The sequence below is a fragment of the Erigeron canadensis genome, chromosome 5 (assembly GCF_010389155.1).
Source record: "Erigeron canadensis isolate Cc75 chromosome 5, C_canadensis_v1, whole genome shotgun sequence".
Taxonomy (NCBI): Eukaryota; Viridiplantae; Streptophyta; class Magnoliopsida; order Asterales; family Asteraceae; genus Erigeron; species Erigeron canadensis.
Window position 1 is genome coordinate 41054296 of NC_057765.1, and position 123584 is coordinate 41177879.

At 33.1% G+C, this 123584-nt stretch overlaps 9 protein-coding genes and 4 long non-coding RNA genes across 16 annotated transcripts; 6 read left to right on the forward strand and 7 right to left on the reverse strand.

Moving 5' to 3' along the window:
• The first annotated feature begins 254 nt into the window (after positions 1 to 254).
• Positions 255 to 5414, forward strand: LOC122600278. The gene is made up of 5 exons (XM_043772981.1): positions 255 to 566; positions 3939 to 4016; positions 4109 to 4193; positions 4492 to 4580; positions 5086 to 5414. Exons 1-5 carry the CDS (start codon positions 288 to 290, stop codon positions 5227 to 5229), a joined length of 675 nt encoding a protein of 224 aa, XP_043628916.1. The 5' UTR covers positions 255 to 287; the 3' UTR covers positions 5230 to 5414.
• A 10852-nt stretch (positions 5415 to 16266) lies between these two features.
• Positions 16267 to 18522, reverse strand: LOC122600346. Its single transcript, XM_043773055.1, has 4 exons — positions 18212 to 18522; positions 17325 to 17433; positions 17165 to 17211; positions 16267 to 16886 (listed from the first exon to the last, which is right to left on the reverse strand). Exons 1-4 carry the CDS (start codon positions 18332 to 18334, stop codon positions 16728 to 16730), a joined length of 438 nt encoding a protein of 145 aa, XP_043628990.1. The 5' UTR covers positions 18335 to 18522; the 3' UTR covers positions 16267 to 16727.
• A 6564-nt stretch (positions 18523 to 25086) lies between these two features.
• On the reverse strand, positions 25087 to 26698 carry LOC122600610 (small heat shock protein, chloroplastic). Its single transcript, XM_043773355.1, has 2 exons — positions 26310 to 26698; positions 25087 to 25690 (listed from the first exon to the last, which is right to left on the reverse strand). Exons 1-2 carry the CDS (start codon positions 26536 to 26538, stop codon positions 25269 to 25271), a joined length of 651 nt encoding a protein of 216 aa, XP_043629290.1. The 5' UTR covers positions 26539 to 26698; the 3' UTR covers positions 25087 to 25268.
• A 1284-nt stretch (positions 26699 to 27982) lies between these two features.
• On the reverse strand, positions 27983 to 35327 carry LOC122599641 (chaperone protein dnaJ 13). 3 transcript variants are annotated; one of them, XM_043772181.1, is made up of 14 exons: positions 34956 to 35327; positions 33794 to 34080; positions 32874 to 33071; positions 32657 to 32771; positions 32199 to 32285; positions 31660 to 31748; positions 31151 to 31235; positions 31003 to 31056; positions 30792 to 30872; positions 30163 to 30240; positions 29635 to 29874; positions 28664 to 28771; positions 28214 to 28318; positions 27983 to 28113 (listed from the first exon to the last, which is right to left on the reverse strand). In XM_043772181.1, exons 1-13 carry the CDS (start codon positions 35097 to 35099, stop codon positions 28259 to 28261), a joined length of 1626 nt encoding a protein of 541 aa, XP_043628116.1. In that variant the 5' UTR covers positions 35100 to 35327; the 3' UTR covers positions 27983 to 28113; positions 28214 to 28258. The 3 variants fall into 3 exon arrangements, with proteins under 3 accessions (XP_043628116.1, XP_043628114.1, XP_043628117.1); XM_043772179.1 differs by having other exon boundaries at positions 27983 to 28318; XM_043772182.1 differs by having other exon boundaries at positions 27983 to 28315; positions 34956 to 35325.
• A 9617-nt stretch (positions 35328 to 44944) lies between these two features.
• Positions 44945 to 48841, reverse strand: LOC122600139 (V-type proton ATPase subunit F). Of its 2 annotated transcripts, none has more exons than XM_043772804.1 (5): positions 48730 to 48841; positions 48257 to 48340; positions 47427 to 47508; positions 46132 to 46214; positions 44945 to 45389 (listed from the first exon to the last, which is right to left on the reverse strand). In XM_043772804.1, the coding sequence occupies exons 2-5, from the start codon at positions 48317 to 48319 to the stop codon at positions 45225 to 45227; spliced, it is 393 nt and encodes a 130-aa protein (XP_043628739.1). In that variant the 5' UTR covers positions 48320 to 48340; positions 48730 to 48841; the 3' UTR covers positions 44945 to 45224. The 2 variants fall into 2 exon arrangements, with proteins under 2 accessions (XP_043628739.1, XP_043628738.1); XM_043772803.1 differs by having other exon boundaries at positions 48257 to 48343.
• A 2099-nt stretch (positions 48842 to 50940) lies between these two features.
• Positions 50941 to 54282, reverse strand: LOC122600224 (peroxisome biogenesis protein 19-1-like). The gene is made up of 5 exons (XM_043772906.1): positions 54172 to 54282; positions 54034 to 54085; positions 52212 to 52509; positions 51663 to 51979; positions 50941 to 51139 (listed from the first exon to the last, which is right to left on the reverse strand). Exons 1-5 carry the CDS (start codon positions 54212 to 54214, stop codon positions 51091 to 51093), a joined length of 759 nt encoding a protein of 252 aa, XP_043628841.1. The 5' UTR covers positions 54215 to 54282; the 3' UTR covers positions 50941 to 51090.
• Positions 54283 to 55903: 1621 nt separating this feature from the next.
• On the forward strand, positions 55904 to 64093 carry LOC122599420 (asparagine--tRNA ligase, chloroplastic/mitochondrial). Its single transcript, XM_043771928.1, has 15 exons — positions 55904 to 56398; positions 57413 to 57481; positions 59170 to 59280; positions 59417 to 59521; positions 59677 to 59814; positions 59931 to 60011; positions 60154 to 60231; positions 60327 to 60395; positions 60520 to 60594; positions 60980 to 61063; positions 61164 to 61250; positions 61501 to 61596; positions 61681 to 61755; positions 63294 to 63420; positions 63809 to 64093. Exons 1-15 carry the CDS (start codon positions 55994 to 55996, stop codon positions 63922 to 63924), a joined length of 1716 nt encoding a protein of 571 aa, XP_043627863.1. The 5' UTR covers positions 55904 to 55993; the 3' UTR covers positions 63925 to 64093.
• Positions 64094 to 66042: 1949 nt separating this feature from the next.
• LOC122602246 lies at positions 66043 to 68622 on the forward strand. Its single transcript, XR_006324189.1, has 4 exons — positions 66043 to 66189; positions 67350 to 67539; positions 67616 to 68228; positions 68300 to 68622. It is a non-coding gene; the product is annotated as an uncharacterized LOC122602246 (long non-coding RNA).
• A 255-nt stretch (positions 68623 to 68877) lies between these two features.
• On the reverse strand, positions 68878 to 70553 carry LOC122602210. Its single transcript, XR_006324181.1, has 3 exons — positions 70517 to 70553; positions 69408 to 69512; positions 68878 to 69287 (listed from the first exon to the last, which is right to left on the reverse strand). It is a non-coding gene; the product is annotated as an uncharacterized LOC122602210 (long non-coding RNA).
• A 4552-nt stretch (positions 70554 to 75105) lies between these two features.
• Positions 75106 to 86670, forward strand: LOC122598951. The gene is made up of 3 exons (XR_006323798.1): positions 75106 to 75141; positions 85743 to 85797; positions 86409 to 86670. It is a non-coding gene; the product is annotated as an uncharacterized LOC122598951 (long non-coding RNA).
• A 9618-nt stretch (positions 86671 to 96288) lies between these two features.
• Positions 96289 to 99423, forward strand: LOC122602172. The gene is made up of 5 exons (XR_006324170.1): positions 96289 to 96431; positions 97028 to 97149; positions 98892 to 98959; positions 99067 to 99127; positions 99223 to 99423. It is a non-coding gene; the product is annotated as an uncharacterized LOC122602172 (long non-coding RNA).
• Positions 99424 to 103173: 3750 nt separating this feature from the next.
• LOC122600823 (protein transport protein SEC16B homolog) lies at positions 103174 to 112233 on the reverse strand. The gene is made up of 13 exons (XM_043773594.1): positions 110801 to 112233; positions 109783 to 110094; positions 109100 to 109228; positions 108541 to 108663; positions 108284 to 108454; positions 107739 to 107870; positions 107339 to 107473; positions 106326 to 106453; positions 106125 to 106233; positions 105122 to 105445; positions 104833 to 104973; positions 104339 to 104625; positions 103174 to 103939 (listed from the first exon to the last, which is right to left on the reverse strand). The coding sequence occupies exons 1-13, from the start codon at positions 112142 to 112144 to the stop codon at positions 103429 to 103431; spliced, it is 3846 nt and encodes a 1281-aa protein (XP_043629529.1). The 5' UTR covers positions 112145 to 112233; the 3' UTR covers positions 103174 to 103428.
• Positions 112234 to 114553: 2320 nt separating this feature from the next.
• Positions 114554 to 115906, forward strand: LOC122600824 (protein DMP2). Its single transcript, XM_043773595.1, has 2 exons — positions 114554 to 114881; positions 115477 to 115906. The coding sequence occupies exons 1-2, from the start codon at positions 114590 to 114592 to the stop codon at positions 115737 to 115739; spliced, it is 555 nt and encodes a 184-aa protein (XP_043629530.1). The 5' UTR covers positions 114554 to 114589; the 3' UTR covers positions 115740 to 115906.
• Positions 115907 to 123584: the final 7678 nt, after the last annotated feature.

A 123584-nucleotide genomic window follows, 5' to 3' on the forward strand; every position in this document is an offset into this window, starting at 1 on the left:
TTATACATTCATTGGTTTGATATATAAAATATCAATCCCATACTAAAATATTAGTGAAAAATCTACAATCATATTTGGTTACTATACTATATAGCGTAAAACTAAAACTATATATAAAACATGTATCGTCACGAATGGGTAGAAATTGTTGTCTATCACTTCTCGTTACGATTTGGGCTCTTTTATTTCGAACTATCACTAAGTGGGCCATTAGGCTCCAAAGTTGACCTATTTGATATTTATAAAATTCCTTTTATAATAAAAGTAAAAGAATTTTTTGTGTAAAGATGGAAGGGGAATTAGCAGAACAAGTGGAGAGATTACAAACCCAAATCCTTGATAAAATCACACAACTTGAACTCTCAATCTCAAACCTTGAAAAACCATCTCCCGATGACGACAACCCAACAACCGAATCACGCCTTTCCGCCGTGCTGGTCACCGGCGGCTTGAAAGACTTCAAATTCAAGAGGGTTCCATGTGATTATTATGAATGGTCCTTTGAAGCTAGGAGAGATGTTCTGGGTGCTGCTTCTATTCATCATCTCTGTAAAAGCATTGTTCTGGTTGGTCCTTTTTTTTTAGTTTTTACTAAATATTCATCTTTTTTGGGTTTTATATATTGATAATTTGTATTGTGTATCTATGGTCTAGTTAGATGTTGATTTTTTTAATTGATGATAATCATCTTGAAAAGTAACATGTAAATACCTTAATGAGAGTGAAAATCTTGACACTTAGTTAAGAATGAAGGGGGTATCTTTCTTTATGGTCACAATTTGGTAAGAACTTGGCCGAAACAAAGACAAGGCTTTCGTACTTTTAATAAATTTAACATACTAGAATATAAGCTTAGTCGACTAATCTCACAGTACATTGGTCTTTAGTCTATCCAAAAAATGTGCTGTTTATTTTGACACTAGGCATTACTTGCTGTACCTGCCAACTTGGTTACTTTTTTTTGGCAAACAGTGAAATATATGTTAAGAATCCAAGTCTGTACAAATAACTACTTTGTAGTCAAGTTGGACAGACCCAACCCACCACACAAGCAGTTTTCAATAAAAACAATCAAAACCATATACAACAACTCAATACTAACTAGACTATCATCTGCAGATTGTATTAACCATTAGGCCCCTACATATACTTCCCAGTTCAAGCAACAAATGTCCCACCTCCAAAGATTGCTCTCTATTCTTATTCGCAAGCACTAACTCTAGATACTACAATTTTCAGTCACACCAAACATTTTCAACAAAATTTGGTTTGATTCCCCAATTATGGTATTCCTCAATGTCTCTTGCAGTCCTGTGAACTTTCAATCCCATTAGTCTAAGTTTGATTGACTGCCTAATGCAATCAACTATCACTTTTGGACTTCTAATTTCACTTTTGAATATTCTCTTATTCCTCTCCTGCCAAATGTAGTACACTGAAGCACCAAGTATAAGCCTCCCTACTACATTAGCCACGGCATTGTTTGTGCACTTATCAGCCATGAACCTAACAATATCCCTTAAATCTCCTTGTATCCCCTTAATAGACCATTTCTGCAGCATGTATTCCCAAACTTTTTTAGAAAATCTGCATTGGAAGAACAAGTGGCTTTGAGAATCAGCACACTCCTTACACAAGGGGTATTTTATAGTAGTGTCATTACTCCATGCCATTACCCTATCTTGAGTCTGTAATATGCCATGTATGGCCATCCATAGAATGGACATATGGCTAGGCACTCCTTGTGAGTACCAAACAACTTTACTCCAATGTACACCAGAACCAACAATCCTGAGATCCTTCCAAACTTTAGTGACGGTAAACTCAACCTTATTCCCATCATTCTTCTTCCAAACCACCTTATCATTCCTTTCAGTATTGACAGGAGTTGGTATGTCGTTGAGAGCAGGATACTGGGTAATCCACTCACCTGGCCACATCCATCTACCATTATCCATCATGTTATTCACAGTCATTGTAGGGTCAAAACAAGCCTCAAACATTCTTCTTCGACTAATAAATCTGCAGAGTGGTCCTTTACTATTCCACCAGTCATACCAGATAGATATATTCCTTCTATTTCCCACCTGATGCCAAATATGAGGCCTCACTTTCTCTCTAAGCTCAAGTAAGGTCTTCCGCATCCAGCTATCCGAGTAATCATGGTCAATATCCCAAAAACTTCTTCCTCTAAGCTTAATAGTACTTACCCATTTAACCCACAAACTATCCTTCTTACTAGTGATATTCCAAATGTGTTTGGCCAGCAGAGCCTCATTCCAGCCACTTAATCTTTTTAATCCCAGACCCCCTTCTGTTTTAGGCTTGCAAACTGTTTTCCATGCAATTTTAGCCTTACCTCTAGATAATTCTCCCTGACCCTATAAGAATCCTTTGAATATTCACTCTATTTCATGCACAATATGCTTAGGAATAAGAAAAACAGAAGCCCAAAACACCTCCATAGAGGCTAAGACTGAAGCAATCAATCGCATTCTTCCTGCATAAGACAGGAACTTATTCTTCCAATTCCCCACTCTCACCTTAACTTTGTCAACCAATTGCTTGCAGTCAATCAGGCTTAACCTCTTTGTTATAAGCGGAACCCCCAAGTATCTTACGGGTAGCTTGCAAATCTGAAATGGTAAAATTTCAAGAATTCTCATCTGCTCTCCAATATCAACATTGCCAAAAAATATTGTACTTTTATTCATATTGGGCAGCAAACCAGAAACCTTACTGAACTCCTCTAATGACTTCTTGATAACATCAACAGACCCAACACTTCCATGACAAAGCACAAGAAGGTCATCAACAAAGCAAAGATGAGTAATCTTAAGTTCAGAGCACCCATAATGGAACTTAAAACCACTTGAGTTTTGAACATTCTTTGCCATGATAAGGGTAAAAACCTCCATCACCAGTGTGAAAAGATAAGGGGAAATGGGATCACCCTGTCTTAAACCCCTCCCACCTTTAAAGTAACCATGAATTTCTCCATTGACACAAACAGAAAAAGCAGAAGTAGTTACACATGTAGTAATCCAATTAACCATCTTCTCATGAAATCCAAACTTCACCAGGATAGCTTTTAAGAAGTCCCAGTTCACAGTGTCGTAGGCTTTAGCAATGTCAATCTTCAATGAACATCTTCTTGGACCTCCTTTCCTATTATACCCTCTCAATAACTCCTGTGCCACAAGTATATTGTCTTGAATTTGTCTACCTCTTATAAAAGCACTTTGATTTATGTTCACTAAACTATCGAGGCCCTCCTTTATCCTATTAGTAAGGATCTTACTGATGCACTTGTACAAAACATTGCAACAAGCAATGGGCCTAAAATCAGTGACATATTTAGCATCAGCCATCAGAATTCTTTGGCACTAAAGTAATCAAAGTTGCATTCACCTCCCCAAGCAATTTCCCATTCTGAAAAAACTCCTTGACGGCTCTGCACGCATCATGACCAACAACAACCCATGCCTTCTTGAAGAAACTAGCTGTATACCCATCTGGGCCAGGGGCTTTATTATCATTTATATCAAACATAGCACTCTTTATTTCAAACTTGGTTACTTTCTTACGATTACAGACGTGGGATAAATGTTTGAAATGGTTTCTTCTAATACTCATGATTAGTATGTGTTTGTTTCATTATACAATAAGTAAACATGGGTTAATGAATGCAATTATTTAAGATAACAATATGCTTCTATGTGAGATCATCATGTGTTGTTCGCTAACAGAATTTATATCAATGGATATGAGATTGTATGTATATTTATCCCAACGTCTTCATTTCGATGGCTGAATATCACAAATACAATGTTTATTTCTCTGCTCTTCAAGTTTCTACACAGTAAAAAATGGATATCAAACTCATAATGACTTGGGACATTAATACTTGTACTACAATGCCCTCCCTGGCCCTGCAGATAAATACTCAAGCTGCATCCGATGTTACCGATTGCAGCAACCGTCAAAATTCAAAATACTATGTTGTCGTTGTTCAGGTGATTTTTCATTTTTCATTTTCATGCCTCTGTTGACAAAGATGCAACCCTCCCATTTCTCGATATATACTTCTAATGTTTCTTTACTGCAGTACACAGCTCGATTTAGTGCTGAACGTGTTAAAAACTTTCTTTATATGCTCAATAATGGCAAGATACCCAAAAAGAGATTCAATTGTAAGTAAAATCTAGTGTATTATGTCATATATGCATTCTTAAAAAAAGGGTAAAAGGGTGGAAACCCTCTGGTACCGTCTTGGTACCCAGAGCATAGAACTCATGTCCAATGACTCACCATTCTCACATATGGATCACAAGATATAGTTTCTCCACTCACCATTCTGGTGACCAGTTGATCTATGATCAATTGGTGTCATATATGCATTCTTTGGATAAAAATAAAATAAATTATGTTTCAAGATTTGCTTCTGTCATGATGGTTCAATAGTTCATTGCATTTGAATTGGTGTTGCAGTAAGACTTGCCCCAGAAGAGATATCTAACAAGTTGACTGGTTATGAACACAATGGAGTAACATGTGTTGGCATGAAAACAGATATCCCGGTAAGCTGGTCATCTAATCTGTTGAAGTTTTCTATAGCTGTGTTTTGAATTGAAGTATACCAGTCCGTCATATCGGAATTTTTTCCACAAGATTATTTGAAAGTGTGAACAAGTTCTGCTTATTTGTACTTATATTTACTTCAGGTATCCTAAAACCAAGTAGTATTAGACGTCTAAGGAACGCATCCTCTAGACCTAAAATGGCATACATGGTTTTATATATGCTACATCTAATTTTGAAAGTTTTAATGCTAGACTTTATATATAAATCATTTAATTGTATGACTATGAATCAAAATTCGGAGGTACACTAGTAGCCTGTCTTCATATAATTGCTAGACTAGGGGTACATTATTCACGTGCACAATGGATATTTGACAATATTTTGGAGATGATACAAGGAAATGACCTCCACGATAGTGATGATCACAAGCCATTGGGTTATTATGACATGAAATTTTCTACCAAAATTTTTACATAATCATTTCATGGTGAATGATGGCAGGTAATTTTGGATGAAGCAATTGTGAAGCTTCATCCTGATTTTTTTTGGCTGGGTGGCGGAGAGATCGATCTGAAACTGGGAATCAGGACCTCTGAGTTCATTAGCTTCACAAAACCATTCATTGTGAATTGTAGTGGTTCTTAATTTTACTTGGAAAAATCTCTTTTGAAGTTTTGCGAAGGTGCCTATTTGTCTCCAATTATCAACTCATACCATTGATAACTGAACCATTAAAGCTTTTGAGCCCATTGTTTTCTGATATATATTAGTTATTTGTAGCCCAACTCATTTAATCAAAGAGTTTTTCCATTTGGCTTGTTAAAGCACCATTATTATCTTTATTCTCCCTATTATGTTCATGTGTAGATGTTAAAGTCATCTGATTTTTACTTGAATAATAATGGCGGAGGGAATATTTTTCCTTAAATGAAATACAAATGGGCCCAAAGTGAAAACAAATGGGTTTCTGGGCTTGCTGGGCTCAAATAGCTGCTCATTAAAATCAACAAAGGAGAAAATAAGATCTTTGTTTTTGATCTGCTGTGCGTGAGTTTCATTACCAGCCGACCAAACAAAACAATCAACTTAAACTATATCATATGTGGGCAGTGGGCGTGCGAGGGTTTTGATATTTTCAGCAGCTCAGAGTTATGGTCGGTCAACAAGTTTATATCAAACCATCGGTTTCACCAAGAATTTGCCATGAACCAAACTTTAACATCGTCACTTTACTAGATCATCAATTTTAGTCGGTTTTTTTTTTTTAATCAGTTTTAGCTCCTAAACAGCTAAGTAAACATCCAAAATCATCCGATGGGCCTATTATATATCAAAAAAAGAGTGGTAAAGTGATAATTGTGAGATGTCTATATTCTTGTGTTTTTTTTTCTTTGCTTTAAATAGATGGAAATGTAAACTAAGGCAGGAACCAAGATCAAAATGATGACAAAACATGTGGTAAGTGAGTGAGTAGTTATGTGTTTAATATAGTAATTAATTGTACACAATAATTACAGACTTCATTTGTTTGAAAGGTTACCATGTACAAGCATAAGATTTTATTTGATACAGGAGTTATGAGTGTGAAGCAGTGGGTAGTTGCACTAATATATTTATTTGATACATAAGTTATGATTGTGTAGCAGTGGGGAGTTGCACTAATATAAACGTGAAAGAGAAAATGAGAAAAAATAGAGAGAATTTGAGGTTGGTGGTGGTGACTAGTGAGGATGGGAATAAAGTGAGTTCAAGAAAAATAATAGGTATAGAGTTGGAGTGACTAAAAAAGTACTTGAGTAGGTAAAACTTAAATTGTGTGTGTGGTGGTAGTTATCAAGAAAGGAAAATAAAGAAAAGGAAAAGGAAATGAAAGGAACATAATTGTAAATATAAAAAAACATTGTTGATTTGAAGAAAAAATCAAAGAAATAAGGGGTAAATAGTTTATAGATTCTCGATTTAGAAGGAAACACAAACAAAAGAAAAAAAAAAAACTATACAATTATGTTCTTTTTATACAATTATGAATAAAGTTATGTTCATAGATAGATTTATAATTTCTTGAAAGCCTAGAAAGTTTTACTTACAAATCAGCTCATATTTAGAAAACATCCATGACTTTCATGGTGACGATAGCGAACGGGGCGATGGTGGAACAAAAAACTTATCATCATCAACCATTGTTAGGTTGTTTGAATGACCTAACTCCGATAGATACTTGTCGGGAACCATTGTTGTTGTGTTATACGACCACAAATTAGGATTTCAAATTGCCGCCTATTGGATTGGATTAATGGAATCGTGAAAGAGAAAATGAGAAAATATAGAGAGAAAATTTGAGGTTGGTGGTGGTGACTAATGAGGATGAGAATAGAGTTTGTTCAAGAAAAATAATGGGTATAGAGTTGAAGTGACTAAAATGAGTAGGTAAAACTTTAATTTTGTATGTGGTGGTAGTTGACGAAATATCAAGAAAGAAAAAAAAAAGGAAAAGGAAATGAAAGGAACATAATCGTAAATATAAAAAACATTATTGATTTGTAAAAAAAAATTTAAGAAATAAGTGGTAAATAGTTTATAGATTCTCGATATAGAAGGAAACAAAAACAAAAGAAAAAAAAATCATATACAATTATGTTCTTATTATACAATTATGAATAAAGTTAGGTTCATAGATAAAATTTGTAATTTCTTGAAACCTAGAAAGTTTTACTTCCAAATCAGCTCATATTTAGAAGAGAAAACTTTCTACATTCCCGAATTTTAAATTAGCAAGAAAATTCATAGAAAGAAAAGAAATTTGATGAAAATTCAAAGAGACTGTGAACGAGAGAGTGACGAAGTGATAATTGTAAGATATGATGTTTTACCAAAAAAAATCCCACAAACTTTCCATCCCTTGTATATTTGTTGCAGCCATTAATGTTTAAATTGTTGCCACCTCGCCACCGACCACCACTGCACCACGACCTTCATGCCGCCTTAGCAACCACCGCTGCTGTGCAACCACCCTGCCACCTACCTCGCTACTGTGTCAACATCCTGCCACCTACTCCCTACAACTATAATAACGACCATCTACCGACATGGTAGCCACAACAAACCATTATGGCAACCACCACATGTGATCAGAAAATTAGAACCATTACTAACCTTGTTGTTATGGTCTGTTTTTCATTTGATTTGATTAATAAGGTTTCAATTGATTTTGAAAATAAAAATCATTAAAGAAAAATAGGAAAGTTAAAAGTAAAAATGGGAAAGAAAACAATATTAAAAACAACGATAATGATGTACCTGTGTGAAAAGGGAGAAGAAAAAGAGATATAAATAAATGAATGGATTATATGTGTGAACAAGAAAGTGGTTGTGTATATAAAAGTATGTTAATAAAATGAAAAAAGTATATTAATAAAAGTGGTTATTATTATTATTATTATTATTATTATTATTATTATTACGAGTATTGTTGTTATTATTATTTTATCTTTTATAACTCAAATAACACTTTTATTAAATTTTCATAAAAGTTACAAGAAATAAGTGGGAAGCAGCGAGTTCTACACCTCTAGCTATAGCAAAACTAATCCTATTATTATTATTATTATTATTATTATTATTATTATTATTATTATTATAATAAATACCACTTTTATTAAAAAAATTATAGAATTTACAAGAAATTGGAGGAGAACTCCGTATCTATCTATCTATTATTATTATTATTATTATTATTTTTTATAATAATAATTCTATATATTAAAAGAAGCTTTTACATAAAGTTGGATGAGAGTCTAGACATAAGTTGTGCTCCCACTCCTTTCTGAATGCAAAAACATAATCTATGAAAGATAAAAATACCACTTCTAGCATTATTTGAGTGACTACTAGAAATAGACTTAATACGTGAAAGTGTGTCCAAAGCATCCTTATTAAATTCTCCGAAAGTGGAGAAAACAAATGGTATGAATCTGTATCCGTTGTCCTCACATTTGGACACATACTTCATCTTTTTTTTCTCTACAGCATTGTGCAAGGCTGTCCCGTGGCTACTAGAAATAGATTTTTCTATTATTATTATTATTATTATTATTATTATTATTATTATTATTATTATTATATAAGATGAATAAAAATATCTTAATAAATTAAACAAGTAACTCATTTTAATGAAAATTCCCAATTTCATACTTGTATGAACCTTAATTTCAAATCACAAAATAAATAAAATTACACATATATAAAAAAAAATAACAAAATATTAGGGTTAGATAATCACAAGCTCCTTTCTTTCTTAAAGATTTTGACACATATACATACACATACACCTCAACCCGCTATTTCCTTGCTAGAATGCTTCAAGGTATTCATCTTATTATTACCAGTTAACAACTAGAAGTAGGTTGAGTTATTATGTAGAATTTCCTCCTGTAAGTTCATGAGTTTTTAAAGAAAAAAAGATAAATTAGATAGAGGAAGAGTAGAGAAAAAAAGAATGGTTGTGAAAACATGACTAAACCCAAATTCTTATGCCACGCCCTTTTTCCATTTAAGTAGGTATATACTAGCTAGTCATTAAGGTTATTCAATTTTAAATACTAGAAATGTATTTTAACAACAAAATTATAATAATAATTCATTTATTTATCTTTTTAATACTTAGGGTGTTACAACTTTACTGATCTATTCAGAACAGATCACGTCCTCATAACAAATGAAAGAAAGATACCGAGTAGTATTTTATGTGCATAACATCGTGAGAAGCCAAGTGATTGATATTGTCACATACAAAGGGTATGACAAGTATGAGGTTTCTCATATAGGAAAACAATATTTTCCTCAAACCTTTTAACAAATCTTTTAGTTTCACATGTCGATCATCTTTAACATTTTGTGAAAAACCTTTTAACTATCATCTAATTAAAGCATTCTAAGATAATATTGGATCATTTATATATATATTTTTTGATTCTTTGCAAAACTGACAATTTTTTCATCCATATATTGTTGCTCAATATGAAATACGCTAAAAAATGTAGTCATTTGTATATTTAGAAAAAGCTACTCATTATCTATGTGCATTTAGTCTTATATTTCAGCATTTTTTGTAATCATAAATGTTAGAGGTGTCAAATTTGGCTGCAGGTTGGATCGGGTTGGGTATTGAGTTAAAATAGGCTACAACTAGAAAATTTGGCTCGAGGTGTAAATGCATTTCCGATAGAGAATGCAATCAGGTATATATATATGGAGGCATTACTTTTCTCTCATATATAATTATGTGATGTGATTTTACTAAGATTATCTTTTTTATATATCTCCCGACAATTAAGTCAATATTGTTAGCATTATGTACACTGGTTTTATTAGTTTATAATTGAATGAATTTTAGTATATGATAAAGAAATTGATTAATACTCCTAAACATTAGCTTAAAAAAATTAAAAATCCTTCTAAAGTCATATGAATATGACAATTGGATTCCACTTAATTCCTTTTCAAATCTTACTCCTTGAATTTTCACATTTCACCATAGTTAGGAGATGAGAATTTTTAAGCTTATAAATTAGAAAAATTAATCATTTCTCATATAGAAAAAAGTTCATGTGGAAACAATTTGAATTAGAAGAACCATGAAAGCTTTTATATTATAACTTGTTATTCATACGTGAATAGTATATGTAAACATATTTATTCACATATGAACTTTCAAGTTATACTTATAATTATTCACATGACCATACCCTATATGTGAATAGTTCTCACCTAACTTTTTATTATATATAATTTAAAGGTTCTTATGGTTCTTCCAATTCAAATGGTTCTCACATAAACTTTTTCTTTAAATATATATGTACTCGTATATAAATAATGCGAAGTTGGGTTAGAAATTCAAGAATTGCATGAATTCTTAAGATCTTTTAAAATCAAGTGTAATAATGATTTATTTACATGACGATTGTTCTTTGAGTTATTTAGGTTTGACTTCCAATTTTATAATTATGTAGAAACATGCATGGAACTTCATTCATTATTGAATTATATAGAGACATGGATCTATGAGCATATATACGGACACAAATAATGTATACAAGTCGAACATGCATATATATGTAAGCATTTTGTAAATAAAATGTTTTATAAAATAATTAGTTGGTTTATATGAACATCATGTGTAAGCAAATTAATATTAGATAATCATATGAAACATACATAATCAATTATATAATAAATAATATCAATTATGATATGGTATGATGTATATATATATAGATTATTTATTAAGGTTATCTATTAAAAGTTTTATTTAATCAATTGGGTTGGATCAGTGGTTGGAACTCATGCCTCTGGAAACAGAGGTCATGGGTTCGATCCTCATGCCCAGTAAGGCTGGAGGTCCTTTTCTACCTATGGTAAAACCTGAAAGCAGCCTCTCCCCAATACACTGTCGAAGACGGTAATGAGAGCCAAAACCCGTGAAAAACAGCATTGGGAGTTACTTTTTATATGCCTAATAATAGGAACCAATGAGACCGTCCCACGTCTCATACTATACCAACCTATCAACATACATGGAAAACGTAAATTGTTTGCATCCATCTCATATAAGAGATATTGATATTCGCTAAACTAAACAATATTTGCATAACTTTTCGTTAGCTAATATCGGTTATTTGTATACATTTTAGGCCGTATTCATGTTATTATGGTCATTTTGTATTTGCATAAGTCTTTTGTAGGTTACTTGCATGCAATTTGGTAATTTAAAGCTTAAATGAGCATAAATGGACAAGAATTTGACTAAAGAATGTGTACAAGTAAAGCGGCTATGTTTTGATATGGTGCACGACATAATGGGTGACTTGTTGATCGGCAAGTTATATACAACCACATTCACACCGCATGGCCTTGCATTAGTATAAATTTTGAGCGTTTATAATTATATGCGGCCGAAGCAAGACGAGGAGAGCCTCATTTTGTTAGGGAGATATCCATTTAATTAGTAGGGCTGCTATTATTTGGAGAAGGTTATTTATTTGGTTTTGGCATGGATGCTGGTCGAAAAAGAACACAACAGGGGCAGCTCGGTACTATTTTTAGGAAATGATTTATCAAATAGTCTAATAATCCTCCTAACTATTGAATGATGACATGTGGAAGAATCAGGGGGCAAAATTAGGAAAAAAAATTAGTAGATAGGTTATTAAGTTATTTGATTGGGAGGATTTAACGTTTTCCTAATTTTTATACGTGGACACTACAAATCATATTGCATTTGTTCACACTTTTAGGTGAGCGTACACAAATTAAAAATTTTGTCACGCTTTTTAGTGTGTAGAAATATATTGAATTAAGAGTATGTGGAAATTTCTCCACACTAAAAAGTGTGTAGAAATTAAAGTTCACACTTTTTAGTGTGAACTTTCATAAGTATTTTGTCACACTCCATTTGTCCACGAAAATCGTCCAATATACTTGGCTATTTGGTCGGCATCAGAAAAAAGAAAAAGAAAAATAAGGAGCACATATCAAGTAGTCAAATTTTCTTCAATTCCATTTGGTTGCTGTTGACTTTTGACCAGCCAATGGTAAGCAGCCACATAACTATTCCCATTTGCAAATATTTCGTTTTGTGTTATGTGTAGACGAGAAGCCACCAACCACCGAGCCACGCAACTTTCATTCATTTTTGGGGAGATAGATGTCAGCCAATCACAGAGCAGCTGACTTCATTTATATATATATATGACAAGTATTATGATATGCGGCTACGAGAGGGTGCACCGTACACGTCACTACTATTATTAGTTTTATGTTTTGGAGAATGTATATCACGCAGTAGCAGCAGAACAAAGAGGAGAGAAATTCATAACATCATCACTTATAATATCTCACCCAGTATCAAAAACTCTCTTTTCATCAATTCATCCACCACACCCCACCCATATTCCTATTCGACATCATCTACGCAAAACTCGCAGCCCATTTTTCCTCATTAATTGAAGATAAGTCATTTTTGGGGAGATTCGGGCATTGGTTTATTGTAAGATTTGGAGAAGACGAAGATTTCATCATATCATCCATCCATACAACTTTTGTTGTTGCACGCTTTTGGGTTGTAATTTAAACTCTCTTTTATTACACCGTGATTTGTAAACATTAAGATATCATATTGATTAATATGATGTTTATGTTTATGTGGCTATAATGATTATGATTAGTGATTAGATTATCTTGTTTTTGTTTGAGCATTATGATCTAAACTTTTTTGTGATGATTGGTTGATTAAATTGAAATTTATGAACTTCGACTTTTAGAGTTAAAGGTTTGTTAGCTAGTCATGTATTAAGAATAGCGTTGTGAGTGGAGTTTCCTTTGAAAATGGAACAATTGATTGAAGAATTCATTTATTAATGATTGATTTTTGGTCATTGCGAAAGTAGATGTAGGTCTGGATCGTTTAGGGAAGGTAAAACACTTTACAACAATGTAAATGAAAAAACTTAGTTAATATTCAACAGAATATAAATTTATGTTTGATAAATACAAAATTTATCAAACATTAAGAACTGTTGATGGACAAAGTTTTTGAGAAAATAATTTTTGGAATATACAAAGTTACAAATATATAATTATGTGTGACAATTGGACGAACATTCTCCTCTAATCGAGGACTTTCTTTTTATAGACAAAGATTCACTTTGGAATTAAAGCACGTCTCTTTTCCAAGTCTGATTTAACAAGTGCATATTCTGGCTTTGATCTTATATATGTGTGTTCTTTTTGTCTTATTTTTCAGACAAGACATCTTTGTCTTTCTTTATCAACAACCGGAACGAGCAAGTTTCTTAAAAGAATGTTGTAATCTCAAATTCTTTCAAGTCGATCTTTTGTTAATTACTTGTTTTCGCATTTTAATTTTCGTAGTTTAATTAATTCTAAACAAATCTTCTCTTTTAAGCTTAACAAAGCGCATTGCATTGTCATTTTAATTTGCATAAGATTTTCAATTCATCTCACCACTTTCTCGTTCGACACTCAATTCATATTTGTCATATACTTTGTATTTGCTCAAGTTTTTGACTTTGGATCCATTCCATTTCATTACCAATTCCTTTATTATTATTATTATTGACCGTGATCCGTTGACTTTCCAACAACGTTTTTGGGTCGCGTACGTAAGATATATATAGCAAGTACGAAGGTGAGCTTAATTTCAAATTATCTCAGCTGTCCAAAAGGCAAGGTTAGTTTATATCCCAACTACTAGTCTTTTTGTTAATTTGGTGAAACTGAATACCAACGGCGTATGAGAAAAAGTGAGATGTAGGTAGGTATGGTGATCGAGCTAGGTTGCTTCTAGAAAAGATCGAATATTCTCTGATCGGAAAGAGAGTAAGCTTGGCCTCTATGTCTAGTGAAGTACGAGTAGATAATATCTTCGTGAACATTGAACAAGTAAACAAATTAATGAATGGTCCTCCTTGTAGGACTTTTCCTGTTAAACGGCCGGTAAGGAGTGCGTATAAACATCAGAGAACACTTGTGGTGTTCACTTTATGTATGGAATACATGTTTTTATGTTTAAATAGGACCCGTTGATTATTAGTATTATTATATCATGCATCCTAGCTAGCATGTAACATTAAAAAAAGTCAAATATCTCAAGAAATGGGAAATCTCATTTTTCTTTTGCGATGTAACTACAAATTAATGAATATATAGAGAGAGATATTATATATATTAGGTTAAATCATAAAAATCGTTTTGCTATAATAATGTGTTATTAATTTAAGTAATAGTAGGCCAATTATTAAACATATACGAGTAGTACGTAATTCCGCCTTGCTCTTTATATGTTCATATGTATGGTACGTACCACAACTGAATATAATTATACAAACTAATTTAAATAGTGTAAGCAAAGGAATTAACGCATTAAGCTATATTTAAAGATGAATACACGTCTTGTTTAGATATAGTGGTTCGAGAACTTCACTAATTAAGAACATTAACAAGCCAGGTCGTTATCGTTGCACATGCAAATGTTCCACTTTGATGTTTAATTTAAAGACAATTATCTTATATAGGGTCATATAACTTTGGTTGCCTGAGACAGCATGTTTCATATCTCTGCTCATAACTGTTTTTTTTATGTGCTGAATAGCTGATCGAGGCTGTGTTAATTAATTATCCATATTATCATCCTCTCTAATGTATTGGTTCCTAAAATTTGTTAATAATCTCCACTTGTGTGAGAAGACCAGCTAGCCATTTATCAATGGGGTGAAACCCCAGTGGTACCGGTTGGGTTATATAACTATTTATCAAATCAAATCACAAAACACACATCGGAATATAAATCTATGTAGTTAATTAGTTAACCAAGAAAGAAAACGTGTACCTTAAATTGAAGAGAATAAAGCAAGAAACTTTATAATAAGGTTTAAAATAAAACATCTCTACGATCGCACACACACAACGTTAGAATGTATGTATGCTAGTACTTGATCACGAATCGAACAACCCTTTGTTAATACCCTTTTATTCGAACCAAACAAAAACCTGAAACCGGCCCTTTGTTGTTGGTAGAATCGGCCGAAGCCAAGAGAGAGGGAGAAGGAGAAATTTTTAGGGTTTTAGAAAACCTTAAGATTTTTGTGTTAAAAATCAATTAGGTTAGCCCTCCTTATATAGGAGTAGGAAACTTAATGACCAAGTTTAGGGTTTTAAAACCCTCCATACGGCCGGCCCGGCCCCTTAGAACAATTCTAGAGGGTTTCCTAATTGTTTTCTAATTACAATTCTCTCCTTCGTTAAGTCCGTTAATTAAGTACCGTTAACTATTAACCTTTTAACGGACAATCGTTAGTTTTTCGTGATCTAATTAATTAATAAATTGCATTTAATATATTAATTAATTATAGTTATATTCCTGTTGAACGTGTGACCTCGTAGGCTTAAATACTTTTCGGACATACGTTCATTTTACGTGATCATATTCTAACAGTACCGCCCCCTAACAAAGAGTTTTAGGCAGCTAAAAGGCACGAGTTCGAATTGTTGTTAAGCATATTCCCTCCCACCTATTTCTCTGGGGAGTCGCCAGACTGTAGTCTATACGGTAGTGACTCAGGGTACCTATTCAGTATATGGGACCAGATGGTTCCTACCCATTTACCCTTTTTTTAACAAGCTAGCCATTTAAGTTGTCCACGGGCCGGGTCCAAACCATATATATATGTGGTCTCACTATATGGAGCTTGTATACTAATTACACGCTTCTTAATTAGGCCTTGGTTTTTCACATTTTTTTGCTTTTTATTTTTTAAGTCTGTTCGATTTTATCCAAGCTGGTTCGACGGTTCCTTAAATATTTCATATTTTTCAACGCACATTGGCGATATTTAATTAAACATCTTTATCAGGATATATATGATTTTGGTTTTAAAAAAAATCATTCTTCATTCTATTGCTTGGGCAATAGTACGTATCAACAATGAGTTGTCCATTTACTTTAATTTCCATTCTTCAAATTGGATATTTGATGAGTCAAAATAGATAGATCGATATATCCAGAGAAAGGGAGAGGCAAAGGAAGATGGAGAGAGGAGTAATGAGACAAGCAAGTAGAAACTACCATATAACTGCTTCCTACTTAAAGAGGTAATCAACCAAAAATATTATAAAGACATGGGTACATCAATGGACCACACATCGTTTTCTGATATTTTCTTTATTCATATATAAAACTTTGAAACATTGCAACATATACCATAATTGCAAGTACGTGACCATACAATGATTCACTACTACAATAACTTTTTGTTTTAAGGACAAATTAATTATATATATGATACATCATACAAACAAAGCATTACTAGAGTTGTTATGATCATCTACCTCAAAAGGGCGTGTTTACAACTCAGAATGCAATTACATTAATACAAGATATATATGTTGTATATATTTTGATTGACTAATTAATCAACTGATGAATTATATGATTTTTTTTTTTTGCATAATTAAAATTCGGCCGCTTTATTAATTGATTCTCTTACTTGAATGACCACATACATGCATGAGATCGATCGATATCAAGGGAGAATTATTAACAAGCAAATGTATATAGTTGTACTTTTTTAGGGAGTTAAATTGTGAATAGGTGGTTTACGATGAGGCTGTGCGTAGTCCATGACTACAACATCTTCCGTGACAATGTTTGTCTCGGAATTATTTATAGCTTCCTTTGAATCTTGCTGTTTAGACTCCATCGTTGATCGAGCATGATCCTTCCATCCCTACCAATAAGATAATATCATCATGATGCATTCATTCATTAGCTAATTTATATGTAGACTAGCTTTTAAACAGCATGTCAACATTTAATAACAGATATCTAATCTGTTTAGACTTTTGTTTGTCACCCTTGCCATGGCCGGTACATTATAAATATACATGCACGCATATATTATGATGTAAAAAATCATAGAGTACGTACTAAAATGAATTGAAGTCAGGTATATCATATATCATGCATGTTCATAAAGTATTATATATACTAATGCCATTTACGTACCTCAACTTGGGTTTCCTCTTGAGAGACTTGAACCTTGATATCGCTTCCTGCAAGTTACATTTAAGTATATATAACAAATGATCAACAACCATGCCTGCCCGAGATAAATTATACATATATGGACATACTCAGAAATAATTATATCTTGAGATATAAGTACCTTTAAGCATGTTTGGCTTATCTGAATGAAACTCAACGTTGGACTCGTTTCGTTCAATGATATTTTCATTAACATTTTCTCCTTTGATCTCAGCCATTATTTCTGATGTCTAAACACAACAAGAAACCAATATATCATCATAGGGTAACACTCCAGTGACAACAGTCTTAAAATAAGAACGGTGAGAACACTTAAAAAACATCATTTTGATGCATTAAAAGTCCATAAAACTAACATAGTGTTTAACTAATTATCATTATTTAAGTGTATAACAACACATTGGCCTATCAAAATCAAGAAAATCATGTTTTTTGTTTTGTGCATCCATCTTGGATGCATATTCTTCAAAATAATGCATCCATAAAAAAACGTGATTTTTTTGATTTTGACGGATCAATGTGTTGTTAAACACTTAAATAATGATAATTAGTTAAGCACTATGTTAGATTTGTGGACTTTTAATGCATCAAAATGATGTTTTTTAAGTGTTCTCACCCTTCTCATTTTAAAACTGTTCTTATTTGATTGTCCCTCTATCATCATATATAACTATATATATATATAATATGTGTGTGTGCATCTGTACATGATTATGTACTTAATCGTGTAACCAAATTTAAGTGATCCCCTCGTGCCATTTCAAATATCCTGGCTAGTTTGACTTTTGGCTTGTTTCAACTTTGACCGTGAATATTTTTCTTGTGCATATAACACTTGTTATAAAATATTATGGATTAAGTTTAAAATATATATTTCATTGATATAATTTTCATCGACTACTGTCAGTTATAAAATATTTATGGTCAAATTTTTCTAAAAAGAGATCTACTTAAACAGTCAAGCTAAGAAACTTAAAATGGCAATTACTTATCAAGGCACGTACAAACCTTGCTAGTAAGACGGATTCCTTTTCCATGTCCCAATTGGAACACGCCAAGAGGACGAGAAGTGTATGCATGCATGGAAACACACAGGTGAAGGATGATGAGATAATAAACATAATACGACATAATACTTTTATTTTCTTTCTTCTTAATTATGGGGAGATGATGATGGAATATCGAGAGTTCAATTTATGGGTATCTGAATTGGTGCAGGTCTGATGATCTGAACTAGCTAGTGAAAGTAGTTGTGTTTGCTTTGACCTGACGTCTCTGCACAGGGGCCGTGATATATATGAATATGTGGTTGTAATGTTGATATGATCACACATGTAAGTGATCAAATACATATATACTCATAGGTATATATATAGTTATGATTATATATAATATGTATACAATAAATATATTTACAAATAGCTAGCTAGAAGAGAGTAGCTAGGGGGGGTAATTGATTGGTAGAAATGAATGCAGATATTGTTGTAAGAGGAATGGAAGGAAGGGATGTTTAAAGAGAGAACATGGATGTGTTTGGTGATGAATCTTTAATTGGAGATTTTGACATCCTCTACTGTCCCCTTCCCCTTATCACTTTTTATTTAATTTCCATGGCCCCCCTTAGCCATATATGCAAAATTTAATACTAATAATACAATTACGTATATAGATGCATGCAGCTGATCGATATCATATCATGATGAGTTAATTAATAAAAGCCCCATTGAGGTGGCCGGGCTAATTTGAACTTACTTCAAAATATTTAGCAGTTCATAAATCTTATTGTGTATATATATTACTGTAATATATAACTAGTAGTGAAAACAAAAAGTTATGAAAATTTGTTGGAAATCAAGTTGGACACATACACAGATTATTTGGCGGCCACTATATATTGAGTTTGTTGGGCCATTAATTTTTTTTATTTTTGGACCACATTTTAATACTTGCACAGCAGTACCGGCCTCTATCTGAAACTCGATCGGCGCGGCAAAGCTTGGCTACGGCTCTTGCTAGTCATTTACTACGACTTTTAATTAAGCCGTGGTTGATATATATATATATATATGGCTGGGTTATTTGTAGTACATGTACTTTTTATAGTACATGTGTAACATGTGTAACTTAACTTACACGTTTCTTCTTCCTTCTTCCTTCCATCTCTGACCACCATCATGATCATCTCCGACCACCACCATGATACTCCGGCGACAGCGACTATCTCCGGCGAAACTTACACATGTGTAAGTTAACTTTCCGGCGAGAATCAGGTTCGTTTTCGGGTGTTTACGGTACGGGCCAGAGGCCCTTATCCGTTCTAAACTTAACCGTCAAGGGACGCATATGAGAATCGTATGGATTTGATGGGTGGCGATCCAAGAGATGGTGTCGGTGTGCTACGGTACGGGCTCCGCCCTTGATGCCGGCGCAGGCGCCTTCGCTAGGTGGTCGGAGATGATGGTGGCCGGTGGTGGCTGTCTCACGAAGGAAAAAACCTAGAAATTTTAAACGCTAAAATGCTAAAAAAAAGTTGTACTTATACATGTGTAAGTTAGTTACACATGTGTAAGTCTCGCTGGAGATAGTAGCCGTCACTGGAGGATCATGGTGGTGGTCGGAGATGATCATGGTGGTGGTGGTGGTCGGAGATGAAAGGAAGAAGAAAGAAGAAGTGTGTAAGTTAAGTTACACATGTACTATAAAAAGTACATGTACCTACAAATAACTTTCCTCTATATATTTGCTGATCGATAGCCATAAAATTATCGATCGAGTCGATCGATCTTGTTTTAAACACGTACATGATATTTAATGTGATAATTCTTCGTTGCATAAATTTGAGCCGATCGATTGTGTTTAGCAACCAAAAAATAAGTCATATTTAATCCGAATTGTATGACATCATTCATTTGAGCCGGCCAATTAAGTAACTAACTACTCGTATATTAATGCCTCAACGGGTATCTTACAAAATAACTACAAGCTAGAGGCGGCATATTTTTGTTCAGGGCGAAATTTCAATAATGTTTAGATTGATTCAGAAATATTAATTTGAGCGATTAATTCCGTGTGTTCTTTGGACACCAATTCACATTTTATGTACTTCAAAGGACCGGTCTCATGCAATATAATGTTTCTATTATTGGATATCATTCTATAGGCATAAACTCAAATACGTACGAAGTTTAATTCAATGACGTACCCAAATATATATTAAATTCATGACGTTTATTTCAACTTGGTTCACCATATATAATAGCCCATGCACTAAAAATATATTTGGCAGAAAAAATAGAGTACGTAGATGGTTTTTTTTTTAGTAAATGAATTCAAAAAGTTTTTGGTACACCGACTAAACAAATCTGCACATTAATTAATAAAGTAGCAAATTATAGAAGTAAATATTTTGCCCAAATAATTATCATGTGAAAACTTGAGTCATTATATAATTACACATAAATAGTATGTATATATTTGGCAACTGGGTCATGCCCACCACTATAATTAGCTACTACTACTACACAACAGGTGGGAACCACACGGAGTGGGGTTTGCAGAGAGACAAAGTTTCATGGCTACATCGCCACTTGCACCACCACCACACAACAGCGACGTGGCCGGAGATTTCTTTACCCCATCGCCGGCCAGTTTTTCTAGTCCCTGCCACGTGGCGTCTTCCCCATGTGCCATTGCTCTTTTTAGTCATATTTTAACATATTGTTAACGAGGAGATGTTTTTTCCAAACCTAACACCCCCCGTATCTCTGTCAGATATCATCATATGTTACGTTTAATTAATTGATTATACGTACACAATATATTATATATATATAAATATTTTCTATCCATGATATATATTATAATTCGATCGAGTTATGTATATATTGTGCGGACTTCGTACGTGAATTATTTGTATTCATACATGTATACTAGTCATATACATATGCACGCGCGATGCGGTGATGGAGTGGCAACCATGGTGACAATAGCGTCCGCGCTAGCAGTAATGGTGATAGCAGTCCTGCAGTTATTAACGTAAAAGTAATGGATTTAAAAGGGTGGTGTCATTATTTACTATGATCAGTTAAACGTCAATGTTATAAATTAACTCATTAAGGGTATTATAAATATTTCAAGTAAATATTAGAGTTATTTCCAAGTACAGATATTTAAAATAGTGAATAAAAGGAACTTTAAAAATATTGACTAATTTAGTTGAAAAAAAATAAATATAATAGTATTTTATAATGTAATATATATAGGTAGGGGTTGGGTATTTTAAACATGTATTAAGGTAAAACAAATAGGACAAGATCTTAACCCTTAGATCATGGTTAAATTGATGCATGGAGATTCATGAAGCAATTGATGCACGATAATTTTCATGATGCACAGTGATTTTCAGTGAATAGAAATATTTCTAACATTTTATTTGTTTTACTTTAATACTTACTTTATTTTACCTAAAACCTATATAATTATATTGTTACTTACCTTTTATCTTTTTTTCCTATTGATATACACAGAGATATCACATTTAGTTAGCAAGCCTTTGAATTAGTTCTGACATAAATAACTTATATGAAGATTAATTTACATATTATTGTAGTATTGTTGGTTGTTTAATTCAAATTTATAAGTTTATCTTATATCATCATGTGCACAACATATGAAAGACTTAACCGGCTAATGTATAGACAAGTATATAGTTAAAAAAATAAAAGTTTGAAAATATTTACTATGCGAAGTGAAACTCAAGTTTGCCCCCATACAAGCCCGAAGGTCACTGAGCACACCGTCCAAGTAGCGACTTGGCAGGTCCTAATGGGCATGGGCGTAACTATTAAAATTTTTTTCGGATAATTGAGGGGTCTAAACCAAATATATCAAAAATTTTCTACACGTAAACAATATATCCCCTACATCGCAAAATAGCTATTAAGGGGCTGGAGGACCCCCCTCCCCCCCCGAAATTTATTTTGCGATGTAGGGAATATATTGTTTTAGTGTAGAAAACTTTTACTATATTCGGTTTCGACCCCTCAATTACCCGAAAATTAGCAGTAGCGAGAAAAAAAATTTAGATCCCGACCCCCACTGAATATTTTCTAGCTTCGCAATTGCAAATGGGTCGCCTAACTTAATTTAAACACACCTTACAAACAATTTATCCAATTTATACAAACCTGACTTGGTTGCTACATGATGTAAGTTCTCCACCGTGTTAAGTATAACAGCCTCTAAGTTTTTGTAAGGCTTCCTACGATCCTACTCACTTAACGTCTCTCTTTCAAAGACAGAGTAATCTCACTAGTTTAATTAAGTTAATTAAATGACAAACCATATTAATTAAATCACAAACTATATTAATGATTTTTACGTAATAATAACCCAACCCAATTGCCCAAATACAGATAACTTACTTACAAATGGCTGATAGGAGTGGGCCTCTAGAATAAGATAGCCCAATTTGTCATATGATAGGTGGAACCATGGAACAACACACTTCTGGACTTACAGAATGGGCTTATGTAATGAGACAGACCAACATATAATTGCTGTATAATTTGTTTCAATATAAAAAACCACCACACATTGTTATAACATATTTGAGCATAGATACTTGTTATAACATTTTTGAGCATTGATAGCCTGATAGATGTCTTTGGGGATGCTCGCAAACTAGTCCCAGATTCATATGTAAGAAGCAGTCATCCCAAATCGATATAAAAGTTTCTTTAATCACCCTTACCAATCAAATACCAGTCGTCCATAATAGTTACAACCTTTTTTATTTATTTGCTATATCTAAAGAACAGTTATATATATATATATATATATATATATATATATATATATATATATATATACACACAACGAGTTAGTTACTACTAAGCGTTCGAGATACCACAATAGCATCCAATTAGGCAATATGCACAGTGTTGTAAATCTTGGCTGTCTCGGCCGAGATATCGGATCAAATATCGGAATCGGCCAGTCCAGGAGACGGGATGGCTAAGATCGGTCAAATATTGGGTCAACACTGGTCAACGTTAGAAAACTCATTGGAGCGGGTCAAATATCAGGTCAAAGTCAAAAAAAGTTTTTTAAATAAAAAAATAAAAAAATATATATTCTCAGAATATATTATATATTTATATTTATATCTATTTATATCTGTCATTTTTTTGAAAAAAGTTATACAAAAGTTCAAGATTTATGAGTTTTTGATATATATTTAAACTTTTATTACATATATTTTCAAAAATTATTATTATTATTCACTATTGACCAAACCCGATATCTCCCCGATTTTTCAAAATCTCCCGTCTCCCCATCTCGCCGATCCGATTCCGATCTCCGAGTTCTACAACCTTGAGTATGCGGAGATGATAATTAGACTTTGGAGACTTTTGATCACCGGTTACGGAAGTACGAGACTACTTGTAAAGAATGAGGATGAAAAGCACTTGGTTATAAATTACATCATTACTCATCATTGTGTGCGTGAATATGTGCATCCATATATGTTTGACGAGGTTCAAATGGAACACTTGATTGGTCATCAATCATGAAACAAATATAACTTCCGATTCAGCGTAATAAGGTGCATTGGGTCTATCTTAAACCTTTTGCTTTGAGATTAATTACGCCTATAATATGACCTGTGCTCATATGTGTTGTTCTTACAGTTATTCTTGTTATTAGACGTAGTTTATGCACATTTCTATTATCTTTCTTTGAGATTTGCTAAGCCATTTTGGTAATCGTTAAGCTTATCATTTATGATAATTAATAAAGATCATATGTAATCCATTATGTTGAAATTCATAAAAGTTCATTAAAAAATTTGCATTTTAAAATGATATCCTATTGGATTATTTGCATGTTTAGGAAATAACAGGTCATATATCCTTTTCTTTTGTAGTAGTAGTGAGTAATAATCAAAATTTTGTTGAGAACATATATGATGCCCATAGGCTGACCTCCAATTTTTTAATAGAGTTTGGCAAGGTACTGCCAACCATAAGATGCAAGATTTGTTTATTGATCGAATGGAGCATCCACTATTCACCGTACTTATACCCGCACGCTTAGTCTAATTACATAATAGATTAGGATGTGTTATTAAAGTGCATGATTAGCAGTCCTCTAGCTGGCATTCTCGTCACTAGACTACATTTTTAATTGACTTATAACCCGGCCCTATGGTAAAGCCTTATATAGGTTCAAGTTGTGACCTATTTTCTATTGTAATCAAGTAACATTTTCATCCTTGGGTTCCTTAAGCATTGGTTATTTTTTTATTTTGTTTTGTCAAATTTCGTTAATTATGGAGCCTAAAGAAAGTGTACAGATCTTCACTACTACCACGGAAAAAGTAAGCGATCAAGCTCTCATAAATGTCGCACGTTTAACAATTCCCAGTGTAAGTCATCTCGATACCAATGTCTATTGCTGGCATATTTTGTTTGATATCCATATTACCATCTACATGATTCATGACCTTCTCTTTTATAAATTGTGATCAGTTCCAGGTAATAGTGATCAACACGAATCTATGATGTGCCTGCTGTCGAGAAAGATTTCACAGAATCTTGATCAAAATCTCTGGTAACACATCCCTCTATTCCGGCAAAAAACTTAAACGTTACATAAATCATAGGGTTGAAAGAGTACACACATCATCACCATCAGGGGAAATATGGAACTAGATGAGAGTTGGAAGATCAAAAGGGTGAAAACCAATTCATTCGGACAGATGTTTACAGGCTGGATTACCAAAAAGTCCGATCAATTTAGGCATTGAACATCAGATATTGCTTGTTTCTAATCATTTGTATATTGTTTGAAGCCAATGTTGCATATATTACTCTACTAAATTAGCCAGTTAATTAACTTTTAATTAATAAACTCCAAAATGTAGACAGGCGCTCAAACAGTGTTTCGAGACCAAACTTTACAAAAACTAGAACTGATAGGCATAATATCTCGAATTAGCACAAAAATCTACTTTATTATCATTCACAGACGAGTCAAAACCACCTAAAACCACCATAGACCTCTAATTAACCTGAACCTGGAAAACATCCTTCCTCTCCTCTGGTTTCACCTTAGGAACCACCACCTTCAACACACCGTTCTTCATCTCGGCGTTGATCTCGTCAAACTTGTACACATTGTCCGGCAAATCGAGTCTAGTAGAGTACCTCCGGGTCAGCTCTTCATCCTCAGCCTCCTTCTCAGCCTCACCTTTGATCACCAAAGTGTTCTGCTCCACAGAAATCTTCACATTGTCCTTGTCCAACCCTGGCATTTCAAATCGGAGACTCAGAGTGTTATCATCTTCCTTGGCATCCCATCCACGCCTCGCCCCAAAAGCACCTCCTCGGCTGGCTGCAGCCATGAATGGACTGTCCATCATTTGGTCCATCATGTTCAGAACCTGGCTTAAGTTTCTTGTTGGAGCAAATGGATCAAACACATCTGAAATCATATATCACACGCTATATAAATCAGCAATACTAATTGCAATTTTTTAGGTCATAAAAAACACATCTGAAACCATATATGATATATCACACATTATATATAAATCAGCAATCCTAATTACTACAATTTTAGGTCACAAAAAACACATCTGAAACCATATATCACACAAAATCAGCCCAATTTTAGGTCATATAGAAAACATCTGAAATCATATATCACAGAATATATAAATCAGCAATATATACTAATTACAGTAAGATTTTAGGCCATAAATTCGATATTTGATCAATGTCACCACTCACCAGCAGTACAAATCAGAAGATTAACACATAATCAGGACACATTATGTATACATTCACATTATACATCCACTAAACATAAGGCTTTTCACAAATAATAGCATATTGTGATATCATAAAATATCAGTTCAAAACAATAATCTACAGTTATAAAATCTGTATATACACCATAACAGCATGATATATAACACAATTATACTATATGAGTACCTGATCCAAGTGTATAGATACATATATGTATATACACAAACACATATATAAATGAATGAACAATGAGATCTAGACTTTTCAGTAAATAAAAAAGAATAGCTCACCGGAGAAGAAATCATTGTCACGGCGGCGAGAAACAGAGTTATCAGCACGGCGATCTTCTTCAACGCTGCGATTGAAATCCTCATAAGCAGAAACCTGAGCAGAATCAGTATTGAAGCTCCGTTGTACGGACGGAACGACGGAAACAGAACGAATCGGATTGAAAAGCTTGTTAAAGAGAGACGATGCTACGGCGGTGGTACCTCTCTTGAAAACGATTTGTGATGCCATTGTTAGTGTTTAAGTAGGAAAATTAGAGATTTAGTGACGGTTTTTGTAGACGATTTAGTGTTTGTCGCTAACGTGTCGCTATAAGAAGGAAAAAGAGGGTTTTTAAGGGGGAATGAGGCGGTGTGCGAAGAAGAAGGTGATCCTGGAAGTGTGTAGAAGAGTGACAAAGGTTCTAGAAGATACGTATGCTTGGATTATTCTCCAAGAAAAAGAACATAATACAAATAATTATAAAAAAAAAAACAAGATAACATTCGATAAACTATAATTTGATTTAGATATTTAATTCGGATTTATATTTACAAGAATATATATTAATTTTTTAAATGTATTTTATAAACCGAGTGCAGTTAAAAACAAAAAATTGACATGTTCATGAATTGATAGTCTAATGGTAAGACTTTTCTTACTTTTAGAGAGTCTATTTGTATTCGAGTTCCATTTCTACATTTATAGTGATGGATTGATATGGTTTTTTTTTATGGTCTTGAGTTTCATTTCCCACGTTCGTGTTAAGAGAAATAAAAGTTGAATACAATTACAAAAACATTCTATAATTATCTTTAGTATTTTTAACTTTTCAACATAAAATTTCCTTTTTTGAAAACTTTTTTTCCATCTATAAAAATCATTCTTTTAAATGAGATATAAATAAAATTGGACATATATGTCATTGACACTTATTTTCTTCTTCAAACGATTTTGAGCCGACTTTGAACATTTGGGTGGCCTCTATTTTATAAGACTCCAATCTAACGGAAGCATAATGTATATTTTTAGACAATCTAACCCAAGAATATTTTTAGACAATCTAACCCAAGCAGATGATTATAGTTAGAACTCCTACATATATACATTATGTTTCTCTTACATTGTAGCGGAGACGGTGTGGCGACAGCAATGGTGGTAGCAATGCAGTGATAAATGAATTGATGTAAAATGATCAGTATGTTTATTTTGTGGTTAAAAAGTTTATGTTATAAATTATTTCATTAAGAATGTTATATGTATATTTGATGTAAAAGTTTAAGTAAGTAAACAAAAAAAGGAGGATAATATAGCCATCTCAAAAGCTGAATTGCTTAAAAGAGAAAGATGGTATTTTTTACATAGAAGTAAAGATACAGGTTAGTTACATAGACTATAAAGACTAGACAAATAAACCTCTTTTTGTATAAGCAATAGTATTAGTATAATACGAGTAGCATATATCGAATTCAGATAAGAGTCAATCATAGTAATCATTGAAGTTGGTTTGCAAAAGGAGATCTGTAACAGTTAGGACTCAGGAACGTAGTGTAGAATCAATCACTTTGGTCAACTCTGTATGTATAAGTTGGTTGAAGTTAACGTCTTTTTTGGCATGGCTTACTCATATAGGCAAGTAGATAGGTCTAAATCCACAAGAAACTGTTTGTCATGATCCATTTATAACCATTTCATATAGAAAATAACAGATTACCATAAAAGAACCGTCTTAACATTCATCGGTTATCTCTATCCTCTTTCAGGGTGAGTTCAGAAGTCATTCACCAAACACTATAATCCGCCAAAAAAGAAGTATACAGCCAAGACCTTCATCGGTCGAACCACCAGAATTATAAAAAAGGAATTTCAGATAAGCCAAAACAATATGTTGAAACAACACTATAAACTTGTCTAGTTTCTATGATACCTCTTATGCATATGCAAAAAAATGGGAGAAAGACCTCAGAATTGATTATATTCTGTGTTCTTCCTGAGGCAATATAAGTTCTTGAAGATCATCGACCTCAACCTGCTTAGTAATGTAGCAGTTTGTCAAGTGGTTGCATGAAAAACTGGAAGTTAAAATGTAAGGAGTGCTAGAGGATGCAGAATCGACCCATTTACTTGTAAATGGGTCCACTCGAATTAGGGTCAAAAAGAAATAGCTTAAACATGCACTGATGCACAGCACATTATCAATGCACTAAACCTCATAAATCATTTCATTATAACCATTTGCGATATAACTTTTGTAAATATAACTTACAAAATTAAAAACTTTAAATCTTGGACAAAATGTTTATTGGTTCAGTCATTAGACCTGTTACCCAAACCACCCAACCTGCCCAGTGTTTGCCACAGCCAACAACGGAAATACCTCGTATCTGTTGTCACCATAAGTATACTTCACATATAATATCTTGCTTTCACCGGGGCAAGGGTCACAAAAGCCCATAATTCCTGATTTCTTTACACCTTCATGTAGCTACATAAACGAAGACTAAATTTTTATATGGTACAAGAATTCATAATTACAATTAAAAAAGTTACAGATTTTGACTTTCAAGGTCAATTCGTCAATTCTAATATAAAATAAAGGAGATGGCATTAAGACCATTTTATTTATAGTACTCATTATCAAGTTTCTATTGGTCAATTGAATTCTTAAACAAGATAGAAAGAAATTAGCAATAACCAAAAAGAATGGAAAAAACGCCCAATAAACCCCTTTGCCCTTCAGACCGTCACAACCAACGGCATCGGAAAAATCAGTTAACATTTGAGACAAGTCGATCACCCTCTTGAAATACCAAAAAAAGTTCCCAACTCATTTTAAGTCTCTCTACCTCTGGGTAGAGGCAAGATTGTCTACGTCTCACCTCCCCCATACCCCGCATGCAGGGATTAGGTCTTGTTGTTGTTGTAACTCATTTTAAGTCTGCTTGTTTTTATGTTAATGACTTAATTCACTTTTATTTAAGAAAACTGCAGGGCAAAGTTGAAACTTAGTTCGACTTTAAAGCTCAACAAATTTCTTTCAGATATTACATCATAAAATTTCAAGTTAAAACTTAGTGCAATTTTAAAGCTAAAATAATTTCAGCTTATTTTGAGTATTAAGGCCAACCATGTTAATTCCCTTGTCCAAGAGAATAAAGTGATGGATCTTGTAAAATGTTTAGCTTCGTCATATTAATACAAAATTCAAATGGTTTAAGCATGCAAGCTTTTAAGGAAATACGTGTTTTTGGTGACTCACACATGAATTTTGGTAAAGAGTAACATCACCAATCCTATAAAATTCACCCCAGACATTAAAAACCAAAGATTAATTAAATTGATGTGTACCTTAAGTTGCCCAGAATCGCTAACTAGGAAATTTAAAGGTAACGTCACATCAAAAATCTGTGAAGCTAATTCATCTGTATTCTCTTCAGGATTACTGATGCTCTTCAATGCTTTAGGGTTCCCATACAATGCTTCAACAATGACCAATCCGTTGGTCGTTGATTGTTTATTTCGTTTCCGATTGGCCACATTTAGCAACAACTGCTGAGCTTTCTCAGCTGCTGCTTTTGCTTCTTGAACCTACAATTCGCACATAGATTTATTGACTTTGTGATCAAACGTTTCCTTTATTATATTTGGATTTGGATATGAAACGATAGATGAAGGGTTGGCTTCCATAAACCAACATTCCATTGAACAATGTGTCCAGCCAAACATTAACTTCTTTTAGAACATAGATAATCATTAACCAAATCACTTTATCCGTACAATAAGTACAATAAAAAGTGATCAGATGACCAGCTTGATAACACAAACCCATAACCTTCAAAAAACTTATTAAATCACATTATTATCTACTATTAGTACCTGAGTACGAGTCTGTTCCATATTCTCGAGAGCCTGTTGCTTTTCTCGTCTACGATAATAAGGTTTGAAAACAAGAGACTGCATACATACAAAAATGATCATCAAATGTAATACTAGTTAAAGATAATAAAACGTTATGCACTTCTTTTGTTCTACAAAAGTTGCACATCCTATGATTTGGACAATATCTTTGACTATAGTCAAATGTCCAAATACCCTTTACAAATGAAAATATCAGCTAATGATAGAGTAGGGATTTAATTGTAGCTTAAAGACTTTCCGCGTATGAAAAGGTTGCTATGTTTATACGAAATAAAAAACCACCCGAAAAAATAGTTGCAATTTTCAGAGATGTAAGGAAAGTCGTAAATAACACCTTATGAGACGAGACAATACTTTAGGTTTGGTATTTCTTAATTATATAGTTTATTAAACCTATTTAGGGGGAGGATCAATCTCTTATTCAATCTTTTTTAAGTAGATATTAAAACAAGTCTACATTCGATAAAGTTCACATTTCACTAATATATAGATCTTCCATTAGCTTTAAGGATCATTCGCTTGCGCCTCACTAATATATGTATTAGAACTTCGTGATGCAAGCAATAATGGTTCGACTTTAGTAATACCTTAAGGGTAAAATAGAGTGTAGTTGGAAGAATAAATGCTCCAGCAGCAAATCCAAGACTAATATGCCGTGCAAGAAAAATCTGCATTCAAAAGCTTGCCATAAGCACAGACATTTAACAGCAACAAAAAGAGAACTGTTGATAAGATATTTATCTATCCACATCAATAAAGCAAAAAGTGGATCTATTATGAGGCAACTATTTCACTTACAGGTACAGCAAACTTTTGGGCGCCACGATGAAATTCTAGTCTCCAGTGTACACCCTACAGGTAGAGAAAAATATAACTAAAGCACGTCAAAGAACCAAAATAGGATCTCAATTGTGTGGGAAAACAGACATGATTATGTAGCAAGTACCTGAATCCCAATTGTGTACATCATTCTGACACTGCTAAAGTTTGATATCTTTCTTCCTCCCCCTATTTCAAGTTCAAGTGCAGTGCTACAATAACGATGTAAATGATTAGAGAAGTTGGGTTGCCAATGGTAATGCTAAATGCATACAATATTACAAACCAAATAATCACTCAGTAAACCATCATATACAAAATGTTATGTATTTTATGTCAAAAATATCTGAATAGCTTAAATTTATAATTTAACTCTGAGTTAGACCTTAGCTCATTGATATACGTTGATTTCAGCACCTTTGGCCCAATAGTGGAACTGGTACCTTTGAGGTAGACTGAATAAAAAGTATAAAATTTCATATGCATAAAAAAAAGTAGTTATTGTACACTTAAATTAGATTACAGCTAAATAAACAAAAAATTTTATTTGTATCAAATACTAAGACATAGACATTCGATAAAAGAAGTAAACCAATGATAATAGCATAACAAAAAAGATGATGATCAAAAAAGTACCTTCCTATTTTTCCAGTAATACGACCATGCGATTTTGAGGAGAAGTGTCTAGTGTAACGAGCCTCTGCACCAAATGCACTTGTACCAATCTATAATTTAGGAAAGTCACGATCATTACAAAGCTAAATGATCTTCCTTCATAGCTTCAATTTTAGCATTAACATAAAAACATGTAGAAGGGTGTTTGCTTCTAGGCAAACCCCCTGACTGTCGGTCTCCAAAACCGCTACTACCAGTGTTCTTTATTAAGTAGCACACTTATTAATGTAAAATTTTCAGTTTGGATATTGATACAAAAGAAATTGCATTTGTCAGTAAGATTTCATGCTAACCATGTACAGCATTATAATTATGAAGTTGACAAAAGAGACCTCTAAATATTCAAACGATGACAGACTCAGTGGTCATCTGAACAACAAGTTTGACATACAGATTGTCAAGTTTATATGTTCTTTTTAAAAGTTAACAAAAGGCAGCCATTTCAACACGTTTACAGCTACGACAACTGACAGCAAAGGACATATAACTAAAAACATTACCCTAATCTCTCCAGCTGCAGCCATCTTTTCGTCTTTCTTTCGCCATCCAACAGCAATCGAGGAGTCTGTGCCTAAACTCAGCTCTATCTGGAAAAAGTGGAAACATGATATAACCTAATAATGCTAAAAAGACATTAACAAAAGATTTATGCACAACAAGAAACGCAAACTTCTAGATCAGAATCAACTTTTAGGCTTCGCTAGGAAAAGAAATAATGTAGAGCTCAAGCTTTCTTACGTTAATCAACTTTTATCAGAAAACCGTGCTTTAATCTTCTAAACAACAAATATTCTAAACTGTAGACTCTCTGTATGTACTCACCAAACAAAGCGCAATAAAAAAAAAATCCACAACCAAATATTTCATAAAAATCCCTATTCCACATTCCACATCTAAATAGTGAGATACACCACCATCAAAGCTTTATTTGAAAAGGCTAAACAGAAGAGAAACTTACATTTGCATTTGTTGTAGGGGAGAGCTGACGGTTCCAAGAATTAGAAAGATTTATCGAACCGTCTCTTAGTGACATGGCAAGTCCCATCGTTGCGTTACAATGACGAGACAGCTGGCTAAAGCAACAAAAAGAGCAATCAAGAAGACCTTCAACAAGAAACTAACTCAACACAGTTTTCATAAATATTCAAAAAAAAACAATATATGGGATTTTCTACCGAGATGTCTGTACGCCTATCAATCCACGCAATCCAGCAGAAGCCATGATTTCTATGGAAGATGCGGGAGATAACTGATGCCTAAACACCGCATTTGCATCTGCAGAACCAACACTTCCTTTTACTGCGAGAGTCCCACCAAAAGCAATAACATTGTTTTTCGATACATGAGATTGGATTTCAGTGTGCATCGATATTCTGCAAATTTAGCAAGATTTGCATTATATTGGAAAGCCATGCAAAGGTATATTATTTGACTTTATTCAAAATGGAGGTAGAATCTAGTGTATGTTTAACATTTATATCATGGGTTCTAATTATATGGTATCAAGAGAAAGAAAATGCTTACAAATCCCCAAAAAAAGACATGTTATTCTAATTAGTTCTACAATTCTGAGTTCAAATGTCAAAGTTGTCTTTAGCTATTCTTTATTCTTTTACTGTCTTTCGCATTCATAATACTTATTGTACATTTTCAGGTCTCAGCAGTAGGAGAGCTAGTAGAGCACTAACATTTATTTTTGTAGTGGCAATTTCAGAGCATTTACCTACACATGGGTCATTTTGGTCATGTTTTATCTCCAACGGGTCAGATGGGTTCAACTAAAGGATATTTACCTAGAAAAAGAAACAGGTCAAAAGCTTGAGAGTCATCCCAAGTGTCAAATACGTACGAACATCCTAAAATTCTTACTTACGTTAGCACATTATTTTAAACTTCAAAAGGGGTGTTAAATGTGCTTTTCAACCAAAGCCATTTACGAAGCTCAAATATTAACTTGCTACTATTTTTGCTACAAACTTTAATGAGGATACAAGACTACCAAATCTTGAAGCAATTAAAAAACTAATAAATGTCAATACCAAAATTTGTCAGTTTAATCTATTAAATATATGTAGTAGAGAATCAGAATCCATACATTCTCATAAGACCATGCCCGGCCATTAAACTTGGAACTGATAACTGTGCAAACATTGCACCAGAAGGTTGAAAATTAGCAGCCGTTTTTTCTTCTTCTTTTCTGCGTTTTAGTCTTTCGAGTTCTTCCTTGATTTCATCCACTTTATTTAACTTTGGACCAAGTTCCAAGCCAGAGGTTAACCCTTCCATCCCATATATATCATATATTTGTCTCTTATTCTCGTCACATAATATCTCATAAGCTTCACATATCCTCTGAAAGTTCTCTGTAGCTACCTCCTTCATCTGGAAAACAATATATAAACATATGAATGAAAGACTGAAAAGTTGGTTTTATTACTAATAGTTCTAAGGAAACTGAAAACCTTTGTGCTTAAAAGCCGTTAGCTACATTAAGAATAACTAAGTAAAAAGAACCACAATAATAGATCAATAACCTAAAATGACAGCGTTTTTGAGTTATTATGTAATTGGTACACTGATATAATTCATATTTCCTTACAAAATTAATCAACCTTTGGAAACAATATCGTAAAACAATCATAGGGATACGGAGCTTATTATGTGAATATTGTACATTTTCCCCATGAAGTGGTATCTATTTACCCTGCTACTTTTCCATATATAGTAAATACACTAGGAATATTGAGTTGCCACTTTCAAAATACACACAAATTTTGTTAAATATCAATAATATCTAAATTCTTCCATTTCGATAATTTTTTAACAACTATAATGTGTTCTTCAAATTTCTCATCCCCAAAAAACTTCTTATCGATGTCAACGACTATTTCTCCGTGCATAAAAGTAAAACACATCACAACTAACCGACATTCACAAGACATTCGAATTATTACCAAAATCAAAACAAAACCTATACCAATATCAACCTAAACATAAAAACTATAATTTCATATGTATCATTACCATTACAATACAATAAAAAAGAAAAAAAATTACAATAACTTCTTAAAACAATAACAGAACCTCCAGTTAATACACACACATATGCACATATATTGATATATATATATATATATATAAAAACAGGAAATAACAAAACCAATACAACCATCCAATAACATTTACTACTGCTAAAAACAGAAGAAAACCCATCATAAAATTATTTTCAGTAAATTGACACAATAAACATATATTACCTGTTGAGCTTGGTATTTATCAGGGTGATAAATTTGGGCCCATTGGCGATAAGCTTTACGGATTTCTTCATCAGAAGCTTCAGGGGAAACATGAAGTAAAGCATATAATTCTTTATTATTCGATGAACCAATTTCTTCTGTCATTTGGGTCGGGCCAAGATTCCCTTTTTTAGGGTTCTATCAACACAGAATCGAAAAGGGTATTTTCTTAATCAAATAAAGATTGATTTAAGCATCGAGAAGAATAATGGGGTTTTTTTAATTTTATTGTGATTTTTGGGGTTTGAAAAAGGGGGTTTTGTATTGGGGGGTTTAGGGGTGGGTTTTCTTATTGTTCAAGACTTCAAGTTGGTGAGGGAGGTGAGGGTGAGATGATGGATGGGTTTGGGCGTGTGGTTCATGGATCAGCAGAACGTGGGTCAGAAGAAACTATGTTTGTAAAGGGTAAGAGTTGGACCTTGTTTTTTATAGGTGATGTCATTTTAAGAACATTTTGTGTGAAAGGCGTTATTTTACAGTTAATACAAACATACTTAAATAGCCCTTTAATATTCTTGAATATCATATTTGTATCATTCTTTTTATTTTATTAATAACGAGATACATTAACCGGGCGTTGCCTCGGGAGACTTTATATTTATTGTGTTTCGTACTATGTAAAAATTATTATATGCTTTTATAAACCTGGGTTGATATTTATTTTTTTAATGAGTAAACAATTATAAATTAGATTAAATCGACAGTATAATTTTATAACAGATTAATATATTATATAAATTCTAAAATATAATAAGTATTATAGTAGAATATTTAAAATAAAAATACAAACATAATTAAAGCTAATTTCCCAAATCATTGAAAATAGAAAGTGAAACAAAAATAATCCATAATAATAAAACATCAACCGAAATAACATTGAAACTAATAAGTATTGCAAACAAATTTTTCGGAGATGGTTAGGTGTGTATATTCAAAACATACGCCTTACTGTTATGTGTATATATATACTATGTAATAGTTCACATGTAATAAGATGAGATAATCTTAAAAATATTACAAACTTATAAAATAATAATATGCAATTAAAATAAGTGATCTTTTGTAAACAAATTGGAAGTAATTTATAAGATCAAAACATAATTTGTCAAACCCAAAATTAAGAATATAAGATGGTCCAAAATAAAATGAAGTGGCTCGTTAATAAAATGAAAACGGGCCCAAAGAAAATAAAATGGTCCGTTACTATTTTTTTCACGCATTTCTGTATCAAAACATAATTTGTCAAACCCAAAATTAAGAATATAAGATGGTCCAAGATAAAATGAAGTGACCCATTAATAAAATGAAAAACGGGCCCAAAGAAAATAAAATGGCTCGTTACTATTTTTTTCACGCATTTTCGTATCTTTGTTTTTAATATATATATATATATATATATATATATATATATATATATATATTAATTTGATATAGCAAATATATTTAATTTAATAATAAGGTGGTTTTTTGTGTTAGGATTTTTTTTTCTTTCTTCAAAAGTAGTATTTTTCTTTTCCAGATTGATGACTCGCATGTTCAGTACTTCTACCTATTTGTTTTGAGTTTTTTTTTGAAATCGTCTTTTTAGATGAACTATAATGGTCAGATTCGTTTGAAGAGGATATATAGGCAAAAACAACTATTCTCCCTCTTTCAACAAAATTTAATAAAAAAAAAAGCATTTTTACTTTTCACATCTAAACTGTATTTTACCATCACATCTATAATTTATCAAACTAAGCCTTAATGAAATATATTATAATAGTATACTATAAGGGTATTCGTGCGTTGCAGCGGAGGCAGTGTGCAACATGTGAGGTGCTATTAAGATGATAATTTCCAACCGAATATTTTTTAAAAAATGGAGATCACTGTGATATGGAGATATTGTGTATGACTGGGAAAGAGAAGTGACCGTGGATGTGTTTCGGGTATTTAAGGCCTTAGGGGTAGTTTGGAAATAATATAAAAAGTGTTAAATTTAAGGGATCCAATTTGTATTAATAGAATTATAGATATATTCCTCAACTTTTAGAATAACCAAAGTACATCTATTGCATCAATCGTTGTTAATAACCACGGTACGAATGTCGTCGCCGCTCACCAGTCACCGCCAACACCAACACCATCGCCGTTGCTACAACCACTCTTCGTCGCCGCAACATGCGTGCATACGTCTAACATATAAGAGAACTTCTAATGGTCAAGATATTTGTTATAAGCATTTTATAAAACTTTATATAAAGCTATTGCTTCGATGGTAAAGTTTTTTAAATATTTTTTAATAACTAAGTTAAGAAGAGAGGTGATGTTAATAATTTACTCCAATGATAAATAAAAAGCTTATACATAAGTTTTTTCCAATAATAGAAGTTACTCCATTAAGAATGATTAAATGATAATGATGATAGATTTATCAAAGATATGATAAATTGATAAAGATTTATCAATCTCTATATCTAAATACTAATACCAACTTAAAGAAACACAAGTCTGCCGTCTATATTATCCGCCCAATGTAAGTACGAGTATTAATATATGGCGATAGTCAAGTACGGTCACTTTTACTGACCGGAGACTCAAAACGAACATTTATTAAACTATACTTCAAGAGACAAATATAATTTCTTTTTTGGTCATCACATTCATCACGGATCATTATCTCATAAAATATTGCAATATATTTTTTCAAACGTTAATCCTATAAAAATAAGACTCAACAACGAACCGGTCTCACAATAGATTACCATTTGGGTCGGGATGTAAGCAAGATGAAAGAGTTAAAAGATGATTTCTTTTAAGACCAAAACGTACGGCAATATTTGATGGTGGATTAATACCCCACGAGCTCTAGCACTTTAGCCACACAAATTAAGCCCATGTTGGGTTAATGCATTCAACCTCCGTCTCCCACAATGGGCATAAAATGAGTTTTACACAAATCAATTATCCAATAGAAAAACTACGCGTCATGCAATTAGGTAAATTTGGGGGGTTATACTGGTAAAATGCAGGCCTCCTTTATTTTATACGGGCTACGGAGTATAGACATAGATATATATATATACAGTAATTTTTTTCTACCTTTCTTTTCCCTGTCCCCCACGTACCTCCTGCTTCCTGACCATTTATAATGAAGAACTCTAGAAAATTCAATCCCAAATCAAAGATGTCATTATACATACCTTTTGAAATCCAAACACAAATCATAATAATAAAGCTAATGATTCGATGCAAAATAGTATCAAAATCTTGGAAATCGCTTATGGAAAGCTCCGGGTTTATGACCGATTACAACGTCCTTCGAACCGGACCACATAATCTATTTATAAGGTACGACGATCATACAAATCAATCCGAGGAGCTAAAACTTGTTTCAATTCTTGATAACATCACATTCCCACAACAAAAGTTTGTTCCCACTATTCCTGAATCATTTAAACTACTTGACGGAAAGCCGAGAGTAGTTGGTAGTTCTCAGGGGTTGTTTTGCTTTTATATATGGCGAGGTGATTCTTACCCTTACATTCTTAGTAAGTTGATTGTTATATGGAATCCTGCTATAAACAAGTCCATTGCTCTTGATGATGTGGGTGGGCACTATGATACGAGTAGTTTTTATAGTCTTTTAGGATTCGGGGTTTGTCCCGATACGTTTGACCCTATGATTGTCAAGATTGATGGCCAATCTGGAGAGAATTGGACGTGCGAGGTATTTAGATTAAGTGAGGGGGTTTGGACCATCCCAATAAGCTATCCGCCTGGTGATTCGATTAAGTTTTTAGATCATCAGGTTGACGTCAATGGGTTTATGTATTGGAATGCTTATGATGAGGGTTTGGACCATCGATCTCATCGTTTCGATCATTTGATATGAAAAGTGAAATATTTGCAAGAATAAGTGTGTGGCATAATCTAAATATTTTGGCATTTCTAAGCTAATTAAGAGAGTCTCTTGCCGTGCTTGAATACAATAATGAGGCTGTGGTACAGAAACAAATTTGTGCCGTATGGATGATGGTGGGGGATAATGTTCATAGATTATTTACAAAGCTATACACTATTAGCACACAAGATGCAATATTATGTGAGACACTAGGGTTTAAGAAATGTGGCAAACCTATCGTGGGAACACCAGTGGATGACCATGACGGACCAGTGTTACTTTCAGTTTATGAACCACACTCCAAAAATATCGATAGTCTTGGGATTTATGGAGCACCTGGTTCATTGTTTGTAAGCCCATACACGGAAACTTTACTTCTTCTTGATCACCCAAATAATCATGGCAAGCCTGTTCCAAGCCGAATCATTGATTGAGTTGTGGTTATCAACATCGAGTCATTGATTATGCTTTAGTTTTACTTATATATGAGTTAAGAGTTTCCTTGAAATCTTGGCCCATATGTTCATGTAGCAGAAACTCAGATCTCTAGACATTAGTTTAGTGTTTTTTGTAAAATGCTTCTTTTTTGCCTGTGGATATGGTAACTTTGATAACTCTATAGCGGTTATCCTATATGAACACATCTTGTGATCATGTTATAGCCCTTTAAACTTGCTTTAAATTGCTTTACTATGTCCTATGTTTTGAAAGAATATGGTATCATGTTACGTTGTACTTAAATATAGCTTTAAACTTTTTTATGTTTTTTCTGGTGTAGATGGAGAACCAGAGTTGGGTGGGTCTTTGGATTTGTTTCCTTTGATTGTGTGTCTGTGTGATTTTTTGGAACTTTTTTTTTCTGGGTTGGGTAACGGGTTTTTTGGGGCCTTTTCTTGGGGGAAATGCCTTGTTACTGATCTAGTACAGTAGTACTTGTGTTTACCTTATATTGGAATGTTTCTGTTGCTTATTTGGTGGACCATGTGGTTGAACTGGGAGGACATTAGTTTTGTGTATCTTGTTAATATTTGGTATGATGATTGTTATGGTAATTTTGTAAAGTCAGAAGCTGTTGAGCCTTTATATTTTTTTGGGGAGGGCATTATTAATGTGTACTTGGTTTCTAGTTGGAAGAAGTGTAAGGTGGGGATGAGTAAAGTGGACGACTTTTGGTGTAATGATTTACAAGTAAATATGGTTTTTGTTGGATGCATTCTTATCTTCTGTTTTGTCAGCTCAGAAAAATGCTCTAATGGGTGTAAGGAAGGCCTCATATACTAAATGGCAGGAGGGTATGGGAGAGGAGTTTGATTTCAATTGTGTTTTTGTTGGTAAGTTATTGCATAGTTTGTATAGATGGAGAGCTATAATAATGAAATGTCCTATCTGTGGCTGAGAAATGAGCTTTGGGATATCAAGTTCTATGCTTTTGGCTAATTTTTATGGAGAGGGGATAGCTGTGAAATTGCATTTTTTGAAAATGTTATAACTTTAAGTAGGATATTAGCATTGTAAATGCAAAAGTGTTTTTTGGATGAATATTGGAAGTGTATTATGTATTTATGTTATTAGGATGGGATGGCAATTTATCAGGATGGTTTGATGGATTGGCAAAGTTGTAATTTATCAGCATTATGTGGGGTCAAATTCTGAGCTAAAATGAGGTCCTTGGAGTGGGATAGATTATTTGAGATTTCATCATTTAGACTTGTAGTAATTTGGTGTGTTTCTTATGTATTCAAATATGCAAGTTTGTTCATGTTATCATGCAGGTCACATTTTTTAGCCAATCCGGATACGTGGAGAGTTATACAAAGTTGGGCCAAGATATGATGGGGGCAGTTAAGAAATAAGCCCTGTTGGTCCATGGAGTCTAATCGTGGGCCAATTACTTTTTCTATCAAGCATTCAAGCTTGCCTTAAGAAATAAGAGCATATAAATTAACAAAATCCTAAACTATAAAACACTTCTCATTTTTTGTCGTTGCTTTTATGCTTTAGTAATACACTATTTTTTAAATAAAAATTTTTACGCTTCATCGTAAGTTGTATATGCTTTATTAGTGATAAATATATTGTATTTTAAGAAATACTTTGAGAAAAAATGAAAAAAGTTGCCTTTCAACATACACTAGCGACCTCTCGTAGTAATGTTCTATTTTAACACACAATTTAGCACAAATGGTTGAGATACAGAACAACGTTAAAATAGTATTCAATGTTTTTTAAGTCGAACTAGATTTTTTCCTTGCTTATCGCTCGAATAGGTTGAGCTAACCGGGTTAATTGAACTGGTCAAACGGTGGAGCTCGGTTTTATGTATTTTTCTTTAAAAAAATTACCCCAAAAATCATTGGGTTTGCTAATTACAATCTTTGCAAGTAATAAATAAATAAATGTATACACATTAGAAGCTTTTTTCTATTCAAAATCATTTTAAAATAGATAGCTGTTAAATATTATTTTTTTCCAAATAGGTAAATTTTATTCACAACATTCTACAGTTCTTGCCATGATCAAATCATACATTAAATAATTAATACCAAATTTTCCAACTAATCATATACCTTTTTGAATCTGTTTAATATATAATGTATCACGTACGCAAAGATTTATTATGAAAAAAACCTTAAAAGGCTCATTATCACATTCCTAAAACTATCTCATGCTTTTTACTAGCATATGCCCTGGCTTCATTAATTATATCTGCTTCCCTATTAGTATAACACACATATGTACACAGTAACACACGTTTTTCTTCAACAAACTTCCATATATATATATATATATATATCTCAAATTTCTTTGCATAATCAAACACCAAAAAAATGCATATTCTTGTTCTAGCCAAAATAAAACTCTTGGGAGTTTCTAAGTTCCATAAAGTTGCAAATACACCAATTCTAGCCACATTAATATGGCCTTTCTTTTTGAAAGTAATATTGAGTTTGAGACCAATCCAAGACATTGTTAAATCCATGATCCGTGATTCAAGACTTTTTGTCTTTCAGTTGCGACACATCGCCTTGGAGGAAAACCGAGAAAGAAGATGGGGCCGCTTTTTTCGACTAGTCCATGATAGGCTAGTTATTGGTGCACAATCAATGGCTTTTGTAAATGATGAACAAAGCTTGCATACGATGTCAATGGTGGCCCTCTAAGTTTATAAGGTAGTTTTTGTTTAAGAGGATTTATTGAGCTTGAAAGTTGAAATAAAAGTATATACAACACCCAGAATCCCAGATATACAGTACTTGATTAAGATGCCAAAAGTTGTTTGTTACATTGCTAATAATGGCAAACTTGAACTGTAATCGGTAATTTAAACTTTTGTACTTGAGAAGAAATTACTATGAACTAATGAACTATAATTGATGTGTACGTATTTTCTACTTTTATTGTAATGGAGTGATGTGTGTTTTGTAAAAATAGCTTCCAGTCCACGTTTAGCAATGGCGTAAATAATTAGCTTACATTTAAAGCACAATATTTTTTGCTAAACAGTAAACACTATTACATTAATTATGTTTCAACTGTAGGAAGCCTTGTGTATGCGAAGTATGTACATGCCCTCATAATTAAGCATACCTAACAGGCATATTTGGACGTTACCAATTCAATCAAGAAATGGATCGATCATTGGAAAGCGGCCAAAATGTTTAGAAATCTTAACATGAAAGTAATGGTAAATATAGAAGTACGTCTTTGTGTTAATTCATGTTTGAATTTTATATAAAGTGGGCTAATAAACAAGGGTCATCGATCAAATCCCTAGTTTTATAGACTTGCGTACTTTTCAAGGGCAGAACTACATTAAGCCGAAAGGTAGTCCGGGCTATGGGTCCGTTCAACTCAGGTAGTGTAAATTTTTACGAAATACGTTTATTTATTTTTTAATGGTGTTACGGGTCAACGAAATTTGGAATACCGGTTAACGTGGATGACTTTAAAGTTTTGAAAGTTTTTTACAGCAATAAGCTTATAGAGATGTATTTTAGTAACTAAATGGAAAATAAAACTAACAAAAATACTAAAACTCTTATAAAATGGTAAAAATAAACAAAAAATCGTTAAAAATGCTCAAAAATTGCAACAGTCTAGTAATTAGTGTTACTTTACATAAATATGAGGCTATTGTTAAAACTTTTGTGCTACGGCCTAGGGTCATTCGGATTCTTGGTTCCGCAACTGGTACTTACCATAGTGTTCTTTTAATTGAGATTATCAAATTATTGTGTTTGATTTACGTGTGTTTATTATGAGGGCTTGTACATACTTAGCATACACAAGGCTTCCTATATATAGTAGAAGCATATTATATATAAGTCTCATTTATATCTCACCACTTTTCAACTCAATTGGATATAAGACAAACTTGTCATCTTTAAACACAAGGGAAACTAATGGTGAGCAATTATATCTATATATTAATTAAATAATTATATATTAATGGAGGTTGAAACAGTAAACAAAGATGAATAGTAACCGCCTATGTGGCGACTTAGTATTCGTCCACCACATATTTTCAATTACTAATCAGATTTTGTTATATCGTATTTCGTTTGGGTTTTCAATTACGGGTTCTATATATTAATGAAGGTTGAAACATGAACAATAAACAAGGATGAATAGTAACCGCCTATGTGGCGAGTTATTATTCGTCCATCACACATCCTGAACTACTAATCAGATTTTGTCATATCGCATTTCGGTTGGGTTTTCAATCACGGGTTACCTATTGGGTTTTTTTCATGCTTTTTTCCTTTTGAGTTTCCAATCAATATGTTACAACTTTTTCCTTTTCGCATGCAAGTTTCATTTTATTTAGCTTTTAAACTTTCATCTTTCTAACTTTTCCCACGAAAGTTTCATTTGTTTTACTTTCTATCACATAAATTTACTAAAGTTCCTCCATTTTACTTTTTGTCACATCACTTTCGTTTTATTTACTTTTTTCAAGAAAGTTTTCTTTTATTTACTTTTTATACTTTTATCACGAAAGTTTTATTATCATACTTTTCACATAACCTTTTTTTTTATTATTATTTTTACTTTTGTCAATTACAAGAAACTTTTAACCTTTTTACTTTTTGTCAAAAAACTTTATTTCTTTTACTTTTGGCACGAAAAATTTGGTTTAGTTCGTTTTTAAACTTTCATTTTTTTAACTTTTGACACGAAAATTTTATTCTTTTTACTTTTGATCACATAAATTTACTTAAGTTTTCGTCCTTTTACCTTTGCCACATCACTTTCGCTTCTTTTACTTTTCGCACAAAAGTTTTGTTTTATTTACTTTCTATACTTTTATTTTTCTTATTTTTGCCACGAAAGTTTCATTATCTTACTTTTCACCATATAAATTTTGTTTTTTAAAACAACAAGTTTTTTCCATTCCTGGCACGAAACTTTTAACCTTTTTACTTTTTGTCGTATAACTTTAATTCTTTTACTTTTGGCACGAAAGTTTTATTTTCTTTACTTTTAAAATTTTCATTTTTCTAACTTTTGTCACCAAAGTTTTAGTCTCTTTACTTTTTATCACACAAACTCCTTAATTACCATGAGTTTTTTTTTTCCAGGACAACGCCCAAAGACTATGGGATGACCAGTGTTTTCTTTGTTTTTTTTTGCTTTTATCATGTTTTACGATCATTGCAGTCCGCAACGCGGACGTTGAATTATACTAGTTTTACATACGTTACACTTCTCAAGGACTTTGTCAATATTGTCAATATATATAAGCCCTTCGGCCAAGAACGATAATCCCAAATCATGCAAGTTATCATATGTTACACTTATCATATATTCGTTGCCTTAAACGTTACAACTTTACGGTTATGTCATATAGACATTCATCATGCAACTATGCAAGTTACCATTTAGTTTTGACATCCATAAGATATTAAGATGTAACTCTAGATCTTAATAAACTACTAAAGTCTAAAGCCATAACTATTCTTAAAGATTCTATTCTAGAAATAAGAGAAAAATTTTCATTATACTCTATCCTTTAGTGTAATTATTACAAACATTCGAACTTTGTTTATAGGATATAAATATATACGAGTATAATTTATAAACGATTATATAATGGACCAAAAAGATAGAAGTACAGACAACCAGTCCAAGATTAAAACAATCTCACAATTCAAACCAACCATTTTACTAGAGACCGACATGATGATCGAGCCTGATGTTTTTACTCACTTCCTAATACATAAAATGCATTTTATTGTTGCAAGAATTTGAATTTAGAATACACCCCTAGTGCTTAGATTTCCTTCAAGGTAATCACACAGCTTCAGGTTGAAGAAACGTGACTTTGATAAATATTTTTTCATTCAACGCCTATCACCGGCAACAGATTCAGTATTGAAGAGGTACTTGACACGCGATAGCACAGAATCATGTGCAGGATCATAAGGGTGGTCCTTTGAAGGAATCTCCAAAATTGCTGGGACTGGTTTATTGTAGCTATCGACTAAGAACCTTATCATATTTGCAACCTGTGAAGGACATCATTAACTTCTTGTGATAGAAAAATTAAAATGAAGAGCAAACAGCTTTTCACACTACATCGTTATTGTAAAAATGAGGTGACTAATCCAGCTTTTTGTGATTTTTTTAAAAGCAAGGTCGGCTCCACTCTATATTACTATAACCTAGGAATGAGCATATGACGCGAAAACCTGAGACTTGGCCCGCCCGAACCCGACCGATAGGGTAATGGGCCGGGTCACTGGGTCGCTTTTGTTGCACTATGGGGTTTCAGGTCGGGCCGGGTTTTGGCACATGATGAACAAATATCCTTAAACCCGAGAAGCGAACGCGAACCGAACGGCCCGGCCCAATAGGGTAACGGTCCGGGTCACGGGTTTAATTTTGTTGCACTGCCAGGTTTCGGGTTTGCACGGTCGATCCAGGTTTTGACCCATGCTCATGCCTACTATAACCATTTTTTGATTTAACATGAACATTTTTTTTAATAATGCTAGTGTGAACAATTTTAACTACCTATTACATGAACTGCTCAAAATGACAAAAAGTGTCTCATAACTCCCGATAATAAGGTGCTTGTTAGGGATTTGTAAACCACTCATCAGTTCTACGCATTGCTCAGGTAAAACTTGCATATGAACCTGGAAACTTGTTTTCACTTTTCTACTTAATAATCATAATATTAATTAAGCCTATCATAATGCGGTAGTGATATTGATATATTAGTACTGTAATAGAATAAATACTTACATATTGACTAATCAAGACTATCGCTACATCGTCTCTTGTAGTGAATTCTTTGAAAGAGTCCTCAATTTGCTTCACGGTTGTTTCTGAAAAAAAATATAAAGAATGTTACGAAGCAGCAAAAGAAACTTGAGCAATTATTGTGGAAAAATGCAAGTAAGAAAATACGTGATTCCTGCATTCTTCAATATTACCAAATATCAGCTTACCATTAGCAAAAAGCCTACTTTTATCATACCTCATGATGATCTTTTCACAACAATATTTATTGCAAACTCGAAGTGATACTAAAAAGAACCGTGTTGTTTACCAAATTTAGAAACAGTGCAAGAAACTAATCAGTCTTGGCATTTTGTTTTATGCCTTCACATATATATGTTCACTGGAATGTCAGTGCTCATTAAGAAGCCATAGGTCAAGAACATATTGTGTCTAATGACTCCCATATTTTTAATTGAAAAATCGATATACATGTTGGAATAAGGATAATAAAGTGTCCCGTGAAAATTGCAGCATCTAAACTTTTGGAAAAAACTAAAATCACAATACCAATATCCCACCTCCAGCATACCAAAAGTTAATTGTTTGGGCCTAAAATGGTCATATATTTCGTAGTTAGCAAAAATGTTTAGATACTTCATAAATGGCCAAACAATTAGTTAAAACTATTTGCCTGGTACAACATTGCCCCTTTTATAAAAGCAAGTATTAAAAGTGCTTCGATTAGTTTATATGGAATAAAAATAGTTTAGATTAGCAATTGTCATGATTACATATGGTTTTCTCCAAAAATCACACTATACTAACACCCAACCCCAAACTCAAAACCATTAATTTATAGAACTTGATAGTAACTGATCAAATCAGAGGCCACTAGTATACCAGCTGGGGCTAAGTCTGAGAAAACTTATGATATATGTGTACAGTGTACTTCAAGCTACCCCTGAATTTCTAGTGAAATATAAGCATTGAACGATAAGTTTTCATGACTTATTCCATGGTTATAGCACAAGATTAGAAAGTATCGGCAATGACTGCATAAATTTAAGTCGATTATCTACCGATGGTACTTTAAGCTTTTGGGGACTGCATTTTCGGACTAACACCTAATGTGAAGTGCTTGCTAATAAATATCTTATATTTTTTCTTGCTATAAGAAGCACACTATAGAAAACTAGATTGTCATCTAACTTTCTCACATGAGTAATTGATTATGCACAACAACAAAATTTCTACACTTGCATGCATCAAGAAACTAGATGTGAAATTCAACAGGATGTTGATAAAAGAAATAATACTTGAATCCACAATCAGATAATTTGTCTTCCGCCTCAAGTCAACATTTCCAACTCCAGCAAGTAAAAATCCAGTTACAGTGTCCTACATCAGATACGAACTATTTTAAGAATATTGTATCATCAATCTCACAAAACAAGAACATGAAATTAATCATATAGCTGCAGAAAATCAAAACTTTAATCAAAATTTCATTTCCCAACTCTTAGTAATAGCTATTTGTTACATTGTTGGAGGAAAAGTTAAAAGAGAGGGCTGAACTTTCTACAACCACCTCATCTTAAGCATATAGAACAATTTCTCATTTTTTCACTTTACGTCCACCACCGCAGGCAGCGGTCCCCACCCAAGATCCAACCCATCATGCCAATAGCCCAACTATTAACACTGCAGGACTCGAATGCATTATGCAAGATATTTATTTGGTACAGAACATGACTATTATGACACTGAATTAGTCCAAATGCATAGATACCACAATTTCTTGAATGGAAATGGCATTTTTTGTAAATTAAATTAAAAAAGGGGTGTCATTTATTAATTATTATGAAGGTACTATCCTACTAATCTAGTATGTTTCCAATAATTAAGACTATCGACGAGCCTAAACACAAGTTAAGAATACAAAGTCAATTCTACATCGACTTAAAACTAGAAGACTAAGTCATAAAACCGGTTGAAGTTTACGCTCATCCATTCCACTCGGCTCCTAATGAATGAAATGGATATGCTTTTTTCTTAAAACTAAGCACGGAACGCAACCAGACAAGCAGTACTAAAATGCCGCACGAAAAAACATACGTAAACGTCAGTTGTAAAACATTTGATTTACCTCATCGGCAATCATAGCGATAAGTGCAGAGTTGTTATTAGGGATTTGAGCTCGGTTAGCCATTTGATTCACAAGATACACCGACTACTACAATGACAAAATACATACAAACCGTTAGCTCGGCATATACATATAATAACCAAGATATATATAAGATCACACTCTACAAATTTCCATCTTCTTTTTATCACACTCTCACACATACTCTCCGATTTTTTCGATAAATTGATCCATCCAAAAATACTGCCTAGCAAAACTAACTTGAAAAAGTAAATAAACAAAAACTATTTTTATGATGAGAATTATAAAAATGAATTTAATTGATCTTCTTAGATGCATAACAAAAATTAGGGTTGAGATACATAGATATATAGATATTATTATTATAGATATAAATGATGAGAATAGAGATCGAGATAGATATTTAATTTCATTTATTTGAATTAGAAATCGAATTAGTAGCGACTGTTTACCTGTAGGCGATCGAGAAATAACGAGAGAGATGACGATTGATTGATTGATTTCTATACAACTACAATCGCAGCAACAGATATGACGATGATGATGATATTGATGATATAATTATAAAATAATACTAGTATTTTATTATCTACTTATTTAATATTTATATTTATATTTTTTAAATTTGTTATGTAAATTTGAGATGAGATCGACAGAATCAAAAAAAAAAATTTTTAAAAGGGATCATTTCGTATAGGGATGTAGCTTACGTTATTTTAACCGAGTCCATACTAGAGAGCCCTATCACCCTTTATACCTAGTAGGTGGAGAAACTCGCAACAGGGATTTAGCTCTTCTTTTTTTTCAGGACTTAAACCTGCTTCATTATAATACTGTGATAAATTGTTGGATAATGATACATATACCTAATTTATATGTCTAAAGTTATGTCTACTTTCATTATATTTACTTTTGATCTTGCCACATGATTTGATTTTTTTTTTTTATGAACGACATTCTATTCTACTCATACTCCTAAATTACATGTATGTCTGGAAACCAGGACACTCGAAAAATCCCTATTAAGCCACCTCACAAATGTGGCAAGTGAGACTCGAACTCAAGTGGCTTCTCACAAGGTCAAAGACCTTACCAATGGACCACAATCATTAGGCATACAAATTAGTTTCGTTATTCTTTTCCCAAACTGTTTCTTTCAATATATAATGTATGTTTGAAAGATGACGACTACAACGTGACCCAATTTTTGTGAGCAGGATATGATATGAAAGTGTGAGATATAAACAATTTTGTTTTTACCCAGAGGTGAAAAACTGTTTCCGTAAAGAACTTCGGCCAAATGAGACAAAAGTAAAATAGTGTTGGGAGTTTAGTAATGATACATGTATGCTGAGTATGACTTATTTTTTAAATTCTACTATTCATGTCTAGCAATTCGTCCCCTACAAAACCGGGCCCCACCATATTTACCCCTTACACAATAGTGGGGTGCAATTCGAGTCTCTCGGCCTGCAAGCATGAGGTTTTATTCCGTTGTGATGGTATTTTGTGGAAGGGTTTCAATGGGATACGGATTGTACGGCCTGTGCATATCGGAACCATGGCGGTTAGATCGGGGTGTTCCCTCCAATTTACAACTTTTTTTACACAAGTAAATGACATTTTTTTAAGGGATTTGCTAACTAGTGCCCCTAATGCACTAGTTAAAAAGCATTTGATGAAGTCTTTATTAAAGTCTAACTTTCCTAAAATATAAAAATATGTATTAATTATTCATTTAAAAATAAAAATTGTTAGGTTGAATTAATACACATTAAATATATTTTTTGATTAATAAGGAAATAACAAGTTCATTAAATGTTTCTTAACTAGTTAGCAAAAATTTTTTTTAATATCATATTTCTTTTGTAGGTGGTGTTTTTAAGAGTGGTTACGTTTTTATTAACCTTTTGCTTTAAACAAGCAATGTATTAAGTATCTAGACTAGATCATAAACGGTATCATTTATTCTTTTTCCTTTCTACAATCAATTACAGTAATGCGTTTCATTTGTAGCGGTATCCTCGGATTGAAGAGATTGAATTCCTCCAAGAAACGCAGGGAACAAAAATATGACTTCTTAGTTCTTACTTCTTACCAACTGAAGGGTTGTGAGGCTAAACCAGATTCGAAGAGTAAATTTATATGTGCATATGGAAGAGCCGACTGTTCAAACTTCAAACATAATGCATTGGTGTTGGACTGTTGGCCAAGAAAAATGCACCTACGATCAAACATTTTAGTCATGGAAAATTTAGACTTTCTTTTAGATGTTGCAATCACATATATGTACATAAAGTTTGAGACTCGATATACATGGTAATAGAGTCCTAAATCAAGATCATAGAAAGCATATCGTGAGTAGCTAGTGTGAATAGAGAGTAGCTGCGCTTATGAATTCCAAACTTGATATTTATAAACAATGTCCTGATCTTGGAGTCAGGACATATCTACAAATCAAACTTTGCTAACATACTCATATATCATCATAATGCTCATATATTTTTTGACAAACATAAAACTTGATGAGCCTTTCGCAGATATTTCATAGAAAATGCTCATATATTTTGACAAACATAAAACTTGATGAGCCTTTTGCAGAATTAAATAGTATTATGGTGTGCAATAAAAGACATAATTTAGCAGTATATAACTAGGAAAACTGAAAAGAAACATAAGGAGGCATGATCATTAGGTACGAAAAATAAAAAGGTCAAATATTCAGATGAAACACAATTAACTTTATCTTCTTTCGAATTCTATTAAAAGAAAAATACAGCAAATGGAAGAAAGCATAGTGTGCATGATATATTTCACATTATACAACAGTTCTGTTGAGCATCGGCCATCATTTCAGGTGATCTGCAAGGCAAAAAACATACATTAAATCATTGGATTAGTATTTATCAATTAAAGAAGTACCATCGACTTCAGATCAGATGTTCAACATGATAAATTTTGAATTCTAAACTGATATGTCGCATTTGTTAGCGTATTGATAGTTAACACCATTGTTATTCCAACTGTATCGACAGTTGCATCTCTGTTATAGTTTTCAAACATTTCTGGAAGTCGTTTTCAGAAGTCGCTAGAAGTGTATTCAAATGCTTTCTGAAAAAATTAAATTACTATCTAGTATATAGTTTGCAATCATATTTATTACATGAATAATTTTTAAAACTTGGAAAGCGGACAAAACACTGGGGATCATATAGTGTGCACCACCATCATTTTTGTGAGGCAGTGTCAATGTTCAATAGATGTAGTATCAGATTAAAATATAAAAACTAATCTCAATTTAAACTGTTAGTATAGCATAAATCCATACTATTATAAACAATCAACAAACTCAACCGAAGGTAATAAACGAAGGAGAAACACTCACAATTGACCAAGAGCCGATATATCAAAATCAGGAGCGAGCTCTTTCACTATATCATTCGGGGGTTGACCACATTCTTGCATCTTTTGCATGAGCTCAATAATCTTGTTAAAATTACCAGGCTCATTGTCATAAACTACATTTAAATCCTTTATGAGCTCATGCTGATGAAAGTACCGATTGTACTCTTCTTGGCTTAGTTTAGATTTATTGTCTTCTAACCATTTCGGGTATCGTTCTCCAATTTCTTTCATGGGTTCATGAAGAACTTCTTTAGACAATAGCTGCTGCATCATAGTCTCTACTATAGACTCCATATCCTACCAAAAGGAAAGAAACCAATATCAGGTTATACTGGCAAAACTTTCTATAGATAACCTCATGAGAAATGATGTCTTTTGCAACAAACAAACAATATTAGGGTCATTTTCAGTCTGAGTAGCTGATTGGCGAGAATATGAAGATTGAAGACAGACAATGTAAAAATGTGAGATAATAGTTGAATCACAGATGCATTATCCTAATCGAATCAGATAACGTCATCAAAAGTACCTGAGATTGAGCCAGTTCCTCAAACTGCTTGACCAAATCCTCCATCATTTTGTCGTCACCCAATCCATCAACACCACCTGGTTTCAAACCCGCAATAGATTCCAAACCTTTAACAGTCTCCCTAGTCTGCTCTCTCAATTTATTCAGAGTCTCTGAAGCATGTGAATCTTTTGGTGCCACCTTTTGCTTTCCTTTGTTCTTACTTTTCAAATCAGGCAAACCTGACCCTAACCCCAATCCCAATCCTTGACCTCCAATGCTCAATGAAGAAGCCTCAGCTTTGTTCTCTCCACCATCCCTGCTTTGACAAATACAAACCTTTTACTATTTTCAGCTCAACTCAAATTGAGAGCTTTAAAAACATGTATATGGATTTACAATTTACTATAGTCTACTGTAATACTGTATGGTAAAGGTGACAAAATGGCAGGTCACACAGGATTGGTAATGGGTCAAAAATGAATAATTTTGTATGAGTCGAAACTCGAAATGGGATGGTCGGGTATTGGTCAAGAAATAATTGAAGTGTTAAGTATGATTACAGAACTTGCATTACTTCAAATATAACCTATATCTATAGAACAGAACTAATCAGGGGTCATAATGCACTATCGATACACTTAGGGTGACTTTCGACCTATGCGACCCATTTCCTTCACCCACTACAAATAAAACATAACCGAAATCAGTTCTTTCATAAGTAAATTGGTTGAAATTTGCACATCTATATTATACGGCCTAGTTTGGTAAAAAGTATATGATACAACTTGACCTTTGAGATCAAACAGATAAACTTTTAACTTTAGAACTGACATAAGATCTCTAAGTTCCATTAAAATATACAAATTTCTCCATTCTCCATAACTCATTTTCTGAATTTCATCTTCATTTCTCCTCACACCGAGTAATTAATGTTCATAGTCACAATTCATCTTTTCTAAAACCACATGACATACAAACCTTACTCCACTCATTAGTCATTACACTATAACCTTATTTTTGTGATACAAGACACATCATATGATTATATCAAACTTTATACTCTCTACATCACGGTAACAATTCTATAATACAGTGTAATTATATACCAAACATCTTTTCACACCATCATAAAGTATAAAATACTATCCCTGATCGTTCTTACAAAAAAGGAACAAAACATTTCTTAAAAACAAGTAAACTTAGACAAAGCATGTCAAGTATCACGCCTACTTCTTGTAGCTATATCCCGCAACTTGTCCCAAAATTACGTCTCCAATTGCTAGTTCGCAACACATATCCATTTAAATACATAAATTAACAATCTATCTTACAAATACATATATCATCAATAACTTACCACCACTAACCATCAAACCCCATAGACTTATATACAAATCTTGCCGATAAATTAAAGATAAGATTTAAAATAAAATAAAAAAGACAAAAACTTGAGTAACAAGTAACCAAGAATTATCCCATCTATATGTAGAAGTTAAAAAGCACTTATCTTTGACCACAAAAAGTCAACATATTTAATTTCTGAATAACCCGGGTCATAATAAAGTAATAAAAACAATATATTATGAGTGTGTGTGTGTGACTCAAACGGATGAGGCGTTTCCTATTAAGATTACGGGATAGCGAGTCTTTTTGACTCAGTGTACTTGATCTAACTAGTTTATTAGCGGCTATTTTGAACCCTTCTCCTGACCACCTCCAAACTCCAATATGCTACCTAGTGGCGGTTTGTTTGAGTATGTGTGACTATATATATAAATATATAATGAATACTTATTGCCTAAAAGATAAACAATGATGTAAAAAGATTAGAATTACAAACCTTTGAGAAGATAAAGAAGCAAGATTTAAGGTCTGAAAATCATCCAAAGCACCTAATTCAGATAAATAGTAGTGAATATATAATATAACTTTATGGAATTATATAGGGCAACAAAATAAATAGTGAGAAAGAACTTACTGTCAAGAAGTTGGTCTAAATCATCTGGATGTTGTTCAGCCATGTTTCTTTTTTATATTTAAGAAAAAGAAAACAAGTTGTAATTGTGTGTTGTGTGTGTCGTTAGATTTGATAGGAGAGGTTTTGATTTTATAGGGAAAGGAAGGGCGAATGATGACGTATTCTGGTCAGGACGGATTTTGATAACATTAGTGTAGTAACTTTTACATTTTACTATGATACGAATATTATATATATTATATGTAACTAACTCGTTAAATTGAACGATTAATGTAAAAGTGTATATGTGGCACATCATATGAGCTGCCACGTAGAAGTTTTTGATTGATCAACGTAAAAATTTTACATTAATCGTTCAATTTTAACGGGTTGGTTACATACAATAAACCAAATGAAAGTTACATTCACACAATAAAAAAAGTGTAAAAGTTATTTACACCCCCACATACTTGACCCTTTTTTATAAGCTGTTGATCATCTCCTTGTAACAAATATCTACCCTACGTTATTTTAATCGTAACAAATATCTACCTTACGTTATTTTAATCGGATCGGCGCTAGGGAGTTCTTTCACCCTCAATACCTAGCAGGAAGGTAAACTCTCAACTAAACCGTTCGTAGGCACGACATTTAATTAAATAAACCCTGCCTTCTCTGTAGGATTCAAAAATGTTTCACTTAAGGACTTTATTGAGAAATTCCTTCAAATGTCATTCCCATATCTCAAACTCAAAACCTACAACATGTAAAACCGGTGTTCAATCATTGAGCTATAATTGGAAATACGATCAGTGTCTAAGGGGGTGTTTGGGCATGTGTTTTAATAATAGATTATGCGTTTTTCATAATCAAAATCATATAATCGGCAATGTCAAAACATGTTTCAAAAATATTGTGTTTGGATTTGATTATGGTACTAAATCTTAAATAAATCAAAATAATTAGAATTTTTTTGTGTGTTTGAAATAAATAATTTGGAGACTAATCAAGTCAAATGACTAAAAAAGACACCTTATATTAATGTTACCGAACCAAAGAGGCATTCTGGCGGGCGCGTGCGTGTAGGAAGACTCATATTGATTTTAATATGTAATAATTCATTTTACATCACTTATATTACTTATATCAATAAAAAAAAAAATAATTGCAAATATTTTTCTTTTTAATAGTATAACCTCACATATGCAATTATTTATGTCACATGTAGGTTTCAAAAAGTAATACAACTTGGTGAACCTTTATAGATAACCTAAATCTTCCATAATGAAGTCTATTTTATGCATGAGGAATAAGTCGATACTATTAGAATCAAAATACCTAATTTTGCCCTTATCAGGCTTATGGGTGAAAAAGCATCTATGGTAAACCTTCATCTTATCAGGCTTATGGGTGAAAAAGCCTCCATGGTAAACCTTCATCGAGAACAACCCAAATATGATTAAGATGTGATTCGAACTCGTAATTTCAAAACATGATTAGGATAAGATTCAAACCTGATGTCTTTTTGTCACTTAACCATTTGATAACCCAACAATTCATTATTCTTTTTGAATAAGAATTTCTATACTACTTCTACTTTAATCTATATAAAAACCATTATCAAAGTTTGAAATTGGGTCTTTTTCTCAAGAAATAAAAGTTTTTGTCAAATGTTCTACCCGACTAGACAACCAAAACTCCAAAAGGTCAAAACATGTAAACAAATAATTGCATTAGGAACTTAAAAATACCGAGTAGAAAACTAGAAACCATCCAATCCAATCGATTGTTTGGCAAAAAGCCACAAAAGCAAGTAAGAAAGATAGACTCAGCTCACTAATCAATGGCCACGGCGGCGTTATCTCCGGCCACCGTTTCCCTCCGTCTAAAACCCTTTTCCACCACCGTCCGCTTCCTTTCGATATACAACCATCACCACCACCACCCAACACCCACTAAACTCAGCCACCAAACACTCCTCAAAAACCCACAAAACCACCACTCTCCAAGATTCTCAATAAACAACACAACCCACAAACGATTCTTCTCGATATCCGCTACCGTGTCGTCTGGAGAAACCGCTGAGAAGCCGAAAACCGAACAAAGAGTTGGGGAGTTTCGGAAAAGGTTGAGAATTGTTGATATCAAAGGAGGGGAAAATGAGGGTTTGGATAGATTAGGGGACACGTTGACTGTTCGAGGCTGGGTTCGAACTCTTCGTGTGCAAAGCAGTGTTACTTTCATTGAGGTAATTTATCCATAATGTCGAATATATGTGTTTTTGTGAAATGGGTTATGAAATTATCTGTTTGTTTGGTTGTTTAGATGATTATATTTTAAAATGTCGAACAACGTCCACACATATTTATAACGTATCCACAATGGGACTAGAATCTCTAACCTACTGGCCTTTTGGTGCAAGAAAGTTGGTTACTTGAAAATGTGTGGAAATGAGATAATGGTGGTATGAATTTGGTAATGTGGATGGACTTTGTCGCTATGAATACTTCCGATTTTGGTATATATGGATTAACTTGGCAACATTTGAAGCAACCAATGCACCATAAAACTAGTGAATAGAGAAGGGTGTTAAATTCATATGTTGCTAAGCCATGCAGTTTTAGGCAGATGGGTTAATACTAATCATACTTATGAGGCCTTGGCTGTATCTTATCTAGAATACTGTTTACTAGTAGATTGTTTTTTAGGGACATGACATACTTATAATTAGCAGGCGAAAACGATAAGAATACTTTATACACCATACATCACCCTTCTTTATAAACATCTACCGCAAACCCTCACTCACACCTTCGCTGCATTAGCTATTGCTTTGGACAGGTACAAGGCTAGTCATGAGTTTTAGCCAAAGTTTGTTTGACCTCAACTTTTATGTCTTTAAGAATGCAAACTTGATACTGTGTTTGTAGCATATCGGGACAAAAACTAAATAAATTGGTGCAATTCTCTCGAAGAAGGTGAACCTATTACTAGTAGTTATATTTTGACATAAGCCGAAGTCTAGATCTTTTCCAGGAACTGAGGGGGTATCAATATTTGGTGGTAGTATATTATTATATACTATCATCTGTTGTTTTTTTTTTTTTTAATTTCAAAGAGGGAATTTCAAACTAGAGCAGTTAAAGACATTTAGAGAACCATGCATTTAATATGAGCAGGGGAACTTTGATCAAGAACTGGTTATATACTTAAATCTATCTGATTTTTTGTAGATTGTTAATGGGTAATGCATTCAGTGCAGGTGAATGATGGTTCATGTCTCTCGAACATGCAGTGTGTGATTGACTCAGATGCTGAAGGTTATGATCAGGTAGTGGATGAGTCAGTTTGCTTAGTTGAAATGTATGTGGGTTGCAGTGCATAAATTATTAAACTGTAGGCCAATCCATGATAACTTAATCTAATTTTAATAGTTCTACTCTGGACTTCCTTATCAAACAGTAACTTCCTTGAAAGGGTATTCTGACAATGAAAAAACACCACGTGACACTTGATTCCGGAAATTGCTCATTCTTGCAAAGTACTTCCTTGATTCATTATAGCCACAATCTAACATAAACAGTTGTGTGTTTGCAACCCAATGTTGTCAAAGGCGCAAGAGGTGTCTGCCGTAGGCAAGAGGTTAGGCGATCAAAAGCTCATCGCCTGGTGACATCATAACGCAAGGCAAATGGTAAGGTGCATGCCTTTGGGGCTTAGGTGCTAGGTGATAAAGGCTTGAGTTTTCAAAAAGTCTTCACTTTAAAATGAAATACTATTCAATCATTATCCTTCCACTAACAATTACTATAAAATAGGGACTAGTGATTACAATGAATTAAAATTCTTTTTTATCGAATCTTTAATTCTTTTTTAAAATCGAAGCTTTAATCCTTTTTTAACACTTCAATCTTGCATTCATTTCTTTATACTTGAGTTGTTTATTATTAAAATACTTTAAGCAATCTAATTTGTTTTTTTTTAACGTTTTTAAGCAATCTAAGTAAGTTTACAAAAGTTTTCACAACTGTTAATACTTAATAGCATCAGAAATAATGTGTATGTGCTGTAAAAAAAACATCTTTAAGAGATACTGAGATACTTGTCCTTAATCTGAAAACTCTTGTTATATAGATATGATTTTGTATCAATTATGGAGTTTCTTTTTTATTTCCATTTACTCTAGGATCAGAGTTAGTTTTTCCAATTTCCACATCCAAGTTTCCTCTCCTTTCTCTTTCCGTGTTCTGATGCAATTGGAGCTAATGAACCAAGCCGTGTTAATAGAAAAGGAGCATCATCCAGTAAAACTTTAATTGTCGAATGAGCGAGATGCTGCTAACGGAGATGATTTCGTGGATCTTGAAAGTTGAAACTGGGCAGGGTAGAGGATAGGGTAACTTTTTTTTTTTTTTTCGAAAAGTAGGATAGGGTAACTTAGAAGATGATTTTTGAACCTTTAAGCTTTTAGTTCGTAAGTGGCTTAGCTCGTTTAGAGCCTCTGCCTTTTGGTTATTCAAGTGTGTTACTTATTAAACAACTAGTATCTAAGTTATGGATGCTTTTATTTTGTCCCATATTATGCTTACAATGTTTGTTTCTATGTTAAATTATGTGATGAACGTTACTGGTGTAATTTAACCCTTTAATATATTCAGGCCTTCGCCTTAGGCCCTTATAGAGGCACGTCACCTCGAGTGCAGCTTTGTCTTCAATTAAGAAAGTCTAGTACAATGGTCAAAAAGCCTGTCACTTATCCCCCATATATATATGCTTGTAAAAATATCAACATAACCATGAACTTGGGGTAACTGACGGTCATGTCATGTTCATTGCGCCCAGAATGTAGGCATTTGAATCCCAAAGTGATCGTCTTTTATATTTGGTAAATCATACAGTTCCTTTTAGATAGTATTAATATTGTTTTGTGGACATGATAGAAAAAGTAGAAAATCATTAAAAGCTCCTGATCCCAATGCATTACATAACTGACTGTTTAGTTTACCGCATTATTAATAGGTGGAGAGTGGTCTGATAGCCACCGGTGCATCAGTTTGTGTACAAGGAGTTGTGGTTCCCAGTCAAGGAAAGAAGCAAAAAGTAGAGTTGAAGATTCACAAACTTGTTACGGTATCATTTGTACACTCCAATTAGTTATAAACTTATATGATGACGTATTGGTAGTTTGGTACAACCTATTTTTCATGTCTTTTATTATTGGGCATTTGTAAAGCATTTATAAACTGATTTTTTGATACCCTTTTAGGTTGGTAAAAGCGATCCATCATTTCCTATCCAGAAGAAAAAAGTCACCCGAGAATTTTTAAGAAGCAAGGCGCATCTTCGTCCTAGAACAAACACTTTTGGTGCGGTATGATTTACATTCTAACTTATTCCTTTCTATCTGTGTGTGCACATTTCATTATTAGTGGCACAAGTTTATGTAAAGTATATGAGAACCTCTATTCTTGATTGGCTTCCTCACCTTTTCCTACTTCACTCAATTGGTGTTTTATTTGAATTTAGGTTGCAAGGGTAAGGAATGCTTTGGCCTATGCTACACATAAATTTTTTCAAGACAATGGGTTTGTTTGGGTCTCAAGTCCAATCATTACCGCTTCAGATTGTGAAGGAGCCGGCGAGCAATTTTGTGTAACAACATTGGTATCTTCCTTCTATATTTTATAATTTTATAACTATTGTTTAACTAAGATTTATACTTTACCAGTATTACATTTATTCACAGTAGTCATATTCTATTTGAATTGTTCTGTTAACAGATACCAACCTCTAAAGAAGTCATTGATTCTCCGGCTGATGCCATTCCAAGAACAGAAAAAGGTTTAATTGATTGGTCACAAGTGAGGCTCTTCCTTTTCTTAGTTCTTGTAACATTTTTGAGTAAATGTTTTTTTCTGTTTGCTAATTGCTTATTATGATCTGTCTACAAAGTCTTCAGTTAAATTTCAGAATTTGTATGTAAGTTGCATTTTGATTTTACAGGATTTTTTTGAAAAACCGGCATTCTTGACGGTCTCTGGTCAACTTAATGCTGAAACATACGCGACCGCTCTTTCTGATGTATGCCATCTTCTTCCAAATGTTATTTGAACTTATAAAAGCAGGCAATCATAACACCACCTTATAACTTTCCCTAAACATTTACCATATTTCAGGTGTATACGTTTGGTCCTACATTTCGGGCAGAAAATTCCAACACGTCTAGACATTTGGCTGAATTCTGGGTATTTTATCCTTTTACTTGAATTGTGTTCATTATTGTCCTCAAGAAGTTTCAAAGTTTTTATTTTACTGAAGACATAAAGGAGCATGATTTTATAGTTTTTAATTTGTTTTTTCTCCTTAAAGATGATTGAGCCTGAGCTTGCATTTGCGGACCTGAACGATGACATGGCCTGTGCCACTGCCTATCTCCAGTATGTCGTATGTTACTTTATCTACCCTTTATAGTAATTACCTTGTGATCCCCATGTCTTGTGAAAAGGTTCCACATCATAATTTTCTGCTCCAAAAAATCCTACTGATAGACTTTCCATAAATCATATATCTGATTAGCAGTGATCAGTGATCAGTTATAAAATACTGATTCCATCGTTTTGGTCCACCATTTCCTCTACATCGTTATCATTGAGGGGTTTTATAAATATTTCTTTGTTTTATCAGTCAATTGTTGCAAACTCTTTGGGACGAAAGAAGCATCCACTTTTTTCAAAATCTTGACTTCTTTTCTTTCAGGACAGGGGGAGAGAGTGTTGTAATTTTGCTATGTAGTGCGCTTTAATATTATATGAACTTCTGCACATGTTAGGTGAAACATGTTCTTGAAAATTGCAAGGAAGATATGGATTTTTTCAATAACTGGATTGAGAAAGGAATCATCGACCGTTTGAATGTATGAGGATTTTCTGTTTAACTCTTAAGTAATCCTCTAAAAAGATACTTAATTACTGCAACTGTAACATTATTTATAAGTCGTGATTTTGGTTCAACAGGATGTGGTCGAGAAAAGCTTTGTGCAATTGACTTATACTGATGCTGTCGAACTGCTTTTAAAGTCAAAGAAGAAATTTGAGTTTCCGGTAATTCCGTTTAATCACACATGCACACATGACACTTTGACTTTTGAGGATCAAAATAGTTGGTTTTTAATATTGGAGCAACTAGAAATTTGATGGATTTAAACAAGAACATATTAACTGCATCCAAACTGTAAAAGGTTGTGCGTAGTACATGAAGCCCTGCATACCCCCAACGGGCGCATGAACAGATATTGGACCATTAAGACTTGTGATAGAATTCACTTCTAATTTTATGCTGGTTATATAATAGGTAACATGGGGTGCTGATTTGCAAAGTGAGCACGAGCGGTACATAACTGAGAAGGCTTTTAATGGTTGCCCTGTTATTATAACAGATTACCCAAAGGCATAGTCTTTCCCCTGCTTTCTTGAATAGAATGGCAGAATAAGAACAACTTAAACTAACAGATACTTTTTTTAAAACATCCAGGATATCAAGGCATTCTACATGCGGCAAAATGATGATGGAAAAACTGTTGCAGCCATGGATTTGCTGGTTCCTCGGGTATTATTTTCATTTTCTTTTTTTCATCTCTATCAAATTCTGAACAGGATACTTTTAGTGAAGTTTGTTCCATAATCAGATGGCGATTCTAACTTATGACAAGCTATGCATCACCTCATATGTCCCCAAATAACTTTGCGTTTTTCTTGTTAAAGGAGTTTTAATCCAAATTAATTTGAAAGGCAAATATCCACACACGCACATGTCCATGAAGGGACTTGGATTCATACTATATGGTTGGTGGGATTATGGGGGCACCTATGGTGTTTGGTACCACTTGGCCAAAGGTATATCAGTAATTTCAATCTAGATCAAATGATCAATCTCTTTGCCCCTCCGTAACCATTGCAAGTGTTATATAGCATTGAGTCAGTTTGCCAGGTTTCTCTGTTTATAATTTTGGATGGATACTTTAGATGTTCGGTCAGTAATTTAGACCTTTTACTGGACTGTGGAGTGAGATGTTGAATCTAACTTGGGACTAAGGGAGTAAACCTCTTGTGGGTGTCAAAATAAGTGGGTTAGATATCGAGTCAGCAAGGCTGGGTGTTTAGGATGACATGGAAAGGATTTATTTGGGCGGGATTAACCTGCCAATACTATCGTGTCTACTTTTTGATAATCTTTAAAGTAATTTAATATGAATGATCCTTCATATTTTTACCAAAAGCCACTAGAAGGTTAAACTAAGTTATAATCACTTGAGTATACTCTGGATGAGCTTCAAACTGAATGACCCATTCCCAATAACTTTCTAATCTTATCTCTTTGTCTCGTTATTAATACTTAGTCTATCCCAAAAGAAATGTCCGTTTTATTGTTTTAGTTTGTCCCACAATAAGCATTCACTTAAAAAAATTATGTACCAAAGTTTCCGATTTATCCTCCAAAGTATGTTTAAGAAGAGAACTAAAACTGGGTTAATTGTGCATCCTAGTAAGGATAAAACTGTCATTAAGCTAATTAAAAACTGCATTAAGTGCACATTTCTTAAATTTTCGCTTTGTGGACAATGATCTTGCGATGGGAGTAATATATAACCCAATTTAATCTATGTGATACAACCCATCCCATATTAGGCTTGTTTCAAGTCATAAGTTAGGGTAGAACTCACTCCCAAAAGGTAGCTTAAAGGATGAGGGTACATGTAGACTTGTAAGCTTTTAACCAATCTCATTCTTGGCTGATGTGGTATCGTAACAATACCCCACGCTTTAAAGAGCCATCGTCCTCATTGGTCACGGTTGGCACCCTTCTTTTTTCGGGTCCAAGCACCACTCCGGGTGTTGGAATTTTTGAAAGGTAGGACTGCCTCTAATACCTATTAATACGAACTCATCCCATACTAGGTCCGTATTAAGTCATAATCTAGATGTAGAACTCGCTCCAAAAAGCTAGCTTAAACGAGAAGGTGACATCTAGACTTAACCAATCTCATACTTGGCCAATGTGGGATCGTAACATACTAACATGTGTTCACTTAAACAAAGACAATGGTTATATGATTCAGCTGTGGCTATAAGTGGTTTGATTGTTAGGTTGGTGAGCTTATTGGTGGAAGTCAAAGGGAAGAACGTCTTGATTACCTAGAAAATCGCCTTAGTGAAATGAATCTCAACAAGGAGAGCTTTTGGTGGTACCTGGATCTTCGGCGTTATGGCACAGGTTAGTATCTTCTTTTGATCTGTTAATTTCTTGCGAACAACCTGTTATATGCTCAATTGCTCATTCATTAAATGGTAATTTTGGTAATCTCATAGTGATTATTCTATTTGAACACATCTCGTAATCATGTTATAGCCCTTTAAACTTACTATGAATTTCTTTACTATGTCATATGCTTAAAGAAGTATGGTATCCTGTTACATTGTACTTAAATATGGCCATATAGGTTTCAAATTTATTCATGCTGAAAAGAATTAATTATATTGTCACTCTGAAGTTAATAATAACTCATGTTTCAAGGTCAAACAAACAAGGAATCCTAATTCCTTTAACATTTTTATATTTCTTATGAAGTTGTATCAACTACTAATGGTTTTGCTCTATTCAGTTCCACATGCAGGTTTTGGGTTGGGTTTTGAGAGGCTTGTACAATTTGCCACTGGAATAGATAACATTCGAGACACAATACCATTTCCCCGAGCACCTGGCTCTGCTGAATTTTGACATTGAATATGCCTCGACTGGTTCTTTTTTTTTTGAGAAATATATTTATTGTGCTACTACACTCCTTTTTTTTTTCTCCCTATTCAAATGCAACTTTCCCCATCTGTAAATTTAGTCATAGAAAAGGGAAGATTCTTGTATTTTCTTAAGCATAATATACTTTCTACAAGGGCTAATTGTTTTAAAATCACTCCAATGCGGGTTTGAACATAAAATACATTATTTATGGCCTAAAAATGGACAAAAACATCTTTTGTAGCTCCAAGTGACCTACATAGCAGTTCACCAATCATTTTTTTATTTTTAATTAAATTTGTATCATTTGAAATAGTACAAGCAAAGGTAGTACATGTAACCTTATTAGTGGGAAGCTGTGAAAAGGAAGTGGTAGTTGTAATAGGTAATTCGTTGAATTATTTCTGATTGATAATACAGTTCTTAATAAATGAAATATATATGCTGAGAAACATGTATTGTGAATAGTTGATAAAACAAAAAGGATTGTGACTCTGTTTGATTAATTATCTAAAAATTTAAGCATATAGAGCTATATAATGAGACATCAGTGTCAACTACTACATAATTTTTGTTCCGGGGGTGAAATGGGAAGACATGTTTTAGATCTAATGATGATGATTTTAAGCATTGCTGGTACAAGAAAAAAAAAAAAAAATTAAATAAGAAAAAGGTACATTTTGGTTGGTAGGAAGCAACATGTCTTTCATAAATGTTCTTGAAGTAGATATCATTCATTCATTCATTCATTCCTGGCTAAAATGTGTCACATTTATATTTCATCCAGTAAACCACAAAGTGGGTCTATTAATTCCAATACACTTTGAGTAAATAGAAAGTAAGAAATAAAGTTGTACTGTATATAGAAAGAGACACAATCTTCCATGATGTGTATATTAATGTCATATTTAGCTTAATTTATCTTTTCCTAGCTTAATTAAGAAAAAAAAAACGATGTTAAATAAAATCAAATTTATGTGTGTCAAAGTTATAGTCCCTCTATCTTCAAAAGGTTGATTATTTGTAACTCTGTTTCTTATTAATAGTTTAAGTGTACGTAGCTTATCGAGAATTGTTATATACTTGAGTAGTTGAGTAGTTGAGTGATGTTGGTTGATGTATTATGTGTATTGTGTATCAGAAGTCAAATTTGTGCTAGCACATAGTCAGTTAACCGTAGTTAAAAATGTTAACTATAGCATAGTTAAAAGATTGAGAACGTAGTAGGTAAAGTAAAAAATGAAGGTAAATATTTAATTTCTTTTGGACTAGTAGCATGGTATACTTGTACTTTTATTAAATTTGTAGCAGGCCTTGCTTGTTTTAAATATAGTTACCAACGTTATAGACAAGGCCACATGGGTGACTCACTTTTTGGAGCAAAACACGTTTCACTATCACAAGATTTCTAACATCAATTAATACCTTCCAACAAAACCATTTTTAATTCTAACATCATTTAATATAGGGGAGGGTATACCAACCAAATTTTTTTGTTATCTCGATCAAACCTACTATTTGCAACCATAGTTGTTGCAAATAGTGTGGGCCCCCTATTTGTAATGGTAAATCTGGTAAAAATAGCGGGACCCTGTCAGTAATCGCTGCAAATAATTGGATATGGACAAAAACACCACTATTTACAGCGATAATCGCTGCAAATAGTCTGGTTTAATTACCAAAAGTCTGGTCGGAATACCAACCGCCTTTAATATTTTTTCACCTACAAACACAATTCAGACATATTAATATACACCTTCCAATGTTATAAAATATACTCTCTTCATCCCACTTTAAATCTCTTAGTTTGACTTTCAAAGTTTTTTTTCTTAAAAGTTTGACAGTAAATATTTTTGTTTGCGTTATATAATACTTGATATAAAATATATGAACGGATTGTGATTGTAACGTATTTTTCAATGATATAAATTTCATCAACTATTATATAATACATTAAAAAATATTTATGGTCAAACAGTAAGAAAAAAGACTTTGAAAGTCAAACTAGGACAATTAATATGGAACGAAGAGAGTATATACTTCTTCCCACATAACCAACACCAAACACATTTCATCATAATTTACTCGATGTTGTTTTACTCATTAGCTCAAATAGAAGAAGAAATAGTCTAATCTAATTATTTCGTTAAAAGTCTAGATAAAGAAATTGAATAATTCATGGCATTTGATTTCTTTATAATGGATCCATCCATTATATATCCGACCATGATTTCCCCGTTTAAATTTGAAGTAAGTTATATTTTTAATCATTTTATTTGTTATTTTCTTTAATTGAATGAATATTTTTTCTTATCATTTTTGAGTATTTGGTTACATGTTGTTTCATATATATAGGATTTGTTCTTATATTGAAATTTATATATTTTTTTCTTTTGAATTTTTGCTGTAACAACAGTTGGTGTTTAATTTAAAAATTAATTACTAGAAGTGCTAGATATTTACACTAATGTTTTATGATTTTTGTTAATTTTATAACCATCACTGATCACTCTAGTAAGTCTCCTCACTACCATGGGTCTCCACGTTTCTTCAGGCTATACAGTTCGAAAATCAGTTTTGTTATTTCAATAGAAAACATTTGAAAGCACTTAAAACTTTTTATGATACATCTGCCATAAAGTTATCTATAAATCCCAAATCGATAAGTGCAAAACAATAAAATAAATTCCTCTCGTGATGAAGCTTATATTATCTCTTTTAGATTGTCTTTATATGCCTATAACTTCCATATATATGACTTTGTGTTACAAAGTGATTGGTATATATGTGAGCAAAAACAACTTCGGATTGTTGTGTTTTTCCGATATCTGTAGATCTCCTTGTTCACTCCTTTTTTTTTCCTCCATTTTTTGTTTTCTTGCTCAATGAAACAACATAGATTGCATTAGTTATGTTTTCTGTACTAGGTATTACAAGGATGTTCATCCTCAAGTTCTTAAAGGATAAGAACATCTAGATCCTTTTTTTTAATTTTGTTGGAGGTGTCGATATGTATAAATATTTTTTAATCTTTCTACGTGGATTTAGTTTTTTGTGTTAGAAAGAGCCATAACTTGTTATTGTTTTAAAAATATATTATTATGTGATAAATTTAGTTGCTAGTGTATTTAATTGTCGAATATCGTTTTTGTTAGAGTATGTAACATGTGTATGTGTAGTTCACCACTCAAAAATTTTGGAATGTTTTATTCTTTCCTATTTGTAGACAATTAGTGTGTAGTGGAAACTCGATTACGTTATCGTTTTTTAAAGTTTGTTCTTTGAAACTTGAATATTCGATATTAATTTACAATATGTTTTATTATTGTTATAATTTTCGTTTTTTGTCCTAAAATCATTATAATTAGGGGAAAAAAAAGCTTCGCTAATATTTGATCTTGGTTTTATAGGATGGAATGTATGAAACCATATCGGATGTTTGAATACCCGTTCTTGGTTTTATAGGATGAATTATATAAAACCATATCGGATGTTTGAATACCCGATGAAGCTCAAGGGTTTGAGACCCTTGCTTGTTGGGAAAACATGCATTGGGGTGTCCATTTAAGATCCGAGCCATCAAATTGACAGGCCTTTGAGGTAACAATATGTTGTTTGGTAAAAATTTGAGGTAATCAACTGGATTTTAACACCAACCATTTTTTAAATTATGTAGAAGTTTCAACTGGCAAGGCTACAATCTTCAAAAGAAAAATTGAGTAATTTTTTTTTGTGTGTGTTTTTTAATTAAAATTCTACATATGAATTTAAAATCACTTGTGATTTAAGTTTAGTATGACTAATAATGTGGCTTTTTAATTTGTATGTAGATTTCCTTCCATAGTTTAATCAGGTGTACTGGTCGCGAGGCCGACTTATAATATGAAGACTGCCAAAAAACGTAAACTTCTATTTGATTCATAATGTTAGCTCTCGTAATTTGTAAAATCGCTTAGGAGTCAAGGAACATGTGTAATTGTGCTAATCATTGTTGTTTTTTTTTCCATTTACGTCATACTCTAGTGGTAGCAAAATTCGCTAAGAAGCTGCAACAAATGCATGATTTCGGTATTTTCACTCCGTTTGGAACGAGAATTCCGCAACTAATGTATGCATCAATTGAGATCTTTTTTTTATATTTTGAATTTTAGGGAGTTAATCACATCGATGTTTATAATTTGTTAATCACATCGATGAGGAGTTAATCACTCCTCATCAAACTGTTGACTTACTAACCCGGTGAAGAAAAAGCCGATCTACATATGCTTGTTGCCACTTCTATTCTACTGGTATTGGTTCTTTTCTGTCAGTTAAATTCCTATGCGTTGAATGTTAATTCTAATGGGTGTTTTTTTGGCAGGAGTATTTGTATTTTATAAATCATGACAAATCTTAGCCCAATCCATGGAGCCCTAATCTTGATAAGTAACAAGCTTACATTTTATTCAACCAAAAATGAAACGAGTTATCAATGTATTAATTTACTTATGTAAGCTCATTGGTAATGTTTTTGACCTTGAAAGAATCAGCTTAAGTTTGTGTCCCACATTTATAGAGGGGATTAATAGGAGGTTTTTTTAAAGTTCTAAATTTGATTTCAAGCATTTGTGTAATGTAAGAATAGAAATAAAATAATATGTCATTATAAAAAAGCTTTATATGATTTACTTTCTTACGTAAAAACTTCCTATGATTTATATATGAAAAACTAGAAAATCTTCATATTTATATCATCGATCTAATCCTTTTTATTATGTATTTATGTCCATGTTCTTAAAATAGAACAGATTGGTATAAAGTAGAGACCACACATTCTCTCCTAAAATCTCATTTACATTATACGTCGGATTAAATTGATGATTTGAAGCATATCATCCATATGTAGCAATTAGTAATCAACACCTTATAACAATTGAATCTAGTACATATGTATACGAATAGAACATAATTAAGGAAATTAATCAAGGCAAAACAAGATACATCAGAAGACAAGTGTAGATACTTATAGATTGGCATAATTTATCTCATTTGAGGTCAGCTTCTCGTCGCGTCTAGCTCCTTCTTCTTCTCCTCTTTACCCACCGAACTAGCGTCACCAGCTTCTACACTATCGAGCAGTTGCAAGGTTGTATAGTACTACCTGCTGCAGTGCTGCCTCATCCACCGTTGTTAACTCTGTCTCAATTGTGTGCACATCTCCGTTCACCCAGCTAGTGATTTTACTAATAACTACTGTAACAAGCAAATTAATCCTGAAAGTCATCACCTTCCTCGTTCTTGTATTATCTTCTTTTTCTTGTATTATCTTCTTTATGGACCACTTTAGATGGATGTCCGATAAGCCAATACTTATCATATGTATACATGTTTATTAAATATAAAAATAAAAAAAACCAATATAAGATCATTCAGAGTCACCTATATATGTCTTACTAGTGTTCAAAGCAAAATATATTAAATAGATATACCGAAATCAACTTGAAATTTGTTAGTTGAATAGTCACTTCATCGGTCAAAATACTCTTAAAATTTTCCGTCCATTCACCATTGGCCGAGCCATGTATGAATGTGCCCTGCAAATAGCAAAAAAAAAACATGGAAAAAACTGGTAAGTTCTTTTAGTGTGTTTCAATGTATGTAATTCAATTTTAAAAAGTAAACCCCAAACAAATTAACCATAAGAATCGAATAAACATCTTTGCATACAGATCCTATAAAATTATTCAGGATAAAAAGGAACTCAACCAAGGACATTCCAAACGTCGATCAAATGATTTTATCGGCTAATTCAAGAAAGATAGGGAAACAAATTGTTGATAAAAAATAGTCAAGCCAAAAACATTGCAAAGCCATCTCCTGTTGTGTTAAATCCTAAACATAACGTGGATCAAAGGGTTTTATCTAAAGACATTATTTAAAAATGATATCATGCTTTTCATAAGATCCGAAGTATATTGTCATACACAAACTAAAATAATGAATTGTTTCACCATGCTAAATAATTATACTAAAACATTCAACGCCATCTCAATATGTAACATTTTCCCCTGATAGAATAACAGTGACTAAAAAATTACACCATTAATGAGTTAGTTTCAAAACTGATTCAAAATAATCATAGTCGATATATTTAAATAATCATAATCTTACTCATAGCGAAATTCAATTTTTTATTTAAAAGCTTATATAAAGATATAATCGTAAATCTTAAGTATACATCATTAATGAGCTACTTTCAAAACAATATCAAAATAATCAAAGTCAATATATTAAAATAATCAGAAACCTACTCATAGCAAATTTAGACTTTATATCTAAAAGGTTATAGAAAGATATAATCGTAAATCCTAAGAGTTAATATAGGTTACAAATACAAAATTTAATATATAATATTTAGATTAGTTAAGTTATATATCACAACTTAATCAATACGAAAACTAAAAAAGAAACGTACGAAAATTAACTCCATATAAATATTGATTCCAGTTTACTCTTTTTTTCCAACTTTAGTTAAATAAAAAATTTACAGTTTCTTATATTCTAAAAGTGTAACCTATATAAATTGAAAAATACATACCAATTCATCAACAAAGACCATCTCGAACGTTTTGATTTTCTTCGAGTTGTTCCAGTCCGAAACAGTCCATACATGCACAACACGGAGTCGTAAATGATGGTCAACATGTGTTGGCTTAAGATCTTCAAGATGAACTAATGTGGTCATATTTTTTGTTGTTGAAGAAAAAGCCATAACAAACCTCGAACTAAATTAAAAGAAATAATAATAGCAATAACATAAGTATTTAATGTTAAAAAATAATAACAATGATTAATTATGTGCAAAGTATATAAAAAGAAAAAACTTTTTGTAGTTGATTGTAGCTTCTTCTTTTTTTGTCGTACGTGAGTTATATTATAGATTACTAATAAAACCAAAAAGTGTAAAATAATTATTTTTAAATTGAGTGAAAATGTAAATTGGTGATGTAACACCCCACCTTTCTCAAGGAAGAAAACTAGGGAGTTATGGACCAAACTAACGAATATTATGTCAAATTCAAACCATAATATCTTATTGCAAAATGACAAGCAATAAATTGAAGCGTTTCAAATATCCAATGACGAAATAGACTAACAAAAGTACTAATATCCAAAATAAAAATCTCCAAAATCCAACGAACAACTAAGACTTAAAAGAAAGAGCTTATGCGCCAACCAGATCCAATATCTCTCACATCACCTTGCCCAAAATCCCCTTGATTACCTGCCGCAGGGAAAGAAAGAAAATTGTGGCTGAGCCAATTGCTCAGTGCGCGGATATAGAATGATGTATGACAATAACTAAAAAAGGCAAGATATTTTTAAATAAATCCCTTAACCAACAAAGAGACAGAGTTTACCTTGACGGACCAAATATTTAAAGTAAGTTTAAATAAAGGCTAATTCCAGACATGATATAATTATATGATCAAATAAATATTTTCACATTGTTAACTGAACATATCAAAATCCAAAGTTATGAAAAAGCTTACATAGCTTTATATTTTCAAATCCAACATTATCAAAATACTTATATTTCAGAGTTCCATATATCCAAAACCCAACGAGCTCCTACACAGAACGCATACACTTGCATACCCGGTCACAAGAACCGATAAACAAGTGTCAGACATATGTATCCAAATGTACCATACAAATGTGAAATGGTGTGTCGGGCACAACACAACATCCACCCTACCAGAACCTACAACTAGAGTCGACTCATACGCCTCCTAACAGAATAGCCAATGCTTTTTGAAGCACACAAAAGGAGACGCCATGAACTAATCACACTGCCATGGATAGTGTCACACCACTGGTGCCCCCAATGATATGCCTATGGTACCCCATAGGCGGTTAATAGCTCGGGGTAACTTACGTATTAAAACATGTTTCATATAAATGTTTCAAAAGAAGTTGCTTATTCATATCTGACAAGTTTTCAATGCGCTGCATCTTCTTCATATTTAGTAAATAAAATAAGTTCTGTTTTGTAACCAACATGGAATAAAAAACTCACGTATCAAGTATGCTTATCGAAATCAAAGTGATAGAACTAAAGAACTTATGGAGTGTCTAGAAACAACCTATGGGACTGAAACGATGGCAACACTGTAAGCTTCTTTCAAAAGATGAGTCGATACATATGTAACAAAAGAGACCAAGCGAGACATTATATTTATACTTTCAACAGAGGCTTTCAAACATTATACAAGTGACTTTCAACCGGAGGCTAAACTAGCAGAAACACATGAAAACTAACAGAACTGAAGCAAACAGTAACACATGACTTTCCAATCAAATACGAAACTAGCAGATAGATACACTAAAGATGATCGCTGAAAGAATGCAGAGAATTCAAATCGACGTTTAACAACGATGAGTTATAGAACAAGAATCCGTACCTTAAATGATCACGATGTCTAACAGAATCGCCTATCTACCTTTTCCACGAACGATCTACAACGATTATATAGAACTACCCATCATTAATAATAGCTTGTGATCATTCCCGACCCAACCCGTTTTTTTTATGACTGATAAATACATAGTATAGTTACGTTGACTGAATAAGATCATAACTTGACTAATATTTATGTAGCCATTATCTATATGCTTATACAGGTGGTTTGGTTTTAATAACAAAATATATATACACATCTTTTAATCGAGGAAAACCATGCATCAGGTCATCACCCTCGTCCCTGCTACACCCCTAATTTGTTCAAAGTTCAAACCTCTATTTTAGGAATTCAAGTTGATCAAGATTAATTGATAAGTCTAGCAATGTTCATGAATTCTTAAAAGTTTTAGATTCAAATCAGTATAACAAGTTACATACTTAAAGACTCGAAAATTGTCTTGTCACCATGGCTGATGATTTCAAAAGATATTTTGACTCGTATAACAAAAGTAATGTGACCCGAAAACATATATAAACAAAAGTAATGCTACACCCCTAATCGAAAATTAATGTGTGTTTTTACCTTAGATTCAAACAGTTGTGTTGAAGAACTTTTGCTTGGAACCTTCTGCTCAAAACCCAACCCACGTCCCTGTTCTTATTTTCTTTGAGTATTACTGATGTGTCGATTGAATATACGGATGGTGTATTTATATATATATATTTACTATAAATCCAGGATTTTGGGCCGCAATGTACGGAAGTTCTGTTGGGTTTTGATTACGTTTCCTTCATCCTTCAGGCTTATACATTTTAAAACTATATAGTATTTGATCTTTACTTGAACTCTCAGATATAGTTTTTATAAGCTATTTAATTAAACTTCGTTCATCTCAATTATGTAAGACTTATATATATGTATTACACATGTAAATTATAATGATTTCAAATATATCATTATTAGACTATTTTATCTCAAAATTTGGGGTATTATAGGTGATGGAAAACCAAAAAGTGTAAATTAATTATCTTTAAGTGTAAATTGGTGATGGAAAACCAAAAAGTATAATTAATTATTTTAAATTGGGTTAAAGTGTAAATTGGTAATGGAAAATCAAAAATGTAAGTTAATTATTTTTAAATTAGGTTAAACTGTAAATTGGTGATGGGAAACAAAAAAATGTAAATTAATTTTTTAGATTGGGCTTAAAGTGTAAATCGGTGATGGAAAACCAAAAAATGTAAATTAACTTAGATTAATATTAAAAAATTAAAGGTTTAATAAAGATGGAGGATTAAGCTCTAGGAGGGGGATTAGGGGTGCCAAGTGTACCCCCAACCCTCTCTTTTAGTTATATTATAGATTCGATTGATGGGAAATAATCTAGTTTTTTGAAATAAAAGAGAAAAATAGAAAACAATTATAATAACTATTAGTATACAATGGTCACTATACTCATCCATCAATACTTATCTAAAATGGTTATAAAGTAGGGAAGTAACTATCATATGTGTTATATCCCAGAGGTGTAACAAGATACCAATGTATAATGTACACAAGTAGTTGTAGAAGGGAGGGGGGGGGGGGTGACTACAACTGCTTCGTTTTTTCTATACTTTCTTTTATAAAGGGTTTTAATTGTTTCTCAATAACTTCAACAAGTGGTTTAACACTTCCTAACCTTTTTGAAAAAAATTTTTCTCAATAACTTCAACAAGTGGTTTAACACTGGCTACCGTTATCAACATCCAAACAACTCAAATTAACATCCGTTCAATCTGATATAAACAATCCTAACTTGTTTAACAACCTGACAATTTTATTATTCTATATATAACTAAATTTGAGTGTTTTTTGTTAGACACCGATAATGAAAATGGACATAAGAAAACCTTACCAAATTTTTCCAAAAAAAAAACTTAAGAAAATCTTTTAAAAGGGCTTACCAACTAGCAATAAAAAATGGACTTATGAAAAGTTTTTTTAAAGAAAATTAACAAATAACAATAAAATACCTTTTGAAAATAAAACCAATAATAGTTTAAGATTATTGGGTGACAGAAAATTGATTTTAGGCCTAAACTTACTCTACTCACTTCAAGACTAATGTTTGTAAAATAAATAAAATAAAATAATAAAATAATTTCAGCCCGACCCGAAAGAAGTGTTTGAAGGCCATTGGCTGAAGAAAGTCGTAGGCTTCTAAGTTTTTTAAGGTTAAGACTTTCATGACTTTTAGTTTGACAAGACATGTTATATACATTGTACATATTATTTTGTCGTTTTGCATACCATAACCTAAACTTTTGTTATCCGCCTCTCATCCATACATTAGAAAAAAACGAATCCTGGGTTTCTTTCTTTTTCAACACCTCCATACATCAAAAAAAATACAGAAAATCGAATCATGGGTTTTTGTAAATCGCCTCTTATCCATACATCAAAAGACAGAAAATTGAATGATGGGTTTCTGTAAATCGCCTCTTATCCATACATCAAAAGACAGAAAAAGAATCCTGGTTTTCGTCTGTTGCAAGTGCCAGATCTCTATAAAATGGTACACACATATTTTACTTGTATATAACAAACAGATCTAGCAGACAATTTACAATGTAGTTATATACATATATATTTCTTGATCTGTTTTTTTTTTCTTTCTTTCATATAACCACTAGATTGATTTTCACAGGATATACGAAGGTGGATTTGTGTGACAACATCTATCTGGTCTCATTCGAATCTTGAGATTTTTAAAAAGGTACGTGCAAGTAATTCTCAAACTAAAATTTACAGATCATGACATCCTGTTTTGTGTTAAATTCATTTATTATTAGTTTGTGGGCTGTTGATTTAAACCTTCTCTGTTCTGCAATTTGCTTGTCACATAGGTTTTTTTAAACATAAAGTTTGATACTTGCTATAATTCTGGCAAGTTTGCAACTTTGAGCATACTGTTGTGTATAGTAATTTGAATCCAGGTTGGATTTACATCGTAACCAAAACATTAAAGCTACAGATTTTATCAAAGTATCAGCGATTCATTACGAAGTAGATGATGATTGATAACCGAAACAAACTACATCTGATTTTGAGTGATGCAATTTCTACAAAGCACCATGACTCCTACCTGAAGTACCTGCATACAATATACAATGGAATTATGGAAGTTAAATGAGAGTAAATAACAAATTATGTACTGTATAGTAAGCTGATCAGTAATTAATTAGAGTGAGTAAACACAGAAACACCTTTATTCACATACATAATACATTCCAATAACAAATACAACAGCTACAGGTTTAAACTTTAAACACTTCTAGCTAAATTGTATATTCAAAGAATGTATAATAAACAAAGGAAAGACAAACACGAATTAATAGAGAAAGATAAACACAAACCCCTATTCATCCGACATCACTTAGATGAATGTCAGCTTTTTTTGAAAATTATGTTTTCAAATATGTTCAAATAAGCACACTAAATCTCGTAACAAGTACAACATACCATTAAAACAAGACGACTACTAAGATTTAAACAAAATCGCACATTCTGTTTTCCAAGATCACTAAAACAAAGGTCAGGTGTTCACAAACAAATCTTGATCTTAAACTAAGAGTAAATATGATAAGAGGATGAACTTTACGTCTTTTTAGGTTAGAAGGAAACATGGAATTAGGAATGTGCTGTTAGGCCGTTTGTATATAACTATATTCTGGACTAATGAACTAAAGGAATTCAAATCATAGTTTTGACATTTAAATAGAATAGAATCCATACCTCAACAAGTGTATTAATTGATAGTCCAACGATCACAACCGTCTCTCAACAAGATCTACATTGAGCAATATAACTAATTTTAAACTTTAAAAACTTATCATAGTTTCCCAATTTCACGAATAATTATATCTCTTAAGTTTCCCATTACAATATATATTGATTCTATTTATAAGTAATATGCATGGAGTTTTAAAAAAACAATTTGTTTGGTGATATATAAGTAAATCCTGTGACCAAAGTGATAACCCAAATCTTTCCACTCTTGACGTGTAATGATCCAATTTCAAAGTTATGATTTAAACATATAACGCAGTGGTTTACAGTTAACCGAAAAAATAGTAAGAATGGTACTAAGGATCAAAAGTATTTACAAACTGTTACAAATTGAGTTCCATTCATGATTTACCTCAACTGCGAAAAGAGGCGAACTCTAGCAGAATTAACTCTTGTACCCAATGCGTTCTCCCTCTATGTATATACATGGAGTTGCTAGTTTTGTTTTATAGTGAATGTTTTACCAATATCTTTTAAATATATGGGGTTTAGGTTAGTGGCTTTTGACCTCATGTTTCCTAATCTATCAGTCAAGTTTATCTATGTTTAACCTTTATCTCCATATCAGCAAATAGATATTTGTTATAATTAAAATGTCACTTATACCAAATTCATTTCTAGCATTATATTATTTAACACTCTGGGGAAATTTACTAACTTGGTATATAGTTTTCTATCTTATTCAACAATCTTAGTAACATGCATACTCAGCTATTTAATTTTTTAAACACACACACATATATATATATATATATCTCAATTACCTGTTTGCAGCTTTCATTATCTTTTCCTTAATATGTGGAAGATCTTGAAAGGTTTCTTCAAGCTTTATGGCATCTTTCATGTTCTTAGTTCCAAGAAGATAATGCAGTCTTCTACAAAAGTAATAAACATAGTTAGTATTATATATGATACATATATACTTAATATATGAGGAAACGATTAGAAGCTTACTTCAGCATACTGAGGGTATTATATTTCAGACCACTAATTTGATATTTGTCCCAAATGACTTCAGATGTTTTTTCGTCATTATGTAATATACTCATAAGTGTATCCAAAATAGCCCTCAAGGTATAATTCTGAGCGAATTTGTTAACTGCTTCGAAAAGATCATTCCCGAAAGAAGAATCTAATGGTTTGTTTTCCGCTATATCTGAAAAAAGCTGATCCAACAAAAGAAATGAATAATGCAAACTCTGATTTGTATCATATACCTTCAGCAGAAAGTCATCATTCGGTAACTCTTTTTCTTCCAAAGTCTCCAGTAACTTCACAATGTCACTGCTTAAAAGTTAAGTGAGGGTTTTTAGAGAAGTTAAAAAAAATACTAGATAGGACTATTATTTATAAACCTATATACCTGATCATGCGCCTCTCACCGCAATATTGAATTACATGCTTAAAACCCTCAAAGTATACTTGGTCTGAGAACTTCTCAAGATGATGTAAGTACTCCTTCAGGAGAGGCAGCTTACCATCTGAATATATGTATCTCTGGTTCAACGAAAAAGATATGAACAACTGAATACATTGAAACTATAATATTAAAATCAGTAATAGTTAAAAGCTTTAAAGACATGAAGACTTACCGCCATATGTATGGCAGTTCTCGGCTGCAAGTTCTGCCCTAATTTTTGGCACACCAGTATTGCTTCATTCTCATATTTTTCTTTTATGAGAGTTGAGGCGTACTGGTTGCGCAATTCACAGTCCTCAATTTTGTCATAGATGAGCCTTGCTTTGTCAATATTTTTACTCACTGTATAGCTCTTAATCAAGTCAGTATACACCTTGTTGTTTGGTGTGATGCAATATGCTTTCATGAGCTCCCAAACCTACAGAATACTGTACACTATCAAAATCCCCGATAATATATTTTTTCAAGTAACTAAATATTGCCTTACTCTTTCAATTTGTACTTCTTGAGAGGAGTTCCTCAAAGCTTTGCTTATAAGGATTGGACCATTTACCAGTGCAAATCCCATTTTAAGGGATGTCTCCAAATCATCTGCAGCCGAACTTCCCGGGCTGATTTTTGCTGAACTCAGCCATCTACACTGGCCAAGCCTGTGATTGAACATCTTAAAAATCACAGGCTTAGCCAGTGTAGATGGCTGAGTTCAGCAAAAATCAGCCCGGGAAGTTCGGCTGTAGATGATTTGGAGACATCCCTTAAAATGGGATTTGCACCGGTAAATGGTCCAATCCTTATAAGCAAAGCTTTGAGGAACTCCTCTCAAGAAGTACAAATTGAAAGAGTAAGGCAATATTTAGTTACTTGAAAAAATATATTATCGGGGATTTTGATAGTGTACAGTATTCTGTAGGTTTGGGAGCTCATGAAAGCATATTGCATCACACCAAACAACAAGGTGTATACTGACTTGATTAAGAGCTATACAGTGAGTAAAAATATTGACAAAGCAAGGCTCATCTATGACAAAATTGAGGACTGTGAATTGCGCAACCAGTACGCCTCAACTCTCATAAAAGAAAAATATGAGAATGAAGCAATACTGGTGTGCCAAAAATTAGGGCAGAACTTGCAGCCGAGAATTGCCATACATATGGCGGTAAGTCTTCATGTCTTTAAAGCTTTTAACTATTACTGATTTTAATATTATAGTTTCAATGTATTCAATTGTTCATATCTTTTTCGTTGAACCAGAGATACATATATTCAGATGGTAAGCTGCCTCTCCTGAAGGAGTACTTACATCATCTCGAGAAGTTCTCAGACCAAGTATACTTTGAGGGTTTTAAGCATGTAATTCAATATTGCGGTGAGAGGCGCATGATCAGGTATATAGGTTTATAAATAATAGTCCTATCTAGTATTTTTTTTAACTTCTCTAAAAACCCTCACTTAACTTTTAAGCAGAGACATTGTGAAGTTACTGGAGACTTTGGAAGAAAAAGAGTTACCGAATGATGACTTTCTGCTGAAGGTATATGATACAAATCAGAGTTTGCATTATTCATTTCTTTTGTTGGATCAGCTTTTTTCAGATATAGCGGAAAACAAACCATTAGATTCTTCTTTCGGGAATGATCATTTCGAAGCAGTTAACAAATTCGCTCAGAATTATACCTTGAGGGCTATTTTGGATACACTTATGAGTATATTACATAATGACGAAAAAACATCTGAAGTCATTTGGGACAAATATCAAATTAGTGGTCTGAAATATAATACCCTCAGAATGCTGAAGTAAGCTTCTAATCGTTTCCTCATATATTAAGTATATATGTATCATATATATAACTAACTATGTTTATTACTTTTGTAGAAGACTGCATTATCTTCTTGGAACCAAGAACATGAAAGATGCCAAAAAGCTTGAAGAAACCTTTCAAGATGTTCCACATATTAAGGAAAAGATAATGAAAGCTGCAAACAGGTAATTGAGATATATGTGTGTGTGTGTGTTTAAAAAATTAAATAGCTGAGTATGCATGTTACTAAGATTGTTGAATAAATAAATAAGATAGAAAACTATATACCGAGTTAATAAATTTACCCTGAGTGTTAAATAATATAACGCTAGAAATGAATTTGGTATAAGTGACATTGTAATTATAACAAATATCTATTTGCTGATATGGAGATAAAGGTTAAACATAGATAAACTTGACTGGTAGATTAGGAAACATGAGGTCAAAAGCCACTAACCTAAACCCCATATATTTAAAAGATATTGGTAAAACATTCACTATAAAACAAAACAAAACTAGCAACTCCATGTATATACATAGAGGGAGAACGCATTGGGTACAAGAGTTAATTCTGCTAGAGTTCGCCTCTTTTCGCAGTTGAGGTAAATCATGAATGGATACAGAAAAATCATGTGTGAGAGAGAGTGTGAGAGAGAAAACCCCTGGGAGGAAGTAAAAAGCAAAAAACAACAAAAAGAACAACCTAAAGATAAGCAAAAATTCCAACAGATTGTTAAATTCTTCATTGCAGACATTCCTGAAGGATGTAGACCTGGAGATCTGGTGGCTACTCTCAAGAGATACGGGGAAGTCGTGGGAGTTTATATTGCAAGAAAACGTAATAAAGATGGGGCAAGATTCGGTTTTGCCAGTTTCAAAGGAGTACATGATTGGAAGGAGTTGGAGAAGAGGATGAAACACGTCTGGTCGGGGAGATCTCGCCTGAGGATTAAAATAGCGAAATTCGCTATGGAGAATATATCTATAAATATGGAGGAGGCGGCACGAAGGCCTTTTAAACTGACACCCCATGCACAACCTAAGGCCCCTATCAATACCATTCCTGTTTCTAGAGGGATGTTTTCTTATAGCGATGTTGTTAGATGTGTTACAGAGAAGGTCCAGAAGGTGGAGGAGCTGGTCATAGAAGACTCGGTGACTAGGATGACGGAGTTCCATGATAGAGCACTGGTTGCCAGATGCAGCTCCTTTGATGCTCTTGTCTCCATCCATGGCCGGTTGGGGGAAAAAGGTTTTTCAGGAGTCAAGATCCAATATCTTGGGGGTATGAGCATGCTTATTATATTCGAGAATTCGGAGGAGGCCCAAGTTTTTATAGCTAAAAAAGACATGTGGGAGCTATGGTTCAGCCAACTGGAAATCTGGGTAGGACAGTCTCTTCCATTCGAAAGAATCGCTTGGGTTGGAGTCTATGGAGTTCCCGTTCAATTATCTCAGGCAAAGGTCATCAACTCAATATGTGATAAGGTTGGGAAAGTTGTCAGTCCCTCTACTGCCAATGATTCTGACGATAACAGGTCTGTCGAATGTGTCGGAATCCTAGTCGGAGATGGTTGTGAAGTTAAGGAGGTCATCACTATCAGATGGCGAAAGAAAAAATTCCGAGTTTGGGTCGAGGAAAAAACTCTAGACTGGTGTCCTCCTTGTGGTCTAGTGGTTAGTGTGGGTCATCCTCCTATGGATGGAGCTAACGCCGGTGACGTTGCTGTTTCAGGTGGCCGGGATTCTGAAATTGAAGAAGGTGAGTGGGTGGAGTCTCACAATGGAAACGAAGAGGCGCTGCATGGGGAAGGAGGAAATCATGCACGTCCATTAAATGCTATAAAGAATGTTGAGAGCATCAATAATCATTTTGTTTTTTCCTCTCCCCAACATGGACCCACACCAGAGGGACCCCCAATTGATCCAAACAAATTTAATAAAAGCTGGGAAAATATTAATCCTTTTGGTTTTTTATCCTCAAGAAAGAGAAAAAGGCCAAATAATTGTGACTTGGACCTGGGTTGGGAGCCCAACTCTAATTTGGTTGAGCCCATCACGGAGATTAGAGAAGAAGGGGCGGTTGGGCCAGTCATCATACATAGTGACCCTAATAATATCTTGGACCAGGAAACTAATTTTCTTCATCCCCAAATTTCTAAAGACCCTGCAGAAGTTTCAATAAAAGAGAAGGATAAAATGGAGACTGAGGAAGACAAAGTGGAGATGGAAGTCCAAAAAACTCTCGAGATGGGGGTGGACTCTGGTGTTGATTTACAAGGCTTGGACGACAAAGTTCGAGTGCTTATTGAAAACGAAGGTATGAACAAGGCTCCTTAATGAATGTGCTTTCAATTAATATTAGGGGTGTGAAGGGGGTGGGGAAATCGGATTGGATTAAAGGTATTAGATTGTGTGAGAAAGTTTCCTTCATTGCTATCCAAGAAACCCAATGCATTGATGTTCCAGTCCATATTTTAAATAAATACTGGGGAAATTCAGAGTTGGATTTTGATATTGTTAAGGCTAGTGGACGATCTGGTGGTTTGATAAACTTGTGGGATCCTGGAGTCTTTAGAAAGGTAGATTGCATTAAAGACGGGAACTTCCTTTTAGTTAAAGGTATGTTGAAGGGGGTAGATGAAACGGTGTATATTGTGAATGTTTACGCCCCTCAAAGCAATAGAGCTAAAAGAGAGTTGTGGGTAAAATTAGTTGATCTTAAACGAAGTATGGATGGTTTGTGGTTCTTTATTGGCGATTTTAACACGGTGAGGATGGCTGAGGAAAGAAGAGGTTCGGTCTTCAAGGCCCATTGTGCCCGTGATTTCAACAACTTTATAGGGTCGTCTGATCTCCATGAGTATGAAATGAAAGGAAATCAGTTCACTTTTTCTATTGATGACGAGAGGGGTAGAAAGTTAAGCAAAATTGATAGATTGCTCGTTGGTAGAGAAGTGATGGACACATGGCCAGATGCTTGCTTTAGAGCTATCCCGAAATTGCTCTCTGACCACAACCCTATCCTTCTGACCATTAAAGAGTTGAATTACGGGCCTAAACCGTTTAGGTTCTTTAACTCATGGTTAGATAGGAAGGACTTCGAGAAAACCGTGGTGGAGGCTTTCGAGACTTTTCAAGGGGTGGGGACACTTGATGTTGTTCTCATGCTTAAGTTAAGATGGCTTCGTGATAAAATAAAAATTTGGAGAGAGGAGTTAAAGAATAACGAAGAAGAAGAGGCTGTTTTATGTGCTAAAGAATTCGAAGAGCTGGATAAAAAGTTGGAAAATGAGGAATTATCAGAAAATGAACAATGGACTAGAATGGAATGCAAAAGAAAAATTCTCGAGCTAGCACATTTCAAAGCAGCTGACCTAAAGCAACGTTCTAGATGCAGATGGGCCGTAGACGGGGATGAGAACTCCAGGTTCTTTCATGGTCTTATAAACAATAGAAGAGTCAGCAATGGAATACCCGGACTCATGGAAGATGGGGAATGGATTTCGAAGCCGTCGTTAGTTAAGAAGAAGGTGTACAGGTTCTTTAAAGATAAATTTAAAGAAAATTGGAAGGAAAGACCTAAGATGGAATGTCTTCTGCCGTCTGTTCTTTCTGATAGAGATGCCTCAAGCTTGATTGAAAGATTTTCGATACAAGAGATCAAAGAAGCCGTCCATGATTGCGGTGATGACCGAGCACCAGGTCCAGATGGTTTTAACTTCAGATTTGTGAAGAGATTCTGGGATCGGTTGGAAGATGATTTTGGTAGGATTTTTAACCACTTTTTTGACATTGGGGAGATTAGTTATGGATGCGGTTCTGCGTTCATCACATTAATCCCCAAGGTGAAGGATCCTGGAAGTTTAAATGACTACCGACCCATTACCTTGGTTGGTATTATAAATAAGGTAATCTCAAAGGCCCTGGCGAATCGGTTAAAGAAGATTTTGAGCCCCCTGATCTCGGTCACGCAAACTGCTTTTCTTAAAGACAGGCTGATTTTGGATGGGCCTTTGATTTTAAATGAAATAGTCTCGTGGGCAAAAAAAGATAAAAGAAAGGTTTTTTGTTTTAAAGTCGATTTTAATAAAGCGTATGATAATGTTAACTGGTCTTTCTTGATGTCGGTGATGGAACAAATGGGCTTCCCGACCCGTTGGTGTAAATGGATTTACGGAATTCTCTCCTCTGCAAGAGCGGCTGTTTTGGTAAATGGCTCCCCCACTTTTGAATTTCAATGCTTCAAAGGAATGAGACAAGGGGACCCTATCTCTCCCTTCTTGTTCTTGATCGTCATGGAAGGCCTTACAAGTCTGGTGCGCAGAGCTGGAGAGAATGGGGCGATTTCTGGTATTCAGCTTCCAAATAATGGACCTTTGATCTCCCACCTTCTATACGCAGATGACTGTACTTTTGTGGGAGAATGGTCAGAGGAGAATTTAAGAAAGATCACCAGAATTCTTCGCATTTTTCACATTTGTTCAGGCCTCTGTATAAATTTAAATAAGTCCAGCCTCTTTGGAGTCGGTGTTAGTGATACAGAAGTGAGAAGAATGACCGGGGTTGTTAAGTGCAAGGAAGGCGTCTTACCGTTCGAGCACTTGGGATTAAAGATTGGGGGTAACATGAACAGGGTGGTGAATTGGGAGTTTTTGGTTAATATCTTTGAGGCCCACCTCTCTTTGTGGAAGTCGCGCTCGGTTTCTATGGCGGGACGTATTACTCTTATTAAATCAGTAATGGAGAGTATTCCAACTTACTATTTCTCTATTTTTAAGGTTCCGGATAAAATTTTGCACCAACTCGAATCCTTAATCAGAAGGTTTCTATGGGGTGGTTCTGGGGATAATCGAAAGATTCATTGGGTTTCTTGGGACCGTGTGGCGTCCCCGGTGGCTGTGGGGGGTCTTGGGCTTAGTAAACTAAAGGATTGTAACTTGGCTTTGTTAAGTAAATGGGTGTGGAGATTTCGAAACGAACACATGGCATTATGGAAGGCTGTGATTGAATCGTTACACAATACTAAAAGATGCTGGGACTCATTGCCTTGTAACCGATCTCTTACTGGAGTTTGGAAAACCTTGGTGGGTAGTGTCAAGAAAATCTCAGTCTCTGGAGTTGGCTTGAACATGTTATTAAAAGGAGAGATCGGGGATGGAAGTATTATTAGATTCTGGATTGACCCCTGGGCTTGTGAGAACCCGCTTAAAGATCGCTTTCCTCTTCTTTTCAAACTGGAAAAGGAGAAAAAATGTGTTGTGAAAGATAGGTTTGAGAGAGGTAATGGTTTTGTCTGGAATGTTTGTAATTGGAACCGGGGTTCCCTTGCTGCAGCTGAAGCCGATGAATGGAACAGTTTGTTACAGCTCCTGTCACCCTTTGTTTTGAATAACAGTCGTGATAGTTGGAGGTGGGTTGGGAGCGCGGACGGTAGGTTCTCGGTTAAAAGTGTCAAGGTCTTCTTAAGAAAAGAAGTTGATTATAGCGAAAGGTTCGTTTTTAAATGGTCAAAGTGGGTAGCCAAGAAGTGCAACGTGTTTATGTGGAGAGTCTCTTTGGATCGACTGCCAATTTTGGTGGCTCTTAAGAACAGAAATTGCCTCTTTGATAGTACCATATGCGATTTATGTAGAGAAGGCGAGGAAACAACTGAGCATCTTCTATGTAGCTGTTCGTTGGCAGCTTCGGTTTGGTACAAAGTGGGAATATGGTGTAAGGTTAGTCCCATCTATTTCTTTTCGATAAAAGATCTTTTTGAAGTGGACAACCATATGGGTTTCAACAAGAAGGGCAGGAAGATTTTCAAAGGAATTGTTTTCGTCACTTGGTGGTGTATATGGCGGGCTAGAAACGAGAAGAAGTTTGAAGGAAAATCTATAGTTGCCGAGAAGGTTTTTCAAGATATCAAGGCTTTTAGTTTTCTTTGGTATAGAAATAGAGGTAGAAAGTTTTCTTTGAATTGGAGTGATTGGTGCTCCTTCAATGTTACTTCAATGTTTTGTAAATGTTGTAGATATGTGTAATATGGTGGCCACTGCCCGATTTGGGTATGTTGGCGATACAATAATGAAAGTTTCTTTTCAAAAAAAAAAAAAGGTAAATCATGAATGGAACTTAATTTGTAACAGTTTGTAAATACTTTTGATCCTTAGTACCATTCTTACTGTTTTTTTGGTTAACTGTAAACCACTGCGTTAAATGTTTAAATCATAACTTTGAAATTGGATCATTACACGTCAAGAGTGGAAAGATTTGGGTTATCACTTTGGTCACAGGATTTACTTATATATATATTGCTCAATGTAGATCTTGTTGAGAGACGGTTGTGATCGTTGGACTATCAATTAATACACTTGTTGAGGTATGGATTCTATTCTATTTAAATGTCAAAACTATGATTTGAATTCCTTTAGTTCGTTAGTCCAGAATATAGTTATATACATACGGCCCAACAGCACATTCCTAATTCCATGTTTCCTTCTAACCTAAAAAGACGTAAAGTTCATCCTCTTATCATATTTACTCTTAGTTTAAGATCAAGATTTGTTTGTGAACACCTGACCTTTGTTTTAGTGATCTTGGAAAACAGAATGTGCGATTTTGTTTAAATCTTAATAGTCGTCTTGTTTTAATGGTATGTTGTACTTGTTACGAGATTTAGTGTGCTTATTTGAACATATTTGAAAACATAATTTTCAAAAAAAGCTAACATTCATCTAAGTGATGTCGGATGAATAGGGGTTTGTGTTTATCTTTCTCTATTAATTCGTGTTTGTCTTTCCTTTGTTTATTATACATTCTTTGAATATACAATTTAGCTAAAAGTGTTTAAAGTTTAAACATGTAGCTGTTGTATAAAGGTGTTTCTGTGTTTACTCACTCTAATTAATTACTGATCAGCTTACTATACAGTACATAATTTGTTATTTACTCTCATTTAACTTCCATAATTCCATTGTATATTGTATGCAGGTACTTCAGGTAGGAGTCATGGTGCTTTGTAGAAATTGCATCACTCAAAATCAGATGTAGTTTGTTTCGGTTATCAATCATCATCTACTTCGTAATGAATCGCTGATACTTTGATAAAATCTGTAGCTTTAATGTTTTGGTTACGATGTAAATCCAACCTGGATTCAAATTACTATACACAACAGTATGCTCAAAGTTGCAAACTTGCCAGAATTATAGCAAGTATCAAACTTTATGTTTAAAAAAACCTATGTGACAAGCAAATTGCAAATTGCAGAACAGAGAAGGTTTAAATCAACAGCCCACAAACTAATAATAAATGAATTTAACACAAAACAGGATGTCATGATCTGTAAATTTTAGTTTGAGAATTACTTGCACGTACCTTTTTAAAAATCTCAAGATTCGAATGAGACCAGATAGATGTCACACAAATCCACCTTCGTATATCCTGTGAAAATCAATCTAGTGGTTATATGAAAGAAAGAAAAAAAAAACAGATCAAGAAATATATATGTATATAACTACATTGTAAATTGTCTGCTAGATCTGTTTGTTATATACAAGTAAAATATGTGTGTACCATTTTATAGAGATCTGGCACTTGCAACAGACGAAAACCAGGATTCTTTTTCTGTCTTTTGATGTATGGATAAGAGGCGATTTACAGAAACCCATCATTCAATTTTCTGTCTTTTGATGTATGGATAAGAGGCGATTTACAAAAACCCATGATTCGATTTTCTGTATTTTTTTGATGTATGGAGGTGTTGAAAAAAAAAGAAACCCAGGATTCGTTTTTTTCTAATGTATGGATGAGAGGCGGATAACAAAAGTTTAGGTTATGGTATGCAAAACGACAAAATAATATGTACAATGTATATAACATGTCTTGTCAAACTAAAAGTCATGAAAGTCTTAACCTTAAAAAACTTAGAAGCCTACGACTTTCTTCAGCCAATGGCCTTCAAACACTTCTTTCGGGTCAGGCTGAAATTATTTTATTATTTTATTTTATTTATTTTACAAACATTAGTCTTGAAGTGAGTAGAGTAAGTTTAGGCCTAAAATCAAATTTCTGTCACCCAATAATCTTAAACAATTCGTTTTAGGCGGGTCAACTTTTATGATGGTGCACTTGAGTATACTCATTATTATTTTTCGTTACATATATCGAGGTGAAAAGTAAACACCTATAATCATTATGTTTCACTATAGTTTTTTTTTATCTCTTTTATTTTAGATTGACAACTTTATTATATTTCCGTAATTTTTAAATTCATGTTTACATAAGTATTAGTAATATTTAAAATGTTTTTACAAGACCATTTTTATTATTGGTTTTATCTTCAAAAGGTCATTTTATTGTTATTTGTTAATTTTCTTTAAAAAAACTTTTCATGAGTCCATTTTTTATTGCTAGTTGGTAAGCCCTTTTAAAAGATTTTCTTAAGTTTTTTTTTTTTTGGAAAAATTTGGTAAGGTTTTCTTATGTCCATTTTCATTATCGGTGTCTAACAAAAAACACTCAAATTTAGTTATATATAGAATAATAAAATTGTCAGGTTGTTAAACAAGTTAGGATTGTTTATATCAAATTGAACGGATTGAACGGATGTTAATTTGAGTTGTTTGGATGTTGATAACGGTAGCCAGTGTTAAACCACTTGTTGAAGTTATTGAGAAACATTTTTTTCAAAAAGGTTAGGAAGTGAAAGAAAGTTAACAATATGTATAAAAAGTATGTTGTGTAAAATGTATACCAAATTAAATAGAGTAAAAAGAAAAGAAGTAAGAATTTTAATTTATTTTTTTCCCATTACATGGCTATTTTGCTACAAAACAACACCTTGGTCAAATAAAAGGTGGATGTGTCGTGTTGGTCAATTGGAACATGGATCGCCGAACGAGGCCAATGTACATGATTAGTCGGTGGCGATTCGGGCTGGATCGTCAAATCTTCGCCCCATTCCATAAGTGACCATTGGATACTAATAATTATTATAATTATTTTCTTTTTTTCTTTTTTATTTCAAAGAACTATATTATTTCCCAATAATCGAATATAAGATCATTCAGACTCACGTATCTATCTATAATATAACTAAAAGAGGGGGTTGGGAGTACATTTGGCACCCCTAATCCCCCTTCTTGAGCCTAATACTCCCTTTTATTAATCCTCAATTTTTTTTTAATATTTTCTAAATAAAATAATAATATTGACCGACCTTTTTAGTTTCAATTAAAAAAACTTTATTATTATTATTATTATTATTATTTATCTATATCTATATAATCTCTCCTAATTAATCTTCGTAACTATAATTCCTTATTGATCCTCTCCTATTTTCTATATTTTTTTATTTTTTATTTTACTATATCATAAATTATTATTATGAGTATTCTATTCTATATTAACACATTTTTCTCTCTTTCTAATCTTTTCAACCAAGCTATTCCTAACTCTATTCACTCCGCAACTTTTTTGTTCTTCCATATTTGTATATGGAAAAAATCTCTAATGCATTCTCTGATCTATTTTATTTTTATCTATCCTGTTGTATTTTTTTCTTAATAAACGTACGCATGTTATCTTTATTTATTCAATATTGTTTTTGATTCTCACTATTAATCCTCTACTTTTTTTATATTTTGTATATTTCCTTTATAACCTTATTTTTCTCTATATCTATGACTCTGCGATCTTCAATACCCTAAAATTTCTTCTTTATGATCGTATAAATTCAATCATATAAGATTACAATAAGTTTAAATCTTTTCCCTCTTTTAGATAAAGTTTGATTATTAATATATGATTGATAATTAGATTTTTACTCAATTTGAGATTATTAATCATAGGAAAATGTAGATAAAAAATATTGGTGCTTTTTCTGTTGTAACAATCTGATTGCATATCCGTCGTTAATGTTGCTAGCTCAAGAGGAACAAGATTACTGATGGAGGCGTACGTTTGAGATGACCTTTGTTGATGAATTGATATGTATTTTTCAAATTATATATTATACACTTTTTGTTTCTCTTTCTGTTGAGATTAACTCTAAATTGTTTAGTCTAAAATTGTTGTTTGTGTTTGTAGTACGTTTAGATATAATAAACTGCAATTTTTTTTTATTAATTAACTAAAGTTGGAAAAAAAAAAGGTAAATTGGATACAATCTTTATATGTAGTTAATTTTCATATATATGTTTCCTTTTTTAGTTTTCGTATTGATTAAATTGTGACACTGGTTATAGGGATTCAATATACTTGAATTCCAAAATTGAAATATTGGTGCTTTTTCTGTTGTAACAATCCGATTGCATATCCGTTGTTAATGTTGCTAGCTCACGAGGAACAAGATTACTGATCGAGACGTACGTTTAAGATGACCTTTGTTGATGAATTGGTATGTATATTTCAAATTATATACTGTACACTTTTTGTTTCTCTTTTTGTTGAGCTTAACTTTAAATCGTTTAATCTAAAATTGTTGTTTGTGTTTGTAGTACGTTTAGATATAACAAACTGCAAATTTTTTATTATATATATACGTGACTCTCAGTGATCTTATATTATTTTTCATTTTTTTTACATTTAATCGACATGTATACATATTGTTGAGTCCCAGCTATTTGTAAATTTGGTGATGACAAATCTGATATATAAACACTTAGTAATCTTTTGGTTCTTGTAATCTGATCTGGGTCAGACTAAGCTGACACAGCTTGCGATCTGCAACTGACTCAGATCATGCTTCATATATTGTAATTGTTTATCTTATGGAAGCAAGTGTTGTTCAAGCTGCATCAAATGGTTAAGCATTCAGTCCAAATCAAAGAGGAGGATTGAAGATAGAAGATCAAGTTGTTGGTGGAAGACAGCTTGGGATTAGCAGTTAGCTTGGAAACACTTATACAGATTTGCTCTTGACAAACGAGCAATCTGTGTCTAAACAATCAGTGAAGATTACAGCCTGGATTTATTGATAAGGACGTATGACGTGACTAGGAAGGTTCCTAGAATCTGGGTTGGTGGTTTACTTACATATGCATGTCCATACTCTCATTGGACGATCAAAATGACGTGCTGCAGGTTTTGGGGACCACAATTACGATGAAGGCACGTTCCAATATTCCCTGATCATCCAACATAAGAACAATACGTGGCTTATTTGGACACCAAGAGAAACTGAAGCTTTCGCCTATAAAAGCTACAATCCTTGAAGGCATATGTATGCATTCCTTTGAATCATTCTTCACAAAAAGTTCTCTTTGCTCTTATACACAGCCTCGTTTGTGAGAAGTCAGCTTGGGCTGCTTCTCTTGAGAAAGAACTTATTTGATTGTTGTTTGTCAATTCATAGGGTTGTTTAGATATTGTAGGTTATCTTGTTTCCGTAACAACCCTGTAATTCTTTGTATGGATTATTTCTTAATAAAAGATTACATTTGAAAAACGTAATCTGTGCCTAAGAATGTTTATTTTCTGCTTTACTGTTTTATTGATTCTTATAACTCACATTGGTTAATATACTTTAAGTATTGATGGATGAGTATAGTGACCATTGTATACTAATAGTTATTATAATTGTTTTCTATTTTTCTCTTTTATTTCAAAGAACTAGATTATTTCCCATCAATCGAATCTATAATATAACTAAAAGAGAGGGTTAGGGGTACACTTGGCACCCCTAATCCCCCTCCTAGAGCTTAATCCTCCATCCTTATTAAACCTCTAATTTTTTAATATTAATCTAAGTTAATTTACATTTTTTGGTTTTCCATCACCGATTTACACTTTAAGCCCAATCTAAAAAATTAATTTACATTTTTTTGTTTCCCATCACCAATTTACAGTTTAACCTAATTTAAAAATAATTAACTTACATTTTTGATTTTCCATTACCAATTTACACTTTAACCCAATTTAAAATAATTAATTATACTTTTTGGTTTTCCATCACCAATTTACACTTAAAGATAATTAATTTACACTTTTTGGTTTTCCATCACCTATAATACCCCAAATTTTGAGATAAAATAGTCTAATAATGATATATTTGAAATCATTATAATTTACATGTGTAATACATATATATAAGTCTTACATAATTGAGATGAACGAAGTTTAATTAAATAGCTTATAAAAACTATATCTGAGAGTTCAAGTAAAGATCAAATACTAATAAAGATACATATATGTTATAGTTTTAAAATGTATAAGCCTGAAGGATGAAGGAAACGTAATCAAAACCCAACAGAACTTCCGTACATTGCGGCCCAAAATCCTGGATTTATAGTAAATATATATATATAAATACACCATCCGTATATTCAATCGACACATCAGTAATACTCAAAGAAAATAAGAACAGGGACGTGGGTTGGGTTTTGAGCAGAAGGTTCCAAGCAAAAGTTCTTCAACACAACTGTTTGAATCTAAGGTAAAAACACACATTAATTTTCGATTAGGGGTGTAGCATTACTTTTGTTTATATATGTTTTCGGGTCACATTACTTTTGTTATACGAGTCAAAATATCTTTTGAAATCATCAGCCATGGTGACAAGACATAATTTTCGAGTCTTTAAGTATGTAACTTGTTATACTGATTTGAATCTAAAACTTTTAAGAATTCATGAACATTGCTAGACTTATCAATTAATCTTGATCAACTTGAATTCCTAAAATAGAGGTTTGAACTTTGAACAAATTAGGGGTGTAGCAGGGACGAGGGTGATGACCTGATGCATGGTTTTCCTCGATTAAAAGATGTGTATATATATTTTGTTATTAAAACCAAACCACCTGTATAAGCATATAGATAATGGCTACATAAATATTAGTCAAGTTATGATCTTATTCAGTCAACGTAACTATACTATGTATTTATCAGTCATAAAAAAAACGGGTTGGGTCGGGAATGATCACAAGCTATTATTAATGATGGGTAGTTCTATATAATCGTTGTAGATCGTTCGTGGAAAAGGTAGATAGGCGATTCTGTTAGACATCGTGATCATTTAAGGTACGGATTCTTGTTCTATAACTCATCGTTGTTAAACGTCGATTTGAATTCTCTGCATTCTTTCAGCGATCATCTTTAGTGTATCTATCTGCTAGTTTCGTATTTGATTGGAAAGTCATGTGTTACTGTTTGCTTCAGTTCTGTTAGTTTTCATGTGTTTCTGCTAGTTTAGCCTCCGGTTGAAAGTCACTTGTATAATGTTTGAAAGCCTCTGTTGAAAGTATAAATATAATGTCTCGCTTGGTCTCTTTTGTTACATATGTATCGACTCATCTTTTGAGAAAGGTGGGGTGTTACATCACCAATTTACATTTTCACTCAATTTAAAAATAATTATTTTACACTTTTTGGTTTTATTGGTAATCTATAATATAACTCACGTACGACAAAAAAAGAAGAAGCTACGATCAACTACAAAAAGTTTTTTCTTTTTATATACTTTGCACATAATTAATCATTGTTATTATTTTTTAACATTGCATACTTATGTTATTGCTATTATTATTTCTTTTAATTTAGTTTGAGGTTTGTTATGGCTTTTTCTTCAACAACAAAAAATATGACCACATTAGTTCATCTTGAAGATCTTAAGCCAACACATGTTGACCATCATTTACGACTCCGTGTTGTTCATGTATGGACTGTTTCGGACTGGAACAACTCGAAGAAAATCAAAACGTTCGAGATGGTCTTTGTTGATGAATTGGTATGTATTTTTCAATTTATATAGGTTACACTTTTAGAATATAAGAAACTGTAAATTTTTTATTTAACTAAAGTTGGAAAAAAAGGGTAAACTGGAATCAATATTTATATGGAGTTAATTTTCGTACGTTTCTTTTTTAGTTTTCGTATTGATTAAGTTGTGATATATAACTTAACTAATCTAAATATTATATATTAAATTTTGTATTTGTAACCTATATTAACTCTTAGGATTTACGATTATATCTTTCTATAACCTTTTAGATATAAAGTCTAAATTTGCTATGAGTAGGTTTCTGATTACTTTAATATATTGACTTTGATTATTTTGATATTGTTTTGAAAGTAGCTCATTTATGGAGACTTGATAGGCCAGCCCAGTTTAGAAGGCTTAATTGGTTAAGGCAGAAGCAGCCTCTTAGTTTAAGTTCAGTTTTTCTTGGGCATCAAGTCATTAACCCTAATCTACCTATTATAAATATATTTTCCTGTACTTGTAATTCCTCATCTCGAGTGTTGCAGAAAGCTTTAATAAAATTTTCTAGTTGCAGTCCGTGGATTAGTTCACACAGTTTAGTGTGAGATACGGATACCACGTTAAATCTCCCGCGTCCTTCTTTCTTGTTATTTTCTGGTTCTTGTGTTTGTGTGTCTGTGCAGTTTATTCCTAACAAGTGGTATCTAGAGTTAGGTTTCATACAGTCACACAACCACCGACTAGCCACCATCCAACCGCCACCCAGATTAGGGTTTCGACCAGCTCAGCAGCTGCCGCCGTCACTTCTGTTTGAACTCTAGCCGGCCGCTAGGGTTCTGTCTACTTGAAACACCACCAAATCTCCTTCACTGCTGCTGTTTCGCAGCAGTTTCAGGGGCTGTCGTCGTTCTGCCGCCAGAAACAGCCACCAGAAACAGATCAGTCAGATTTAGGGTTTCAGTCAGAATTTTCAGCCGTCGTATTTTTGGGACTCCAGTCAATCTGCAGCAGATTAAGTTCTAATTGCACAGATTAGGGCTCGATTTGGCAGATTAGGGTTTCAGCAGATTTTCTGGATTTGAGACTTTTTTTGTAATCAGATTTTTCGTAGAGTCATTGTAATGGCAGAAGACGGAGAGATTACAAATGAAAAGTTTAACGGGAAAGATTTCGGTTGGTGGAAGATGCAAGTAGAAGATTTGTTAGTTGAGATACCACGTTAAATCTCTCGTGTCCTTCTTTCTTGTTATTTTCTGGTTCTTGTGTGTGTGTGCAGTTTATTCCTAACACATATAATATAGCCATGCATGAGCTCTAACTCGGGTCGACAATTTAAGTGGTGCTATTTGTGTTTTATTCATTATCAGTTACAATTTGGCTGTTTTACACATTTGAATGTATAACTTCATTAACTTGATGCCAATTGTGTTGCAGGCCTTGGTGGCTACAAAAGCCTTTTGTAACACCAAGTCTGAACTTGTGATCAATGGTTAGAAGATTTACCTTTTGTTTTAATAATCACATCAAAAAAATTGGTTTATATAATATTGATGCTAAAATGGTTCATTGTCTTTACTAATTCGGTTTTGTGTATTTCTCTTCAAAATATGATCAATAAGCTACTCTCTGTTTTGTGGAAAATGGCTATATATAGAGCAAGCTTATAGAAAGAGAAATGAAAATTATTATAAGTGATAGGATCTTTATGTCTATACTTCTGTTCTGTAAATATTCTAATATTTCGGTTTTTGGGTACTATTATACAATATACTTTAACCCCTGAATTCCTTTAGTGGTTCCCATTGTCAATGACATAGTCCTTGAGAGGGATACGTGTAATTAATAGGTCTTACTAGTTAGGGCACAGTTCCAAAGGTTTATTTAGATTGCAGTACCAAAAATCACTGATAATGGAGAAAGTGTGTGGTTTTTATAGACTCAATAACTTCTATTGGACTAAAAAATCGCCACCTGGACAAAAATAGGTGTCTCTTGCTGACTTTCACTATGTGCTTTGATCGCGTATGTTACGTTATAGATTAGTTTGCTATAGTAGATGTATGTTAGTTGTTGGAAGCTGATATTTATCTACTTACATGTAGAATTTGAACCTTAATACAGTTATGCAATGTGTCTAAAGTGTTTGGGCTCAAAGATAGGTCGCTCAAAATGTAGAGGCGGCTTAAAGAAATCACATATCATTATGAAGATCAGTACTCTCTAAGGAAAGATGACGCAATTAACATGACATTGAGACGGTTTAGGACTAAATTCCTGGTGACGACTTGATGTAAATAGGAACAGAAAGCTAACTGTTACTAATGAAACATGAATAATTTGCATTGGTAGAATTACCTGACCAGAAGCTACATATCGACTTTTCCATGACGCAGCAAGTGCTTCTCCGGTTATTCCAGATGCTTTTTGAAACCGTGTCGAACTCCTTCGCAGAACCTAAGTCCGTTAATCCGGTATATATAATCAATAACAAATGTCAGATTATTATAATAATATGTATATATACATATATCTATCTATAATTAAACTTAATCTATATCTATATCCGAAGATCGAAAGCATTATCGTATTTAATATAACCGGATCACGTTATATTATCTAATTTTAAAAGTAGTTAATATGTAATTAATGTAGTGTGTGTGTACACACACACACACATATATATATATATATATATATAATATGTTACTAATGTAGTGTGTGTGTGTATACATATATATATATAATATGTAATTAATGTAGTGTGTGTGTGTATACATATATATACATACATATACAGAGAGAGAGAGAGAGCGAGCGGACCTGTAGTATCATTTTTGAAGAAATATTTGAGGAGTGAAGATGGCGGAGGTGGAAGACGGAAGGTACCAGAAAGGGAATATTAGGGGAGGGAAGATGCGGAGGTGGAAGATGGAAGATACCAGAACGGAGGATTTTTATTATCTGGGAAGACGGATACGGAATTAGCTTATTTATAGAGAAAGAAGGAAAATTAAAAGTGTCGCATTAAAAATTTCATATTCCCAACCCATTTTATTATATTATTTTTATACATGTAACAATTTAAGTCCTTTAAGGACAGTAAAGTTTTATATACTCTGTTTTTAGCCACATAACTTTCTAGTTATAAGAAGAGCTTAAGTACAGTAAACTTTTATCGTTTTTCGACTTTGGCCACATAACTTTTGTTTTTAACATTATAGCTCAAACTTTGACTCTTATTTACTCTTGTTACAGGAAAGATGGTGATGTTGTCTCACCAAAGGCGCTATTAAACAGGAAAGCTTCATCAAGAGTAAGTTTTGTAATTCTCATCCATTAACCCACAAATCAATCAGATTGTGATATTGTGTTTTAAACAATGCTCAAAGCCTATATAAAAAGCCCAGGATTTGTCAAGTGACTTGAATCTTATCATCATAAAATAGGATACTGTAATGGAAAGTTTTTGCTCATAGATATGTCGTTCCCTATTCATTTACATGTATCGTATATGATATATCTAGATCTATTAAAAGTTTCTACTTTAATCTTTATACTAATAATACATATAAGGAGAAATTACAGAATTACATGTGCAATGATAACATATTTTCAAAAACAAACACAGCTGCTGATAACATAGAACACTCCTTTAAGATTAACTAATGGGTCAGTTCAATTAAGTTGGAACTAATTAGGAAATTGAAGCAGATGGTGGAAACTCGAAAGTTTTAGGGCTGGGGTGTGAAACTAATAGAAGGAAGTAAAAAGCCGAACAAAAGGAAGGATGGGAGTAGGGAACTGAACACGTGTGTTGATTATATGTTCATAATTTACAAAAAAAAAGATATATTTGTCTTAGTTTTAAGCTAAAGGAGTAAATGCTTTGTTTGTTTGTATCATAATCAGGCAATAGCTAAACCTGTTGTCAAGAACGTTATGAGACACTACGATATAGGGTCATCGAAAGCAAAGGATGAGCAGTCGACCACGGCCATATGGATCCGCCGCAGACAACTTTGACGGCTAAGGTAATCCTTAGGGCCAACTTCAAATACATGATTTTAGGCCAATTTGGTTACATGGTTGTTATTTGGCAAGTAGATCAGAATATTTTAACCAATATGCATTCGTAGGCTTATGATTGACACAAACCTTAAATGGTGATTATAATAGGTACCTCTTTTCATGGGGTTTTCTGTCTTTGTGCTTACAACTGGGTATCTATCAATTTCATAGAATTTTGTATGCATGTCTAATGTCTTTACATTACACTCCACATAGCCAACATAATGATCAGGGCAGCAGAACTACACCTTCTGTTGTTGCTTTCTATGATTTGCAACAGTGGCTATGAATACTGCTAACCCTAAACCTATATTTGGTAATTACACTTTTCAATACTTTCATTTCTTGTTTGATGGTTCTTTCAAGTTGAAATTATGATCATCTCAAACCGATCAAAATACGTTAAACATGGTACATGATCAACTATCAACTGAAATAAGTAATTGACGATTTACCCTTGATCTCACAAACTATCAACTTGAGAGTATTCCAACATTTGTTTACAGATAAAGACTAGAAGAGTAATCCAAAATGGCCAAAAAAATGTGGGGTCTGACCTTTGACCCATTACCCATCTTTGAGTCATCTATCTTGCAACTGGTCGTCTTTTATTATTGACGCTATGCTATAAATTTTATTTGAGAGCTACATTTTGTAACCCAATGTATATCCTGTTTGAAATAAAACAGATCCTAATTGCTGGCATCATTGATTGTCGATGTTACGAGAATGGATTTGAACTTGCAATGTTACATTTAGTAGTGGTCCCTGCTTATGTAATTGTGTGTGGACTTTGATAGATGGGATCCAATTTATGATCAACTGTTTCGTATAGGCCATGAGACTTTTTTGCATGACTGATCTGACGGACATTTGGCTGAGATTATTGAACCCTTAGCTGGCTGTAATGCTATTAAAGACAAAAACTTATCCAATGAAGTTGGATCTTCTGCCGTTGATAGTTTTCATTAATCCTTTGTTGCTTAACAGCTATACTAGATTTGCTATTATCCAAAATTCCCTATGTAACAATACTGTAATATGTTCTTTCGTTGATACAGATATTTTATCTGTATGATGCTATATATAGTTTCCGCTTGCTATATATAGTTTCTGATACTGATTTTGCTTTAGATACATATTTTTTTTGTTACTGACTTCTGTAGATCTCATGGTAATTGATTATATTTGTTTTTGTGTGTATACATCTATCCATAATTATATTATGTATTAAACTAATGTGTATGTACAGAGTTGATTAATGTAGTTTATAGTTTTGGATTAATAATTCATTGCAAAATGCCTATATTTATGAGAAGTCTTATATCATGTATATGTATATATTTGAATGTCTACATATGTATGTGTCTGATTTTTTGTATTCTTATCTAATAATCATCTGATTTGGTACCGTTGGTGATATTACGTCCTTTCACTCCTTGGTAGCTCAATCAACAAAATAATTCAGATATTTTCTGAACTATGTTTTGGCGGCCATTTATGTATTTTACGGTGTTACCGGTTGACAATAAATCATATACAGTACATAGCAGAGGATTATTCACATTGTTAACTCCTAATTCAGCTACCAGAATACTGTCCAAGCTCTTTACTTTTATATATTTTCTTACTGGAAGTTGAATGATGTATTGAATTTATCAAATATGTATGATTACTGATTTCAGTGACAAACTTTCTTCTGAAGGACCTCCTTTTAGAGATGTGTTTGATGTAACTTTGGTTGCGAGGAAACCATAGAAATCACGTAAAGAGGTATTTGGACGGATATTATGTTGTTGAAAGCTCTTATACACTACCAGAGTACCAGCTCTTGCGACTAAACATTCCTTTGTTTTTCCATGTTTTATACTTATATATAGGTGCGGAAAGAATTGGGTAAGGAAGAATGTGCAGAAGGTGGAACTCAACTCTGGTGGACAAGTGAGTTCTGATGCCACACTAGCTTATTTCAATCGTTGTTCAGTTTTCATATATATATATATATATATAGCTAATGTTATCTTTTATCAATCCAGGCTGGAGCTGCCCCCTATACTTTTTCTTTTATTTCTTCTCCAAAACTATACATTTTTATAGAACACAATTTTTTAATCATTTTGTCAAAAGAACTTGCAAGTATCATATAATTGTGGGGATCCATTATCAAGAACTTCCTCCTTATGCTTGAGTTCTTCTTTGACACCAATTCATTCGTTAAGAACTCTGTTTTGACAAAAGTGTATCATATAGTTGAATGATGGTACAATCCTATAAGAACTTGCACCCTTTATTAAACTTTTGAATCAGTTTGCATAGCAACCGATGCAAGTATTTGATTTGCACCCTTTAAAACCAAAATGTACCAAGAGCCAAAGGAGGGGACAACTAGGCATCTATACAAAATATCGTCATTCATCCAAGAATGACCTAAATACCTTCAAGACTTCCAAAAGTTACTTCAAGCTCTAATTCAACTTTCTTCAAATCAACAACACTAGTTCCTTCTTCCGGAACTACCTATAAAAGTGTAAACAACTAAAATATAAGCAAAGGCTTAGTGAATATATTTGCATACATTTACGAATACGAAGGAGGGCATAGTACAAGGATTTTCACATGTAACCTATGGCATCGTCATGTCACATTTACATATTCACCTTGCACACAAACAATACATATATGGATCCATATAAGCTAAACAATCATATCTATCGGGATTCTTAGGCCCCGGAGGTTCTTAGGCCTCATATCACATCAACTATCGGGATTCTTAGGCCCCGGAGGTTCTTAGGCCTCATAAACAATGCCCCACATGGGCTTCATGCCAAATCAATTACCATGCTTGGAACATTCACATCTCATAGTAATTGACCCAACGTAAACATAAGGGTATGCAAATATACTCACCTCCTCCGCAACAAAGATAATAACGCCAAATGAACAAGCACAAGCAATCTTCAACCTATGATCATATCGTAAAAATGTATAAGCTTACATTCACAACTATGACTAGCTCAACCTAGTCATACTCAATCACTAGCCTTCCTAGACCCAAAACCCAACCTATTTGTCATTGAGTTTCATTTTCTTTGACAAACACACTAGGTAGTTCAACCTACCATTTTCATCAATAATTTCATAACTAGTCAAAATTCATCTTTTCTCAAGAAATAAAATTTATCACATGCACTCATTATTTTCATAAACAACATATCATATAACTCAATGACAACTAGGTTAACTAAGGAAATTGGGAAAAAATTAATCATAATTCAATTTCTGGCAAAACCCCCAATTTGGTTCATCCATGAACCCTAATTTCAAAAGAAAGAGGAAACTAAATTTAGGAGAAATCAATACCTCAACAATAGAAGATAATAGATTAGGGTTTTCAAGCCACAATTTCTTCCTCTTTTTCCTTCAAATTTCGGCCACCACCACCAACCTACAAACCCTAGCTTTTGAATTCTTGAATAAAGATTACTTGATGGTGATGATTAAAGACTTTGCTCTTGGATGAGTTATTCTTTGATTTTGAAAGAATTAGAGAAGGAATGCATGAAGGGAAGAAGAAATTTAGAGTGGAAGTATGATTCACACTCAAAAGAAATGTCTGGCACTTCCTATGGGTGCCACGACCCACTTCTCAAATTGGTGGGTATTTTACCCGCTATCCGTTAAAGTTCCAACTAAATTAACCCCATATCCAAAAATAAAATACTAAGAAATTAATTTAATGTCAAAACTATAAAAAGTGGTTAATTTCTTTTACCTTAAAATATTTGGGGTGTTACAATATATATTAAAAAATAACTGAATTAACCACTTATTAACCAATTATAGTTAACCAATCATAGTTTTTAAATTATCAATATAAAAAATTGATGACATTATTAATTTTAACTATAATATATAATATATTATCAAGATTAAAAACCATAATAATTCTTATCCAAGTAATATATATATATATATATATATATATATATATATATATATATATATAATTATTCTTTTCCTACTTTGAAGTCGTTATTATAAATGTCTTTTTATTTATGTTTTAATCTTTGGGGTTTTATTTCTTGTTGTTATCATAGATATGAATATTAAGTTTTTACATTAACATAATAAGTAGTTATGGATAAATATATTGAAATATGATGATATTAGTTTTAATATCTATACAATCTATGGATTATAATTTTTAATGAAAAATAATATTAAAACATATTACATCATATACATTTGATCTATCAGATAGTAACTTAATAGCAAAATGTACACATATATATATATATACATATTTAATAGTGCTGGTCATATCTAATGATATTATTGATAGTAACTTAATAGCAAAATGTACAAATATACATATCATAGTGTTAGTCATATCTAATGATATTATTGATATTAATAATAATACATATGTTAAAATATGAAGCCTCTGGACTAAAAATAAATTTCTCTAAAAATACAATTTAATAATAAATTTTATTGGTGTTTTATGTAACCTTTGGACTAAAAAGAAAATTTTCTAACAGTAGTCTCTTTGGAGTCGATGAATACATGTTAATAAATTTTATTGGTGTTCTATATAGCCTCTGGACTAAAATAAAATTTTCTAACAGTAGTCTCTTTGGAGTCGGTGGTGATATACATGAGTTGGCGCGCTATACTTGCAAACATCCTAAGGTGCAGACATGACTCTTTTCCATTCAAGTATTTAGGTTTAAAAGTTGGAGCTAATTATATGAACCTTGTTAAGAATTGGAAACTAGTGGTTGACGTTTTCACATGTAGACTTTCACTTTGGAAAGCCAAGACTTTATCCTATGGGGGTCAAATATCGCTCATTACTTCAGTATTAATTGCTCTTCCCTCTTATTACTTCTCGTTGTATCGTGTACCGGCCAAGGTAATTGACACTCTATAAAAACTTAGAAGTTTTTTTATGGGGAGGGAACTCAGAAAGTAAACTCATTAATTGGGTGGTTTGGGATAAGGTGATTGCACCTAAAGAGTATGGTGGGTTAGGCATTGGGTCCCTCATGGATTCCAATCAATCTCTACTATCCAAATGGTGGTGGGTTAGGCATTTGGGCAATTCACCATAACTCTCGTGTATGGTGTTTACTTTTGTATTGTAAGACTACATTCAATCTCTTCCGTTGTATCTTTGGGGTTGTAATATTTATCTGTTTTTTGGTGTTTACTTTTGTATTGTAAGACACTAGCAACTCGCTAGATTTATGTTGGCGGTTCTAAGAAAAAAAAAAGAAATATGAAGCCTGTAAGTAAAAATGTGCTTTCTGTATCATGCTTCACATGTAAACGAAATTGATTTGACAGAGCAGCTAAAAGGCCAAAAACATGTCAGCATATATTATTCTCCTAAAAAAGGGAAACCAACTTTTATGTGGTCTTTCATGTGGGTTCTATTACTTTTCTAATTTTATAATCTACCATGTACTTACCAAAGTTGAATACTACATTATATTACTACACTCAATGCATCAAGTACAACTTGCCCACCAGATTTTGATACAAGCCTCCAAACATGATGTAAATGCTCCATTTTTATATTCATCACCAAGCATCAAAAGTAAAATAAAAATTCTAAATCTTAGATTATCATCATTATCATCAATAAAATCTAGCATATCTAAGGAAAAAGAAAAAGAACAATGGAAGAAGACTAGGAACACATGATTTTTCATCCACCAAACACCATATTTTTACTTTGTAAACCATCATCAGCATCTAAGCTTTCGCATATACATGGCTCAGATTGACAGTTATGAATTTATTGTTTTTGGATTTGAGTCGGTTCTTTTTAGTATATATACACATCTACATGTATATTTATACAAACTTGGTCCCAATGTTGGGTCATTTCCAATTTCTATCATAATCTCTGTCAAAACTCAAAAGTACCAAAAAGGAGCTTCACAACATTACACTACACATTGAACAAAAACACACCCAACTTCAACAAATAAGAGCTATCATTTGCATGTATTAAGTATGAGATCAAAATCTATCACATTATTTGTACATTCAGTACACCATATACATCTCAACCTCCCAAAATCAACTTATCATCAACATATTCAAGGGAGGCAAACTGCGTCAATAAACAAAAAAATGAAACTGTACAATTGTAACCCTCAACCATCCTTTCTACAAATAACCACACTTCTTTTTACCACAATTACACACCAATTGGATTTACCATTTAGTTGTTAGAATTCAACCTCATGAAGATCGTCGCAAAAACCATCACCATTGGTCGTTTGATCAACCGCTGGTTCACTTGGGATGAACGAATTTTGAGGCATACCTAACGTCCCTCCTCTTGGTTTCATTCCGCTACTAGAAACAGAAAAACATTCATCAGTACTTCCACCCCATGATGCTGTTCTTCTTGAGTGAGGTGAGCTGGATGCACTCGTGAAGGATGGTACTCCCCCTTTTGAGATATCATTCATGCTTGCAAATCTTTGCATGGAAGATTGATATGAAGGAGGTTGGAACGGGTTATGCACCGAAGTTGGTGAATAATTATCATCAGCAGTTGTAGTTTGTTGTTGTATGTTTTCTCTGAGAGTGTCAGCCGGTTGTTCAGCCGAGGTTACGGCCATTGGAACGAAGAATTTTGGATTTGATTTTGCGATTGGTTTGACGGAAGTTGCAGATGCCGACTGGAACAACTTGGTTGGGTTCCCCCCACCTTGGTTGAAAGTATCAACATACCTGCAAAGAGCATACACATACATTAATCATATCTAGAAATGGCAAGCCTAGTTACTTATAAATGGTTGATTTAGGTCATGCCTTGTCGTTTAACGAGTTGAATGAATAAAATGAAGTATCTAAAAGGAAAAGATCAGTGAAATTTAAAGGCATATAACTTCTTAAATCATTTTATTTGAAATAAAAAAGAGTATAGAACCACTGGAATAGTATAATCTAAACAATCACTTTTGACAGGATACGAACTTTGACAAAAATGTTTCTAATTATTTTGCCACATCTAATCGTATCACTGAAATAAAAGTGTGCTTCTAAATGAGTTTTCAACGCAGTCTAATCGAGTAATCGACATATAATTCCTGATGTAGTTCTAGGAAAGGAAAAAATAGAATCAGTCACCTTGCACGAACCCCCATCCTTCCGCGCGCTGAGAATTGGTTTGAGGTGGCTGGAATTGGTGGAATTCCTGAACTTTTCGAGCTTGAAAATTCTGCAACTCCATTGTTAAGAGTCCCTTCACTCTTTGCATCACCTTTTGATCCATGATCCGGTGTTCCATTCTGAAAAGTTGCCATTGTGGGTGGTGGAGGAAGTGATGCCTCCTCTGCTTGTGGATCAACACCTTCCTCTACCCATCTTTTAAGTTTATCATCATAATAAAATTTATTTGTCTCCCCCAATTTTGCCTGCAAAAATAAAACGTATTTTTTTAAAACTGAAGGGGGGCAACCTAAAACCAAGTCCCACTTTTTATGTAAGTATCTGTAGTGAATCTTAAAAAAACAAGTCCAATTAGCCTATAGGTGCTTTTGAGCACAGTATTTAGGGTTCAAAATATCAAGTTAGAACTAGCTGCAATGATACGGCAAATTGATTGATAGACAAACTGATACCTGTTTGTCCTGGCGAGGTTTTAGAACTAGACCAACTGTCTTTTGGAAGAGCTGTGAGCCAAAACCAAAACGTCTAAAACGTGAAGTAGATACTTTACTTTGTGAATCTGGAGGGTTCTCCTTTGTAGAATCCACCTGATTCTACATAAAGTTTTCCACATAAAATATTACTCGTATAAGAAATTCATCTCTTTGTACCATAACTCATTCCCCTTAATTTAACCAACAAAGAGTACATTGAAAAAGTACTTGCAGAAATAAAAGAAGTTTAAAACAAAATTGTAACAACCTGCCTAGGAGATCGACCAAAATCAGGCTCGGAAACGCTTCTGTTATGCATGATTCTTCTACTGTTTCCCTCTGCAGACTTCTGGCTGATGGGCTCCATAGATGCAGATGGAACCAATGAAGACATTGCCATTGTTGACTGACTAGTAGATACCCGGGGAGGTGTGGTTTGATGATAATGGTCATTTTGTGCAACAGAAGCAGAATTTGATGGGGCGAGTGGTGGTCTATTATTCCGATTAGTGTCAAAAAGGTTCCGGTTAGTGTCAAAAAGGTTGAGAATTTTTCCAACTAGCTTAGGAGCTAAATTTGTAGAAAAACCACCCTGAAAAACACTCACAAAGAAGTTTTGCTTTTAGATTATGTGTGTGTGTGTGTGTGTGACTCTGTGTGTGTGTGTGTGTGAGAGAGAGAGAGAGAGAGAGAGATGTGGCAATTTAAGCTATTTACTTGTGAATAGGTCAATTCAGATTATGTCTTATCTCTAGTGGGTTGATGAGAAAAAAAGAAACAAATTCAAGGAAACAGGTATAAAGAGGGCTCAAATATAGATATAGTTTCATAACACCTCATAAATCATTCTACTAAAAAAAAAAAGAGAAATGCTATGTGTTCCTACAATTCATGCCTACAAAATTTGCTACTCAATGAGATGCTTACATATTGAAGTGGGCCTTTTTTAGATATTTTTGAATGACAGGTGCAAACATATCATTGAGTAGAAGCATTTGTAGGCATGAATTGTAGGAACATATAGTAATTCTCTTGAGAAATTGTTTAATATTATAATAATATAACTTTGGTACTTATATTCAACACAATTATTTAGAAGAAAAGTTGGACAAAAAGTGTTTGGTTCAACCCAATGAACTGACCCTGACCAAGAAAGTGCATACTTTAACCCAAACTCGTTTCAACTCATAATCCAACTCGGGTGACCGCCCATTTTGTCAGCTTTGTTGAATAAGAATGACACGTAAGTAGCTACAAAATGAATGCTTTACCTGTTGGTGAGTTTTTATCCTATCCTCTAAGGATGTAACCAGATGTCTCCATGTTTCTACTTCAGGGGAGCGACCAGTTTTCAACGATCTTAATATCAATTGACAATACCTAAATAAAATATAAAAAAAAAGCACTTAAAAGGGGAAGCACGTGTAGAAACAATACTACAAAAAAAAGAGTAGATATATCTGTAGGCGTACTTCAATGAGTCAGATAGTTTTCCTACTTCAGCCAACATACTGGCATATATAAGCTTATAAGGTTGGAATGGTAGCAATGTAAACTGAGAGTTCCCCAGAAGTTTTGAATATTCATACACCTCTGTCCTCTGCCATATTCATGATATAGTTATTTCAAGCTTTAAACAAACTATTTTACATAAATTATAATTAATGTAACTATCACACGTTATGAAGGGGAAATATAGAGATGGAAATTGACCCATTTACAAACGCCGATTTTAGGTTATACTTATACATAAATGTACAAGTTTGCTAAAATAAGATGAGTCAAATATGGCAAAAAGCGTTGGAAAGTTGTCCATAGTGTATTCATATGCCTACAATCTTCTCATCGCTTTATTAAAAGAATATTAAATTATTATTTTAGGAGTGTTTGGACAACTGGACATGCATTGAAAATGATAACAAGATATTAAATGCAATACGCTGTATTTTCCATTTAGCCTTCAGCAAAATGGGTGTAGGACATTGTAAATGGGTGTACTTATGTTGTTTGATGTTGTAATAAAAAGATGTATCTAGTGTTAGGAAATTTCTAATCACTTAAGCAGTCGATAGATACAAAGGGTCAATGACTATAAACGAAAACTTCATAAATTTCTTTTTTTCTGAAAAATGTTTTTATGAAGCTAGAGAAGAAGTTTCTGAAATTATGGTAAAGAAATGATTATATGAGTACTTATATTAAAATCAGCTTTATTGCAGGACTTGCAGCTAGTGTGAAACTGATTATGCGACTCATAAATAATTAGAAACAAAATCAGTTATGGAAGCATTAAAACTGGTTCTCAGAATGATCAGTTCCAAGATCCAGACATCCTCGTAATCATATAGTTTCATTAAACATATTCGATTATTCATCAACTGCCAATTTTGTCCAGATATGACCTGTTTTGACCTTTCACTCAGCATGTAGAACTACCCAATTTTTAATCTATTACTCAGAATAGTAACTGCATATAGTAAAATACCTGAATGGCTTCTGGTGAGGCATATGTGCGGGGATATTTCATGTGGTCTGCACCAATGAGACACAGTCTAGCACTATCTGAATATGGCTCAAAGTTTGCTTCTGCAACCAAGTAGCAAATGTGTGCCGCAAGAATCTGAATCATTTGTCAAAATATCACAAACATGAAAGAATAAACAGAGCTTTTTGACATGAAAATGTTATGATCCCACATCGGCTAAGTATGGGATCGGTTGGTGGGTTACAAGTCTAGGTGTCCCTCCTCCTTTGAGCTAGCTTTTGGAAGTGACTTATACACCTAGCTATGGCTTGATGCAAGCCTATTATGGGATGGGTTCGTATCAGAAAATTAGTATCTTAATTACTATATATATGATTCTATGCTCATGTACAGCACTTACATTACTTGTTTCCTTCCATAAACAGTCTCCGAGATGAATAAGCACTAGTTCATCATCCCTGGTCCTGTTAGCAGTAATAATAGCTAGATTCTCTTCCCAGTCATCGAGCATAGCATTGGCACCAAGCTGAGCCTACAGCAAAGAAGCCAGCGAGCATTTGATCAAGGCATCCACATATCAGCCACGAAGATATCTTAACATTCAGAAGAAAACATGTGTATGTTGAAAAATGGGGATATGGGCGGATTGGGTAATGGGCAAGGTGGGTTTGAGTAGAATATGGTAGATTTTAGGCTGGATCAATTGGTTAGGGTTGACCCGTCAATTCTTCTATTTGATTAATTGTTAACATCTATCAATTAACCTATATATTAGATATGATAAGATTACAGACGCTATTTACATAATGGCCCAATTTTCAGCAGTTTAGTAGATTGTGAAATGTGAACACCGGTAACAAAATTGACCTCTAGACCCGTTTCCTTTTTAGCCCACCCTTTTTTCTACTAATTTGACTAGTTAGGAATAATATATGGCCACCTTACCTGTGCAGGCTGCTGAAACATATTTACAGCAGCAGCAGTGGCATCATTTGCTACAGAGTCAGTTAGAAACACATCCGCAGGCTGACCAGCAATAAGTAAGCATAATGTCCGCAAAGGTGAACCTGCTACAAGCTGGCAACGAGCCATCTTACTAACAGTATCCGCATAGAACTGCAACAAAAATCCCAAGCCCATGCAATCAATTGTTAACAACAAATAACATCCATCAATGTAATATTCCTGTAAGAAAAAGTAACCTGATCACCAAGTTGTGCTGCAAGAACAAGGGCAATCCCCCAAATTTGACCCTCTTGTGCACAATGAAGGGCTTCCATCTTTCTACCAGAAACCAGCAGAGTTTGGACCTCGGCAGCTGTTTCCTAAGTCATATACATCAGAGATAAAAGATAAAGCAATTTCATGGAGAAAGAGATAGGAGTGGCTAAATGGCTGGGATGGTTAGGGATCAAAATGGACAGTTTTTAGTAGGGTTTAAATGAACGGGATTTGGTCCTACACTCCTATCCTTATACACCTTTTTTCCAAAAATAACCTAAGTTACTAATAAGATGATTTGGCTGGTTGTATGCGCACTTAAAATACATTTAAGCAAGATTTGACTTGTTTGGCACCTTTGGCCCAGTTTCTTTTTAGCTAAAGTAGATTCTCGTTTGACCATTTTGAGATAAAACATAGCCCGACCCATTTATAGATTAATAAGTCGAAATTGCTAATTCTAAGCAAGACAAAGTAATTCAGGCTGCAGAGAAACGAAAAGATGGTATCTTTGTGGGAAATGATCAAAAAGATAAATACCCTAATTTGTCTTTCTGAAGGTAAGTACTGCAAGCAGTTGGCAAAACCACCATAATCACCATACGCTGCACTGTTCCTCTTTGCAGATGCAAAAAGTTTAGCAACAGCTACATCAGGTGCGTCATTTTCCTGGAACATGTACCAAAAGACCAAAATTTACATTTACAGTATCAGCCGAGAACATGAGGAGCATCATGAAAGTCATTCCTATCAAAATAGATTTAAGACAAAACTTTAAATAATTGATGGACCGACGTCTTCTTAATGTTCACAGTAACAAAGTCAATATTGCTACACAATGATAGATGAGAATTATAAAAATGGGACAGACAATATAAATTAAAAACACAATATAATGAAAACAGTCGCATAATCTTCATAGTATTCCAGAAACACTATAAAATGGGAAAGGGTTGCTGGTAAGTTTAATCAATTTAAGGGTGATAAAACTTTTGTCCCAGTATTCAGGTACCAAACTTAAAACAAACAATAAAATTATCAGGATACAAATATGGAAGAGTCTCACCTGTTGTGATGAAAACATTTCCATAAGTTTGCCACCCTAACTGGTGGGAATAAGCGTAGAAGTGTTGGGTAAGAACTAAGATATATGAATTTCTTAAAGCATTTGAATTGAATAAATTAGCCGTAAAAGCATAAAAAATCAACAGGCCTATTTTTACCTTTGATGTGGTGTCAGTGCCAAAAGGAGAACGCAATTTCCCATAGTGCTGTAAAGCTATTTTGAGCAAAGAAAGGAGCAGCCTTAAAACTTGGTCTTGCTTGTAGTCAGTGTCAGTAGGGTGTGTGATCCTCTCATCAAGCCATTTATTCAACTCTTTACCAACATTTCCATTAGCCAGTGATCCTGGAAACGACTGGTGGCAAAGAGTATGAAAGTAATTATGTAAACCTGTCCTGCTGCTTGACGCATCACCAACTCCGGTGACAATTTCCGCCAGATTAAAAATGGATATCAACCCAGAGCTAGAATCCTTCAATAAGAAAACGAACATTTGTCAATAATAACATGGGAAACAATTTAGGTAAATTAACAGGAAGCACGTTCCTTTTTACAGAAAAACTAATAACGAGAATTAAAATACAAAATCAATCTAATTTCAACAGTTAGCCATTAAATTCTAGCATTTGTATAAAATCAATCATTCCGCCTTTCTCTAGTAACTTCCTGTATTTAGAGCTAGGAAATAATATAGTAGCCGGTTGACACGTCGTAATGGGTAATCTTACTTCGTAAAATAGAACTCATTAACTGTGAAGAGGTTGCAAAACTGAAAAAGTTGGTTGACAAGTTGAAATTGGTGATTTTAATGTCAAAAAAACAACTTTCCGATCATTCTCTTGAAATGTAAAAATGATTAATGTATTCAATAAATAAGAATATATTATTAAAACAAGATGTAGTTTGTTTATAAGCCTTCAACAAGCTTTAAACCCATCTAACCTCACTCATCTCAATCAACCAATTTTTATGTAAAGGGTTAATATTGCCACCTCCAATGGAAATACTAAAACTAACATGTTAAAAATTGACCATAAATGGTGAGGGTCCAACATAAACACAGGTAGAGATAAGAAGTAGAAATGGAAAAAAAAAAAGAAAAGAAAGAAAGAAAGAAAGAAAGAAAGAGAGTATAAATATAGATATATGACTGATGGAATAGAGATTCACATACTCACCTGGCCTCCATAGGATGGCTTTATGAGAGCACTTGTTTCCGTCATGACAATTAGCTTCCCACCAAACCCGAATGTAACCAATGCATGAGCTGGTTGGCCAACAGATGATCTTCTCATAGTACGAACCTGACTAGATTGATAAGCAACCGTTCCCGCATAATCATAAGACTGCTCTTGATTAATATTATTATCACCGTGAAAATTAGTGCTATAAGATTGCAGTTGTTTAAGTGTATCAGGTTGGCAACCTTGTTTACTAATCCCATTCCAGTTATAGTCTGATCCAGACCACTTATCCAACTGTTCATTTCCATAATAACTATTACTTGCTGTAAGACTATTGTGATGGGTTAGTTGAGAATTATATGTATCCAAAGAACGCCATTCTTGGATATTCAGGTCATAATACCAACCGGGATATTTAGGATCAAAATAAAAATGTGGAGGATATACGTTACTATTTCCTTGTGATATTTGACACCAGTTTGATGAACTGTTGTTAGTGTGACTCATTTGTGAGTTTGGATTCCAACTCATTAAACCTTCATTTGTTAATTTTTCTCCTACAAAAGATGGACCAGTTTGCTGTGAATAAGTAACCTCTGTATTCACATTGGAAACAGCCCAATCAGATGCACAAATTGAATTATCCACCATTTGCGCATTTGATGCTGCATTATAACCATCGTCATGATACCATTGTCCCGTATTTGCATCATACTTCCATGAGTTCCATCCTGGGTATGGATTCTCCCAATACTGACTACTATCAACATCTTGACCATCCGTACCTTGTCTCATAGATGTCGTATAACCTTGACCCTCTTGAAACTGATGCGAATAATCTATTACACTCCCACCATGCGACGAATTACTCACCAAATTCACTACACTGTTAACAAAGTTATCCGCTTCCCCAGCTGGGTCAACCAAATTACCATCAAATTCAGTAAAAAAATCCGAGTCTGATCCAAAAACGTTACCACTATTATCTAATGGCTCAGCATTAAAAGCACTCCACTGCACCTCCTTAACACCCGAACAACTGGCAGTCCCATGCTCCCAACCTGCTGTCGATTCTCGATTCACATTTTCAAACGCGAACACATCACCCGACACTAACAGCTTACCGGTCCCCACTCTATCGTCAATCAAATCATCTACCGTATTAGAACCTTTATTACCTTCTTTCTCTTCACCACCTACACCTACTTTCCCCAATTCTTTAACTAAATTAGGTTTAGCCTCAATAGAATGGTTTACCACATTACTTGATTCCGGTACATCAACATCGACATCATCGACCAATTTATCGAAAAAATCTTCATCAGTAGTATCCTCCATGGAGGGTTCGACTCAAAACCTAACCCTAATTAGCTTCTCTGATCTCAAATCAATCAATCCACCCATCTCTCATCAGCATCAAATATCAATATATTCCACCAAAAAAAATAATCCTAATTAATCAGCCTACATGGATGATATATAATAATATCTAGGGTTTTACCGATCACAAGAAAATAATAATAAATCAGACAAACACATTCATTCTGGAATTCCGGAAAACAACTACATGTAAAAATAATTAAAAATTATAATTAAAATAAAAATTAATTAAGGAACTATAATTACAACAGATAGATATAAAATCTATACGTATAGATAGAAAGAGAAAGTACCTAATAGAGGGGTAAAATGTAAAAAGTTTTGCCGGTAATCAAAGGTAAAAAGTTTGTTTTCATAGGAAAACGTAAAAATAACTAGACTTATGGCCGCGCAATACAACGGCGGTATACTAATGGCGGCGGTAATGTCGGCAGCGGTGATGGTGGTGCGGCGGCGGTGATGAATGTAAAAGTAATTGATGTTAAAAGTGGTTGTGTGGTTATTTTAAAGATCGATGGCCTTGAATCTAATTGTAAATTATTTCATTAAGAGTGTTATAGGTAATTAGGTGAAAATGTTTGAATTAGTAAATGTAAGAGAAGGGCATATTTGGTTATTTTAATGGGAAAAAAAAGAATGTTTTGTTTTACAAGATACTATAGATAAAAATGTAAGTTGTTTGAATATAACATTGACTACATTAAAAATATATTAGAGTAACAGAAATATACATAACGTACCTTTTAACATATCCAAAACTCTATTGGGTAAAAACACTAGAGTAACCTCGTATCTCGTTAGTCGCTTTAGATCTACTTCTTTTGTTGGCCAAACCAACTCTAAGCGTCATTGGTTAAATCTAAACATAGCAAGAGGTCAAACAAAACAAAAGTTTAAGATATATTTTTTCCAGATGTCTTCTACTCTTAAACCACGTCATAGTAAATACTCATTTGGAGCATTCGTTATTGAGTTATTTCACCTCAATCGACCTCCCTCTTATTTTAGCAAAAAAACATTTAGGTCAAAACCTTCTGCAGCAACGAGTCACCTTAGTTTGGTCCCGCTTCTTCTCCTGGCCAAACCATCAAAAACGTCCTTAGGCAAGGCAATATAAGAAAAGGTGTCAATCTAATCCACCCAAAATCCTACCCTATCTTATTCCTCTACTTTGATCTTAGTTCTCCAAGTAGTCTTATCGTAAGTCAAGTCCTCCGACAAGCCAAACTCTTTTAGGTTATTCGCTAGTCTGTCCTCCCACCTCATTTTAGGCTTACCCCTTCTTGCCGTCTACGTGAATCGATTATGCCCTCCTCAGTGGTGTTGTTTGGACTCTTGTCTTAACATGGCCGAACCGTCTCAAGCTTCATTCCTTGAGCTTGTTAATGATATGGTTCCCACTTTGTGTTCGGTTCTAAATCTCCTGTTAGAATCCTATCTAATAGGGTTTTCTCGCAGATCCACCTTAGCATCCTCATCTCGGCCACCTCAACCCAAGAAGCATGTGCTTTCGTCATCATAGCGGGTCTAACAGTCACTTTGTAAGCTTACCTTTCAGCTTTAGCGGAATCTTCTTGTCGCATATGACTCTTGTAACCGCTCTCCATTAATCCAACTTGAAATCCGATGTGTCACATCTTTATCTATCCTCGTGATTTGTGTAGCGTTGATCCCAAATATCTCTTCATGCGTAATATTTTTATTCTGTTTTTCTTTAACCTTCTAGTTATTTATATTTTAGCTAATCAATAGACTTTTAGTACTAATTTGTTTTTTAACCATCAACCATTGTACAGTATATCATTTAAATATTAAAATGTAAAATCTTGTTAAACTAGATTGACATATGGTTAATTGGTTATGAGTATGATACAAATTGGATTTTCAAAATGATTAGTACTTAAATTCTCTTATAAAACTGTAATTTTGAAAATACTCACACAACTATCATGAGTTGCTGAAGTATGACATATATATATCATACGTGGATTTACAAGATTTTTATCGTCATTATTTAGATTTGATCTACATAATAGCTAAAAAGTTACAAATTTTGGGGATATTGATCGTAAGTTAAGATTGACGTGTATTAAATTAGAGAAGTGTGGCCCGAGACCCAATAAAAATCGTTCTAATATAAACATTACAGAGCAATCGTAGCTTTTTAATTTTTATCAATTGTAAGATGAGATGACATGTATTTTTTATCCATATAAAGGAAGACTTGCATTAATCTTAGAAGAACCGTTTGTTAATTGAAGAGTAGAAGTCAATACATATGATCCTATATACTTCTAATCAAAGTCTTTTTCTTTGTGATGCATACGTGCATATATGTATAACCCGTTCTATATATATATACATCATATAATTAGTACATGTACCAATTAATCTTTTTACAAAATGACGACCATGATGACCACCGTTAGAAACAAGACATTTTCCGGTGTCGGAAACCTAATAAAGCTCCTCCCAACCGGCACCGTCTTCACATTTCAATTCTTGAACCCGGTGTTGACCAATAGAGGCAACTGTACAACCGTCAACAGGTACCTCACATCCGCCCTCATCACCGTGTGTGGCCTTTCTTGCATCTTTTCGTCCTTCACCGATAGCTACGAAGATGAAGATGGAACCATCCATTATGGAATCGCTACCCCTAAAGGCTTTTGGCCATCTCCTACATCATCTTCAGGTTTGGCGCGCTTACTACAACAAGTTAATTAATAAACAATTAGCTAGCTAGCTCAACTTGCATTGTGAGCGTACGTTTTTCATGTGTGACAAAGTATTGCATACATATAAATATGGCATGACAAGTAATTAATTTCAAAAAAAATAAAATGTCATGACATGTTATATATGAATCTTTAGGGTAAATAAAATATAAAGAGCTAACCCATTTAAAAGAGGCCGGGTGAATGAATTGATTCAGATTCCATTTTTTAATTACGAACTACTTGATACTTTTTTACATATTTGTAAATACAAAAGTCGTTTTACTCGATGAATATTGAGACATCTGATAATTTTGTATTGTTGAAACATTAATAATGTCAGTAAGGTTTTCGTATTTAAAGGTGAAGGATTTTGATTTTTAAGAAGTTTTGGAATCGAGGTATCACACTTTGCAATTATATATATAGGATTGACTTAGTAAAAATTCTTGTTTTAAAAGTTGGACCAATTAATAAAGATAAAATGTTGAATTATACTTATGTTCCTTTATATAAGATAATAGTGCGACAAAATTCACTGTTTCTATACATAACTTGAAATATATGTTGTAGTGGATGTTTCCAACTACAAGCTTCGGATCGGAGACTTAGTGCATGCAACTTTCACGGTGGTGGTTTTCGCGGTTGTGGCTTTGTTGGATGAGAATACGGTGGAGTGTTTGTACCCATCGTTTGAGACGAATGAGAAGATGTTGATGATGGTGGTGCCACCGGTGATTGGAGCTGTTTCATCGACGGTGTTTATGGTTTTCCCAAATACACGCCACGGAATTGGGTACCCAGCGACAAGCCAAAGCCAGGAGGAGAAGGCGTGACACATATGAACCATGCATGTATATGTATATATATGTCGTTCGAAATAATATACCGTTTTTCTGTTTTGATTTCAAATGTAACATATTTTCGAAATTGATGATGAATGTATTTGATATGTAACAAGAATGAAATGATATACGAGTATTAAAATTTTTTAATGACCATATATATCAAGTTTTAAACATATATCATTGGCTGATGTATTACTATACCCAAACATATATAGATCGATTCATCAACTAATAAGTCGTGGGTTTTAATTATGAGCATACGCGCGATAGACAACATTTGTAAATATTAATATAGATGGGTATGACTTTTCTTTTATTTTTTTAAATCAAAATTGACCCCTGAATTTTTGTATAACAAAATACAAATTTTAATGAAACACCCAAATGATAATTTGATTATTACAAAACGATCGACCCAACAATACGTACACCTCTGTCGGGTCTAAATAGCAAATACCCAGCTTATTACTCCAACATTTAGGAATGAACATTATTTCAATTTAATAACTTTAAATAGAAACCACTCAAATACTCAATCTTCAAGGAATTGGCTAGAAAAGTCATAAATTTAAGGCAACGATGATGTAACATTGTGACATTGTTAAAAAAATTACGTCTCCTCAAAAGACCTAAAAGAGCGTTTGTGCTATATGTTACGTATATATACACATAGTGACATACAACTAGATCCATTCTGATGTCGATCAACTTTATAAATTAGGTGTTTGGCATTCATACAATTGCTTATTGTCCAAACAATGGTTTGTTTCTTTAATTAGATGGAAAAATCTACATATATTGTAAACCCCATGGGCCATACAATAAATTAAAGGGACCTAGCTTGTGCGAAAAACCAATTGACGTGCGAATTACGAATTAGTAAATGACATATTCAGCTATCTAAGTACTAGCATATATTTTCTTGGATATAATTGCTTCAACTATAGTAGAGGTTGTGTTTTCAACGAAAGAGAAAATAAGTACCTACATATGAGGCATCTCCCTAAGCTAGGTTCATCCACCCCTCTTCCACACAGTAACATCAGTTTTTTTTTCTCTTCATCCACCTCTTTCACAATCACTTCCTATAACCCTTCTTCTACACCTTTTATTTATTTTATTTTATATTTACACAAAAAGTACGAAAACAAACTAAATTAAACGTACATTACAACGACCTTAATTAAAATAAGAAAAGACATTTAATTATTATTATAAAAGAAGGGAACATTCATAAACTCCTGGAAACACCGCTCGTATCTGAAGCCCCTATCATAATTCTGTCGGTACTCTTGAAGCGCCGTTACATAAACCATCTCCTCCGATAAGGTCCCCTGTGCCTTCAACCTCGTATAGATTACCTCAAACGGCTTACATTCTTTGCGATTTATGTTGAAATGACCTAGTAGTTGAGATTTGGTCCTTGGACCTTCAGTCGTGTTCGCATTGAACCTTTCACATATGTCGGTCCACATGGACCTACTGCTTTCGCTTAGGTTGGGCATTTCACACTTCCATATCCAATATATCGCCAACCAACGATTTTCCGATTCAGTCAACAATTGTCTCGGCATTTTGAAATGGAATGGTTTTATGGAATGGTTTGAGAAATGGTTTGATGAATGATGTATTGAATGGATTGTGAAAGATAGTATATATAGAAGGAGGATTAAAAAATAAGGTAACCGTTGCATTTGAATTTCAAAAAAATAATGTTTTTTTTTGTTGTGTTTTGGCTTTTTCCTCCGCTCCACCTCGTCTACACACTTCGGTGAATGGAAACGGCTCGAAGGATGAGGCCATTGACGATTTGCTCCCTAAGTCTTCCTAGTCGAAGAGCTTGTCGAAGAGGTGTCGACGAAGGCTTAGGGAGAGACCTGAGAGTACGAGGCTACTTATGAGGGAAAAATTCTTCACATATTATTTTTTGATATAAAACATGGGCTCATCATGTAAACAATATCTTCTTTATATATATTAAAAGACAACTGACCTAATGATTTATTGGTCACTCTTGATTTCATCAAATTGACTTTTGATGATATCATCATTTAATTTAGCAAAGCTTTACTTAATTAATATATAATAGATTATTGAATTAAAAAAAATCGAGTAGATATATTTGGAAAAATACAATGTCAAACCCATTGTCTACTTCATCAATATCTTTAATTACCTAAACCTAATATCAAAAATATACATAACACTAGCTAATTAACCTGGGTTCAACTCGTGTATTCTAAACAAGTTTCGTAAATACATGTCTATTATCACAATGATGCATAGAAAAACCCGTAAGGTAAAAATGTTTATATTTTTAGTCGCAAGTTATCAATTTTGCTATAATGAAAAGAGAAGATTCAACTTTTACTACAACATTAAAAAGATGTTATTATATATTAGACTTATTTTACATTAGGCTTGATAGTTTTAAAAACTTTTAGATGAAGGGACTAAAAATTAAAATTCAAATATGATGTCATAAATTAGTTAGATAAAAAATAAATAATTAATAAGAAAAAGCCTAGTAATACCAAATAAGATTTTCATAAAAAAGTATTGATGTCATCACAATCTTGCTTTATTTATATAAAAGAAAAATTCCATTCGGCTGAAAACTAAATATAGGTAGGATTCTCAAAAAAACTACACTTGAAGTTTGACCGTGATTTATAAAGGTTTAGTTTTATAATAGTCGGTCAGTATTGTTATTGTTCGAATTTCTAAAGGTGCGTTTAGTTCAAGAAAACTCCCTTGTTTTCCATTTTCATTTTTCAAAAAAACATGGAAAACAGGAAACGCATTCAAATTGTAATTTTGTAGAAAAGTTTTCCTAGAAAATGAAAATTCCCTTTTTCAACTTTTGCACTAAAATTAGAAAACTGTTTTTTTTTCAGTTTTTGTTTTCACTTTTCTATTTTCTAAACCTAAAATTAGAAAACAAGTTAATTTGAATATGTTTTCTAGTTTTCTAAAATGGAAAAATGAAAACTCCATCTTTTATTTTGAACGCGTTTTCAAAATTTTCAACGGTTTTTTAGAAATGAAAAACCTTTTCATTTTCTAGAAAACTAGAAATGGAAGAATTAAAAACATTTTCTCCAACTAAACGCGCTCTAGCTTTCGGTTTTGTTTTTAAGTTCTTGGTCAAATATATGGTTAGTAATTTATGTTTTTTTATTTTAAGTTGATTATTGTTATTTTTTTTAACAGCAGTGGTGATTGGACTCAGCGGCATGCCTCTTCATCATCCGGTAGAGATCGACACGTCACCAGCACAGTCAATTCAAGGGCATGACAGGCGGTGAAAGTCCCATTACCGATCTGGAGAAAACTAGCTAATGCTAGAGAAAAACTCCATGTTCCACCTCATTGGCAAAGACTTCCCAATATGCCTTTCAAAGGTTTTGAACCCGTGACCAACATTTAGCTGAAAGACATAAAAGGCATTAAATATCTAGTTGGACTAAATCCCCAGGACATTAAGTTGATTATTTTACTTTTACTTTATACAGTAATAGTTAGATCTAATTTTAACATTAATATTATGTTGACTAAAACAAAGTTTATTGGTTTTTAACAAAAATATATAAACTTAGTATTAAGTTATTGACTAAAACAAAGAAAACTTGTTACAAAAGTAAGTCTTGATGACATGATATTAATTGAAGAACAAGTTAAACGTTTTCGTCAACATGTTTTGTTACTTTGATTTTTATTACATTAGTTATATTTAATTTATCGGTTTGTTTTTTTTTATAATTTAATTACAATTTTTATATTTGAATTCACTGTTTGTTTTTCATAGCTTTAATTAGATTAAATGTTTTTAAATTTATTTTTTTAATATATTATATATAATCTGTTTATTTAACACGGGTCTAAATCTGGTTATAAAATTAAAATATGAGGATATTTCGCTTAAGTGTAAGAATAACATCATGGAACTCTAGATTTTTTACTCTCAGTTTTAATCGTCAAAAATTACTCCTTAAAATATTTGATCCTTTATCAGAATAGGACCTCACATATGTTAGACAATGGAATCAGAAAATCATTACTTCCTTAAAATAAGAAGATTTTGAGACTTAGAGCACACACCAAGGAATTAGAATTAGAGTCGGTTTCTTAGCCAAGACTTTGTTACCATATTTAGTATATAAATAGAGGTTATGACCTCTCATCGTAATCGATCAAGTAATCAATCAATAAACTAAAAACAATTCAAAACCCTTTTTATTTACAACATGCTTCATGGCTTATCAAATTCTAAGTATCAAGTCATCAACATATTCTAAACCTTCTTTCACAACAAAGACTTAAAGATGGGACCGCAGTGTCGGCTCAAGTTTTTTCGGGTCTTAAGCGAGATTAAATTTGAGGGTCTTGTTAATTTACATACAAACTAACTACTGTGAAAGTCACACTCATGCGTTGTTGCCTTTTGTTGGTTTGCTGCAATCGGGTGGTTTGTTGTGAAATAGTTATAGAGTTTTTATCCCATTAAATGTTATTTGCTACCAACTGAAGGATATGTTATATCCACATATCCACTTATGTGTTTTTGTGGGTAATAAAATATACAAAGATAACTATCTTAGATCAAATGGTGTGTACGTGATAAGTGTTAACACATAGACTGATAGACAACCATATCTTTTTGCACCAAATATTAGTTATTATATTTGCACAGTATTAGAGATGTAGGGAAGTGTTGAACCATGTAGTTTTGAAATTCTTATATATCACAACAGAAACTTGCACATGATATTGCAACGCTGTTGGGATTAGATTGTTAGAAAGATGTAACTTGTTTTTTTAGTAAAGATCCAAAACCAAGATTTATCTATCGTCTTCTAACAAACACTATAAGGAAGTTTTGCACAAATTTTGGTTAACAATCCCTTTTTTAATTTCATTTTCATACAGGAATCATGTTTGAGTTGAAGTAATTTTATCATGAAAAGTACATTTCATTTTTTCCCCATGAATTAAAGTATATTTTATCAAGAAAAAGTATATTTTGGTTAACCGTCCTTTATTTGTTTGTTCATGGAAAATATATTTTATACCTTGGACACCTCATTTCAAGTTCATGAATTCGAATGTCATGTAATTATAAACCGTAAAGACTTCAAATTTATAGGATATAAATGGGACTTAGATTTTTAAGAAAACTTGATAATGGTTGATATGGACATATGGTTCGCATTTCACAAAGATTGAAACGGTACCTATTTTGTTGGAAACATCTAGGAATAATTTGACTTTTAAAGAAAATCAATATATATACTCTTAGTTTAATGTCATATAATTATGAGGGTCTTAAAAATTGGTGGGCTTTAGACTTGTGCCTAACCCAATATAACGATTGGGCCGGCTCTAGATGAGGGCGCAAAGTCTCGTATGCAAATGTTCACCCTCAACATACTTTTTTTTTTTCAAATGTTAAACTAACGCACTTCAAATTCTCAAATCACAAGACACGTAAGGTCATTTGAACTAGCATTATCACTACAAGTCTACAACTATGAGAACCTAGCTTGTCATTCTCTCAATCAATCAAGTTTCCTTATACTTTTCAAGTATCTCACCAAGATGGATGGGTAGAAGCTGGACAAAAAATCAATATTCTTTAATGTATGTATTAATGAATTCTTAAGATAGTATCTATGTAATTCTTATTGATAAGCTCCGACTAAATCTTAATATATGTATCAATGAATTCTTAAGATAGTATCTATGTAATTCTTATTGATAAGCTCCAACTAAATTTCACAAGCTACTTCAAGTAGCAGGTTATAGTAAAAGCCCAAAAATTTTAATCCATCAACTATATAAAGTAATGACCCTTCCATCCTTTTCTCAAATTATCTAGTAATAAAAAAAGTTAAGCCATTCTATTGAAGTAGCAAGTTTTACATGAAGCTTCCAACTAAATTTCACAAGCTACTTCAAGTAGCAGGTTATGGTAAATGCCCTAAAAGTTTTAATCCATCCATCAACTATATAAAGTAATATTGACCCTTCCCTTCTTTTCTCAAATTATATAGTAATAAAAAAAGTTAGGTCATTCTATTGAAGTAGTAAGTTTTACATAGAAGCTGGGCAATTTTATATTAATAAAGGGAAGTGATTCTGCTACTACATACAATATATATTATATTACCCGAATTGAATTCATGAACAGTAACTCACGTCTTTACTTTATCTATTCGTTTTAGAGTTTGCATGATAAGAAACTACTTGGTAAAAGTGGCGTAAAAACCTTACATATGTAAAAAAGTTGGTTGGTTTGATTCTTGGCGGAAAGCTTCCCTAAATTTTTTAATCGTCTCATTTCTTAAATTTGTTTCTATTGAATATCTTTGGTGTCAAGCCTTAGAGCATCAGGTATAGATACAGGATGCAGAACCATCCAAACTGCCATCTCAGCATCACATCAATTTTCATCATTTCATCAGTTTTAGACAGTTATGGATGCAGAACCATCCAGGACGCAGAACACCACTTTTTCATAATTTATTTAATATATCACATATATTATTTTTTAACTATGTTTTATTCAATAGTGTATTAATAAAAAGATATTACAAATAATAGAAATAAGGCATTAATATAAAAAGTAAAATACATTAACAATAAACTAAAAATACATTAACAATAATCCTAAGATACATTAATAGTAAACCTGAAGTTACATGACACTAATAATAAGAGAAAATAACCTCAATACCTAATTTTTTAAAAAAATTTATCAATTTACCTAAGTTTTTTTAGATGATGAAACAAGGCGTCGATAAAGTAGTCACGCATTAGTCGTTCATTGGCTCCGCTTCGATCTCTAATAAGATGTCTCCTTCTTCGTCTTGGTTCCATTGAGCTTTCCGCTTCATCATCCGATGAATGAATGACTAAATTGATAGCTTTTTGATAGATTATATAGATATCTGAGTCACTTTCTAACGAATTAGACGATGACATTTTTCGATGATGATTATAGGTGAAAATGTATGTGAAAGTATATAAGGTGACTTATTAATATAGGTGAAAGTATTTTAATTGATAGAAATGTATAGTCGAATGGTTATAATTGTGTAAAGTTTTTAATAAACTTACCTTTTTTTTGGTAAAGTTATTAATATAGTTACTTCATTGCATACATATACGATTAAATGTTATATAGATTCATATATACTGATTACTGACATGTATATATAAAAATAAATAAAGGTCTATATTTAGTATTAATAAATAAAAGTCTGCATGTGATAATTTCATTGCAATTCATACGAAAAGAAATAAATTGTATGAACTAATAGAGAGCGAATGAGACTAACTAAAAAAATACAAGTAGATATCTTCATTGAATAGATAAATAAATAATGAATATCTAACATGCAAATAAACAAATAAGTTTAGCTGTTCTATATTAAATAAAAGTTATTTTATCAATAGATGGGGCCATCAATTTAAAGAAAAGCTAGATGCCGAACAATGGCAAAGAAACCACAGATCTTCATGTGGTGCTCGGCGCAGAACAAGGCAGGGATGGAAACTTGTTAGGCACCGATTGCCATGTAAGCTTTCGGGGTCGACATTTTGGTTCCATACCCTATGCTCTTACCAACTTGCTTTATTATTTTTCTCTCTTTCTTTCTTTTTTCTTTTGGCTTTTAACATTTATTGACTCTTATTTTTCAATTTTTTATAAAAACTTTGGTTTCTATCTTTTCCTTTGTTTTTTAACTTCTAGTATATTTTGTATTGTTTCTTTTACTAATTGTTAGCTCTCCAAATTGGCTTTTTTTCAAATATAAAATTAGATTTTAA

Excerpts from the sequence above, each read along its gene's own strand:
- LOC122600278 (XM_043772981.1), top strand. The coding sequence starts at position 288 with ATGGAAGGGGAATTAGCAGAACAAGTGGAGAGATTACAAACCCAAATC. Across the intron at positions 567-3,938 it reads TCTGTAAAAGCATTGTTCTG|ATAAATACTCAAGCTGCATC; the intron begins GTTGGTCCTTTT and ends CTGGCCCTGCAG. Across the intron at positions 4,581-5,085 it reads GCATGAAAACAGATATCCCG|GTAATTTTGGATGAAGCAAT; the intron begins GTAAGCTGGTCA and ends GAATGATGGCAG.
- LOC122600346 (XM_043773055.1), bottom strand. The coding sequence starts at position 18,334 with ATGTCGTATTATGTTTATTATCTCATCATCCTTCACCTGTGTGTTTCC. Across the intron at positions 17,212-17,324 it reads TAAGCCAAACATGCTTAAAG|GAAGCGATATCAAGGTTCAA; the intron begins GTACTTATATCT and ends TGTAACTTGCAG. Across the intron at positions 16,887-17,164 it reads AAGAGGAAACCCAAGTTGAG|GGATGGAAGGATCATGCTCG; the intron begins GTACGTAAATGG and ends TCTTATTGGTAG.
- LOC122600610 (XM_043773355.1), bottom strand. The coding sequence starts at position 26,538 with ATGGCATCACAAATCGTTTTCAAGAGAGGTACCACCGCCGTAGCATCG. Across the intron at positions 25,691-26,309 it reads TGACAATGATTTCTTCTCCG|ATGTGTTTGATCCATTTGCT; the intron begins GTGAGCTATTCT and ends ATATGATTTCAG.
- LOC122599641 (XM_043772181.1), bottom strand. The coding sequence starts at position 35,099 with ATGACAGAAGAAATTGGTTCATCGAATAATAAAGAATTATATGCTTTA. Across the intron at positions 31,749-32,198 it reads CTGCAGCTGGAGAGATTAGG|ATTGGTACAAGTGCATTTGG; the intron begins GTAATGTTTTTA and ends CCTAAATTATAG. Across the intron at positions 30,241-30,791 it reads CACTCTATTTTACCCTTAAG|TCTCTTGTTTTCAAACCTTA; the intron begins GTATTACTAAAG and ends GTATGTATGCAG.
- LOC122600139 (XM_043772804.1), bottom strand. The coding sequence starts at position 48,319 with ATGGCTAACCGAGCTCAAATCCCTAATAACAACTCTGCACTTATCGCT. Across the intron at positions 47,509-48,256 it reads TCGCTATGATTGCCGATGAG|GACACTGTAACTGGATTTTT; the intron begins GTAAATCAAATG and ends TATCTGATGTAG. Across the intron at positions 46,215-47,426 it reads TTATCTGATTGTGGATTCAA|AAACAACCGTGAAGCAAATT; the intron begins GTATTATTTCTT and ends ATTTTTTTTCAG.
- LOC122600224 (XM_043772906.1), bottom strand. The coding sequence starts at position 54,214 with ATGGCTGAACAACATCCAGATGATTTAGACCAACTTCTTGACA. Across the intron at positions 51,980-52,211 it reads AGGAACTGGCTCAATCTCAG|GATATGGAGTCTATAGTAGA; the intron begins GTACTTTTGATG and ends TCCTTTTGGTAG. Across the intron at positions 51,140-51,662 it reads ATATCGGCTCTTGGTCAATT|ATCACCTGAAATGATGGCCG; the intron begins GTGAGTGTTTCT and ends TTTGCCTTGCAG.
- LOC122599420 (XM_043771928.1), top strand. The coding sequence starts at position 55,994 with ATGGCCACGGCGGCGTTATCTCCGGCCACCGTTTCCCTCCGTCTAAAA. Across the intron at positions 61,597-61,680 it reads TTATAACAGATTACCCAAAG|GATATCAAGGCATTCTACAT; the intron begins GCATAGTCTTTC and ends TAAAACATCCAG. Across the intron at positions 61,756-63,293 it reads TGGATTTGCTGGTTCCTCGG|GTTGGTGAGCTTATTGGTGG; the intron begins GTATTATTTTCA and ends TTTGATTGTTAG.
- LOC122600823 (XM_043773594.1), bottom strand. The coding sequence starts at position 112,144 with ATGGAGGATACTACTGATGAAGATTTTTTCGATAAATTGGTCGATGAT. Across the intron at positions 106,454-107,338 it reads CCTCACCAGAAGCCATTCAG|AGGACAGAGGTGTATGAATA; the intron begins GTATTTTACTAT and ends TGAATATGGCAG. Across the intron at positions 106,234-106,325 it reads AAACTATCTGACTCATTGAA|GTATTGTCAATTGATATTAA; the intron begins GTACGCCTACAG and ends TATTTTATTTAG.
- LOC122600824 (XM_043773595.1), top strand. The coding sequence starts at position 114,590 with ATGACGACCATGATGACCACCGTTAGAAACAAGACATTTTCCGGTGTC. Across the intron at positions 114,882-115,476 it reads ATCTCCTACATCATCTTCAG|TGGATGTTTCCAACTACAAG; the intron begins GTTTGGCGCGCT and ends TATATGTTGTAG.